At 40.5% G+C, this 104,346-nt stretch overlaps 8 protein-coding genes across 14 annotated transcripts; 4 read left to right on the top strand and 4 right to left on the bottom strand.

Moving 5' to 3' along the window:
- The first annotated feature begins 632 nt into the window (after positions 1 to 632).
- Positions 633 to 6,055, top strand: LOC307261438 (snake venom 5'-nucleotidase-like). The gene is made up of 9 exons (XM_080041985.1): positions 633 to 978; positions 1,120 to 1,342; positions 2,004 to 2,192; positions 2,421 to 2,618; positions 3,054 to 3,208; positions 3,459 to 3,567; positions 3,680 to 3,829; positions 4,641 to 4,841; positions 5,164 to 6,055. Exons 1-9 carry the CDS (start codon positions 634 to 636, stop codon positions 5,313 to 5,315), a joined length of 1,722 nt encoding a protein of 573 aa, XP_079898111.1. The 5' UTR covers position 633; the 3' UTR covers positions 5,316 to 6,055.
- Positions 6,056 to 13,385: 7,330 nt separating this feature from the next.
- snx14 (sorting nexin 14) lies at positions 13,386 to 31,304 on the bottom strand. 3 transcript variants are annotated; one of them, XM_080042036.1, is made up of 30 exons: positions 30,772 to 31,304; positions 30,522 to 30,642; positions 30,184 to 30,257; positions 29,787 to 29,865; positions 29,649 to 29,692; positions 29,456 to 29,543; positions 29,282 to 29,366; positions 29,037 to 29,193; positions 28,667 to 28,742; positions 28,422 to 28,466; positions 28,230 to 28,310; positions 27,663 to 27,777; positions 27,351 to 27,506; positions 27,087 to 27,211; positions 26,403 to 26,461; positions 25,824 to 25,850; positions 24,777 to 24,926; positions 23,976 to 24,108; positions 21,570 to 21,756; positions 21,085 to 21,168; positions 20,720 to 20,820; positions 17,698 to 17,809; positions 17,487 to 17,527; positions 17,111 to 17,230; positions 16,243 to 16,366; positions 15,570 to 15,734; positions 14,356 to 14,451; positions 14,117 to 14,208; positions 13,878 to 13,934; positions 13,386 to 13,573 (listed from the first exon to the last, which is right to left on the bottom strand). In XM_080042036.1, the coding sequence occupies exons 1-30, from the start codon at positions 30,906 to 30,908 to the stop codon at positions 13,532 to 13,534; spliced, it is 2,973 nt and encodes a 990-aa protein (XP_079898162.1). In that variant the 5' UTR covers positions 30,909 to 31,304; the 3' UTR covers positions 13,386 to 13,531. The 3 variants fall into 3 exon arrangements, with proteins under 3 accessions (XP_079898162.1, XP_079898161.1, XP_079898160.1); XM_080042035.1 differs by lacking the exons at positions 24,777 to 24,926; positions 25,824 to 25,850; positions 28,667 to 28,742; ... (5 more) ...; positions 30,522 to 30,642; positions 30,772 to 31,304 and having other exon boundaries at positions 27,663 to 27,780; positions 29,037 to 29,042; XM_080042034.1 differs by lacking the exons at positions 24,777 to 24,926; positions 25,824 to 25,850; positions 29,037 to 29,193; ... (5 more) ...; positions 30,522 to 30,642; positions 30,772 to 31,304 and having other exon boundaries at positions 27,663 to 27,780; positions 28,667 to 28,733.
- A 1,086-nt stretch (positions 31,305 to 32,390) lies between these two features.
- On the bottom strand, positions 32,391 to 41,418 carry LOC307262085 (heterogeneous nuclear ribonucleoprotein Q-like). 4 transcript variants are annotated; one of them, XM_080042832.1, is made up of 13 exons: positions 41,290 to 41,418; positions 39,358 to 39,517; positions 38,305 to 38,423; positions 37,506 to 37,613; positions 37,169 to 37,282; positions 36,692 to 36,868; positions 36,281 to 36,416; positions 35,512 to 35,717; positions 35,253 to 35,402; positions 35,016 to 35,137; positions 34,562 to 34,896; positions 34,408 to 34,462; positions 32,391 to 33,877 (listed from the first exon to the last, which is right to left on the bottom strand). In XM_080042832.1, exons 2-13 carry the CDS (start codon positions 39,503 to 39,505, stop codon positions 33,829 to 33,831), a joined length of 1,719 nt encoding a protein of 572 aa, XP_079898958.1. In that variant the 5' UTR covers positions 39,506 to 39,517; positions 41,290 to 41,418; the 3' UTR covers positions 32,391 to 33,828. The 4 variants fall into 4 exon arrangements, with proteins under 4 accessions (XP_079898958.1, XP_079898959.1, XP_079898960.1 ...); XM_080042833.1 differs by having other exon boundaries at positions 32,391 to 33,874; XM_080042834.1 differs by lacking the exon at positions 34,408 to 34,462.
- Positions 41,419 to 51,227: 9,809 nt separating this feature from the next.
- Positions 51,228 to 52,840, top strand: cga (glycoprotein hormones, alpha polypeptide; the record flags this gene model as incomplete). The annotated part of the gene is made up of 3 exons (XM_080041998.1): positions 51,228 to 51,333; positions 51,589 to 51,773; positions 52,766 to 52,840. The coding sequence occupies exons 1-3, from the start codon at positions 51,240 to 51,242 to the stop codon at positions 52,838 to 52,840; spliced, it is 354 nt and encodes a 117-aa protein (XP_079898124.1). The 5' UTR covers positions 51,228 to 51,239.
- Positions 52,841 to 54,222: 1,382 nt separating this feature from the next.
- znf292a (zinc finger protein 292a) lies at positions 54,223 to 66,942 on the top strand (the record flags this gene model as incomplete). The annotated part of the gene is made up of 8 exons (XM_080042857.1): positions 54,223 to 54,372; positions 56,475 to 56,629; positions 57,506 to 57,584; positions 57,892 to 58,027; positions 59,106 to 59,308; positions 59,398 to 59,534; positions 60,202 to 60,343; positions 60,480 to 66,942. The coding sequence occupies 8 exons, from the start codon at positions 54,223 to 54,225 to the stop codon at positions 66,576 to 66,578; spliced, it is 7,101 nt and encodes a 2,366-aa protein (XP_079898983.1). The 3' UTR covers positions 66,579 to 66,942.
- Positions 66,943 to 68,619: 1,677 nt separating this feature from the next.
- On the top strand, positions 68,620 to 75,140 carry orc3 (origin recognition complex, subunit 3). Of its 2 annotated transcripts, none has more exons than XM_080042092.1 (20): positions 68,620 to 68,753; positions 68,879 to 68,930; positions 69,043 to 69,140; positions 69,329 to 69,467; positions 69,607 to 69,711; positions 69,873 to 70,045; positions 70,154 to 70,293; positions 70,457 to 70,616; positions 70,748 to 70,861; positions 70,981 to 71,114; positions 71,301 to 71,364; positions 71,470 to 71,586; positions 71,703 to 71,782; positions 72,906 to 73,039; positions 73,660 to 73,751; positions 73,880 to 73,977; positions 74,093 to 74,234; positions 74,346 to 74,462; positions 74,669 to 74,748; positions 74,907 to 75,140. In XM_080042092.1, the coding sequence occupies exons 1-20, from the start codon at positions 68,730 to 68,732 to the stop codon at positions 75,010 to 75,012; spliced, it is 2,169 nt and encodes a 722-aa protein (XP_079898218.1). In that variant the 5' UTR covers positions 68,620 to 68,729; the 3' UTR covers positions 75,013 to 75,140. The 2 variants fall into 2 exon arrangements, with proteins under 2 accessions (XP_079898218.1, XP_079898217.1); XM_080042091.1 differs by having other exon boundaries at positions 73,657 to 73,751.
- Positions 75,141 to 75,154: 14 nt separating this feature from the next.
- Positions 75,155 to 77,829, bottom strand: LOC307261530 (akirin-2-like). The gene is made up of 6 exons (XM_080042094.1): positions 77,685 to 77,829; positions 77,173 to 77,346; positions 76,839 to 76,982; positions 76,592 to 76,741; positions 76,269 to 76,340; positions 75,155 to 76,123 (listed from the first exon to the last, which is right to left on the bottom strand). Exons 2-6 carry the CDS (start codon positions 77,342 to 77,344, stop codon positions 76,113 to 76,115), a joined length of 549 nt encoding a protein of 182 aa, XP_079898220.1. The 5' UTR covers positions 77,345 to 77,346; positions 77,685 to 77,829; the 3' UTR covers positions 75,155 to 76,112.
- Positions 77,830 to 79,377: 1,548 nt separating this feature from the next.
- LOC307262159 (cannabinoid receptor type 1B-like) lies at positions 79,378 to 80,802 on the bottom strand (the record flags this gene model as incomplete). The annotated part of the gene is made up of 1 exon (XM_080042938.1): positions 79,378 to 80,802. One exon carries the CDS (start codon positions 80,800 to 80,802, stop codon positions 79,378 to 79,380), a length of 1,425 nt encoding a protein of 474 aa, XP_079899064.1.
- Positions 80,803 to 104,346: the final 23,544 nt, after the last annotated feature.

Below are 104,346 nucleotides of genomic sequence, written 5' to 3'. Positions count from 1 at the left end.
ATCTACAGATAAGCCTGCTGGCTTCCTCAACTTAAGCAATCCACTCTGCACACACATATACCCACGAGAGCTGCTCCAGGCTCCCCTTATAGTTAAGTATGTATGTTGGCTAATTAATCAATCTCCTGATTATCAGTAATCTTAGAATGTGTCATAACGAAATACACTACACTGGTCTTTATTATTATTTGGAATTAACAAATACATTGTGTGATTTTTGATAAAGGCAGTAGGCCTATATGTTTTACTATTACATTTGTTCTTGTCAAGAACAGCTCTTTCCGCAGAAGGTAGGTGGTGTCATGTATGTAGCGGTTAATGCAGCAGTCACGGAGATGGATCCCAATGCAGAGACATGGTAGGGAGTGGAATGAGATGGTTTATTTCAATAAGTGACCTAAACTGAAAGGAAAACTGGACAAACGACTTCCAGTCCAGTTTTTAACCAAGTGTGTGGTTAATCAGTGAATGACGAGCAGGTGAGTAGATGGGTGGAACTGGCAGGGAGTTGACGAGGAACAGGTGTTAAGTATCTTCCTCTTGGCTTAAATACATCCTACCTACTGGGATGAGCCCACGCCTTTTTCATGTGCTACATTCTCAGTCACTTGCGTTTTTACGCACAGCGACAAGATGAGTGTCCGGACGTGTCTACGTGCGCTCTTGACCTCGCTCTGCCTCGTTCTACTTCTGAACTGTTCTGGCACAGTGTCGACTTTCGAGGTGACACTGCTTCACACCAACGACCACCATGCTCGGATCGAGGAGACGAGCGAGGACTCGGGAAAATGTAGGAACGGTAGTCTTTGCTTCGCTGGGGTCGCCAGGATGTTCACCAAAGTGACAGAGATCCGGAAAAGGGAGAAGAATGTGTTGTTTCTGGATGCGGGAGACCAGTTTCAGGGGACTGTCTGGTTCAATTACTATAAGGGCGCCGAGGCAGCGCACTTTATGAACAAACTTGGTTATGACGCCATGGTAAATAATCTTAAATTTAAAGTGTTCATCTTATTTTTTTGCTTTTTACAAAGATACATTGCTGTAATAGTTGAATTGTTTTCTGTTTAATTACATTTCTAGTTTCCACCAGTTCATGATATCTACGTTCTTCTGTTTAAGGCTTTTGGAAACCATGAGTTTGACAATGGACTGGAAGGTCTCATCAAGCCCTTTCTCCAGAATATAACTTTCTCTGTGGTGAGTGCAAATGTAAAACCAGACCAGACTGTGGCCGCATCACTCAGTGGCCTCTACCAGCCCTACACAGTCATCGATGTGGGCTCAGAGAAAGTGGCTGTGGTCGGATACACCTCTGTGGAGACCCCCTTCTTATCCTCACCAGGTAAAGTGTGTGTGTGTGTGTGTGTGTGTGTGTGTGTGTGTGTGTGTGTGTTTGCATTCGGGTGTGTGTTTGCATTCGGGTGTGTGTGTGTGTGTGCATTCGGGTGTGTGTTTGCATTCGGGTGTGTGTTTGCATTCGGGTGTGTGTGGGTGTGTGTGTGCATTCGGGTGTGTGTGGGTGTGTGTTTGCATTCGGGTGTGTGCATTCGGGTGTGTGTGTGCATTCGGGTGTGTGTGTGCATTCGGGTGTGGGTGTGCGTTTGCATTCGGGTGTGTGTGTGTGTTGTGTTTGCATTCGGGTGTGTGTGTTGTGTTTGCATTCGGGTGTGTGTGTTCTGTTTGCATTCGTGTGTGTGTGTTCTGTTTGCATTCGGGTGTGTGTGTGTGTTCTCTGTTTGCATTCGGGTGTGTGTTCTCTGTTTGCATTCGGGTGTGTGTGTGCGCGTTCTGTTTGCATTCGGGTGTGTGTGTGCGCGCGTTCTGTTTGCATTCGGGTGCGTGTGTGTGCGCGTTCTGTTTGCATTCGTGTGTGTGTGTCAGTCATCTGTTTGCATTCTGATGTATTAAGTTGTATTCACAAGTATGAGCGCATTGATCACTGGAAGTTTGTGACCAAAAATATATATAACCTTATAGTTCCCATTTTATCCATGTGTGGTTAGGTGAACACCTAACGTTTGAGGATGAAGTGCAGGCTCTTCAAGTTCAGGTGGATAAGCTGGAGACCCTGGGCGTTAATAAGATCATTGCCCTGGGCCACTCTGGCTTTGCCGTGGATCAAAAAATCGCCAAACTCGTGAGAGGAGTTGACGTCGTTATTGGTGGACACACCAACACATTCCTCTACAATGGTATTTTCATCCATTCACATTTATTCTAGTGGCTGAAAATGGATCTTGTAACTGGTATTATTCTTTTTATTTTATGTTGTGGTTCTTTAGCTGCAGTTTGTGAAACATGCACAATAAACTGCTTCAGAGATGGAACAAGTCATTTAATAACGGCAAGCGCAAAGGCATGGTTTTACCTTTACTGTTACAGGAAGTGATAAACGGTGCACCACATGTCTTTCGCTGCAGGAAACCCCCCATCCACTGAAGTGCCAGAAGGTCCCTACCCTTTTATGGTGAGGTCCAATGATGGCAGAAATGTGCCTGTGGTCCAAGCCTTTTCCTTTGGGAAGTACCTTGGAAATTTGAAGGTTACTTTTGATGAGGCTGGGAACGTGGTAAAAGCTGAAGGAAACCCTATCCTTATGGACAGCAGCATTCCTCAAGGTACAATAGAATAAACGCCTACATGTCTGTAATTGCACATGACTCATGTTGAGTTTTATGATGTTGTTTGACTGGCGGAAAGCTAATGACCTGAATTTAATGAGATTTTGTCAAGTGAAATTGACATGACGTGAAGCTAAGCGACTTGACAGTTGTGTCTGCACGTTCCAGTAAAGAATAATTAGGGTGAATTTTGGTAATAAATTTGATGTTTTTTTTTTTCCCAGCTGTTGAAATTATGTTGAAGCAAAAGCTTGAATTTGCCGATTATTCATAAAGCCTACTTCAATGCATACTCTGTTCAAATCAAAGCAACAACTCAAAAACCACAATATAATTTATTTAAGTTCTGGATGGTTCATGCACAATACAATAGACATGTCGTGTGAATTCATAGATCCTTTCTTCACCCAAGCTTTCCTCTTTTTGTCTCAGACCCAGATGTCCTCGCTGACATTAAGGAGTGGAAGAAAGACTTGGCTCAGTTCTCCTCGCAATATGTTGGACAAACCTTAGTCTACCTCAACGCGACATTTAAAGAATGTCGACTTCGGGAGTGTAACCTTGGAAACCTGATCTGTGACGCCATGGTAATAAGTAGTACAGGCAACGCTTCTCTGATTCAGTCATTCATTAACAGTATAAGAGAGTGTCTGTAGAGGTCCAGAATCATTTGTAGACTTAATAGGCTGGCAGAGCTTAGGATGAGGCAGACATGAATGCCACCTAGCACATCTTTTAGCAGTCCTCCTCAGTGACACTATAATCTTGACAACATGAGAGTAACCTTTTCCATGTGTGACTACAATATCACTTTTTATTTCCCTTTTGCGTTGCCAGGTTTATAATTATATAAAGTACTCCAGTGATCTGCAGTGGAATCATGTCAGCTTGTGTATGCTGAATGGTGGGGCCATACGATCAACTATAGACGAGCGCTACAAAAATGGTACTTCAATGGTTTTTCTACAGAATAGGCGCTTTATTACCAGGGCCACTTTGCACTGGCTTCAGTTATAGTTATTTTTTCATAATGTAATGGTATTTGCCCTCACTCTTAGGTTCCATATCTATGGAGGAAATCATCAGCGTCTTACCATTTGACGGAACCTTTGACTTGATAGAGATAAATGGATCAACAGTGAAGAAGGCATTTGAACATTCCGTTCACAGATATGGAAACAAGTCTGGAGAATTTCTTCAAGTCTCAGGTCTGTCTTCTGCCCCCTGTGCCCATCCAACACTGTTTCATCCAAGGTCTCCTGTAAATACCATTTACTGTTCCCGGCTCGGGTCATAAGTTGACATTTTGACAAATATGCTTATTCGCTTTCTTTGCCAAGAGTTGGATGCACTCTTGTCTGGTAAATAAGAAGCTACCGTCTGTAGCCAGTTAGCTTAGCTTAGCATAAAGACTGGAAACGGGGCAACAGCTATAGCCTGGCTCTATTCGAATGGGGCCATTTCTGACTGCTAGCACCTCTTAAGCTAACTTACTTTAGTGTCGGTTACTTGAAAGACGTAATCAATTACTCATTGCATATTACAAATTGAATGTGATTTATAATTTACTAATGAATGGGTATTAGTTACTTTAAAAGTGCCTTCAAATAACTCAAGTCTCTACACCCACATGTCACATTTTCTGTATAACTCCTGTAAAAATAGAATCATAACATTAATCAAGAAACTAATCTAAATGTTAACTATATGCAAAAGTGCTGGGATAGCGGGGAGCTAAGAAAACACAGCATAGGCCTACAAATAATACAACTTTTAAAGTGACCAGGAGTGGTTTAGAGGTACTGGTTAGGCACATTTTGTTAGCTTTGGATTGACCCAGGCAAGGTGTTTCCAGTATTTATGCTACACTAACTGGTTGCTGGTGGTAGTTTCATATTCAACAGAAGAAGAAAAAAACAAGACTCTCAAAAGGAGGCCTGTCTTTTACACTGTTCTTTAAGTATTTTACCTGTTGCTGAAAACACAAAGTAAAGAGAATTTTCTTTTTAACATTTCCAGGCATTCACGTAGAGTATGACGTGTCCAAACCAGTCAACCAGCGTGTAGTGTCTTTGTCCATGCTGTGCACAGAGTGCCGTGTGCCTAGGTATGAGCCGTTAGACCTTGAGAAGACATACTCTGTGGTTATGCCTTCGTTCATCGTGAGCGGAGGGGATGGCTTCACCATGATCAAGGAGGAGTTACTGAAGCAAAACACAGGTGGGGGCAACATGTGAAGTTCAGTGATTGTGTGTGACTTAAGATGAGCGTTTACATGAAATTAAATGTTCTTTGTTGTCAATAAGGTAAGTAAGTTTAGTTTGATATATAAAGACAACCAGTCACAATTCACTGTCATGGTGTTTTTTCTTGTCTGTTTCCGTGACCAGAAGGTAAGTTGTGTTTCCAAGTTTGCTAGAATTTATACAACACTGAACCCCATCATTTGTGGGGCTCTGCACAAGTTGCGTTATGAGCATATAGGGCTGCCCAGCTCTATCAACCAATACTAACCACGCTGTCTTTATTCAAACTCTTGCAGGTGATACGTACATTACAGTTTTTTCCAAATATGTCTCGGACAGGAAGCGTGTGTACCCTGCAGTGGAAGGCCGCACCACGTTCACAAACTCGGCTGTAGCCCAAAGCTTTGTCTCGATGCTGCTGGGTTCATCTCTGTCCCTGACACTCTGATTTAGCTTTGAACACTCTGGGGAAACTGTGATAAACTGAAGGGCAAGTTTGGGTACTTTCGAAACTCCTCTGGGAGTTGGCTAACAGCTTTTCCATCTCACTGCCCTCAAGGAGAAGAAAACAAGATTTCAGGTTCAGCCACAGGGTATATTTGTTATCCGGGCAGGAACTTATCTTATGCCCCAATATCAGTCAATCATTTTAAGGACTGGGGACAGCATGAGTTCTGTTTGAGATTTTGCACACAGAGGTCAAGGTTGCAATGCCATAACTATGAAATAGAACAAAAAACTACTGTATATGTAACTAGCTCTAAAAGAAGGGGAAAAGTAAATGTTTGAGATATTATCAATATTAATGACTATATGAATTTGTATGTATTTTTTTGCCATGGTATGGATGTCTTAAATCCCAGATAACGCTTCAGTTTATGGAATTAAAGAGTCCAAAGCTGTAAGGGAGCGTCCAACTTTGTGCTGAAGTAATGAATAGAGGGAAAGCTGTCTGACTGCTAAATCTCTGCCTTTGCTCACTGAATAGGAATGAATGGAAACAAGCCAAAGTATTTATGCAGGTGTGTGTTATGTAAAAATACAGAATGATATTTTCTTGTTTTTTTTTTCTTGTACTCATGACGTTGCCTTTTAAAGCCTCTCCCAATGGGCATTAGTAGTCCTACAGAGAAAAAATAAACCATGGCTGAATCAAGAATCAAATACCTTTTCTTAATCTATTAAATGCTGGAGTTCTTCTGTTTTTGTCATCGTATCTGCTTGCTGCCTTTGTTTACTTAGTCCTTTTGGGATTTGTGTAAGCTTGTTGGAATAAATTTAAATTGAAGGCACTTTGTTTCAATTAATAATTTACTACAACAAAAAGTCCCCCAAGAATATGTTTCAAGTTGTGTAGAGTCTGGTTGTATTATCCAAGTATATACATATTTTTTTTAACTTAAAACATAGTTTCACCTTGAGTTGCCAGAGGGACACTGTACAAATTAAAGGTGCTGTAAGCGGAATGGTTCTTTTAGCTAACTTCCTGTCAGTTACTGCAGTTAGCAGTCCCCTCGCTCGTCCCTACGTCACCACATTAATGCACTGCAGTCTTGTTTGTTTGTAACCTTTATTTAACCTCGAAAGATCAATTGAGGGGTGACCCTCTTTTACAATGACGTCGAGTACAGATACACAATATACAATGAGAATACATAACAAGTTTACACACACACACACACACACACACAGACAACAACAATTTAAAACATTCAGATCAATTGAATGAAATAAATAATAGCCTAATTAAAACAGTTACAAGTGTGGAGGGGTTGATTCAAAATAATACTTTTAAATTGGTTAACAGATATGAGTGTATTTATTTTAATTGTATGTTGTAGGCTGTTCCAGGAGTCAGGGGCACTATAGCTAAAAGCGGTTTTACCAAGCTCAGACCGGGCATAGGGGACATATAACATGATCATGTCAGTTGAGCGGGTTTGATAAAGCCCATCTGAAATAAGCAGCATTTCTGTCAGATAGAGTGGTAGCTTTCCAGTCAGAGCTTTATATATAAAAATATGCCAATGTGCATCACGTCTCTCCTTAAGGGAGGACCACCCAACCTTTTCATATAAAACACAATGGTGTGTATCATAAGCATCTCCTGTAATGAATCTCAAAGCAGAGTGAAATACAGAGTCAAGGAGTTTAAGGCATGAACGAGATGCATGCCGATAAACCACATCACCGTAATCAAGGACAGACATAAAAACTGCCTCAATAATCCTTTTCCTACTAAACAACGGGAAGGTAGCTTTATTCCTATAAAAATATCCAATCTTTTGTCGCAGACGACAGACAAGATTTTTTATGTGAAATGTAAAAGAGAGTTTTTCATCTAGCCAGATACCAAGGTACTTATATTCAGAGACTCTCTCGATCAAAGAACCGTTCACAGCATAGATGCATGCACTATTGTTTAAATCTCTAGCCCTAGAGAACAACATGAATTTAGTTTTAGTCTGGTTAAGGACAAGTTTAAGTGAAATAAGAGCATTCTGAAGAGCATTAAAGGACAGTTGCAGGTTCTCAATAGCTGACTTTGCAGAGTCAGCAACACAATACAAGATGGTGTCATCAGCATATAAATGGATTTGACAACCACTGACAAGAGACACAATATCATTGATGTAGATGGTGAATAGTACCGGACCTAAAATTGAACCTTGTGGAACACCTTTGGTTATGGGTAAGAAACCAGATTGGATATTACCTAGCTTCACACATTGAGATCGGTCAGAAAGGTAATTACTGAACCAGCTACACGCATTTTCACTAATACCAATGTTAGCCAATTTATCTAATAGTAAAGAATGGTCTACTGTATCAAAGGCTTTACTGAGATCAATAAAGAGGGCAGCACAGTGATTACTATTATCTAAGGCAGAGACAATATTGTTAGTAACCAGAGTGATGGCAGAGATAGTGCTATGGTTAGTTCTAAAACCAGATTGGTGAACAGATAAAATAGTGTGACTTGAGAGAAATGTTTTCAATTGGTAATTAATAAGGGATTCCAGCGTTTTTGACAGACATGACAGTCTGGATATTGGCCTATAGTTATTAGGGTCAGTTTTTTCTCCCGCTTTATACAAAGGAAGGACACAAGCTGATTTCCAGATCCTTGGAATAACGCAGGAAGATATAGAAAGGTTAAAAATGTGGGTAATACACTCTGCAATTACAGGGGCTGAGAGTTGGAGAAAGAATGGGTCTAGGTTGTCTTCTCCAGTGGATTTCTTGGGGTCAATGCTTAAGAGAGCATCAAGAACCATACTGGAGGACACAGGAATAATAGAAAACTGAGGAACATCATTGGTGGTAGGCATATGAACCTGTTCAAGGGGTAGCTGGTTGTCTGCTAGAGAAGATCTAGAGTTGTCCTCTTTGAAGATATGGCCAGCAACATTAAAATGTCTATTAAAACCAGCGCAGATCTCGGTTTGATCGGTAATAAAACTATCATCAAATTTAACCTGAATTGGAATAGAAGCTGATGTAGCAGAGCTATTTTTGTTGGTTTTAACCACCTTCCAGAATTTTGCTGGGTTAGAATAGGTGTCTGTGATCAATTTTAAATAGTAGTCAGATACATTCTTCCTCACTAAGGATGTACATTTATTTCTTAAGGCTCTGAATGCAGTCCAATGTGAGGCGTTATTAGTACGTCTAGCAAGAGTCCAGGCTTTGTTTCTAGTTCGGAGAAGAGATGTAAGTTCTGGACTAACCCAAGGACTGGATCTATCCTTAACTCTATACTTCTTAAAGGGGGCATGTGTATTTAAAATAGATAGAAAGGTGGAAATGAAAAAGTCTAAAGCTAGTTCGACATCAGGAATAGCCAGGGTGTTGTGAATATCACTATTATAAAGGTCATGAAGAAAGGCTTGCTTATTAAAAATATTTAGGTTTCTCTTAATTAAAACCCTGGCTGAGGATTTTTTTATATGTGTATCACGGACACATACAATGGGACAATGGTCACTTATACCTAATTCAAGTACTCCAGATAAAGATATTTTATCACTCTTATTAGAGAAGATTAGGTCTATAAGTGTTGATCTTGAGGGTTCTTTCATGTTTGGCCTGGTTGGATTTATGATTAACTGTGACAAATTTAGGTTAGAAGATATTTCCTTTAAATGATCAGAGGCATTTGTCAACCAATCCAGATTAAAATCACCCATAACTAAAACTTCAGAATTAGAATAGTGGGAAAGTAGGTCAGCCAAACGATCAATAGACCCAGCGTCAGCTGATGGAGGTCTATATACTCCAACAACAATGAGAGAATTACTAAAACCACAATCAATTTTGAGAGCCAGAAATTCAAAACATTTGGGTATAGAGATTGAGAGTAAAACAGAAACAGAAAGACAGGACTTAACATAAATGGCCACACCACCACCTCTTTGAGGCCTGTCCGATCTAAAAATGTTGAAGTTAGGCAAGGCCACATCACTGTCATTTTGATGTTTTTTTAACCATGACTCAGTAATGATCAAAATATCGGGATCAGTTTGCAGGGCTAATATTTTCAAGTGATCCAATTTCTCAGATTGGAGTATACTCCTAATATTCCAATGAATCAGCTTCAATCCTTTTCTGCATCGAAGAGAAGAGTAGTTGACACAAGATGTTGATTCTATGGACATAGGGTCAAGCAGTACAGCATTATGCCTATCAGTAACTCTAATAGGAATATGGAAGCGAATAGGGGCAGAAATTAACATAGGGAAATGGGTCAGGGGATGAGCTATGGGTAATATAGCCACAGGAGAACAAGGTGGAGTAAGGGGGCCGAATGCAGGGACAGCGCCCATACTAGAGATGACAGCAGGACCCGCACTGTCTAAGACAGTGTTGTGACAGGAAGACAACATGAGCAGGGCAGGGTCAGGGTCATTCTGGGGAAAACATCATTTCAGGCTAAACGCAATGAAATTAATGAAATTCTTTGTTAATCTTTCGGACCCCTTCCTGTTCAAATGCAGACCATCAGCTTTAAAGAGGTCATGCTCAGTCCAAAAGTAGTCGAAATTGCTAATAAAACCATGGCCTGTTGCAGTGGTGAAGTTTTGCATCCATGTGTGCAAACCAAAAAGACGGCTAAAGCGCTCTGAGCTCTTGAAAAGGGTAGGAATAGGGCCAGAGAGAACACATCTTTTACCAAGGCTTTCAACAGTGAGAATCAATGACTCAAGATCATGGTAGAGTTTGAGGGAGCGCCTGGCCATGACATCATTTGTGCCCATGTGCAACAAAACAGTGTGAACAGACGGATAGAGATCAATGAAGACAGGTATCAGCTCTATAAAGTCAGTAGTGATCCCACCGGAGAGACAGTAAGTGATGGCGCCAGGGAGATGTACATTTCTGATGATAGAGTCACCAAATAATAGAATTTCAGGAGTCTGATTCTTACAGCCATTGTCATAGAATGACAGTTTAGAATGCAGGGAGACATGGGAGGGACCAGAGTTATGCAGAGCAGTAGAAGAGGGATTAACGTCACCTGCGCAGATGACGTCATCATTGAGCGTCGGGGGGAGCGCACCAAGCGGGAAAGGTCGCTGAGGGGCTGGGAGAGGAGGAAAGTCTTCTGAGAAGGATGCAGATGAAGGGGATGAGCACCTTTGACGTTTGTCCTGGGACATCAGCGGGCTGGATGGAGGGGTGCGACGCTTTCTGCGTCGGGAGTTTGGAGGGATTGGCTGCTCCGAAGCGGTGCTTGAGGAAGTAGCCGGTAGCTCAGCTAGCATCTCCAGGGGAGAGAAGAAGTTTGACAACGGGATGGGATCGTCATCACATTCATCCATGCCAGGGGAAAACAAGGGGAGAGAGACCCGCCTCCCCTTCTTAGCAACGCTTGTCCAGGGGGGAAGAGGGATATCCGATGTGCGGTGGACAGCATTGGCCGAGCTGGAATCATCCTGCTGTAGCGCTTCCACCCGGGCGAGGAGCGAGGATTGACGCAGGAGGACATCATCCAGGAGGGTCGCAATGGAGCGGAGCTCAGACTTCAGACAGGACAACTCATGGTCCACCGGGGCGAGTGGAGGCATACTCGGGCAGCGAGCGGGAGCACTGAAACAGAGGGAGGAGAACAGCAGCCAGCGGACAGCCAAAAGAGAAGGACAGGGAGCTACGTGCCGGGGGAGGCAGCGGAGGAGAAAAAGGTGCCGGTCTAGACACTTACTCGCCAAGGCTTCATCCAGAAGCCCACAGCGGTGTAAAGGCGAAACAGTAAAACAGCAGCAGAATAGCAAAACAGCAACCGAAGGCAGAGGGAGACTTACCGCCACGGCCCAGAGACTGGGCCGGTGATTGGTGATGAACTCAGTCTCCGTTTGTGATGGCAGGACACTCCGGAGTTCCTTGCTGAGGAATTTCTCAAACTGGCTGACCCAGGCTAGGAGAGATAGCAGGTAGACAGGCAGGCAGGCAGGGAGGGAGGAGGAGCAGCAGGTGAGCGCTGGCTGCAGGTGGAGAACGCCAGCGAGGCAAAGCAGAGCAATAATCCACGCAGATTTCCAAAAATTAATCCATACAGCAAGGCAACGATAGCGAAGTGAAGCAGGTTTAAAAGAAGGTTTAAAAGGTATAAAAGCCAAGTAAAACCCAAGTAAAACCACATTAAAATCACACAGAGACAGAGCATGCAACCAAACGAGCTGCCATCTTGAGGGTGTGTCCCGTCAGATGGATATGAATAATGTATTGATAGCCAGCCCCCTGTGGTAGTCCATGTGGTAGTCTTCAAGCTGCGAGTTATCTAGCATCATCTCAGATCCATAAGTGTGATTAAAAACATGATAAAAACCATCAAAACAGACATTGGGAAGGATTTTTACCTGCTCCACCGTTCTAGGCGCATAAACATTCATCCATCTGTCCAATCCGAATAGTCCAATCTCTTAACCTATGAGCCTCCTTTCCTATACCTTAACCCCTGAACGTCATCGGGGTTAAGGAGATATTAAAGGTGCTTCCTATCGAACATAGGAAAAGACAGCACTGTTTCAAATGAATTCGACTCCACTTTTCCTAACCAACGTCATTGCGCGACGGCGAGTAGTGCTGACGTGAGTCACTAGCGTGAAACTACATGCCTATTCTCCGAAAATTGACTACAACAAGCACTCGTTTGATCCATGCGTTCTTTTCATATTGATTTTAATCAGGTTGTCGCCAACAGAGTGAGAATCAATCGCATATATCCCAATTCACATGTGGAATAAAAAGAGGCTACACTTATGTTGATGTTGAAATGAACTGCCCCCAGTAACTTCATTAAATGTGAAGTTGGTATTTTATTTTCTTATGGTGTAAATTATGTGCTACGAAAATAACTATTATGATGTTGGTCTTTTATGAGTTCTTTATCTTTATGGGGGAGGGGGGTGGGGGGTATTTTGTTTTAGCCGAGTTAAATCTTCCTCTCTTCTCTTCTGTTTTACCTCTCGTTCGTATTCGTGTAGAGTCGGTAAACTCCGGCGGGGGCCTGTTGCTTTAAATCTTGCCGCCGTAAAGGATTATGGGTTACCACTATCTCCTTTCCTTTCGCATAGGTTGGTCCGGAGTAACCTATGCTAAAGGAGGGTTAAAGGATGAATCGAGGCTCCTTTCCTATGCCTTTCCTAAGCATTTTGAGAATTCGAATCACATATCCGCCGAGTACTTCCGGGTCATCTCGATAGGAAAGGCAATTTCCTATGCAAAAAAGACTATTCGGATTGGCCCCATGAGTGTGACGGGTGTCGGTTTGCAGCGTTCTCTCTTGTGATTGGATATAAATATCGGGATCCCCCGAAAAGCTTATTAGCCGATTACATGCAGAGCAGCTGACTGAGAAATCGGCTTTATGAAACGCGCACATTATGAAAGTGAACACTGTATGAATAAAGAGTGATTTAACACATATTAACAAATAAACCGCTTACTTCACCTTTAGCTGTACCATGTACATTTCATTTGACAGACAAAACCAGTAAAAGCAACACATTTTTACATTTGAGAGTAGTAATTACCAAATGTTTAGTATTTGTATTTAACAACTAATAAAGTTAGTAATAATTTCAGAACTATTCAGATGTTTTTTTTCATTAAAGAAAACTATTTGAAGGCTCTTTAGCTAGCCAATACCAGAAACTGACAACAGTGAGCCAATGTGATGCGCCAACACAAACGGAATTTACCGTGGTACCATCGTTAACAATCTATGTAGCTTAGCTTCCATGTTACAGTTGCCACAGTCAGTTGATGTTGATGAGGCCTTTCCCATGATCTGCCCCTTCACATGTAACACAATATACTGTATATCAATATTCAAACAGCTTCAGGGACCTGGACGCTTAATAGATTAGAGGCTACACGTGCTGTAAAGGATTGTAAAATAAAAATTGCTGACTAAATATATTTTCAATTTGTTTATTTACACAAAGAACACAGTTATATCATTTTATTTAAATAATTTATTTTACAAAGTAAATGACCCATGCTGCAGGAGAAGCCTGGGATTTCCTGTTCTTGCTGAGGCAGGTATCCAGACCAGGGGCTCTGATCTCAATGTTAGTTTTAGGAAATCACACCAACATAGGTATCTTCAGTAGTGGGGGCTTAGTTTAGCATGTCAGCTCACGTCCATTGAACAGTTTTTTTTTACATCCATGGAGCCATCAAAGACACCTCCTTCTGTGCGTGCTGAGGAAACACAAACACAGATGTTCAATGTAAAAATGTCCACATCCAAACACTTAACATATAGGGCACCTTGAACTTGTATCATTATACTCTCATAAAGGAAACTGCTTCTAAATGTAACATCATGCTATGATACTTTATCTTTGCATTTAGTTTGTCATATAGGTTTAATATATGACTTATTATGCCTGTTACCAGACATGATAATGATACAAATACGATACAGGTTCATAAATAAATCATAAATCATCCCCCTATAAGTCAGATATAGAGGGATGGATGGATATTTCAGATATCAGTTTACCTTATTGAACTCAGGAAAGAGTTCTTGAATGGTGATGTCCAACAGCACATATGTTAGCTGAGGAAGGTGAAGAGTAGGGGGAAAATGATGAGCATTATTAACAGCAAATAATTTTTTTTTAAACAATACACCACTACTGAATTGCAGGGAGAGTTGACATTGCAAATCACATCAAATCACACATAAAATATTTAAAGTGACATAATTAAACATGTGTGTTTGCGTCCGTCCTCGTGTACCTGCTTATTGAGAACTGGCTGCTGCAGTCCATCGAAGAGGAGACGTACTCCTTCATACTTGGCTTCTTCTCCGATGCACTTCCCGAAAAGCTCTAAAGATGAGTGGGATAATGAATTTTCACATAAAACTGAACTCTTTTTTTTTTCCCACATCGGTACATATGATTTGTACAAAAAGGGGAAAAGTCTGCTGTGGGATGGTCTTGAAAATAAAAAGCAGTACATGGAATACGGTGTACCTGGAATATAAGACATCATCTGCTCAAACGTCTTCTTGGCCCTCGTCTGCTTGTCATGAGCCGAGCGGGGCAGACTGCTCTCACAGAAAACTGAATCTAGAAGGGCAAGGGTTAATGAGCACATCAGGTCACTCCATTATTAAATGACCATGATAAAAGGAATAGTCTAACGGCCCCCAAACACATCCTGCGTCTACCTCTGGAGCGCGTCGCGTTACCTTACTGCTGCCTCTCTCGGACTTTTCTCGGACACACATGCAACGTCTCAGCAGCTGCTGCTGCTGCAGCGCTGCTTCTAAAGCCCTATCTTTCTACATAGAGTTTTCATAGATAATTCCCATTAAAAATGAAGTTCTTTCATGTCATCTATGATGCATATGATTTATATTGAGTCTGGGCAGTAATCCGTGCGCCCCATTGCCATTTTTTTTTGCCATATTTTCGCTTGTTGGAAGTTTTATTTTGAAGGGGACACACCAGGAAATGGTGAAACTACAGCGAAAGCTGCCAGTATGAAGTCAATATGACTCTCAGCAGAGTATTTCAAAAATCACTTTACTGATTTATACGGGAGAGAGAGAGGGGGGTGTGGTCGGGGAAGAAGAAGGCCGTAGACACAGATAGAGCAACGGAAAACTGTTGCGCTCATCATGATCTTTTTTATTTCTTCACTATATTGGATCTCTATATGTGTCATTTATCCAAAAATGAAATGCCAGAACTAATTTAAAATTAGGTTTTAAATCCCTCGGATTTTGATTGCACAATTAAATCGTGAAATAAAGGGATTATTCGCGTATACGACTGAGGGATGTTTTATTTTGAAATAAACACACCGGGTAAACGTGTAACTAGAGTGAATGCTGCTGGTATGACTGTCAGCAGAGTATTTCTCTATCAGTTAAAGCACAGAGACGCGAGAGAGACGCGCTGCTCTCAGAAAAAAAATAGGCGAGCCTCCTGAGGTGAAGGGGAGCGTCGCTGCAGACGTGCCTCCGACGCGCCTCAGCAGTGCGTCTGAGGTTGGATGTGTGCTCGCTCTACGTTGATTTCACAGTCTGTGACAAAAAGTCAGACGCAGACGCGAGGTAGACGCGCAGTAGAGGTAGGATGTGTGTGGGGGCCGTAACGTTCAAATGCATTTATTTTACAGTAATCAGAATCAACACCGCTGTCTTAATTTTCCCCTTCATGTGAATGTGACTGCAGCGTACCTCGAAGCAGGGTGATGAGTGAGACCAGTCGGTGCTCCTGGACCACCTGGTTGAGTTTGTAATGTAGGCAGGAGTCAGTGTAGGCTTCCAGTGTGTTCTTCAACAAGATCCTGCCGGCCATAAGCAAGTGGTGCAGCCAGTCGGGGATGTGGAAGACGACTCGGCCTGAGAAACAGTGAAGAGGAGAGAAGGAGGCAGAAAGATAGTGTGCGTGTGTGTGAGTAAATAATCAGCTCTGCGTTGGATCATTGTTAGATATTTATCATGGAACACCAGCCTTTTATGTCTGAATATTGTATTAACTTACTTTATATTCCTTGGATGACTTTAGACCACTTTGTTTTTAAAAAAATGTTATACAGTACATAAGGTAATTTAACAAAATCGCTATACTACTTTGCTTTTGTTTGTGCCGTACCAGTCAAACAGCAATTATACATAAATGACTGGCATTTCTATAAGAAAAAATGGAATTTGATCATTTGGTATTTTATGTAGAAATGCTCATATTTTTGGATTTACTAAATGCAATGATTAATGTATTCTTGGTTAAAAAGAGAAAACTTCACCCAAGTAAGCGTTTTTATCATTTTCAAAACCGATAAAATGCATTAAGTAATTAAATTAATGTGATATGGATTAAGATGAACAAACTCCAGGATAACTTACTTACCCACATACATTAAGTAGTCGTACACGCCTTCAACATTGATCATTTCCATGAAATAATTTTGGTTGTGTCTCTTCTCTGTCAACTCCGATCGGTTAGCGTTGTTTTTGAAGACGTCATTGAAGAGCTAGGAGAGATAGATTTACATAATTTTTAAAGCGTGAATACCATCTAAGACCATGACACTACTGATCTAGCAATGTGTTTTACTTTACTTAAATATCTTTTTTTTCGTCTTCGCAAAACAAAATGTGATTATCTAACAAAGGTCTTTCCTGCAAGTTGACAAGTTACTGCCCAAAACATGACGGGTAACAATGTCCCCGAATCTCAGAACTATTTTAAATAGATGGGACAAAATGTGTTGACCCAGATTATTTCACAAAACTGTATGCACTTCAATGATTTTTTATTCCCCACATAGGGAAGATAAAGAAAACCAAAACTAACCGCTGGCTATGAAGTTGACTTTAAAATGTCTGTTTACTTCTTTACGGTCTGTTTAATGGTAACTTTATTTGAACACTGCTGTACCAATGGAATACATTTCAAAACAACTAAAAATGTACATTATCACAACAACAAAATAATAGCAGCAGCAAAACAAAACAGAAAAAACAGCTAACATATCCTACAGTGACGTCTTGTCAGATGCAAACCATGACACTGAAAACTATCTCTGAAACATTTCACATTGAATCCGATATAGATTGTGGGCTTCTCACCTGAAACTGGAAACTCTTCTGGTTAAAATGTTACTAAATGTTTACTAAATCAGTCAGGGAGGACTCAAACTGCCCTCAAAAGATAACAGTCCTGGGGACCGGGCTTGCAGTAAGAGAGAGTATGAAAAATGACTTGAATCGCTCACCTTTTTATCATTTTCCGAGGTGGGGCTCAGGATGGTGAGTTCGGGGCGGCTGGGTTTGGGTTTGGGACATTCACAGGAGTTGAAGAAGGACTGGATGAAAGGCTCCAGGTGCTGCCCTTTCTGACAGAGAAATCCCAGGACACATTGCATTTAAGAATTTAAAATGGCGATTATTTCTCTTACATGTGTATTCGTCATATTACAATGCTTAATGGACTTTGAAGGATCTAAGAAACACACGTCATAACTTAAATAAGCAGTGTGTGCGTGTGTGTTTGTGTTGAGAAACATTTGTATCGTAGAGAGAAATGGATAACATTCCTACAGCACACGCAACGCAGACACACACACACACCATGATTAATGCATTTCTCACCTCTTTTATCAATTTGCTGGGAACTGACTTAATGATTTTTCCTGTAAAAGATAAATATCATATCTCAGTGAAGTATGGTTATGTCACATTTTATCTCAACACAAATCTTCTCACAACCCAAGGTCAGGGCCGATCGAACATCGTCAGTGTGTTTGACATGCTCTTCATAATCCATCTTCAATGGTCTTTATCATACAGACTCATACTGTACCCAGGTTGACGTCCGGTAACATCTTGTCCAGGAACTGAGACCCCATACTATGAGGAGACAGGAAGTCGGCCAGGAGCTGGCTGTTGCTCAGCTCCGGGTGCTGCAGGAGTTTCTGTAGAGAAAAAACACATGCAAATATACAGTCACTGTGTGTGTATAGGGGAAGATTATTCAGACAACCTTGAATCAATGATGAGGCTTCTAAATATGTCAGACATTAGACAGCAGGTATATTATACATTAGACGGCAGGTATAGTATATTACTTGGGTTGCAGACGCAGTGTGGACGCAGTCAATCACATATGTTTTCAATCTGTTTTGTGAAGACAGTTACACATTGCCGTTTTTTCAAGGACCATGCATGTTGAAAATCATTGAATGGCCATTTTAACAGGATGCAGAACTATTTTGAGAAATTGGAAATCAGTCACGCCTTCCTCGTTTGGAGATTGGATTGAACTAATGACCGACATGGCAATCTGTGAAAAGGTCACATCCAGACTCGCTGGACATCAACATTCATTTCTGACTACATGGACCCCATTCCTGGACTATAGTAACAATAGACAGTAACCGAGCACATTTCACAAGATGAACTTCAAACGGATAAAGCCTGGTGATAATATAGGTGTACATTATTTGTATTATTTATGTAATTTAAATTTTTTACATTGTTTTTTCTTATTATTTTTGTTATATATTACTTGTTTTGTTTAGATTTTTTTTTTGTCAAATAATCCTTTTCTAAGAGACTTTGACCAGTTGGAGGTAGTCCGTGGTGTAAAGAGTACCTGAAAACCATACTTAAAGTGGCTACGAGTAACATTTAAATATCTTTGTTTCCTCTGATAATCATTAATTACCTTTAACAGCAAACGAGACCATCAGTGCAAAGAAAGACGTTTTTATATAGTTTTTATTACTGCTTTTGGTCTGGTCGCACACCCAGTCCGATTTTCGGTTCGCTCGTGCAGGCTCTATGGTCACATATCCGTATTGGTCGCAGATTTCAGTGTGGCGCTGCAACGCAATTTGAGAAGCCTATCCCTCCAGATGAGGGAAGGGGAGCGGGAGCCTTGTTTGAGACAGTTATTTGTCGTCATAATGACTGATAACGGGGCTGAACCATCAAAGAAAAAAAAGAGAATGCAATGAAGAAAAGCTAAAAGGGAGAGTGATATAGGCTACGGGCGGGACGAGGGCGTTCCCAAGCAACGTGTATACAATTTCACGAGAGCGAAACTAGACTGCAGTGTTTACTCCTAAATGAATGAGCGGTTGGTACTAACACAAAGTTTGCTTTGCTTCACCATCAACAGATAACCATTATCTGAAATAGTCATTATTTACATCAACAACACAAACACATTACCTCATCGTGATCCATACCAACTGCCGTCTCTCGTTCATTCGCTTTCTGTGAGGACACGTAATCTTTCAGCTCCGTGAGAGAGAGTAGTTAGGTGACACTGCTGCATCAACTCATTGCAATCAGGTGTGTGTAGCACTGACTGGCATTAGTTGATGCAGTGTCAAAACCACTCTCACGGAGCCGAAAAGAGTCCTCACACTTTCAACACACGGACATGCACTATATTGCGCCCTTCTCAGTTCACACTCGCACGCCTGGCACGAGCTAGAAAACAGCTTTGCGACAGCGGGCGTCGTAAAAATACTACCGCTTTTGTCCAAAGGGGACGCCAACGTGCCATGTTACTCGTAGTGGCTTTAAGTCACCTATTACAATACCACATGAGGAAAAGTACTAAAGTATACGATAGCTAAACTAAGATGTTTAACATAGTTAACATTACCAGTTAAACATTAGCACGTTTACATCATAAATGCAGGGCATGTAAGCATGCTGACATTAGCTCAAAGCCCCACTTTACCACAGCCTCTTAGAGCTGCTTGCATGTCTGTACATTAGATTAGACCATTTAAAACCTTACTTTGACGGTGCCGTCAAGGATACTACAGTTCCATCACACCATCAATGAGTCATTGTTTGAGGAAAAAGATCTCAGAACTCAAACCCTCTGTAGTTGTGCAAAGGACTACTTTTTTCTGCCCAGGTGTCTGACAGCCAAGTCTCAAGTCCCCCTTAACTCCACTGCTAAAGAAAAAAAAGTGGACCCCAATCACAACTGTAGAGTCTGAACTGGCTTCACGAAAGCCCATATCACAGAGACACAGAGAAGATTTCTTCTTAACCATTTTGGACAGCAATTGTACCTGTCCATGTCCTGACATATAGCGCTGTGAGTTCATCACAATTTCATGATGGTTACTTTCAAAAGGTTATTTCCTGAAAGTGGACCTGATGTTTTCCCGGAACCAATGCTTTAAAAAAAATTGAGATGGTTCCAGTTTAACCTTGATGTCTGGTCACTTGAGTGCTGTCTGTTCAGCCAGAGGCATTCAGTGGAAAGATGTGTCTAGCGCACAGTGTGTGTTTGTGTGTTAGTGTTAGTGTGTGTGTGTGTGTGTGTGTGTGTGTGTGTGTGTGTGTGTGTGTGTGTTAGCGTTTGCGTGGATGAGTGTGTGTAGACTAAAAAAAAATATATGTGGAATTAAGAATATAATCATACACGTGAACCTGTACTTAACCTTCAGACACCAAGTAATGAAAACATGCCATTTCTACTAAAACCATGTGTTAAAGTGCTATACTTTTTACTTTGATAAATTTTAGAGGACATTATCGGCTGGTTTTTAGCTATCTAGCCTACTTACGCAGAACAGAAGACGTGAGACTTGTTCCACATTAGAACAACTGAGTAGTGTTTAGTGGACAATTGGCACATGTTCAAATATAATCTTCTCATTTGCTTGACAGGTATACATTATGAGCCCACTTTCTTTGCGGAGGTGGCAGTCTCAGCTGTGTATTTATATCATGACAGGAAGATTACATAATCAGAGGTTTCATGTTTGAGACCGCTGCTCAACTCTAGACCCGTAAATCTGTACTGAGCTATCACGTGTAGTAAAATTCAGAAGCAAAGACATATTTCTTACCTGAAGGTACTCCTGGAATTCCTCCCGCTTCGACGTGAGAAACTCATAATTCTTGGGACCGATGATTCTCTTTGAAGGCAACTGAGCATCTGGAAATGAGCCTACAAAAGGCGCAAGATTGCAAAGATAGGAAAAAAAAACATTAAAAAAAAAAATTAAAAGAACGAGCTTCCTTTTACTTTGATAAGTGCCTAAATGATTCAACAGGTCCATTAAACCTAATTGACTTCTAAAAGAATTGTTCAAGTGGAAATGTTCTGCGAATTTCTCTGGAATGCGTGAGAACAATTGAACAGAAGAAGAACAACCCACATGCGCCATATTATGCAAACTAGATAGACAATATGCAGAAGAAAAACCCATACCATGAAACTCAGTGAGCTTTGATTCAAGGACATAGAACTCCAGATATCTTCTGTACACAGACCAGTGCTCGGTCTCATGTCCCACTGCAGCAAAAAAACAAAACAAAAAAAAACACATACAGTAAGATTCACAAGTTAGACCTATTCCAAGATAGCAAAACTGCCGTCTAAAGGAACTAGCATGTTACAGTATGTGATGTGAGTGGCTGAACGCAAATTGCCCATATCAACCGACTTCTTGTAGTCTATGAATATTCATTTAAAAAAAGGAAAACTGAGAGAAAAAAAGTCTTAAGCTACTTTTCTTTTCACGGCTTTTTTTTTGCAGCAGTCCCTTACATTTGTCCTTATTTATATTTATTGTCAATTTGTTTTGTGCATAGCTTTGTTGAGCAACAGAATGGCACACAGCAGACGGCACAACAGTCTCTCTCAGATGACTTCAGAGTAAGTAAGACAGAGTGACAGGTTATGCTCAGCCTCACCCGCCTTCCGGTCGTTGCGCTCAACATCGATACAGAACACAGGAATCCTCTCCCTCTTCACATCGTCGTCATAGAAATCGATGTAGGGAATGGTGATGTTCCAGGCTGAGAGGTTTCGGGGTGTGCTCGGGGTGGAGGCTGCCTCCATGGGGGAGTCATCCTCCAGCACCATTGTGGCCTCCTCCACCTTGAATGGGAGGAAGTGAGAGAGAGACAGAGAGATTAAGGTCAGGTAGAGTAAGAAGAAATAGTACATCATGTCTAGAACTGCTATTATTGATCACAACTGGCTGAAGAGCTGTCCTTTAATACTGTTCCAAGTACTGTTTATTTCTGTCAATCAACTGCATTGTCTTCACTTTAGAGCCATTTTAACATCAAGTGTGCACTTGTCAAATAAATAAAAAAATTATTAAAAAAAAAAAAAGAAAAAAAAAGTTGGCTTAGACTCAGCCAAAAGTATGAGGAAATGAAAACAAAGCAGAGTGTATCCCTTTACACTTGGTCCCGGAAGGGCAATTAAACAAATATTTCCTGACAGTAAGGCCCTTTCTGTACAGAAGCCAATAGGTCAGAACTGTAATAAAAAATACACTTGTTACATTTCTCTCCATCAAAGCAGATGTTCAGTCATTTTACGAGTTTGTAATGTATTCTTTTAGGGAAATACTCACTCCTTCACACAACCCTCTTTCAGCTGAACATGTAAATTCATCGAATGCAAACAAGCACTGTTAAAACCAACAAAAGCCTTTTTCTTATTCATTTTCCAGTGGATTTAACTGTGCAGCCATAAACCGTAGATTTTAACATTGGACTGAACATGAAGGTTCTAGATTCATGTCTTTACAGTGTACTGAAAATGTTTTGACACAATAGGCTACAAAAGTACTGGGAGCAATAGTTAAACGTTCAGAACAGCAGAATCCCTCTCTGGAATCATGTGACTAATGGGAGGCCAGACAGCAGTGATCCAAAACTAAAACCTGCAATATCATCAAAAGGGAAACGCATATTTGGAGACAGATTTGGAGAAGAGCATGGCTTTAGGGCGCACTCACACTAGTGCCGTTTGCCTGTTCCGTGCTCAGCACGATTCAGCACGATTCCCCCCCCTCCCCACTCCCCCCGCAGGCCCGTGCTCACACTGCTCGTGGCCTGGGCATACTTGCACCGTGCGCGTTTAGGATTTGGAGCGTAGTCTACTTGTAGGCTACGACTGTTTGTGAATATTTTCATCCGGCCAAATTTGCATCAAATATTCCACTTCCACATTAGAGCAACGAGAATCCTTAAGCTATTGTTTTTTTTAATGTAGCCTTGACGTAATAGGTCGCGGTGGACAGTCTCATATTTGTGCAGCACGCTGTTTATTATTAATATAACGGCCCGTCATCAGACCATACGTACCGGATGGTTTTATACACATCGATCGCTCCATCAAATCCAAGTCAGAACTTTTTGTATGGGCAGAGATCGTTTTTTTAAGTGTCTTTATAAAGTTTCTTGTTAAACCTTAGCGTAGGCTACTGTTTCCTTATCACCGGGCCGCGGTGTGTTGTTTTGGGTGCGTCTCCACCGCCATGCGTAAATGCAGTTATGACAGCTGACGGGAGGAAAAAGAAAAAAAATCATCTGACGAACGTGAGTAAACACGAAAACATTTTTGCTTTGCTTTCTGAGCCGACCTAATTAGCTCTCTCCCTCTTTTATTAGCCCACACCTAGGCTTACACACACGTCAATTCTCACACATTATAGCTACAAGTCCAAGTGGTGGGCAATTCTGGTGCCGACTAGTAAGGCAGCGGACGTTAACGGACAATGCATCCTTAATAAATTCACGTCAGGAACGCCGCCTGTGCGCTTGCTTGTGCGCGTGTCATCTCATTAGCATCTGTACTTTGGCCACGGCACACCTCTCCCAGGTGTGCCGTGGCCAAGGGGCTGTTCCGTGCTGGAATACAGTTGGCGTGGTCACACTAGCCAAACGTTCTAGACTTTAGTATGCTAATGAGCTTTGGCACGGGGCCGCGGCCCTAGTGTGAGTGGGCCCTTACTTTCTTTACTCACCAACGCCTCCAAGTGGTAATTACAGTGATAGTGTAGCTTGCTGTCGTTTGAATTTTAACTTTTTGTAGCCTGCATTACTGCTTTAGATTCTACATAGAGCATGAGACATCTGTCAGAAGGCGGAACGAACAAAAGCCTTTCTACATAAAATTATTTTCCTGTTAGCATTCAAAAAGTATGAATTTTTGGACACATTATTTGAAGCATATGAAATGTGAGAGCAAGCATGGTAAATGTTAAAATGTACTGATATTTAGGTGCTTCTTCAGCAAAACTGATAAATAATATTTATTTATTTTAATTATATTTAGAATAATTTTTAGATTGGCCTCACCATATCGTCTTCTCCCTCCACCAGCCCATAAGATGGTAGCATGGCTCCCTCCATGGTTGTGCTCTTGAACACTCCTTTGATCTTGCTGCCAATGCGGCTGATCCCAAAGGACTCGCCCCTCTTTGACGTGTTCCTGCAGGCCATAACAGGGTCGGCGTTAGACAATGCTTGATGGAGGAGAAGCGCATGGCTTTAGAAAAAGCGCATGCAGCTCGACAGACGGGACAAGGGAAGGAACCACAGAGGAGACGAAGAGGGGAAGCAAAGAGCAATGATTGACATTAGCATAATATCTGTACAATGGGGAGACGAAGCTAAGGTAGCCAAACCCAAAGCCAAAATGACACTTTCACAGCCATCTCACAATGAAATGCCTGGTTTGTTGTTTTTAAAGGGGCTGCAGGGCAAAAAGGCAAACACAGCACACAGCGGTGGTGAGCAGTGATTTCATGAACAGATGTCTAGTTTGAACGGGATCAGAAATTTGAATGATCAGAAAATGCCAAATGATCGCTGCTAGTCACAGAAAAAAAAATTAAGTGAAATAAAAATAGCCATACGACCTTGAATGTCAGAAACATCAGGAGAGATAACAATTTCAACAAGAACTTTGAAGAGGTAGGAGAGACGGACACGTGACAAATAATAAAAACTGGATCTCATGCATCTTCTCCACCATGCAGGCATATATCTGGCTGGAACTGAGGGGCCACATGGGGAGGGGGGGGTGGGTGGGAGTAGGGACGACATGACATCACAATGAACGGCCCGTGGACAGATCACGAATGGAGCCTGACTTACTTGGGTGATGGGTGGCGGTGGGATAGCGAGCCGTATGGGAGAGTTGTGAACGTGGACTGGGCATGGAGAGAGTTAAAAGATGCAGGTGAAGAGCTGCCAGAGGCGGTGAACAGTGAGGAGGACGGGGACTCTGGGCTCCAGTCCCAGGAACTATAAGCAGGACAGGGTCACGGTGACGTCCCCCCGCCAAGGGCAAGAGGAGGAGGGAGAGGACCATGGTGGATCATATACCGGGGCAGGCAGTGTGGTGGTGGTTACAGAGTCAGAGTGGACATAAACAGTCACAGACACAGCACGGTGGTAGCATTACAGAGATGGAGCAACAAGCGGGCAGACGGGTAGGGAGTGGGGGGCAGAAAGGTTTACTGAATTGCAGTGTGAGGAAGGTGAGGCTCCTAGTTGGTCTGTGTTTACGAAATGGCCAGTAAAACCATAGTTTGTTAATTCTTCTTTCTCATTTGAGCGTGTAACATTTGTGCCGCTTGGATTTCATAAAAAAAGACTGTTTTCTTGACCAGATTAGAGACCGAAACATATATCCAAACAATATCCTTTCCAAATTTACCCTGATGATGAATTATGTAATTTGTCAAGCCGGCAAGCCTTAGTTTTGTTATTGAAAAAATGTTGAATGAAAAATCTTTAAACATTAATCCTAAACCTTCCAAAACTAAGATGTTAGGTTGCACATATTCAGCAGATTGATTAAAAGATGATTAATTCTGACTCATGCTATGATGAACATGATTAGCGTGATTAAGGTCTCTTTTCTCAATCTTTTCTCATTTGCATTTACACCACAGGCGCCCAAATAAAACACGTATTTTTAGGACTTTGGGGAAAATAAGATTAGCAATAAGATTATGCATCATTATCATATTATGAACTAGTGCTCATTGAACTGAAGCCCTGATTGCAGTGGGCCCAGAGCACAGTAAATGCATTAAAACTGGTCAGGCGAGAATGAAGGGTCATTTGTATCTTTCGTGCAGAAGCACTGTTCAGCCAGCCACTGTTTTGATCAGAACACTGATGCATTATACTCACCGGATGTCATCCAAACTGAGGCTATTTCTGGAACAATATGCACAAGGAGTTAGTGGCAGGGCCCTGTGGCCACATACACGCCACACCTCGAGATAGAAACGTGACAGTCGATCCCTAAGGCACTTAGCTTAACTTCTTACTTAAATTTAATGTAATTGCAAGATAAGAAAACTTTTCTTTTTTATTGCTCATTTACAGGGTGTATCAAGAAAACATAAAGTGAATTCATATTTATATTTGATGCAGCTTGCACACACTACTTTCTGCCATCAAAATGCAGTTACTAATTGGGATACACAGACTTGTGAACAACAACAAAACAGTTAATTAAATGTTTAGTGAAATTCAGAAGGAGTACAAGAGCTTGGGTTGCGTGTGGGTGCAAACACAGCAATCAATACCTAAATAACTACCAGTGAGGCATTCCGTGTTTCAATTGCTTTCTGTGTCTAGATTACCAAACATCACCTGAACTTTCTGACTAATACAAACTGATGAATCCATAAACTGGTAAACATTGTGGTCAAGCTTATATTTTGTTACACGCAAACACACCAGTTGGTCAAGAGAAAAACCTACCTGCTCAACTTGGAATTCCTGGCAGGGGACTCGGCCCCTCTCAGAAGCTGGCGGAAGTACTGGAGAATGGAAAGTTCATTTCAGGTCAATCAAACACAGCATGTGCAAATTCTGGGACAGTGTACGAGTAACATTAAAACGACCTTCTTCTGTATGTATTTAGTGACCTCTTTACGCCTTTATAATAATAATCATGACTTCACTGTTTTGGAGCAAGAGTGGCGAGAAAATATCAAAAATATGGTATTGTGATAGACTTTTCCAGACACACTATTCATACAGGTATGTGGCCTGCTGTGGACAATGGCTGAGCGCTGGTCCACCCAGCTGTATTCAATGAAATGGCCTCTGAGGGGTGAAATTCGGCTTGGCAGCTTGGCATGACGCCAGTGTCGGCTCATTGGCCAGTTGCGCGTCTGGTATCGATGACACGGCCGATAGCGGTTGGTCGCTTGGAGATCGGATGAGGCTAGCGTCAAGAGAGTCAATGTATTCCAAACCAACTCTAATTCAAACATTTGGCAGATTTAACTTTTGTTACCTCTGACACACAAACACAGATCAAATGGTTGAGGATATTAACATCCAGTCTTTGGTTAAACAACCATATTTTGAAAAGAGAGCTAGATTTATTAAAGACGAGCATGACAGATACTGATTTATTTCTTGGTCTAGTTCACTCACCTCATCACTGTGACAAAACATGGGGGTGAAAACAATCTCCAGGAGGGACAGCACGTGCTCATAGGCCTCAAACAAACACCTCATTGTCTGCAGTTTCACCACCTCTGCATACGGGCCCTCTGCAACTGGGAGGTTTAACAAACAAAAAAAAACACAAACATGTTAATAAAATACACACTAAAGGTGAGTGCAGTCAGTGAGTATGTGTCCTTCTGTGAACTACTGTCCTTTCAGTAATTCAGGAATAATGTCATTCTCACATACTGTTACGTATTTCCTCCACTATGAAGGGGTCGAAGCGGATCTTGTCAATGCTCTCGTCCAAACAGTAGGTCTCGTAGATCTTCTTCACCTCCTCGTGAAGCGACATCTTCTCTGAGTCAGACAGGTCGGGGCACAGTATCCTATCGTTGAATTCCTCTGAGGAGTGAAAACATTTAATTCAGTGACATTTATCCAGTAGGAGTTCAAATGACAGCTCATCGGAAGGCTGATTAGGTAGGTTACGTTGTGCAGTTAAAAGCAGCCATGGAATCTTTTTCAAAAACATTTTGACAGGGTTCTGGACACTCTTACCCACTGCGAGGCAGAACTGGAGCACATGGACAGCCCCTTCTTGCTTCAGGAAGTTCATGAAACGGAAGAGAAGGTCTTGTTGTTCTCGTATTTCCTTCAACTCCAGCTTCAGCACCTGCTGATAGAGAGAGATAGAGAGAGTAGTGGGGAAATACATGACATAAATCAATGTTGAAAAAAAGGCACTAACCTTCTCACAGTTTATAGATAGGTTCTATCAAGTTCATGTTAAAGCCCCTGAAAATCCAAATCCCCAAAATCCTACTAACTGGGTAATTTGGGGAATTAGATGCCGTATAGTTAGCATCTGAAAAGTGTTAGGCATTTTTGTTTTTACAGAAATTCGATTTAGAGAAGGCAGGTAGTTTTAAAATATTTTGGTGGGATAGTTCTAAAATATGTTTTTTTGTAAAAGCTTTTTGAGACCCCCAACTCTGATATCATAAATTGATGTTTTACTATTTTAGACCAGAGGCTTTAAGCTCGGTGAAACCTGACACAGCAGCATGTAATACATACGTTTACAGAATCTGGTGGCTATTCCCCTGGATCAGAGGAAACACTTACAGAAGGCTTTTTGTTGCGAGTATCAGAGTACTTTTGCAGGAAGGGAACCAACGCGGAAGTGGGCTCTGTGGCTTCTTCAGGCTGGATGGGACCAAAGTACATAGAAAAAACATCTTCAAACACATACTCTGCAGCAAGGTGTTTGAGTACACAGTATGCCAATGGAAGTGCATAAGTTCAACATAAACTTACAGGGGAGTTTTGGATGAATATCAAAATTAAATGATTCACTGTGTCCTGAAAATAAAGAAAAAAAAAAGCAGCCAGTGAGATCCCAAAACTCACATAGATCGTTGTAAAGCACCTTTCGATGTTCTGAAAAAGACAAGTCTTTCAATTGCAATTTACATTAGATATCGTCGACATGATTAGCTAGCAGTAGGCTGAGAGTGATGACACTGGATGAAAATTGGCCCTTAATTGTCGTCTACACTCACAGGATCAGCCAAGTAGTCCATTGAAGGAAGGAAGACAGAACCAGCCAAGACTTCCCTTATCAGGAGAGTTAGAGATCTGAGAGGAGCAATGAGAAGAGAAGCGAGCAGGAAAGAAGAAAATTATAGAGTAAAGAGAATGATCCTCATCTACCATTGTCAACACTTTCAGAAGAATTTAAGGTGCACTATGTTACTTTGAGTGTGTAAGAGAAGTGGACATCTTCTAAGGTATATTCTCATAACTGAATAAAAAAAACTTTACTGTTTATTACAGTGACTGAAACTGCATAGTGCACCTTTAAAGAGCACTGATGCCGTGATGTTTTGTTGTGACTCTCTTTGTCAAACATATGGAGGCCATATATGTTACCTGCAGTCTGTAGCCTTTGGGGGGAGGATGTAGGGGAAGAGCATCTCCGTCAGCTTCCTGAGGTAGAGGAGCTCATCTCTGCGACTGCGAAGGGCCACGTGAAGGTCTGGGCCGTATTCCTCCAGGGCAGCTTGTTGAAGTTGCTCAGTGTTCTTCACTACAGAGGGGAGAGCAGATAGGTTTGTGTTTTGTTTTTTTGTTTTAATAGGAATGAATGCTCCGTGGTTGATGCATGTCAACAATACCTTTCTGTCTGGCTTTGCTAATTATTTCGATGTGCTTCATGGACACTTTAAGAAGCTTTTGCGTGATGAGGGAGGCCACATCCACCTGGGGAGAGACAAAGTGAATTAGAAAATAATGACTTGAGTGTTCAGCCAATCCTGGGATTTTTAACTACATACAGTCGAATTTGTCACCTTCTGAGTTCTGCGCACCAACACAGCCGCAAAGAAGCGCAAAGTCACCCTCAGCTCGTCAACAAACGCCTCGTCATCCGTGATGTCTCTGAAAAAAGGAACAATGTACCGACACAACGGTCACCGCATGTAACATACTTCGCCACGTCGCTTTGTGTTAAGACGTGCCACAAATACCAGAGTAATGGCTTACCTATACCAAGGATACACAAAGTTTTCGAGAACCAGCTCCAGAATCTTGAAAAACAAAAAAAAAACAGAACTGGACTATGAAATAATTTGGTCAATTAATTAAATAATGATACACGTTTTTAATCAATGCATGCATCACCTCTGAAAGAGAAGCATCCACCTTAGAGGGAACTTTCAGGTCAAGCCATGGCTGATAGTTTTCCAGTAATAAAGTGTGCCTATCAACAAAAAAAGAATTAAAACCATTACAAATAAAGAAAAAGTACATGAACCCTTCCGAACCACTAGAGGGCGGTGTTACACTATCCGTTATTTAATGATAAACCACAGTGTATTATGGAGCACAGTGAATTCATGTTGACAAACCAAATTCAATAAGATTAAGGCAGAATTATGAAGGGGTTATGGAACTCAAGTTAACCGTGCTGTTAGCTACCATATAAATCACTTTGCTTAATTTTACCCCGTCTTTTACTGGCACAAGTAAACCAAAGGCATGTCCTAAACTACCACTGCATTATGACCAGGTATCTCACCTGTGCCTTTTGCATTTGATTTTTCCACAAACGGCGCAGCTGTGGCCCAGTGGGAACAACTCCTGTTGGTATGACTGCAAGAGAAAGTCAACATGCTACTTTTCACAGCTTAAAGATATCATCATTCAAAGCAAAAAAAATATATATATATATTCCAATGATCTGTCTTTCAGCTATATTTTTACACTTAGTAGTGTTTTTTCATAAATCCCTAGGCTAAATATTAAGCCTCTATAAAATCCTCAAGAGAGACAAACACAAACCCTGTGGAAATGCATTTAATAAGTCTCAGATTACTCTATTCAGTAGCCTAATTATCCCTATCTGACAGACGCTACCTTGGTCTTTGGTTTGATGGAGGCTAAGATGTTGGGCAGCAGAGACTCAGGTCCCAAAGAGCAGTAGAAAGTGATGACACCAGCCAGGAAGGACCAAAACACCATCATGATGTGAATATATCTGCCAAACAGAAGGGCTATGTTAGCCTACTATTAACTGCGTGAAGAACAATGTTCGCATATATGGGAGTAGTTAAACTAGGCTGTATGATCAGGCTTCATTAAGTGGACTGGACATGATGTAGCCTACCTGTTTAAAAGCACAGTGGAGAGCAGCAGGACCACCAGCAAAAAACAGAAGACTGGATACTGTCGGCCCAGCTCTCTGAAGCGGCTTAGCTTGACCCCGCGTCTTGCTTTCTGCAGAAAAGCCAAAATGCATCCCATCTTCGTCGACTTGGTAGTCCACGCACATCACATGCAGCCTTCAAAAAATAAATAGAGGCGTGTGGCGTCGCCACTCAACAGCGTCGACCCAAAACCGTGTAGGTTTACATAGGCTACCGATTGGGTTGTATTTGCTTATTCTATCCATTCCCAGCACTTACTGCAAGTGTACGGTAGATGTTATGGGTCATTATTCAGATACTGTAGGCTAGTCAGTCCAAGTAGGCTACCGGCACCATATTAAATGTGCATAAATGAAACATCCGCAAGTTGCGCGTTTGTAGGTTTCAGTGTTTAGGTGAGGTCCCGTAACACAGCTGTAAGCCACAACAGGCGCAGAGGTAATGACACAGCATCTGTGTGTAGCCCTGCTCTGTATTCTGTCTTAAAACTCCGCTTCTGTTTATCTAATGGCCGCGGCCGCTCGAGCTGTCATTTCCATTGAGGGGCAGCGGTTGGTGCGTGGTTGTCGGCGCTGGAGACGTATGATGTCACCTCCGTTGCGTGAACATACTGGCTGCTGCTGTGGTTTACAGACAAGCAAGTATGCTAACTATAGGCTCCAATATTCCCTCAAAACAGGCCTATGTCGCCATCATGGACCTATAAAGAAAGGTCGCCATACACGAGGAGGTGTCCCGAGCTGGGAGTGGCTGCTTCTCCGCCATATCTCGGAGCTCATTAGCGTCAATGTCGCATTTTTTATTTATTATTATAGGCTATTGAACAGCTACCCCAAGAAAACTGGCCAACATGGAAATATGAAATATAGGCTATTTATTGTTTGTATATTTAGACATTTAGCCTATATTTTAAACCCGTTACAAGTGTCAGGAAGACAATATAGACATCGGCATTAACTGAATATTGCACCATTTGTATCAACTGTGTTATGTAGGCTAGGTCAGCCTAACATTTCCTCTGATCTTGTTAGTTGAGTAGACTTTCATCGCAGTCATTTTTAATTGAAACGGGAAAAGGGGCTTCATATGTAATTAAAGGCTAAATCAACTTTAGATGGTTTCCCAGTTAGACTATGATTTATTTGGATACCCACAAATAGTTTTTTTTTGTTTTTGTTTTTTAAATGTGCTCATTGCAATCGGCTCTGAAAACAAATTTTTAAAATGCAATTAGAAAAAAGGTTTTCCGTATAAGTATCCCCGATATAGGGCCTAGTATTTATTTCTGTAAATCTCTCAAAGATGTTCTTTTATAGGACTTTGTAAAAAATAAAAATTCACACTCCTTGTCTTTTTTGGTTTTACTATCACTTAAAAAAACATCTTATTAATCATTCACACGCATCCTTACCAGCCTATTAACTACGGGTGTGAAAATGTCTTCACAACACAGAAAATAAAACAACTAAAACTCCAATTCAAAATGAGAAGTTTCAAAGACTGACCTGTTAAAAAAAAACAATGAAACACCAGCCAATTTGCATCTCATTAAGATTTTATCCAAAGAGTAAGACACAGATAGAAATCAAAAACTTTATTACAAAAATAAGTTACACTCACCTCCATTTTACAGTATAAAACAATTTATTTGCAGGAATGCAAAAAACGTTGTTGGCCACCAACAATAGTTTAAAACTGCTAACATCTTTTTTTCAAAAGGTGGTTATGATGATTTTATTGAGGGAGTTAACTGTATAGAAAACTGGGATTGAAGAGCAGTTTTCTTTTGCTATACCCGGAAATAGAAATCATTCACTGCAGTATCCCTTCTACCACTGGGTGCCTATGATCCCTCACCAAATCATGACAGCTAACATCAGGCACACATGCTCACTGGCTGGGAAATATGGCATTTTAGTCATCTATCAAGATTAACTTGAAAGATCGTCTACCTAGTTGCCGTTTTAGGAGCTGGGAAGGGATCATCCAAGATTAACATGATTTTATATGATGGATTGGATTAGGTTGTTTGACATTATTCTGACCTATCAATATAAAAACAAACCCACTGGAATATTGCAGTGGCACAAAAGGGACACTGCAGGGCTTTATTTTTGTTTTTCATTTTTTTTTTAATCAAAGGCAGTTGGGTGCCTGTGATGTTGAAGCCTTTACAAAAGTAACATTTTCCGAAAACTATACAACCAGTAACTACATACTCTGAAGAAGCAAGGCAGCTAATTCAGTTCAAAATAGGATAAAAGCAGGGCTTGTTCAGACTCATCATATGAGATTGTTTTGCATGCCCAGTTTGACTGTTTGCAGTGTCAGAGCTGCAGCTTAAATGACTATATTACATAAAGTACAGCTCTTGTGCATATTTTGTATGAAAACAAGCCCTGCTTTCATCAATATAGTTTCCCTATTTACAGTACAGGCCGGGTAGTTTAGTCCTCTGTACTGAGGTAGTCAACCAACCCTTTAAAGACAAGTTCTGAAAAGAACCACTTTCCTGGAATGCCTGACTTATCCATGCCAGGTGGGTACACCCTAAAAACCTGCAAATGTTCTCTGTCAAACATCCAGATCAAACGATTAAGATTGGACATGGATATTCCGACAATAAAAATTGCAATTAGCACAAAAATATACAATAGCATCAAGCTCCTTTGAGCCACTTCAAACCTAAAAACTTAAAAAGTGCAAATTCTTCAATAATTATTTAAAAAATGGCATGTTCAGGGACAGGGAAGGGGTAGATTGTAAGGGCAATACATAGAGCCCTGTATATCAGGGCTCGGTACAGGGGCTTGGGGCAAAGAGGCTGTGGCGAGTATTTAGAATCCTCTGGTCATCTTTTTAAAAAAGGTGGCAGTTGGAGAAAAAAAAAGAAAAAAAAACATGGGGGAGGGGGAGATGCTTCTTCTGTAAGGCTGGAATATCATTGGACCTTTTTGTCGGGCTCTTTTTTTCTTTTAACATCCATTGCAGCTTACGGTGTAACCCCACACATCAAGTCAGTATCCACTGTGACAGGTCAGGACCGCCCTCGGCCCCGTTTCCCTGCTGGGCCAATGAGAGGAAAGATAAATTTAGTTCAGAATTTGGAGAGGAAGAAAAAACCTATGTTGCACACGCTCACCACTTATGAGCATACTGACAAATTCATGACATTCCACAAGCTTTACACTGAAGACAGTGTTTTGTCCCCAGAATGGGACTCATCTGGCTTTCTTTATAATATGTTATGTTGTGAATGACCTTTATCTAGCCGAGTGACTGCTCTGAAAGAGGACACCTGTTAGGGATTAGTTATGAGGCCAATAAGCAGGTGTGACTTTTGGGTGCAGCCTTATAATTATTACCAACATTATTTCAAGACAAATAGGTCATCATCAACTTTCAACTCCTGTAACTACAGCTGCTTTTTATTTTCTTATCTAATATACCCCAAGTATATTATATTCCATCCAATTCATTTCTGTGAGCTGTGTGCTTTTATAACCGACCCACTGACCCATATCCCAAATGCCAAGACTTAACCTAGTGCTGCTTAAAAGTTTTTGATATTTCACAGGAAAAAAACAAATACTGACCCAAAAAAACCTGAGCCACGCTGCACGTTCTTTTTCACTAGTGAGCAGAAATTATCTGGAACAGCAAAATCAGGCTTTATTAGCCACCACAGTGTGACTAGTTTGATTTCACCCATTTTGATCTAACAGCGCCACACAGAATAACGTGGGTTACCTCTGCTGCTTGTTCCAGGGCCTCCTCGCTGGGAGGAGAAGGTCAGTCGGCCCCTCGGTGTGACGGCACCTCCACGGCCCCTGGTCTGAGTGGCACCGCCGCGGACTGCTCCCCTCCCTCCTCGTCCTCTCCCAGACCCCTGGAACTCATCGTAGCCATAGTACGGGTCCTCGTAGCCGCCCCGGTAGTTGTGGTAGTCGTAGCCATAGTAATCGTAATAGTCTTCATAGCCATAATAGTCAGGAGGGTAGGAATAACCTCCCCTGCCGCCGCGGCTGCGGCCTCTTGTGGGTGGTGGCATGTGGGGTGGCCCATAATAATAGTATTCATCATACCTAAAAGATGATACAGACTCAACATGAACATGGTGTCCCGCTTCATATATTTAAAAACATCTAATTTGATAACTGCATTTCTAAGAGTTCAAAAGGTCTGAGTTGCATTGTTCCCTTACATTTGTGTCTTGGCGGCTTGCCTCTGGGCTTTGCGCTCCTTCCTTTTCTGGTCAGGGGGCTTGGCGAAGACTATTTCGATGTGCTCTCCTTCAAGGTCTTTGCCATTGAGATCAGCCAAAGCCTGTAAAATTGTTAAGTAAATTATGTTTTCATTGCAGTTACAAAACTTAAGTTAACTTTCAAAAAGGTCCTCCAAGTCTGTCCAGTGAAACATTTTTTTATTCTTCCTTGCATACCTTCACAGCCCCATCTCTTTCCTCAAAGTGGATGAAGGCATAGTCTTTCAGTTTCTTTACTCGCTCCAGCTTGCCAAACTGACTAAAGGCCTTTTCAAGGGACTCCTCCGTGACAGTGGCCGCCAAGTTCCTCACGAACAGCACCTTGACCTGTTCATGGAATCACAAGGTTCAGCTTTTTTGTAGCAAAGGTGAACAGATGCAATTGAAGAGTCATTAAGAAAACTCATTTTGGTCACACATATACCCAACAGCATACCTTGGCCATGACCTCTGGGTCTGGGTCCTCGATGGGATCAGCCCACTCCACGGTGACCACGTTGCCCCACACCTTCACCTTGCCGCTCATGAGCCGGCGGCGGGCCTGAGCTGCGGTTTTGTGGTCTTCATACTCGAGGAAGCAAAAGCCCCGATTTTTCTTCTTGTCGTCCGGCTGGTGGTACAATATGACATCATTTAGACCCTCTGTGGAGACCAGAAAATGGGGAGAGGTGGAGGAAAGGCAGAAGGAGGTTAATTGAATGTATTGAAGAGAAATCACCGTTATATCAATGACCTACCAAAAAACTAATAAATAATCTGCCTGTTGTGACAGCAACAAACAATAAAATTAATTTAGGGGAAAAAAGATTATTTAAATAAAAAATAAATAAATTAATGTTAACATTATTGATCAAAATGTTCTCAGTTGTAAGCAGCTGTCCAGAGGAAATAAAATAATTCACAGCAAAAGAGTAATGAGGTTTTTGACTAAGTAACCCGGAGTGCAAGAAATTCCCTGAAAAAATAAGCTGAATTTACATTTGGTGTCCAGTCAGATCTTAGCGGTAAACCATCATAGTAACGCAAGTCACTCCAGCATGGTAATAATGATATCATCATTCGGACACAAACAGGAAATGCTTTGAACATAGCTTTACTGTCCAAGCTTCAACAACTACATTTAAATTTAAAAAACAACCCAGAGTTGTCTTGCTAGCAAAAATTGCAGCTGTAGAGTGATACTTCAGAGGATGGTACTGACTTACCTGTGACTTTTGCAAATTCTTCAACAATCTGCTCTTTTGTTTTACTCTTGGGGATTGAGCCAACAAACAGCCTATTATTGGCCACAGAGATGCACACACCGATGTGTTTCCCCGGCCGTATTTCATTGTTATTGCACTGCAGAAGGACGGAGGAAAATGGAAGAATAAAAAAACTAAAAAAGGCACCACAAGCAACATACTGGAGGCTTTGGCGACTTCACAATTACCATTTCAGATCCTAATAAATATTAACAATTCTTATAAGTCCACATGTTTACAATATCCTGAGAACATTGTAGGCTACATTAGCTTACATTACTTTGTTATCTTACTCCTACTGTCTGCATTTTGATTAAGAATTTCATCAGACCCTCTCTCTTTCTGCTCATACTTGCAGTAGACTGGGCGTACCAATTTGACAGCTTGCTGTGCAGCTTCTTTAGTGCAGAAAGTGACAAAGGCGTAGCCTCTGTTCAGGCCACTTAGAGGATCCATCATCAGGCGCAAGTCCCAGATGGGGCCAGCTTTCTCAAACAGCGGAACCAGCTCATCCTCGAAAAGGTCTCTGGGGATTTTTCCGACGAATATCTACCAGGTTGAGAGGGAAAAAAAGTACTCTTTAATTTAAAATGTAAGATAAAGACAAGGTTGCATTTAGGTAAAAAGTTTATCCAGTCAGCTCTTAGCGGTAAACTATCATTGTAAACATGGTTAACTATCAAGTGTAACCATGGTTACTACAGTTGAAAAGAAAAAGTTTCATCATTTGGACACCCTATAAAAGCCTAATGTACTTGGACCAAAACTTACAACAGCCAGTACATCATTCCTTATCTTTATGCTTAGTGAACTATAATGGTGAAAAGTGATAAGAGCTGAGTCTTGTACCTCTGTACCAATGGTGGGCTGCGTCCCCGAATGGGCAGACTCTGGTGGGGGACCTCCATACTTCCTTTGGCCGGTTGTCACATCAAGTGTGTAGCCAGTTCTCTCCAGCAAAGCCTGATCAGTAAATGGAGGGATAAAAAGGATACAGTTCAAGACCAATAAATAAAAGCAGAAAATATACAAAATCTCTTATTTGAATATGTCTTTATTCTGCATCTACGATTTAAAACATTAAGTATGTGTTAACATTTGAAAACATTGCATCAGGTATCATATGTTGTACTATGCATGCGATAAATCATACAAATTAAAATTTCAATATAAGAATAGTTCTCACTTTGATTTTGGCTTCATCTGGTCCTTTGTTGGTGTCTGACACTTTGGTCCCTTGTTTCTCTCTCTGTCGGTACGTCTTCATCACGCCACAAAGAAAGGCACTTTTGTTCTGGAAGAAACAAAAAAAGATGAATTATTAAGTACTATTAAACTAAACAAACACGTCAACATTAGGACCACTGCTTATTCTTGGTTCTACACTACCAAAAAAACAAATAAATAATCTGCATGCTGGGACAGCAACAAACAATAAATTAATTTAGGGGAAACGAATATTAATTGATTTTTCTCTTTAAATAATGTAAACATTATTGATCAAAATGTTGTCTGTTGTAGGCAGCTGTCCAGAGAAAATAGAATAATTCACACCGAAGGTGTAATGAGGTTTTTGACTAAGTAACCCGGAGTACAAAAAATGCCCTGAAAAAATAAGCTGAATTTACATTTGGTGTCCAGTCAGATCTTAGCGGTAAACCATCATAGTAACGCAAGTCACTCCAGCATGGTAATAATGATATCATCATTCAGACACAAACAGGAAATGCTTTGAACATAGCTTTACTGTCCAAGCTTCACCAACTACATTTTAATGTAAAAAACAACACAGAGTTGTCTTGCTAGCAAAAATAATAAGTTGTTACACAAGCCATCAAGTCTGTCTTGTAGATAAGATCACGCTAAAAGCTATAGTTTAACGATCTATTCAACTACGAAATGCCAATATTCATCACACTGCACAGAGGACAATCATGCACTTTGTGTGAAGGCATCAGAAATTAAAAGTCAAAACAAAGGCTTACCTGAACATGTGAGAGGTCACTGTCCTTAAATTGCAAGAGGACTTGCAGAGCACCTTCCTCGTTGAATTCTTTCAGAGCCTCGATCGCTCGATCATCTAAGTCACTGTGTGACACCAAACCTGGAGGAGGGGGACAGCAGAGAGAGAAATGAGGATTACTACTTTTACATTTAAAAAAAAAATACAACTGAAACAATCAAAAGAGTATCACTAACATCATCATCTCTTTTACATTTCTAAATGGATAAATAATGATTTCTACAATTAGGAGTGAGGGGCGGGAGCAGCCTAATCAAATAGAGCTGTATTTAGTAGTTGGGATGCACTTTACTCTCCATCTAGCACGTTTTTGCAGAACTAATCACAACAGATGTGACAGTGCAACTCGATATGCCAGTGCCCCTCTAAACTCCGGCTGGGAGTTTCTAATGAGCCAGTCTGCATTCTCCTCTATAGAGGGGCCATCACCTGTCCCAGGCCGCCACACACCAGACAGCTGCTGCCATTGTTTCTGCCTCGACCCCATCTGGCTCTAAGGACCGGACCAGTACTTTTTCTTGTTCACTTCTGACTGACCAAACAATTGCAGAAATTACACCTAAATGATGTTAAAATAGCTCATCCCGTATGCATGTATTGATCTAACCAGAGCAACAGATACACAAGCTGTAACTGAAATCATACTTACACCTATTCCTCTATCTGCGATAATTTTAAAGGATGCAGAGAAACTTCATTGAAATGAATGTAGAGACTGGACAGGCTCACTGAGACACTCCCAGGGAGAGGACAATTGATTTGCCCTGACACCAGTGATCATGCAGCAATGTTGGGAGTGCATATGCTTCAATCATTTACACATTTTCACACTGGTAATGTGTAATTTTATATTTTGTTGCACTGCAGTACCCATTTTGGTAGGAAACCACAAAAAGTTGCTTCAGGATCCCAATTCCCACATTCAAAAAGGTGATAAAATGACAAAACATGCAAGAAATTGATTAACATGGAAAATTGCATATTTGAATATGCAAGTATATTCATTGTGCCTTACCTGCTATGTAAATTTCATCTAGTTTTTCAGCAACTTTCTGTGGTAAACCAGCTTCTAATAAAGTCTGGAAGTGCTCAGAATGGGTAACTGCAGCAGAGGTGTCCATTGGTTCTTCTGGACCATTTCCATTAATATGTTCTGTGGCCATGTCTCCAGAAATCTGTGTAAATGCAATGAGCCAAATTAATCCTGGGTCAAGGGCAAGACTTGGCATGTGTTCACGAGAGTGCAAAGTCTCAGACCTGTCAGGAAAATCATTAACAAAAACCATTGGCCATTTATGATCTTGGGTACAGAATTAATTTCAAATTATTGAGGAAGAATTATGGATAAAATGGGAATTTCGTCATGTGCAAAAAAGTCCTCATTGTTATGTGGTCATTGTGAAGTGCTCTTTTATATAGTCTGGAGACTTTTCACTATCCTGACTTAACACCTGCAGCTCTCAGCTTGAATGGGGTGAAAGCCCAGATAAACCTGTATATAGGCAGTTTGCAGATATTTCAACATTGCGTGCAAGACAGACCATGCACAAACCAGATTCCCCATGGATATCAATCAAATTACATCTCGTAAAAATTAGTGAAACTGCTGGGTCTGTGTCGATGTGGCACTATTTCCATTCTGGGCTAAGAAGTTTTTTGCAAATTGGAGCCAAGATCACTTGCTAACGCCAGTATCACAGCCCTCTTTGTCGCTGCTGGTGCAGAAGCCTGTTCTGCGTTGGTCTCTAAATTACATGTTAGCTTACCTTCTCACTGCTGACTTCAGCACAGGCTAGAGAGCTGATACACGTGTTCCATTAGAGCGTGAGCCCGGGTTTCCGGTGGCTGACCGGTGAGCAAGTATGCACCATTTATCGTTTAGTATCTTGAAACTTTGACAGCTCATAATGTGACACTGGGGAAATACTCCAATTATCATTAATGACCAACTCAGCCATTAACTTCCCATGTGTTTTCATCGACAGAAAATTAAACACGAACTTGAGCAGTGCTGCAATTAAGCGATTCTGTTCACGTTGCCGAATCAGACAAACGTGGACTAAAATCTTCTGTTTAGCCCAACGTTAACTATACCAATGTAACTCTTAAGAAATTGTACAAGTTGTATCGTGTACTGTCTTCTAATCAATCTCATATCGGTAAACACGTGCTTTCTCTTAGTTTAAAAACACGTCTGCAGCGTTAAAAGTACATACACCTCTGGTGCAAATCAACCTGTATTTTTTATCCGATATATTAACAAATATCTGGGGATAAGTTATTTGTATTCGATTATGATGAAAACGATAGATTTGGCGGAGGGGGGCTGACTCGCACACGTTGAGGCTAGGTAGCTAACGGGCTAGTTTGCTCTGCTAATAGCATAGCAATCGAGCTAACAGAGGACCTTCGTCGGGACAATAACATGACGCGCTAGTGTGCATTTTATATGAATGCATCTGCATTTAGTATTGTGTTGGGCAAGGAGCATGACAGCTGGCACAGTAGTAGCGCAGGATCGCAAATCCCTGCTCAGATAAGTGGCTTTTGCCAGCTAGCTGCAGTTAGCACACGATGACAATGAGCATGTCAATTCCATGATCTGTCAAAATAGGCTAGCTCGAGCTAGCATGCTAATTCGAACGGAATCTCAGTGAGGCCATTGTTACAACGTCATTTGTCGGCACGGACTTCACCACTGGTCAAAGTATTGCTTTAAAAATAAATTACATTCAACCAGGCCTTGAAAACTAGAGTTTAAGCCTGCAAGATGCGTGGTTTGTCAACGTGCCGCCTTGCAGGAAGAGTCCATTTTCAAAAAGCCGGTCTGGAGAACTCGTTCCCAACCACCAGTTTCCACATTGTTTGAAACAGCTCCACACGATTCACACTTTTTAGCAAGCAATTTGGCAACAATAACGTGATCAATCAGTAGTATTCGCCCTACCTGCCGCTGGATCACCAACGTGTATGGTGTTGGTTACTTGGGAAGATAAATGTGATATTTAAAAGACAGAAAAAGTGTAAAACTCCCGGCACTGATCCGGCTTCAGTCATTCACTCTTGATGATGTAAAATGGCTGCCACGTTCACGCCTCGAGTTTTGTCTCGTCGATGGGGTTTCTTGGACAGCCCCGCACGGGCTTGCCTTGTATGCATTTTACACATGATTTTTTTGCAGAGGAGCAGCCGAGCAGCAGGTCTTCCACAGCATCCATCACGAGCACTATCGGGGAGCACGGTCACGAAAACAGGACACATACAGTCTATGCATTTGACGAATACGAGTGTTGGCTTACAAAACAGGTAATAAAAGCCAGAACACAACTTAAATATAATAGTCCTATGCTAAAATGAATTAAACTGGGGGGACAAGGAATTAGCCTATAACAATGAAATAATGTATTTATAATTAGCTAATAATATACTACGAACAAGAATAGGCTACAAATATAATTTCAAATATGGTCAGTATTTTTTTAGATAAAATATCAATTGCCTGACGTGACCACATATTATAACCTGAGACTGCAAAGCCCACTGTGGGCCTTTGTGATAGGCTAATATGTGGGACACTAACAGACTAACAATCTTGCACTTCTTATACGCCTTCAGTACCTAGTTTATCTCAGCAGTTAGGACTAAACAAGCTTTCAGTTGTTATGCACCGCATATCTGGAACAAACTCCTAGAAAACGTGATGTCTGCTGCAACTTTCAGCTCTGAAGACTTTTCTGTTTCCCTTTTAACCATAGTATATAGGCCTAAAGCTTTTAACCTGTAATTTTAATTTATTTAAATGTTTTACTATTATTCATATTTTTTATTCGATTTTTTTAATGTCTAGGCTATTTCTATTTCATGCCCCTGTAAAGCACTTTGTGCTATCGAAATAAACTTGCCTTGCCTTGTCTCAACAGTGTCTGATTAGAGGGAGTGAGACACATCCCACTTTCCGCCACAACGTGTCACTCTTCTCATAGATTTAACCCTCATCTGCTTCACGAACAGAAGAGTAGGCCTATGTCACTGTAGGCCTAAAACAGATTATTTGTTTGATACAACCGATACAAGCGTATGGGGCAATAGTTTGTAACTTGTAACCTAATTGTCATCATGAATGTATTAACCTACAAACTGGTTTCTAATTATTTATTTTGTATTACTTGCAGTGCTATTAAAATGATCTATGAATTTTGGATGTGCTACCTTCATCACAGCTCATTGAATTTTTGTTAATGTTCTGCCCACAGCTGAAAATAATAATAAAAAAAACAGGTGACTGAATCCTAACCTATCCCCACAGGTAGGCTACACAGCATCAACAGCTGGATGATGACCGCTGGAAGATGATGAGTAATGACTTCTGCAGCGGTTGAGCAATAAATTAAGATTGGCACATTTTCTCAATCAGTATAGCTGATAATGTTTCACGGACATAATATCAAGGGGTGTTGCAAGGAAGTGTTTCGCAAAGACGTGCAACTTGCACAAGCACAAATAGCCTACTGTATTTTCAATGACACAAGAAATAACAAAAAAGAAAGCAAATGGAAATGCGTAACACACGGATTAGGAAACAATGAATACAAGTTTAAACATTAGCTAATCAGATAAATACATCAAGCGGAATATAAATAAAACAAATACATTCAGCTTAGTAAAAGCCTTGCTAATAAGCTTTATCTTCCTTGTCTAATTCTCTGCAGACCAATAAAGTTAACGGTAATACAATACGTTTATTGCATGTGCCCCTGAAGGTCCTTAGCCTGTTCCTACCACCAGACCATCGTACTTAATTTCATTTGTACAGGCCTGGAATCACTCAATTGAAGGCGGGTGTCTGTTGAAGTTTAAAACTATTGGATCTGCCCAGTGCAACTCTGGATCTGCCAACCATTCGCATAACATTTGGTCGTGACCTATCATGCGCAGGCTTCTGGGCCACTCCCGCTGTTCGCTGATTGGACCGGCCAAAAATCTGCCGGAGAAAACCTTAGAATATACCGCAGGCCCAGACTGACTAGTGACTACTGAAGGGAAATTAAATTGAGCGGAAGTATGTAGGCGGGCAGTGTGAAAATTTAGCAGAAGTACGTAGGCAGGCGGTGCCAGGCATGGACATATGAAGAAAGGTGCCAGGCTAGAATGTCCATAGTTTGGACAGATAATTCAAGTACCAAACATTTGTTTCAGAAAGTATACTGCTTTCAGCGTTAAAACTAAAAGGCAGCATGTGCCAAGACTCAGGAATGAGTCTGCAGAATTTGCTGCAATAATAAAAGTAAAAATTTTGCCATGAAAAAGGCATATGAAGACCCAGTTTTCCAAGTCAGCATTGTATTTATGCATTTATAAAGGTACAGGTTTGCTTTGATCTAAAACTGAAAATTGAGTGCCTAACATTGGCACGAATGATATGACAACAACACAGTTTTTATTGCAATTGGCTCAAAAAGATACTTTCAAGAGAAAATGGTTAACAGGGCTCTGGTAAAAAAAAAACAGGATATAATACGTATGGGTTTGTGATTGGTAAAAGGCCTACTGAGTTTAAGAAGTGAACAAGGTCTTCACATCAAATGGCCTCGTTAACACTTAACTTATATAGTAGGTTTTAGTTGTTTTTAACTGATTATTCTGACCATCCTAGATATGCATGCTCATGTCACTATTGCACTTTTTGTGGCTCCACCACAAACTCCCAGATGAGATAAGGACAGAGCTCTCATGCCACCGTGTGGAGAGAGTGTCTTTATGTACTCACCAATCAAAGCAGAAATAACTCAACAATGTAACATAACCTCTGTTTATCACATTCAGTTGCGTGTGTTCCTATTCATAATTCACCATTCCTGTCTAAGACAATATAATAGTGAATATGTGCCTGCATGATGTGACATTAAAACGTAATTACAATATCTTCACATTTAAATAGTTTTCTTCAAATAGGTGGATATTGGCATGTTTAACTGCAGGTTATTAAAATTGGCATATAGGCTACTTGATATACAATACTCAGTCTGCTGTGACTCAGCTGGTTAATACTTTTCATTTAATTAGTATATAGTCAGCCCTACGTTTCGCTGTACTGAGCTGGGAATGAGCCAGGACCAAAAATATGGTCTGACTTGATGGGTTTCATGCTCATTTTCAATCCTCATTCTTGTTACTGCGACACTAAATACATGTCATTAGCTGAATAGCCAGAAAACTACTCGTATTACAGAATGTTTTTTCTCTGGTATCACTGACATGTTGGTGGTTATCTCGAAGACGCCTTCCAAAGAACCTCGATATTATAGTCAGGAAAGCCATCCTCAGACAATGGCTGTGTTCGAAAAGCCCTACTAACGTCCTACTCATACTAATTTTGACATCAATATGAGTGTTTTGTGGTTATGTATGCGAGTTTGTCCAGGCGAGAAATGCCGGATGAGTATTTACTTCCGGGAAGATTTTGTGTATGGATCAAAATAGGTTACTTTTCCTACTCAAGCATTGCGTCTTTTCAAACGACATGGAAGGTTTTTTTTTTATTCTATTTTGCTTCTGAATACTTCAGTGTAAACGGTCCGAAGAACCTCGCTTACACAATTGATCGTTAAGTAGAATGTTGAGTATTGTATGTAGGAGTGAGGAAGTTAGAAGGCCGTTTCGAACACAGCCGAAACCTCTGCCTTTATTCTTACCTGGCAGCCATTCTTAGGTCCATAAACAGCACAGCAGCACTCCCTTTAGTTCCTTCTAACTTTTCATCTCATTTCATACTCCCTCAGTTCTGATTAACTAAGTCATTGTCCACTCCGTGATGATTTCATCTTTAAGAAAGTGCTACAAGTAGCAAAGTCTGGTGTTATTACATGAAACACAGGCAAATAAGCATGATATGATTAGATAGATGCGGGATCCTGAGAGATGTGAGCAATATTGATTGAGAAAAAGTTGTCATGCTTTGAAATGTATTTTGCATGAATAAGCTTATGTACATGAGTAATTTGTCAATAATGTTTGATTGACAGGACTTTTTGCGGGATGGGAATATAATTATATAATGGCATATAGCCCACTGATGTCAGTATTTCCAGCAGGAATGTCATTAAGTATTACTCATCAAGGGGCTGACAATACAACGTTACGACACATACACACGAACATACAGCAGCCTTCAAACGTCTGTGTGATTTAACATCTCGTCTTCCACAATTATTGAATTACAAGTAAAGGATTTATCACTAGCACAACCAAGGACACAGGACATGGGTGCTCCAGTAAACAGGCCGATAAAATACCAAAATAAATTTATATTCATCCTTGACATTTGGGATGTTGGGGGTGGACAGATGGATGCTCCTTAACAACCATTGAATATCTCTCCATTTATTCATAGCTCCTTCCGTCAAACAATTCCTCCAGTTTGGAAAGAGCAGAGGTGTAGAAACAATATTTGATTCAATATACAGTATAATGTGAGATTATGGACAGAAATAATGCGCCCCTAATAACTATTATAATGTTTTATTTGGGTTAAGTAACATTTAAAAAGAAATATTATTAATATATGTATAAGCTAACGTGACATGTGGCAGTATTCCAGTATAGAGCTCAAAATCACTGGTCCGACACAGGACAGCAATATGCTTTACAAGTCTGTAATTGTATTCCTATTATGTACAGTTAAAGGTGCTACGAGGAACTTTCAGTTTGTGTTCATTCTTGCAAAACTATATGAAAAGAGCATTCTTTGCACTGATGGTCTCGTTTGCTGTTAAATGTCATTTATGATCATCAGAGGAAAAATTAAATGGTTTCAGATGTATTTAAAAGTTCCTCGTAGCACCTTTAAACTGAGTAATGCAAATAACAATTCCTTCTTTAGTATGCAGATTTATTTCCTATTCATTTGATTAATTGCTGTGCATATGACAAATAAACCTCTTGAATCATGAATCTAGAGCTCCAGATGGCATCTTCAAAATATTAAATATTTACAATATGACCGATAAATGCAGCAAATCCTCACATTAGAGAACATGAAACCATAGATATGACCAATATTTTATTGTTGACTGAATAGCTTGATCAAAATAATTATTTCTGCTCTAGAGTGATGTAAAGATATTATGTCGGATAACTTAAGGAAGATGGCAATTATTTATTACATTGATTTTGAAAATCACCTTCTCAATATAGGGGAAGGTGGGGTGATTTGTGCAACTTTTTACTCAAAGTGATTTTAAAGTGAGGCCTTGACAGTTATGTCTCCAACTCAAATATGTACATATATTTCAGGATGTTGTGCATCCCTGGCAATAAAAACTTTGGATCTGGAATAAACTGTTTAAGAAATATAGCTTTCGGAAAAAAAGTTGTCTTGTCGCACAAATCACCCCACGTAGTGGGGTGATTTGTGCGTCATTGTGTCACAATGACAAAGTCACCATCATCATCTTTCTGGCCATCTGAACTCTCATCAGTGGTGTCGTTAAGTGGAATTGAGATGTCACTCTCTCCTGAGCTACTGTAGACTATCACTTTCTTTTGGTGACCAGCGTATACAGCCATGCCACTGGCACAACTCTCAGAAATGTACTTTGCACTAGTTGCTCCGTGCTTGTGGAACCAACTGCCACCTGACAAATGTGATTCCCCCTACATTTCTGCCTTTAAATCAAGGCTCAAAACCCATATGTACACCCTGGTGTTTCCTCCCCATTAACCTCTGCACTACTTACTTACCTCTGCACTACTATCTGTGTTTATGTGGATGTATGGGCTTTACGTCTTTTATTTTGGTTATTGTTATTTTACCTTCATTGTTTACCTACTGAATGCACTATGTACAGCACTTTGGACAGTGCAAACTGTCATAAATGTGCTTTTATAAATACATTTTACTTACTTACTTACTTATAACTCACCCAGGCCCTTGCGCACAAATCACCCCATCCCCAGAATTTTGGATAATAGGCATGATGCAGCAATTTAGGGTTGACATTGTGCTAACTATATAGACTCAAAGTGTAGCATACCAAAGCACTAAAACATGTGTCAAATGTTTTCAAACGTGTCTATAATTGTTCAGACACAATAATCAAAAAACCTTGATCATGGAAATTTTACTTTGAAAGGCAAAACACAGTTTTTTGAGCTTAAATGTGCTTATATCTTATTCCTTGTGTCTCCCTTCTTTACAGGATGAGTCAAATGGATGGCTCTTCTTAAATATGTGGTCACATTTCCAATTTCTTCCACGGTTTTCTAGAAACAAGGGGTTTTGCAACTTCCAAAATGCACAAATCACCCCACCTTCCCCTACTGTGTTTTAACTGGATTTTACCTTGAAACATCTGAAGTCTATGGGTTTAAAAATATTTAAGAATATTGAATACGGTTTGGGTTGGGGATGGTACAGGTGTATGTACCTTGTATGTGTTTAATATGCATGTGCTTGTATGTGTTTTGATGTGGTAATGTTTCATACGTGTTGGTTTTTTATGATTTTTAAAAAAACCCATCTAGGGATGGTATTGGAAATCGGCAGTAGCCATAAATGCTGTGATGCTGTACATTGGAGATGTGTTCAATTGTCTGTGGTAGCATCTGTCCATATCAAATTAACATGAAATTTAATGAAAATAAAAATATTGAAGATTTGAGTGAATGCAACAACTGTTTCAATACATCATCAGCATCAGTCTTTTGCACTCTTCATAATTCAAGTAGGGGAGAACGGGGGAATGTGAGCCATCGGGTAATGTGAGACACCCCCTGTATCTAGGCAATGGAACACATTTTTGGTCATGTGAGATATATGTTTTCAAGCCCCTCTCATTTCGCCTTGGCCATGAAATAGAGGACCTCATGGTGATGTTGTAAGCATGTTTTTTTTAAATGTCTTTTTTGCATGTAAAAGTACATTTTCTTGCTGTCAACTTAATCGATTGTTGTGCCAAAGCAAATTGATTCAGGTAGAAAAACTTCTATCATACATGTTGATGAACTGCCAACATATGAAACCATGTGATGATGATAACTGAAGATTAGCCTGATTTGCTGAGAGAGTTAGTTTTTTCTCAAATTGTGGCAGTGGGGTAAAGTGAGACAAATGCTGTGGGGTAAAGTGAGACAGTGTCTGTGCCCTCTTTTAATGAATCCATTATATTTGAGGTAGCAAGGTGACTAGTTTGAATAAGACAAAAGACAATGTGGGCTGGAGGTGGGGGTTGAATGGTTATAGGGGTGTCAGCAAGGTCATGGTTTGGCACATATGTATGTGGGGGACAGGAGAGTGACCTTTAACATCAATAGACTCTAAGTAATATGTCTTTATTTAATGAATGATCCCAATAAAACAAATGCAGAAAAATATTAATCAAAGACTCAAAAGATGGAAAATGACAGCTGGGTCTAGTCCTGTGTTCTGAGTCCCAGGCTGTTTTAGCTGGTTCTGATTGTTCTTTGCACCCAGGGCCGGCGTTAGCCAGGGGCCAGGGTGGGCCGTGCCCACCCAAATCTGGGCTGTGCCCACCCAATCAAAAAAAAGATTTTTTTTTTTTTTTTTTTTTTTTTTAGGTGGAAGTCCAGACCCACTCTCAGACGGACCTGTTCATTCGCTGTCCAAGAAAATGTCAAATAAAATTCAGACAATTAATTAATACTAAAGAATATACCATCACCATGCATTGCTTCTAATTGTATTATTGGGTGGGCAGGACAGCCTGCCTCCAAGTTACCCACCCGCTTATAGTGGTCACTGGTCAGCAGAGCCGGCCCGAGGCATAAGCACAATGAGCGGTTGCCTAGGGTCCCGACTGCCAGGGGGGCCCCCCCAATTTTTTTTTTTATTTCGTTTTTTTTTTAGTTTGTGTGTTTGATATCAACATCATATTATGTAAATGTGAATTATCATACAATAAAAGGAATACAATGTTTTGGTAGATAGTTATTATCTTAATAATTGAATCAGTTCATCTGGGAGGTAATCCGAGGTTAACTGATCATGTCACGTTCAAGTCCATGGCATGCACAGTGTGTATTGAGTTTATCTAAAAATATTTGAAAATGGGGCTGCCCTCAGTTGCCCATGCACTGTGTGTCTGTAGCCTATTTCAGCCTCATCTGTGGAAAAAAAGATAACTGGACAACAGAGTTATTCTGCTTCGTTCCTCTCACTGCATTTAAATTAATTCATTATATTACAGAAAAATATGTCCCGTAAAAGAAAAAGAGCACCAAACCCATCCCAGAGGACCCTGCATAATATTTTATTTCAAATGTATATTTCTATGGAATTTTTTTTTTCTTAATCTTCCTCTCAAAGTGCACCAGATTCATGCATTTCACTTTAAAAATGTAAAAAAAAATCTCCCGGGGGGGCATACCCCCGGACCCCACTTTGCAGGGTCGTGACCTCGGCTGGCTACTATTTTCACCCAGCTGGACATCAGAGGCAATAATGGAAAGTAGTGTGTATAGTATATAGCTCTGGACTACCACCATCCAGGTTGCCCAGTCCCAAAGCTTTCTATTCAATCAGCTCAGGCTGCCTACAGTTAATACTGCGATTAAGAAAAATAGATACATTATGTTGTATATAATGTATATTATATGTTATTCATAAACATTTTGGAAAAAAAACATGCAAGAATCAAATCTCCCACACAGCAACACTCAAAGTTTATTTGCATACTGTGTTCTACACAATTCACAGTAAATGTGCCAAAAAGCAGACGCAGAGATCATACAAGGGCAAAAAATTTCAGCTTGCGCTCGCATCTTCAGTCTCCCTGTAAAGTGTGCCCACCTAAAATTTCTACAGGCCCACCCAAGTCTGACTTTCTAGAACCGGGCCTGTTTGCACCCCCAGACACTAGCTGGCTCTAAGGGTCCTGTGTTCTGACCCCCAGACTGTGTTTTAATCTAACTGGTTCTATCTGTCATTTGAATGTTAATTATTGAATATGAATTATATGGTGTATTTGATCAGAGTTACTTTCAAGTGTTTAGAAAATGTTTTTCTTAATTGACCAAACCCCATGATTCTGTTACTAGTCCGACATTAGTTTTGGAATATTTGTTTTTCAATCTAGCTGTCAGGATTCTAGCTGTTACAACATGTGTTGTTATGGTAGTTTCAGAGTGGAAAAAGTAAGTGGATCAGTTTACCCCCTTGATCTCTCTGGTCTGTCTCAGTTTACCCCACAAGACAACTTTTTTTTAAAACAATCATATTTTCACTGCCCTTTGTCATGAATAAATTCTGCTAATGCCCTTTTCTAGGAAACATCATTTTAGCTCCTTTAGAGGGGAGCAAATGTAAAAAGTGCCTCACATTACCCGTTCTCCCCTACACTATATTGGAGCACTTATGAGCAAGAAACCGTCTTCCTTCAGCAAAACCAAAATGCAGACGAAAAAAACAAAAAAAAAATAATGACCTTCCCTTTGCTGTGACATAACATAACAATCCCCAGTTACCAAGTAACAAAAACCCAGGGATTAAATGCAGCATCCATAGTCAGAGGGGAAGGATGGTGGAAGTATGTTTTCACTTTCCACTGTTTGTTGTTATCATTTGGTGCTCTCGTGGGGATTTCGAGAAAGGTTACAAGATGGCCAGTAAGTCAGTGAGATCATTGATAAGGTTGATAGGTTTCACTTAATCCAGGAAGTCGTGACGGAGCGACAGGACACGGGTATAAATCGACCTGGGATGAGGCATGAGTCTTCCATAACAACCCATCCTGCACAGAGGCACAATGAAGCGGGAACTCTCTCTCAGCATGGTAAAACGCTATCTCTGGCCACGGCCTTACTCATAATTTGATTTAACAGATTTCTGACTGACCATTTTCTCTTTTCTCTCTGCATTATTAGGTAACTGCTGCGACCACGATGGGCTCAGTGAGATCAGCTGGACTGTCTCTCCTTCTGCTATCTTTACTCATTTACGTTGCCGATTCTTACCCAAACATTGACTTCTCAAACAGTAAGATTCACTAACGTTTTAAGGGCTTTCTCACCCCTCACTATAAAGGCATCTAATAACACTTGGATTATAAATAAAAAATTTAATTTGTTCACACAACCCAATAGAAAATATCTGCTTTTATTCATCTCCATTCACAAAGTTTGTACACCTTGCCTTTTAATCTCATATCTAATATTCCGGGCACTGCATCACAAGGCTTCCGTGATCAACAGTTTTTCGGTTCTGGTTTTACAATTCATGGTCTTCCTATAGTGGGCTGTGAGGAGTGCACCCTGAGAAAGAACAGTGTCTTCTCCAGGGATCGTCCGGTCTACCAGTGCATGGGCTGCTGCTTCTCTAGAGCTTACCCAACACCTCTCAAGGCCATGAAGACCATGACCATCCCGAAAAACATCACCTCGGAGGCAACGTGCTGTGTCGCAAAGCACAGCTATGAGGTACAGGTCCAGACAGGATTCCTGCCAGGCAAACTTACTTCTGCCCAAATTCTGAACATAATATTGTCTTTTAATTTACCTATAGCAGTAGTTACTATTTACGTTGGAGATTAAGATGTTACATAACACGCACGCTTACAATGCATTGTTAAAGATTAAACCATGGTTCTCCACCTTTGTGGCATGTGGCCCAGTACAAAACATCGGTGTCTATGTTGGGCCCCATGCATGTGTCAGATGGTTTTATTTAAGTCATTATATGAGGTCCAAAGAGGTCAAATTATACAATATTTCAGAAAAGAAAACAAAGATTAGAGAATGTTCCCAAAATTAATACAGATTTGTGTAGCAGAACTTGTGTTTTCTTGTTTTGTCTTTGTCCTATTTTCTTATTTCCTAACCCATTAATTTTATCACTAGCCCTCAAATTTATCTAATGACCTCTTAGCTTGGGAACCATCTAACACATGTAATTTATGATGACACATCAATCCCGGGAGCCAATGTTCTGCACAATGAGTACTTAAGCTTTTTCTGTTACTATCCTTTCACTGCTGCTCAAAAGTTGTGTACAAAAAGGCTGTTAGGACATATGCACTGGATTAGATTTACTTTGAAGACTGCTGAAGCCTCACGTTAGCGTCAGACAAACCTAAATATATATTGACGGGGCTCTGTTGCTGTCCAGTATGAACAGGAGGAACTATTAAACCCTGCAAAACCTGCTGCAGTGTTCATATGGGCACTTAAATGTTGTGCACCTCTCCTCTAAGTACATTTAGCTGATATTACTTCTAGAGCTTTAAGAATTACTTTAAATGCAGTAGTAGTACTGTTAGTCCGTTAGTCAAAAGGTGTTCAGAGGTGCACACATTTCGATTCCTCACACTGCTAAAAGAGCATCTGTTCTACTCATCTCATCTACTGCTGTATATTGATGTAACTATGTTAATATATGCTTGTTTCTTCCCCCTCATCTGTTTCTCTTTTAGACTGAGGTGGCCGGCATAAGGGTGAGAAACCATACAGACTGCCACTGCAGTACCTGCTATTTTCACAAGATATGACAGAAATGGAGCCCCTTCTGCAGCTTGTCAACCCTTTGCATTTATTTTATTATTATATTGCAAAAGCTCATCTCTGTTTTGAAAATGTGTGTTAAGATAATAGATAATATTTTTGTAGCTATGTCAGTGTCTGTGATGTGTAGTTAGCTAACATGTTTCCATTGGTTAAACATGTGAGATTAAATGTAGATTGTAAAGCAATTAAAACATGCACCCAGATGTTGCATTTTCATGAATGTGTCTTCAACTGAAATACATTGGATTTGTGGTGTGTGTGTGTGTGTGTTTGTGTGTGTGTGTGTGTGTGTGTGTGTGTGTGTGTGTGTGTGTGTGTGTGTGTGTGTGTGTGTGTGTGAGAGAGAGAGAGAGAGAGAGAGAGAAAAAGAGTAGTTTTTCCATCAAAAATCACAAATCACTTAACTTAAGTTGCTTTGGACAAATGTGTCTGCTAAATGCCGTAAGAATTGTAACATAGGTTAAATTGAAGTTCAGAATGATGGCAGGCTTGTGCCAATACAAACCAAATGTTCCTAATGTAGAATGATATATTTTTTTAATCTCTACAATGCCATCACAATTGAGCACACTCAATCCGCTGATGAAAATTGAAGGATTTGCTCAAAAACACCAGAACAGTTCTATGATTTGGAGAAAATATAATTAAACTGATCCATTTAATTATGGAAATGAGTTTCACCTAATACATTTTTTTGTATTCAAGCACTCCAAGATACTGTAGCACAAATCACAGTAGTGTAAACAGGGGATATTTCTTTGTATGTTTTTTATGCTTCATAAACAAAGATAACCATCACACTTTACGGCACTGATAGAGTGACATGCTGGCTTTTAGATGATTAACCAGACCCAAGAGCCTTGCAGCTGACTTACCACTGTTAGTGAACATCTGTCACAATGAAGGATCCCCGACTTAAGTCACACTGAGTCAGGGATGTTGTTGGAGCTGACCCCAGCGTGCACCCGGACTGCTCTGGAGGGACAAAGAGACAAGAACACTGCAGAGGTTTATTTAAATTTGTGTAACAGATTTTGCTGCATATTGGCGCTTGTTTGTCTGCTGATGCTCATTGCCAGGAAGTCATAGCTGACCTGCCGTCTCATTGCATTGACAGTTTAGCATGTGAGTGCAAAGGGAAATCAAGGAGCCCAATTATGCTGAAATTAGCTCATGAGCAAACATTACACAGAGTGTAAGTTTGTGTCAGTGGGAGGTCATATAATGCTTTGTTGACATCAGGGGGTTATGTGTATGTGGAGCCCCCCTACCCTAATCAAACCCAACCCAACCCCCATGCGTGCGCGTGCGTGTGCGAGTCTGGCGGCGTAACATCTGTGCGTACGCGGTCGTGATTGTTGTGAAGATGGCGGAGGGGGAGACAGAGAAGGAATATGACACACGGAAAGCTATCGAGGAGCTCCGCGATCGGTTCCAGGGTTTGACCACAGCGTTGAAAGAGGGCTCGCAGTCTCCGCTGGAAGCTTCGCTGCGTTTCTGCCAGGAGTTTTGCCAGGTTAGTCCCGTTCTCCTGCAGCTCATCCCCGGCAGCCTGCAGCCCCTCTGGCTTCCTGGCCGAGGATGCGCGTCTACGTTTGCTACAACAATGTAGCTACGGAGCTAGCTGCTCTAAAGCTAGCTGCCTGGCAGTGGGAGATGGGAGAAAAAAAAACTCCACCGTGGTTTTTCAGCCATTCTCTCAACGATGTTTGTCTGTGGCATGAACTTATTTGCAAAGTCTGACCATGCGCGCTGCTAGAAGTCACAGCGGCATATGCGCACTGTGCACGAATTACCCGTATTTTCCAGGCCAGATAGCTAATAGCTGATGAATGCTGCTAGCTGGTATGCAGGGTCCCCCTGTCCTGTGCAGTGGTCATGCTGTGTGCAAAAAAAAAGAAAAAAAAAGGGTTGCTACGTTAGCGATATTTTTGGACGATTTGAATTGATGTGCACATGATTATGTGGTTGCATACCTCTTAGAACATATAATTCAAACGTTTTAACACTGCGTCTCAATGCTTGTTTAGGTTTTAGTTGTAAAAGACGCTACTTTTGTGAAGCTGTTTTATCGCACGGAAAGATCAATGATTTTTTTCCAAGGTGCTAGCCCAGGCCTTGTGCACTAATTAATCCAGCTCACCCATGGACATATAACGGAGATGTTTGTAACGGTGTCATAGCCAGCACCGGCGAAAGATGTAACATTGCTGCCAGTGGTGTAGCAGCCGATCTGCCTGCAGCTGTGCTGAGACTGAGATTTTACAAAAAGGGAAAGTGTGGTAGTGGTCACTGACTCCATTACACATCCTCATTAATTTGCCCTGATCACGTAAATATCAAGCGGGGTCCCTATCACACATCTCACGGATACTGCACGGGATCAGTGGTATTGCACCAAATTAGTGCGAGGTTATTGATTCGTTTTTACTCCCATATCAAACGGCCGCGAGGAATTTATTCAAGTTAAAAGTTATTTGAGGAAAAAAATGGGGGAGGGACAAACATCGGTCTGATGGAGATTCATCTCATAAGAGTAAAACTACAGGAATAATGTTCAATAAGTAGGAAATGGATCTTCGAGTATATAATGTGTGTGTGGAAAGAAATGGAGGGACTTTTCAGAGATGAAGATACAAGGCGTTACTTTAGCTGAGTGAGTGAAAGGAAGAAAAAGGGGGAGGATTAAAAAATGTTTTTTTTCCGCAGGGCCACATAACTTTTGTGCTTTGTTGTCCTAGCTGTCTACATCTTGACTGAATTATGTTATCCGTATTTAATAACATAATAATTTGTTCCAAATCTATTTTTTTTCATCTTTGATAGTTTGTGAGAGTATGACTTTTCTTAAGCTAAAAGTGAGCTGTGGCTTTTTTTTTAATTTTTTAATCAAAGCTCAACCACAAAATCTAACTTAAGTACTAACATTGATTCTAAACAGCTTTCATCTTTGTATGCAGTACTATTACACAGAAGGGGGAGGCTTATTTTTTGCACCTCAGTTTTTTAATGGTCAGCCTCCATGAATATGTAGCGTACACTTTTTCTTTTACTACCAAGGCCAGCATTTGTCCTGGCTTGTATTATTGATAAAGGGACATCACTCGGCAAAATTTGCCTCAATGTAATTACACCTGTATACAACTACTGTGTTGCACTGAGTATAAATAAAGGGACAAAAAATGTGTAATAAACAACGTAAGACTAAAAACAACAAGATTAACCTTTAATAATTTTGAATCTGTGAAATGTCACTAAATAGTGAAAAAGTGTCAAAGTTGTTGTCCCCAAAGTGGTGTTTTATTCAAGAAGTTGCCTAAAGAAATTCAAATGACCATGATATAAGATAAAGAAAAGCAGAAAATCCTTTCATTTAGGTAGAATGAAACTATGTTTACCTGGTGAAGAGGTTTGTTTTTAAATATTTTCAGCGCTAAATAAAGATAGTAGAGACTTATACACTATGTTAGTTCTAACAAACTTGGATTTACATTTTTTCCATGGCACACTTCTGTAGCAGGATGCCCCTTCAACATCACTTTTTTTGCCACTTCCTTAAAGGAAACAAGTGATCCATCAATGGCTTCATTCTAAGTGAAATATTTTTATGTTTCTAAGGTCCTTGTAGAACATGCCGGCCGTTGGAAAACCGATGAGGATCCACTGCCTTTGCTGGAATTCTACACCGTGGCCATCCTCAGCTTTGCTAAGTCCGCTTCCTGTCTCTCCTCCGAATGTGAAAACGTGCCACTCCTACTTGAAAAGTTAGCACTGTGAGTAGACACTGACATTGGTGTGAACAGAAATTGCTTTCCTGGATAATCCTGTAACAGCATATTTATTATGAACTTGACCTGTGTTGCACATTATGAACCGAAATGCAAATGTTTAAATTGTATGTAGGGGAAAGCATCTTCATTAAGTCGTAGTTGTCTTGGATAGTGTTAGGCTGAAAAAAATGGGTTTGAAGTTTCCGATGTGCACATAATATTTCACCTAAGATTAGTTCACTTTGCAGTTCCATGTGTGCTGTTTTGTCTCCTCTTCAGCAATATCACATGAAAAAGGTGCACAATATTAGACTATAAGATCAAAACAAAACACACCCAAATCCCAAAGGAAATTAAGATAAAAAAAAAAGTTTGAAAATCCTAAATAAAACGAAGGATTCGGCTATTCACACAATGTCCTTTTGAAGGAGTTATGAAAGCAAGGTCCTTGAGGCAGTAATACAAAATAGAAATGTAGGCTACCTCTTAGGGAGCTTCGACATATTTGGTATGTGCTGCAGTGCATACACAGAATGAAAAGAATCCGAGGCAACAATTATAAATGTCAAGGAGGAAATTTGATTAATTATTGATTTATTATCACTTATTTTTTTACTGATCTGACCATTCTGAACTGTATTCATTACTAGCATAAAAAGAGCAGGGATGACACCTATATTGATCCATGTACCTAACTTGTCTCACTGCTGCCTCTAACTTCCTGTTAATCATTCTCCATTATATTTCCAAACTGACTTTGCTGCATTACACTTTGTGAACAGTTATTTTTGTATGGTTAACCCTCATTTGTGAAGTGTGTGTATGTGCACAGCATTGACCTAAATGTGGCTTTAACAAATGACTGTGTTGGATCCACAGGAGCTGTGCCGAGCTGCTGCTCTTACTGCCCCAGCATGTCCCTGGTGCCTTATGGGAGGAGTTTCAGTGCTCCATGAAGGTCAGTATTGCCAGGGCTGTTAGGAATGGCTTATCTTTATTGTGATAAGCAATGAAAAGTTGTGCAGTCATTAGAAAGCATTTGGTTTATCTCATCTTTGAAAAGTAATGAAAACATACAAGCTCAATGTTTGAATATGTGCGTTCTTACACACAATCGACATTTTGCTGAAATGTAAACTGTGGAATGGTGACAAACTCATTGCAGTACCATTGTTATAACAGTTATTTCAGGCTCTCGACCGTAGTATGACTCATTTGAGTTTTTAAAGTTTGGTTACTACATATTTGTTTATCTTCTGTTTCAGTTGGCACACAGCCTTTTGCAAGAAAGTGGGAGCACACAGCTTTGCCTGCTCTCAGTTCTGGCGCAGCAGGGTGGCGTCTGGGCCAACACCACACTAAGCAGCATCCTCTCCAACCAAAACCCTCAAACTGAACAAGGTTGGTCTTTCCTGAGGTTTCAAGATGCACTGTACTAACTTTACTAATTAATAACAATTGTAATATCATGATATTCTAATAGGTCAGTGTGTATTATAATAGGCTGTATTGCAGGGCTATTCAATAGGCGGCCCACGGGCCGGATCCCCGCCTTGACTACCGACCGACTTTTTTTTTTTTTTAGTGGTGCACAATTAATGTACTAGCACGTGCGATGTGTGCTTTTGCATGGTCATAACTGCGCGAAAGGCCGCGATCTGCAGTAAATAAATGTGCACATGTGTCTCCAAGCGTTTCTCTATCAGCTGCTCTGTGTATGCAGCTTTGCGGGCGCGATTGTACCGCAGTGTAAGTGTATGGTCCATTATTTGTATTTAGTGTGTCTGCCTAATATTGCACCAGTAGAACTTTGCATGTTTGCACAAAATGTGTACCTTCACATAGCAAACAAAATTGCACAACTGTAAAGTCAGTGTCTATAGTTTTTTTGTATTCAAATAAGCAGTTGTTTATTTCTGTACTGTGCATTGGCATCTTTGACCAAAATACAGCCAAAATTTTCGCCGCGCCTCCCATGACCCTGGACAGTGACCCCTTGACAAACATATTTTGGGGGGGAACACTGTAAGGTGTTGCACTTAGAGTAGCCTACATTTATTTCTATGTTTTTTGATAAGCTGTTGCACTTAGAGTACATTTATTTCTATGTATTTTGATAAGATGTTGAAGAGTTAACCTATTGTGTTTTCCTGAACTGATAAGATTGTTAAACACTTAAACAACAGGCAGCCTATGTTAATCAAATAGGGATTTTTTTTGATAAGCTGGTGAACTCTATTTGATAAAATAAAGACAATATATGCACTCCTATGTTGTTGTAGTTTTACAGTATATGTAGCTATTGATGTGATGCTCATCAATTTTAGGCATTTTTTTCTGGCCCCTCATTTTGGATCATTTCCACCAACCGGCCCCCATTCAAAACTAATTGAATAGCCCTGCTGTATTGTATCTCATCTATATTTTCTCACCTCTGTCTCCGTCTTCTAATTTTTTATTAATCTTATTTGTTTCTTAGTTCACAAGTATCTTGAGTTTGAAGGTCCCACGCTTCTGAACATGAGGATAAAGCACCTAATCAAAGTGGACAGTGTTGATAAAGCTGCTGTTCTTGCAAAGATGTGCTCCGAGTATCCGGGATATGAAGGAAAGGGAAATTTCAAACAAACCTACTTGCTCTGCATCTGCATGACACAAACACAGGAGCAGCTGATGGAAGAGGTAATACTAGGATATCCTAAAAATGCTGTAGAACATTTCATTTTTTTTTACTCTTGTTTACGGATTATTTTCTTCTTTCTTCCTAATAGATTGGGTCAATAGACTGTAAAGATGCGCTTGAAATGATCTGCAACTTGGAGTCAGACGGAGATGAGAAAGGAGCCCTCTGCTTATGTTCTGCTTTTCTCAAGCGACAGCTTCTCCAAGGAGATGTTTATTGTGCCTGGTATGTGTTTCAAGTTTTTATTTATCAATTGTTTGTTGTAAGTTTAAGATGAATTCTCTTGAATACTTACCCTTAACCTAAATCAGGAACAATCATAAAACGGATGTATCATGCAATTCATACCAAGCAATCTCAATAATATACATGTTCAAAAAGATACCCTCACTGTTGAGGGGTATAACAGATTGACTCTGTGCGTTTGAAGCTCTGTGTCTCTGAATAGCTTAGTACTTGAGGGACGATAGGTCAACTGTGAATAAATGAGTAAGAATATAAATGACTTCTCCCTCTTTAATCCACCAGTCAACTTAAAACATTTGGGCATTTTTAGATGTGTGGCTATTGCTAATGTGCACATACTTTTTCCATTTTGAAAAGACCTGCAAAAATTACTATTATTTTGTTACTATTTTGATCCTTTATTAATATTTGTGGCCCTTTTCTAAGCTGAACTTTTTTTTTGAACTTAATGTTTATTGAGCAATTTTAAACAGAAACGAACATTCCAGTTGGTGCAGTATTTATTTTAAATTATTTTAAATCCAGTTACAGTATCTGTTATTCTAAACTTAGATTCTTAGATTTATTTGTATTATATTTTACAAAATTTAATATTTCTGAAGTTGGTTGAGTTGTTTTTAACATTTGTGTCTTTGATGTTTTCCAGGGAGCTCACACTGTTCTGGAGTAAGCTACTCATGCGTTTGGAGTCGTCGGCGGATGCATTTCTTGGGCACAGCAAAAAGATGGCTCTTCTCTGTAGAAGTGTCTGTCATATTCTGTTTCTAATCAAAGTAATCCAAAACGAGGTAAGGGAAAACGGTGTACAAATTTGTAGCTGATAGAAAAATCACACACCACCAGTGACTAATAGGATACTGCATCTGTTAAAGGGGCCTTAAAATCAAATCATTGGCATTTATTTTAAATGTTTTCTTCCCGTAGGTTGGAGAGGTGGGACTTCCAGTGTGTGTGGAAATGTGCATTCAAGCTCTGAAAATGACCTCCAGTGACCACAAGGATAGCAAATCCACCATCTGCAAAACAATTTCCTGCCTCTTGCCAACTGATCTAGAGGTTAAGCGTGCATGCCAGCTGACAGAGTTTCTCCTCCAGCCTACCATTGACTCGTACTATGCTGTGGAGTCACTGTACAACGAACCTGACCAAAAGCCAGAGGAGGATGGGAGTCTACCAGTGCCGAATTCTTTACGCTGCGAGTTACTGCTGGCCTTCAAGACACAGTGGCCTTTTGATCCAGAGTTCTGGGACTGGAAAACACTGAAACGCAACTGCTTGGCACTGATGGGCGAGGAGGCAGCTATTGTGTCATCTATTGACACACTCAACGACACAGATGAACAGGAGGTGGAAAACGCAATTAGCAAACTCCCTGAATACCGAGACCTGGAGGATTTTCTGTTAACCACTACAAATGAACTCAATGAAATCACGGATGAAAAAGAAAAAAACCGAGAGGCTAAAAAACTTCGGGAGCAGGGGTTTGTTTCTGCCAGGTTCAGAAATTGGCGGGCCTACATGCAGTATTGTGTCTTGTGTGACAAGGAGTTCTTGGGTCACAGAATTGTTCGCCATGCTCAGAAGCATTTCAAAGATGGAGTGTATCTTTGTCCAATTTGTGCTGACAGTTTTGAAACTAAGGAGGTTTTAGAGCCACATGTAGCATCACATGTAAAACAATCTTGCAAAGAGAGACTAGCTGCAATGAAAGCTTCTAGGAAGATAACTAAACCACCTCAGTCCCCTAAAAGTCCATCAAAAATGTCAAAAGTTGTTGCTAAGATGAGTCCTGTCAAAATTGAACCTCAAATTGGCAATCAATTGGCATCTCCTGTTAAGATAGAACAAACTACGTCTGACACAAACATAAGTCAAGACTGTTTCTGTCCTGTCAAAAACTGTTCCAAGGCTTTCAAGTTTTTCCGTAACCTCATGGCTCATGTCAGATCTCACAAGGACGACGATGAGGCCATGAGATTTTTAGAAATTCAAAAACAGAAAGTGGTGTGCCAGTATTGCAGACGGCAGTTTGTCAATGTCAGACATCTTAATGATCATTTGCAGATGCACTGTGGAAGCAAACCATACATCTGCATACAGCTGGATTGCAAGGCCAACTTTCACTCCAATTCTGAGCTCCTCATGCATAGAAAAACCCATTCTGAATTTAAAGCCCAGTGCATGTTTCCTAACTGTGGCCAGGTTTTCAGTGAGGCTTACCTGTTGTATGATCACGAGGCTCAGCATTACCTTACATACACCTGCCAAACAGAAAACTGTGGCAAAATATTCTACTCACAGTCTCAATTCCTGTCCCACCAAGTGATTCATAATACAGTAAACAGTGATACAGTAAATAGTTTGTCCATCACAAATCAAAACCCTGCTGTCTTTACAAAAGCAGAGCCACCAATCGAGAGCACTCCGGATATAGAGGGTGCATGTTCTGCAGTTGTCTGCCTTACTACAGATACTTACATGAAGGATGTTTCAATAGCAAACACATCACCAGAGGATGCCGTTACTGTGAGAGTGAAACACTCAATTGCAAGCATGCTGAATTCTGGGGAATTTCCTGAAATGGAGGAACCAGAGAAATGCTACACTCCTTTGATAAACCCCACTCCAACACCAGCTGACATGAAAGCAGGACCAGAGGTTCCTCATGCACATCCTAATATAGATGGGCAAGGGGAGATCTTTCCTGTAAATCCTGTGCCCAGTGCAACAAATATTTTGGCATGTGCACAGCTAGGGGCGCTTAATACTGTACAAGGCAGTGAATTTCCAAAAGCAATTCCACAAATAATTTCTCCAAGTCAAATCAAGACTGAAATTCCTTCTACACTTCAAGGATATCCTTCCAGCATGCCTGCTGTAACTGCTGGCAATGAGGAGAACCTGCATTGCTGCCCATATAATGACTGTACAAGAGCATACAGTACAAACAAAAGTCTGTCTAGACATGTGAAGAAGCAACACCCTGAAATATTCGAAGACTGGAAATTGGCAAAGAAATATAACAAAGTCGCCAAAATTACATCAAAAAAGGGACCCAGTGGGCCAACTTTACCCAGTCAGTCTCAGAACCTGGGGAACAGGCCGTCAAATCATTCAGGAATACTATGCAAAAAACCTGGGATGCAGCCACTGGATTACCCAACAGGATGCTCAACCTCACCTGCCCAGTGTTATCCTGGATCGATGGAGCCAGTGCCTATCACTCCAATGGTGAACCCGACACTGTACCCACCATGGGGAACCCCAAATAATCCCAGCGGAATGATGCAGTCAGACATGTCCCAGTCATGGTCTGCACCTCCCATCAATAACTGCTATCCAGATGCCTTCAACATGACTGATTACCCCTCTCGTAGCTATCCTCAGTGGCAGGCAGACCCTTATCAAACCACAGCATCTCTTCCACCTGATAGAGATAATTCAATGGCAGCTATACAAGGTCCCACCATGTCACACGCTCCTTCAGATTCAAGTTTGATGTCCCAGTATTTGTCCAGTTCACTGATGCTGGACAATGGAGGGCAAATACACAATGGAGGGCATCAGTATGGGCTTATGCATCCAGAGGGCAGTGGAGATGGCGTCGATGTGAGAAAAAGCAATACGAGCATGAAAGGCCAGTTGGATAATGGAAACAGTATCTCAACAATTGACAGCCTCCCTGAAAGTAGTTACACTCCATATGCTCAGAGTGAAAACTCTTGTACTCAAGGCTCATCAGTGGATATCCCCATGAAATGTCTGAGCCCAGAGGCCCGAGTTACAATAAAAGCTGCAAATGAAATAATTAAAATGGAGGATACTTCCACTCCTGGTTATGAACAGATGGGCAACTCTGTGGATGGCATGCTCAGTCCACACAGTGTCACTCAGACAGATTTCCCTTACGATGAGGACTGTGCTAATGCAGAATCTGAGGCCAACCCCTCAGATGAAAAGGGTGGTGACCCAGACATGCCAAAAGGAAAACGAAGCAGATTGAGCAAGCGAACCAAATGGCCAGCCATCATCAAGGATGGCAAGGTCATCTGCAGGAGATGCTTCAGAGAGTTTACGAGCACCAAGTCTCTAGGAGGTCACTTATCTAAACGCTCACAGTGCAGGCCTGTAGATGAGATTGACCTAACAGCAGATCTGCCATCATCTTTTCTTGATTTTCTCAATGACCCCAGTGTCCCAGACACTAACGGAGCAATATTCATGTCAAATGGGGATTTATCACAGGAATCTTGTAGCTTGACCACTTTGACTTCACCCATGGTGTTGAAACAGGAGCCACAAAATACCAATATAATGGACTTTTCAAACTCCCTATCTGTTGCCCCTGAAAACCAGCAAGAGAAGGCAGAAGAGTTGGCAAATCCAGCCCTCGCTGCACCTTATCAACAGGATCACTTGATGGAAATTTCCCATGCCTTTCAAAGGCTGGATTTGATTGAGGCTGCACAAGAGAAGATGCGGAGTGCTCTATCTTTAGAGCAAAATCGTGATAAAGCCCCTGACATTGAAAAAAGTAAGATACTCAGTAAAAGTGATGACAAGGCCACTGAAAAGGTACCCAAACCATTTAAATGTGACCAGGATGACTGTGAGTACTCATTTATGACAAAGGAGGCTCTATTCAAACACTTAAGTAAAATGCATGATTACTCTAATGATATGATAGAAGAATTAAAAAGAACCCCATCCAAACTGTCTCCATATCCATGTCAGATTTGCCCCAAAACATTCACAAGAACGACAGGTTTGAGAATTCACTATGAGAAAGTTCATCGGTTGTCAAAGGCAGAAATGCAGAAGCTAAGGATCAGTGCTCGAAACAGGCGTGCATTTAGGCTTAAGAAAGAGGACACGTGTATTAGCCGTGTAACCACTGATGCTAATACCAGTCACATAGCAAGATCTACAGTGGAATTACCAGCTATAAAACAAGAACCGCTTGATATTGCAATTGCACCGCAAACAGACTATGAGATCAATCCAGAAGTTCTTCAAATCACTTCACCAGTAGATTATGTTAAACAGGGCTTCACACCGGAAGTATCAACTGTTACACGCCTACCATCACCTCAGAACTATTTGACTGATAGGTCGCATGGCGAGGAGGCCCAATCGGTTTATGAAAAAAACCCAGAGCAACTTAGAGTGGAAGTTTTAAACAAGAGTCCAGATGTGAAAATGAAATCCACTTTACAGGAGAAACTCAGTCCGGTTGCAAGAGCAAAGGAGCAACAACGACGATCTGATGCAGCATTAGGCAAAGTAAAAGAGCCAAAGTCCAGCTCTCCCACTGCATCTGCTTCATCTTCCCCAGAGAAACCAAGCAGCTCCAAAAACACACCATCAAAGGATGACTCCCATAGGAGAGAGAAATCTCAGAAAAGATTGAGCCTCAAAATGTGTGACACAGACAACGCCTTCAGTCCATATAGACCATATCGCTGTGTTCACGAAGGATGCACTGCTGCATTCACCATCCAGCAAAATTTGATTCTCCATTACAGGGCCATGCATCAGGCGTCTCTGCCCCCCAGCAAACTGGAGACTGACATTGAAAAGCCTAGTGTTAACAATGGACAAGAGAGCGAACAGAGCATTAGTAATGATAATGAAGTCAGGTGTCAAGTGAAAGACTGTTCAAGGGTGTTCATGGGAATCACAGGGTTAGTGCAGCATTACCTTTTACTTCACAAGTTTTCCCGTGACAAAGCCACCTCTATGATGGCATGTATGAACATAGAGACTTTCAACTGTGACCGCCCAGAGTGTGCTCTTCCCTTCAACTGTGTGGAAAAGTACATCGAGCACATTAAGAATTTCCATAAGGAAATCGCCATCTCTGAGAGCGGCTCAGTTGATCTAACTTACAAGTGTGAGTTTGAAGGATGCGACCGTGTTTACACTACAAAATCAAATCTCCTCCGCCACCTGATAAAAAAGCACGAATATGTTTATGATCCTAAAATAACTGACGGAAGAAGGACTAAATCAATAGGGCTCTTCCCAGGGATGAGCAATGGGAAAGAGAATGTGGAGAACAAATTCAAAATGAAGAAAAAAAACACTAAAAAGAAAGATGGGAAGTCCATTGAACACTGGACTAGTTTTGGAAAGCCTACACTAAAATCTCATGATGACGCATCAGCCATGTGCACCAAGAAGTTTTCCTTGCAGTACCCATGCATGATAATAGGCTGTGATGCAGTGGAGCGGGCTGAAAGAAGTATATTCAAGCATTACACCACTCATGGCCTCACAGAAAGATACATTGAAGACCAGAGGAGCCAGTTCATTTTTTGCAAAAAGTACTCACGCGCCAGATTCAAAGATACAAACAAATCAGAGGGTGCGTCAACCTCATCTTCTGAGGAGACGGAGCCCGATGACGCGGAAAAGACCACTGATCTTTTGGATAGAATAGGTCAAGAAGACAGCAAGCTGTCCAACGATGATAGTGCAGAATCTCAAGCTTCCACTGGGACGGAAGGAGGACCTAAAAGAGGTCGCCCCAAAAAACTTTCAAATCCTAAACCAGCTTGTCCAGTGAGGATACAGACCCTTAGGACTCGTTCAGCTGTTAACAGTTCAAGAGAGAACTCAAATCCTGGTACCCCTACAGCCCAAGAACAACGTGACGATGGGGTTATGCCAGGGGCTTTCAAGCCTTTGGGACTTGAGGATTCCTTCCTTAAGTTTTTGGAAACCGCAGAGTCAACCCAATCTTCCAAACGCAAATCCAATGACAAATCTGGTGCTGAGCTGCCATCCAAAAGACAGCAAACACACAAACAGAAATCTGCAATGAAAAGTAAAATAACTGATGAATTGAGAGGCTGTGGAAATCTTGTGGACTTCAGAAATCCCCTTAATCTCAAATCAGTGAGCAATGTCAAAATTGTCATGGATAAAACTTTCTCTGACGGTGCTGATCTTTTGCTAAAGCAGCTACAAGACATGAGGCCCATAGTCATAATAAAAAAGTGGCTTTATAGTGGATCATAGCCCAACATTTTGTCATTTCAAATCGATCTCACTCAGGATTTGAGAAGTTATGCTGCAAAATGATTTGTTTGATAATGCATCAGATTTCCAACTGATAACAGTGATGCTCACAGTTAATGATAAAATGGCCTATTTTGTACTTTATGAAAAAATGTCTTGGATGATTTTAAGTATGTATGTTAGTTATAATAACCAGGTAATCTATAGGGCATAGATTTTAGAAACATGTTTGTATTTATGCTTAGTACTAAAGATGTTTTTTTTCTTTTGCTAAATGGAGACTTTTAAAGAAAAACAATGTTTTTATATATCCCTATGGGATTTCAAGTTCTGTTTGTATTTATTTTATCCTTTTTCAACACTAGTAGACCTATCTGTAATATTTACATGTCTTCCACAAAGTGTTAAATAAAATGTTACTGGATCTTTTTGTAACATATTGTCTGCAGATATTTTTTGTGTAGCATATCTCACGTATTCAGTTTAAAGTAATTGTGTTATTCAGGCTTCCTAGATTCATGCACTTTGCTATTTCCTAACATGAAACAATTACTAATGAACTGCTGAGTGATACAGTTAATTTCCAAAATGGATAATAGACCTACAATTAACAGCTTGTCAACAGAAATTATAAGAAATTAGAGCAAGATCATTTTAATCAAAATGTCAGCTGATTCTCTATCAACACAGATTACACATTAACTGGACTCAATTTGAATGTAAATAAATACAATGTTTTTGTATAATTTTCTGCAGCAGTCTAGCTGATAGCATAGCAATGTTCCCACAATTCAGTAGGCTATTATGTTAACCACACACGTTTACTTTTTTGGTTTTATGTTGTGCGGGACTTATTTTCCCAGGGCTTTTCGTTTAACTCCATGCCATGTTCCAATGTATGTCACTGTCACTCTTAAGTAATGTTTTCTATCGATTTAGGCACTCTCTGGGCACATGCCAATTATGATGGTCCTCCTCAACATCAAACCGGTTTGTGACTATTGGCTGCCACTAAAATCTTCCCCCCTTGGTTTCCTGGCACAATCTTTTCTTACATCTTCTGACTGGTAATGACAGTAAAGGGACTGAACTTGTAGCTGGTACGCTCAAACACACTAAAACAAAACATATTCATAAACAATGGTCTTTGAAGTACAAATTGTGTGTGAATTACTGGGAAGCTCAACTCTTGACTCCAGGAACTTGAATATTGGGTATGGTGGTACTCAGACTGTAGCCTACTGTTCAAAATGGTGAGCTGGGACAAATTTAACCAGGTAGGGACGGAAGAAGTTACGAGGGAACCCACAGTCCCCGTACTGCATATTTTTATTATGTATTAAAATATAGAGCTGGGAAACATAGGACCCTCTTTTTTCACATTCCCATATAGCTATATTGCTGGAAACAGGGATTAACCCGTCTTCTTTGTACATTTTAGGGTTAAAAATAAAGCTGAATATTAAACCAAATACACTTTATTTATATAGCAATTTTCATACACAAAAAGGTAGCAACAATTGTTTTACATAGCCTTATAAAACAAAAGCCATTAAAGGCTTGTATAAACAAAGAAGTAAAATTAGACTATACCATAAATAACCTAACAAGGCCTAAATAGATACAAAATAAACTTGACATACAGTGATGTAAAGGATTGAAGTTTAGTTAATACTACCTTCCTTCCACTAGGCTATTATTTATCTTGCAGTTGCACATTAAGTAGATTATGCTTGCAAATTGCCATGTATGAGTGTGAAGACTGAACAGAGAGTCCCCAACCACAGGGAAACCAGGGATGCTAGACGGGACGGGGTGTGTTCAAGATAAACAATGTCGATTAAAATTGCAGAGAAGAATAATTAAAACGTAATTAAAAACTTTAGGGTGGCGTGAGCTAGCGTAAAATGGTTATGACAGTCAATGCATTTCATCATGCCAATTAAGTTAAAAAGTTGAGAATGCCATAAACAAACATGAAACAAACCCGCGTGACCGTTTGTTAGCTGGACACAACCTCTTCCGTAAACGTCACACCGGCGGGAAGTAGCAGCCACTTGTAAAGCAAAGCACGAGCAACATTTAAAACAGATACTTTACCTTTAAAAGGACTAAAGCATCCCAGATATAGAGCCGCTGTTTACTGCTGAGATGTCTACTTCATCTGTGTCAAAGGTAACGAAACGTTATACTGCATGAAACCATGAAACTACAACGTGCCACAACATGGCCACATCAGCGTTTGGTCTTTGTTTATAGTTGACAGCCACAGTTTGTAACTAATTGCGTTCATATTTCAGGGCTGCTTTGTTTTCAAGCCGAGTGCTAAGAAGAAAAAGCCACTCAGTTTGGGTGAGTTGTGTTCATGTTTGCAGTAGAGTATCCTCGCCTAGCTCTGTGAGCTGTCAGATGAATTGAGATGCCCTGAATCACATAAACTCTCTTTCTGCTATTTTTTCCACAGAGGATCATTTCATCCATGGTTGTGAAGGTGCTGAGAACAGTGACATACAATTCAAACTATGTCAAGTTCTATGGGACAAAATTAAAGCAGACACAGAGGTAAGAGCAGTTATTCAACAACATCTAAAACGGACTTAATATGAAAAGTAGGCAAAATGGACCTGAATCCACTCAGAAAATGTGTTTGTTTCATATCCTAGAACCTTGGCAACAGGTATAGGGTCTTATGTATAGTTTATTTTGAATTTGAGTTTTACATAATTTTTTGTTTGTGCTGTGTGTGTAAGGTTTTACAGGATGAACTCAACAGAAAGATCTTGGATAGCCTGCTGGACTTCACCAGGAAGTGTTCCTCCACTCGCCAACACAGCGACTGGGCATCACAGATGAGGGCCAGTGAGATTCCCACAGCGGCACTTGTGCTTGGTATGTTATTGATGAGGCAGTAACATTTGACAGTGGCTGTCCAAGCAATTTATTCGTCAGTCTTGTGGTATGCTTTTTTGAATGTTTTTTTTTTTTTTTTAAATGCCTAATCTATACAAAATGTTTACATCCTCCATAGGTGTGAATGTCCCGGACCATGACATGACCTTCCAGAGTCTGTCTGACCTGCTCCAGCAGTCTGTAAGCCCTCATGTGGCCTCTTTACAGGCCAAAGAGTGTGGAGGTAAGGGACTCCAAAGAGGGTTTTGCCTTTTGACTTTGAACAACTTGAATAAACTTGTCTTTCAGAGTCATAATGGTAGTGGCCTAGTAATTATTTTCTCACGTACACTAAATACAGTTTGTGCATTTGACGCTCTTATATTGTCTCCTATATATCTCCAGCATTGAAGCATTTGATGAAGAAAGTCCTGGAGCGGCTGATGGGTTCTGTTGTGACCATGGACGATGATGATGAGGAAGAGGAGGAGGAGGCTCAGTGGACCAGTGCTCAGCTCCACAAGAGTGTGCACTGCTCCCTGAGTACACTCTGTGATTGGTACAGTTCAAAAACAAAGGTGGGACAATAAAAGCATAGCTACTGTGCACTTTAGATTTTCAATTAGGCGCTTTTATAAAAAATGTGATCGCTTTAACTTGAATATTTTTTTTTATGTGTGTTTCAGAAATCCAGCTCTGGCACTCCTGGAAAAAAGCGTAATTCTCCCATCAGCGATAATCCTCAGCGGCCTCCCGTCGTTATTATTTTCCAAGATTTGGAAGCTTTCAACCCCAAAGTTCTTCAGGACTTCATACTCATCTGCAGGTAACTTTAAAACAACTCTTTAAGTTGAACAATTGACCTGCTTAGCTAATGAGAGAGTTTACCCATCTCCCATCTTGATAAAATGGCTAAATTGTCCATGAAAAAGTATAGATTCAGTTGTGTTAAAACAGTGTCACTGGGAACATGTTCTCTATCTTCACAGCCGGTACATTGAAAATCTACCGCTGATGTTCATCTTTGGTATCGCCACATCACCCAGCACCATCCAACACATGCTGCCCCACTCGGTGTCCTCGCTGCTGTGTATAGAGCTCTTCCAGTCGCTCTCCTGTACGCAGCACCTGGCCACAGTCATAGACAAGGTAATTTCATTCTTGGGTGTTTGTCGAAATTTGAATCGCAATTTTAAGTGTAAAGTACTGTCTTCACGTTGCTTCTGTGTCTGCTTTTCAAATGAAAACCCAGGAAATTAATTGTATTGTTTGCCTTCCAGCTGATCTTGACGCCTCAGTTCCCTTTTAAGATCAACGGAAAAGTGATGCAGGTGATGATGAGCATCTTCCTCTACCACGACTTCTCAGTGAGAAACTTCATCAAGGGCATTCAGGTAAAGAGTAGCTTTCTAAATACTCGTTATCCCTACTGTCCCATTGTCTCTCTTTGTCGGTAGATTTTATTCCGACATGTGGTTCACACAATCTTTCTGCTTTTTTGTCTCGGGTGTAGCTGGCCCTGCTGGAGCACTTTCACTCTCAGCCTCTCAGTGTGCTGTGCTGTAGGAAGAAGGAGGCTCTGCTTAATGTGATGCAGCTCAGCCATTGCGACTTGGAGAGGATCAGGCAGCTGCCGTCCTTCAATAGGTACACTCACACACAATTTCAGTCCTCTTCTCTTCTTAGAATCATCCCATACTCCTAAGTAGATAAGATGTCAGACCAAACACAAAACTGGGTAAATATAAAATGGCTGGGCGTACTGCTTGGTACACTTTTTAAAATGTGACTCCAAAACGCCTCCAAGTCGAGTTATACATGTGTTGTTCCCAGGTATGTAGAGAAGCAGGAACTTCAGGAACAAGTGAATCTGTCGACGGATGACGCTCATTTAAAGGTACATTCTTTGTTTTGTCTCCACACTTTACCCAATAACTCTTATAGTGCACTGTTCCTGGACAGAATCTGATGCTTTAGGGTTTTTCTTTTTGGTTATTCATAGGAGGTTTGTCAGAAGCTGATAAAGGACCTTCGTAAATACCACAAGAACTACTATCCTGTCCTAAGGTGTCTCCACACTCTCACCTCATCATTACCCCGTTACCCCCTTGGAAAACAGGCGAGAAAAGATGGCTTCTTAATCCCACAACACAGCATCTTGAAAACACTTTCTTATGGTGTTTAAGTCATTAAGTAAAAATGTTTATGTAACACTGATTGATCTGTGTGTCCCAGGTCAGGGAGCTTCATTTAATATGTCTGGAGAAGAATGTGTGTGAGAATGAGGATTACCAGTCGGCCATGAAGCTCCTGAAGTAAGTCTGTATATTTTACTCAAGTGTCACCGAGTGGATGAAATAATCATAGTCTTAAAATACCTGAGAGACACTGTTCGTAGATCCTCCTTGACTCTCCATTAAAGTAATATGCTGTAATTTGTAAGTTTTTTCTTATATTTACAGTTTGTATCACCAGTTGCCACATCGTCAGCAAAATGTAGTGGATTGTTGTTCCTTCTAGTGGTTAAAATGAAATGCTGTTAATGTAGACTTAAAGGTGGAGTCAGTGATTCTCGAGAAAGCTTTATGTCAACATCACTGAATATCTCCTCACGATTCACACAAGAGTGCACACATAGAACAGACTTGGATTGGATCGTGAGGAGATATTCTAGCCTCGAAATCCAGACCTGCCGCTAGGCTCTGGCAAATTAAATGTGCTATGCCTGTTGGTCTGGACACTGTCCATTGAAGCTCATTAAATATGTCAAGAAATCCTGAGATACGTTTCAATTGGTTCTATCTGATATGGGCGGGCCAGAGCCCTATGTATGGTGCTCAGGGGCGGACGTAACCGGATGACAGTGCTGTGCGTGCGCAGTCGAAGACGTGATTGTAAACATCAAAGATGGCTGCGGATATGTTGTTTGAGTTTGAGACAGCTTTGGCCCGGACCCTTTACAATTTGGAAGACGGCACTCAAATCTTTCATTAGCAAGTAAGAGGAATGTTCTGTTTTGCCGACCGACCACGGCAAAAGTTTAATTAAACAGTTAATCCCCTCTGGTCGCTAAACGAACAGGGCTTAATATGTCACCTTGTTCATTGCTCTGATTGGTTGTAGTGCTATCCAATTGCGTGCAGTGGCATTTGAAATGCACGAGTAGGAGCCGCCCCTTGAGTTGGGAATTACTATTGATCGTGGCCAGACCCTCTATCGTTTTAGATATGGGTCTGGATTTCCAGGCTAGAGATATTCACCAATTTTGACCAAAAAAAATTGTCTAGAATTGCTGACCTTTGATAGTATAAACAAATGCAGTCTGACACTGGATTTCTAAAGCGCATCAGTTCCCCTGAATAAAGCAGAGTTTAGTCAACCAGTCCTAAATCAGCCACTTGGTGTGCCGCTGTGCCATTAACTGTGGTGTCCCTCCAGGATGCTGGCTAAAGAGGAGCTCATCGCTTCCCTACAGAGGTGTGTGGAGATCCTGCAGCCCGCCAAGTCAAAGAAGATGAAGAAGGCTCTCGTCCAACTGGAAGAACTGCTTGCCCAATTCAAGCAGCTGGACAGTAAGTACTGACAAGTGAGGTAGAGCGCCCACATGATGTCATTATCTGCTTATAAAGGCATATAGGCATGCATGGCACAAGGATGTTTCCTCTCCTGGTGCTAAGGAGAGGGCCGGCCTAAGAAAAAAGTCAAGTTTCATGACATCAGTTACTTAATCCAGACTCTGGATTAAACTGCATGGGCCGCACTCCGTACATCCAACCATCCATGGTTAGCTCTTCGAGCGCACTGGGCCGGGATAAGATGTGGAACGACAAATCCTACATTCAAATAGTCCTCGCCTCGGGAAATCCCACATTGCAGATTTGAGAAGTTGTTACTACTTTGATGTTTATTAACTTTTAAGAAGTACGATGTAAACAACATGGATGGTACAAACAAAGACTATGTTTTTTGTTTTGTTTTGTATTTCATTTTTTAGATTGTTTATTTCAATACGCTAAGGAATTATTTCCCCCCTGTATATTCTAAATGAAACCTGAAGAGGCTGAACCGAGGTTACCCAGATTTGTGACGTGGCTAATAGCCCCAGTACAGCACTGTCATTGCATATAGGCAGTGTACACTGTATAATGCATCTGGATACTTCTTCAAATTATTGTCTTGTTTTTAACAGCAGTTGCTGCAGAAACCCTGCCCTGTGTGGAAGAGAGCATCACCTCGCCGGTGAAAAATCTCCAAAAGAAAACAGATCTGTTCCAGCTGCAGAAGGTTTTTTTTTTGGTTGTCTGTATGTTTTATAAATAATGTGATTATCAAAGTAGCTGTGAATAGATCCTACACCTTGCATATGTGTTATATTGTCGTACTTTGATTCATAAATTGTCTCCATATTCTAGACGCTGCTTGAGATGAACGAGTCTCGCAGATCCAAGAAACTGAGTCCGTTCGAGGTTTTGCGAAAGGAAGCCCTCGAGTTTATCGAAGGCTTAGTGAAGTACGACATCTCGCTCTCCTGGAAATGTGCTGCAACAGTTTGATACAGTTAAAAGTGTGTTAATGTGGAAGAAATTCTTCTTCGGTTAACATCTCTCTCTCACTCTCCCATCAAGGAGTCACCTGTCTCCACCAGATTCTCAGACCCTTTACGAAGTCTGCTACTACAGCTCCTCTGCTACTGTGCGACGCCACCTCAACGCAGCCCCTCGCACCTCCATTCAGGCTGCCCTCAGCAGTCCCTACTACTATCTTCAGGTACATCTGGCTACATGAATGAACATTTGTACAGTGAAGTCCAAACAATGTTATCATCCTAAATCTTTGGAGAGAGAAATGTGTGTAAAGTCCTCTTCCTGACTCTTGTAGAACCAAAGCCTAAAGACTGAGGATGGGACTGTCTCTAACTCTGCTCCTGATATCTGCATTGCGTACAAACTCCACCTAGAGTGCGGCAGGCTGATCAACCTCTACGACTGGCTAGAAGTGAGTTCACTTTATATATTGAATTGTTTGGTATAAGGGTATACATGTACGCCACTTTTCCCCATAACCTTTGGAAGGTAAGAAGTTTGTTTTTCATCTTTAGAGGAGGCTTTATTGATTCTGAGAAGCAGTCACATTATTGATCTGAAAATCAAAAATTGTCTCACACTCACAGTAGACCGGATACTGACTTTTTTTTTTTTCAGGCTTATGCCACTGTGGTTTCTTCTGCTGAAGGCAACGATCCAGGTTCTGACAATGTCGGGAAAGTGGATGAAGTCAAACAGTATCCTTCTTTATTTACAAACTACTACATTCTATTTAGAGTGTTGAAAACAGATAATTGCAAAGTATCATGACAGATGAAATGACAATTAAAGATAAAAAAACTAGCAATTTTTTCCTCCACAAATAAGTGACATTTTTCCTCAGCTTGTTCTCTAGTGCTCGTTTCATCCAAGCTGTGTCCGAGCTCGAATTTTTGGGCTTCATCAAGTCCACCAAGCAGAAGACTGACCATGTGGCTCGACTAACCTGGGGTGGCTGCTGACCCAACAGTCGAGGAAATGTTTTTACTTTGTTCATGTGTCTGCCGTCTCCCTTCATTCAAGCTCTTAAATCAAATTGGACATGGATTTATATTTTGTACTGTTAATTTTCCCCTTCAATAAAATGTGAGCAGTGTCTGATAATCATGTTGCCATACGTTTATTTGGATCCATTGCTGTGAGTTAAGCAGAACATATACACATTGTATTTCTAATATTGTGAGTCAACAATGTCTAATGTTAGATGTTCCAACAAACCTTTGGAGAGTCTACGGATGAGCCAATACGTTTCTATACTGAAGGCACAGCTCTAATACAGATGCAAAAGTATATAATTTAGTGAAGACATATCAACAGTCAGGATTTTGTTTTTGAAAAGACAAACCTCTTTAGAGGAAGCTGTGAATCTCTTTGTATGAAGGGATCGGGAGTTCTTGGTATAACTGACCCACTTTTTTAAATACTGATATCAATTTATGCATCCAAACAAATTTCAACTCTTAAAAGATGTTTTATTGTTTTGTCCAATAAGTACATTGGCTTCAAAATAATACCAGCAAAACAAAAGTCAAAAAATAAATAAAACACTGGTAGGGAGAACAAAAAAAAATCAAATGAGCCCAATTTAAAAAGCAATAAACAAAGGGACAAACTGCAAAACATTCTGTTAACCTGTGTTTCTTCCACTTGCTTTCAGATTGACCAGCAAACCTTAAGTTAAACTCTGCGCTGCTGCTTTATCATATTTACATGTAACAAACAGGAAAACAAGTGACAAAGCCTGGAATGCCGGGAATCATTACAAAAGTGAGATAACTGTAGATACACATACAGCAGGAGGAACAGAGGCCACTGGTAGAGAGAGGGTCCATTAATTTACATGAGGAAGCACCTAGTTGCTTACAACAGAGTGGTAACTGACAACAGCTTTATATAAACCTTTGCCCAAAGACAGAAATATGGCACAGTAAGAAAAGTTTCATTTAAACTAGCTAAACTGAATCTCTTGATGATGAGCTTTGGGGTTTTCCTTCTCCTTGAAGATATCGCATGATAGCTTGCAGAAAGAGAAGGCCGTCTTGCAAAGATTTCTGTGCCACACTCAGGAAACATCTGGAAAATACAGAAACCAGACTTGTTACTTTAAACTTCAAAAAGGCGGAGCTCAAAATCCAAGACCTTTTCTCAAATACAGTATTGTGGGAAACAAACAGGAAGGTGGAAATGATTCGAGGTGGAATGGAATGAAATAACTCACAGCTTGCAGGTTGCTCCCCGAATCGTCGCATTAACTGATCGTGTGTGAACTTCACAAAGGTGTCGTATTGTTCTGAAACGTACAGGACAGTGAATCAGAATTATTGTTGTTGTTCAACTAAATGTTAAAATCTACTTTGGGAATATGTCTGTTTTGTGGGATTATAGTGCTGAAGAGATAAGAACATTGATGGACAACGATCTTTCTGTTGTCAAACATTTGCTTGGTCCAGCTTTCCAAATGAAAGGATTTGCTCTGTAAACAACTTGGACAGTTAGTTGATGTGTGTCCTAGCAAAGTACACTTGCTAAGTGTGTACCAACCTGCCAATTTTGAAGTCATGGTCTCCTCGTACTCCTCCCGCACCTTCTCTTCCCTTTCTTTCAGCAGCCGTTCACAGATCATTCCAACTTGTCTGAGGGTGAATAATGGCTGTTCTTTTCTAGTGGGCGAAACGCCTCCAGAGGACGTTCCTGTACAAGCCAAAGAATAACATAAGTCTCGTGGCATACTTGGTTGGCATTTCTGGTGGTATTTTCTCTCCTGTATGCAGTGTGTAACTCAACCCACCTGGCATGCTGGAAACATTCATAGTAGACGACTGGGATGGGGACTCAGGAGAATAGCAGCCCTCTGACTGGTGGTAGCCTCCATCTAGATGCTTCCTCTTTTGAATGCGTTTGTACTCCTGCTTGATGCTGTTGAGAATTTGTTCTGGCGGGACAAAAGAAAGTCATAAAGAACAGAAGGGGTCCATTAGTGAAGACAAAGCAGCATACATTCATGTTAGGGAGTACACAACCTAACTAAAACTGTACCACTAATAAGCATATTTGTCTGGTTTGTGGCAGTTGGGATCAACGTGTGGCCCCCTGGCAGGTATTTCAAGCAATAGTATCGTTACCTGCACTAAGTGTTGATGACGACTCCCCAAATGGCGAGGGCTCCATGCGCAGATACTTCCTAGGGGATGAGGAGGATGGGGACACAGGGATGCATCTTCGTCTTTTAGGAGACGTAGGACTCATCAGCGGATCGAAATCCATGGTCCTCTTCAGGGTGGCTCCACACGCCATGACTTCAGTTTGAAAAAGAGAGGAGGTGAGCGCAAATGACGGAAACAAGACAATAATGAAGCGATAACGTCAGTTATTTAAAATAACTGACAACCGTTACTATTGTTTGACACGACGTGCTCATTACAGCGAGAATGTATTTGATGAAATCAGTTTCCCTCGCTGAGGAGACCAGACTCGGCGTACTGCGCAGCTGAGGCTTTAAATATTTGCTAGCAGGCTAACGTTAGCAGTGCCTGGTAGCTAATAATCAAAAAGAAAACAAAGCTAACGTTAGCTTTGGCTGCCATGGGTAGAACAGTGCGCGCAAGTCTATATTTGGAATTTAGCTGTTTCTTACCTTTTTAAAGGGGGGAAAGTTGGTCCGTCCAACTGCGGTTAACCACTCGTGTTGTTCCGAAAGTTGCTTCCCAAAAAGTTGAAGTGACGATCCGCCGGCTGCGGGCCAACTGTCTGCTGTGTAAGACAGGCGAGCTAGCAAGGCAACTTAGCTGCTTGTTTTTGATATGAGGCTGTCGGCTTCTCCGGCTCGTGACGTCACGTGCGAAATGCGATACAATGCATTCTGGGGAACGTAGTTAAACAAACGCCGTAAGAACATAGAAATGGAAGGTTGATGTCGTATGCTTTTATATACTATCTATGGTCGTACGTGGCTACATCATCCTAAACTTTGCCACGTTTTTAGAATTGTATTTAGTTGCATTATAGCTCATTATATTTGTCGAACCACACCTCCTTTCATCAGTATAATGGGAATTTGGAAACAATGACAATGGGTGGATGTTGTTTCTTTTATTTCCACAGGAGGGCAGTGTTACACAAAGAAAGACAGCTTCACTTTCTGAGGCAATGGCACAACATGTAGCCTAGTAAGAAATACATTTATCTTACAGAATATTATGTTTATTATAGCTTTACTTAATTTGTTAGATGTTTCTAATGAAAGGTAGTTTCACATTTTAATGGCTTAATTTCCTGAAGTTAATCTCTTTTTTTATCTGGATGAAAGTCTGATTATTCATGTCGCCATACAAATTCAAAAGTAGACATTAAGTAGCTATAAGCACGGACACACTCACATAAATAGTTATTAACCTTAAGAAGGACTAAATACATATTGCATGTCTAGTAGATTAGACGCATGTTCTGATGAGATGTTTTTCTAAGATTTTATTGTTTTTTTGGAAAAAGAAAAGATACCAAGAATGTTGACAAAATGATGATTAAAAATAGACAAATTTCATATTTTAATTGAATTGGTGTTCTCTCCATTTACACACTGTTAGAGGGACACAATGGCACAATGGATGCTTCACAAACATACCCAGTAGTGTGTAGCTTCGCACAAAGCACTGCAATTGCTTCATAAGTACATGTGCAAGAAGCTATGTAACATTCCCAAATCACTACAGACTTATATTTGATTTAATCAAAAAAGCTGCTCATATTTCAAAGTATGACTTGACATTTTGCTTTGCAAAGTACATGTAAAAAATTAAATAAATATAAAACAAATAATATTAAATAAATAATATTAAATAAACGTACAAATGCCACATAAATTATCGGACGCTAACTTTACTTGGAAGCAATGTGCTGTCATTTAGCAATGCATGATGTTATAGACACAGTTTCATCTTTTTCTGCCTAAAAACTAGAACACTATTGTGTAACTTTATGCACAATACAGCAAAGATGACCGAGCAGAGTGGGTTTGTGTGTGTTGTGGTGTGAATTCAACTCCATTATTTACTGAATGATTCAGATGAAATGTGCAAACATGACCAAGAACTTCTCAATAACAGTAAACAAAGAGTTTCCTACAAAGAGTCTCCACATTACAGCTGGGTGCAATCATTAATAAATAGAACAGATTTAAGCAACAGGGTTAGGGTTAGGGTTTGTTTTTTGAGTCTGTATAAGAAATTATTTGGCACATTTCACAGTGACAGAGCAGTGCACTGGGAGGGTTGGGGCTTATCTGCAATATCTTTACTTCATAGTTGTACCAGAGCAAGGCAGAGTGGCTCTCAGACCGCCTCTGCAGTGGAACTCTCAGTCACTCCAGAAACCGTAACCTGAGCAACCTTTACTCTATGCTTTGCATAGCCATCTCCATCCACCCCTCCTGCTGTGCCTCTCACACTCCTAGTGTTCAAGTCGTTCTCGCCGCTGTTGTCCAGTGTCTGTGTGGCTCCCCGGCACGCATGGCAGATGTTGAGGAAGGCCTTGCGCAGGTCCTTGCTCCTCATGGCGTAGATCACCGGGTTCACGGTGGAGTTGAGCAGGCAGAGCATGCTGCAAAAGGCAAACACAGCCCTGACGGAGTCGTTCACCATCCCGAAGAGGTCATAAACCATGATGGCTAGGAGCGGGCCCCAGCAGATGATGAGGGCCACCAGGATCAGAACCAGAGTTTTAGCCAGACGGAGGTCCATCCGGGCCTGTTCAGGCCTCACAGACTGCACTTTGGTCCCCTCCGCGGTGTAGACGATCACACTCCTTTGGGAGCTGCGGCTCAGCATGCGGACGGCATGGTGGTGGGACTTCCAGAGAATGAACATGTAGGCGTAGATGATGAACAGGACCAGGATGCTCGTCATCCCGATCCAGAACATGAGGTACTTCCGATCGATTAGCGGGAAGATATCCGAGCAGACAGAGTTGAGGCGCTTGCAGTTCCAGCCCAGCAGCGGCAGCAGGGAGAAGACAATAGAGATGGTCCACATTACGCTGAAGGCGACCACCGCCTTGCTCTTGGTGACGATGCGTCTGTACGCCATGGGCCTGTGGATGGAGATGTAGCGGTCGATGGCCGTGAGGAACAGACTGCCCACGGAGGCGGTAAAGGAGGCGATGACCCCGGCCAGCTTGAAGAGAAAAACGTTGGGGGTGTCCTTCCTGTGGAGGACGTGGAAGTCCAGGAAGCTGTAGACAAAAATGATGCTGCCTATCAGATCCGCCACAGCCAGGCTGCCAATGAAGTGGTAGGAGGGCCGGGATCGAAGTGTCTGGGAGTGCAGGATCACGCAGAGCACCATGAGGTTCTCCAGCACCGTGAATGTACCCAGGGTGAGAGCCAAGATGGCGACGGCGAGCTGCTGACCGGGCGTGAGGATCATAAAACACTCCATGTTGTCCGCAAAGTCCTGCCCACACTGTGCCGCCCCTCCGCCCTCCACGGAGCTGCCATTATTTAGCAGGAAGTCCGACACGTTGGTGGGAAAAACCGAAGAGAGGCCGCCGTAGATGACATCCTTGCTCCCAGGGACAAGTCCAGGGAAAGGGTTACCGACTGAGTCAGAGTGAGGTTTCTCCAATTGGAACCTGTTCTTGATTAGGGTTGAGTCGATAGACGGATCATTATAGCTGGCGTCGTTGGAGCCGAGGTATTGGACACCTGTGGTTAAGGTGCTCACCGTGGTGCCTGCTATTCTGTTCAAAGCCAACTTCATGGCTGGTATGTTGCTGTACAGATGCTCAGTGTAGGGGTGTTTGGTGCAACAGCGTTAGATCCACTCAAAAGGACATCTATGAAGAAAAAACAACATTTTAATCCATAAAGAATGCAATGATGGATTTAAAACAATACTTAACAAATCAACTTACATTTAATGCTTAAAATATTGTAATACATGGAGCAACATCAACGTCTATAAATTATTCATATGGTGGAAAATGAATTTGTTGTTGGGAGATATATTCGGGGAATCTGTGTATCCGCCAGCTGACTCCAGAGCAGATGCATCCCAGACAATAGTGGGAAACTGAACAGTTGATGACAAACCTGTGCAGCCTTAGGGAAAATCATTGCATTAAGTATGTAGGGCACACAAGGCTTTCTTATTAATTAAAGGAGTTCAATGAACACTAAGCTGTTTTTTCCCCTCTCTCAATAATCATTGGATTAATTAGGCATCATGGGAGAAAACAAGATGAAGGGTGCACACGTCTGCCCAATCAACCATTTCCATTTTGATGCCAGTAATGATGATATTAATTATTAACAGTTAAGCTTACATGACGTTGACGGCTCGAACGTCAACCGTCATGTAAGCTTAATTTCGAGCAGCATCACACGCAAAAGAAATAGCCTACAACATTATAGTTTGAGACCAAAATAACAATAATGATAATAATAATAATAATTGATAAATAAAAGTATTGATTAATTAAAATAATAAAATTAAACCCCACTTTGCATCAAACGTGTTACAATGCGTCTGATATTGATCAATCATAGGCTACTCATGCCTATCACATTTACCACGACTACAGAGATTACAATAACAATTTTAAAAACAACTCGAAGATAACGGGTCATTCAATTAAATAAAACCTACCTTGATTTTCTCAGCACAAACATCTTGCTCCCAGTCCATAAAAATAATAAAAATTCAACCAAACCGGGAGTAAAGCAGTCTGCTGTTTACGCTCTTCACTCTCTTCACCAACAGTTCCAGCAACTCCAAAGGGAACAGGAAGCCAGCGTGAAACTCACTGATTGTTGTTTTGATGTTTTGATTATCTGCCGGGGGGAAATATCCCGTGTTGACTCCCCAGATACAAAGTAATGTAGCCTACAGTACGCTATTCAGCCGAGCAGGCGGCCGGTGGAGTTTGTGGTAGAGGGCGGCGACAAAGCTGCTTTTTGTGCGCCTATTGGTCACGTGGTGTGAGGTGTTGGAGCGCACAATGAAATGTATCCATGAGTATCACTCACCTATTTCCACAGGGTGGAAAACAAATCACTTGCGATCCTAAGAAAAATAAGAGATTTTGTACACAATGCATGTTTGTTAATATTATATTACAGTTTGATTTATCCATATTTAACAAAGGCTATTGTAATAGCATATTGTCTGGGCGAGTATTTTCATCCATTATCTAGGTGTTGCTACTGCAGAAAACGTTTGTTGGATTACCGACCTTTTCAAAAGCTGTTGTACCAAGTGCACCATTTTTTTATGAATTGATGTTATCGTCTATAAATATTCTCCAAATCTGCAAATTTGTTTAAGGCGAGATATAAGATTACAGATTTACCTTGTACTTTTGGATGTTATTTTGTTCGAATCTCAAAATTCCATAATCACAGTATTAGACAAGGTGAAAATCTTCGTTTTCCTCTGTATAAATCTTCCTGCAGTCAGTTTTGTACTAAATATTGTGGAGTCCTCTTATGGAATGACAACATGAATTGACTCGATTCTTCTGTCTCATTGTCTGTGTACAAAAAGAGAATACGAAATTGTATGCTAACACCCGTTTGAATAACGGATTGGATTTGGTTTATATGTTAAACATGACTCTTTGCTTGTGTGTTTTGTATTCTAATATGCAAATGTTTTTTGGTGTGGTTTCCATATAAGCCTGTAGGTTTTTGCTGCACCCACACATGTACTTATATGTTTTAGTAGCCTACTTAGTTTTGTATATTGTTTGTGTGTGAAAACTAAACTAAACTAAAAACGCAAGAAAAACAGACGTTGATAATGATAAGTTAAAAAAAAAATCTTGCTTGTCTTCTGACCTGAATACAACTCCATCATGACTATAGGCTATAGGCCACTTGACAAAATACAGAAGCAATCGTAGGCTAAATCATCGTTTTTAGACCAAAGGTTCAGCTTCATTGTAAGATTGGACCATCAAATGTACTTGTAGCCTGCTCCACACACACACACACACACACACACACACACACACACACACACACAATAATCTGCAAATAGAGATTAATTAAAATTCTATTAGAATATAATAAAAACAATAAAATGGACAATTTAAAAGTGGGGTTAGCTATTCTGGAGAATGGTTGTCACAATCACTTTTTGTCAAAATCTGTGAATATATCCTCACAATCTGCTACCTGTCCGTTCTGTGTGCACTGAAAAAAATCTAGTGTTGATACACAGCCTAGGCTCTGTAAAAGGGATGTTGCTAGCTAAGGTGGGCCTCCTTTGTAAACATATTCCTTTGTTTATACTTTAATTTTTAACTTCACTTACTTTAATTGTATCTGCTTTAAGAACATAAAAGCTTCAGAAGCGAATACTGAACATTTAAAAAAGACACAATGCAGTGAGGCTTTAAAGTCACAGTGCTATTGGAGGTCCATTTTGAATATCCTCCACTATTAATCTATTTATTTGCTGCAATTGGGGGGTCACATGCACACACTATTTAAAGTCCTTATCCTGTCCTGCGCAGCTGCGCAATTATTTCCATTATGCACTCCCAGCAGAGCTATCTCCCAAATTACAAGTATCTTGTTGTGGAAAATACATGACATTGGCGATGCAACATCATGGGAAAACAATGAAAGGCGCCAGTGCCTCCAATTTTGGCAGAACAGAAGAGGCTGAGGAGTCATCCCTCTAATTACTGAACACTTGTTATGCCGCGCTTGAGCAGATTCCAGCAGCCATTCATCACGTTTGGTAGAACAGTGAATATCCAATTTGTATTTCTTATAAAGATAGTTTACAAGCAGACAGACAGGCAGTGTAATGTATTTTTAATGACCGTTAATTGTGGAATCCATCTATACTGAATCCAGATGTAAAGTGTCCTGTGTTTGATTGCTTTTTTTTGATCAGGGTAAAGTTTTTACTGCGGCTTTGGTTTGTAAGCAGCATCTATTATCTCTCAAAGCAGGAGGGCAGAGCATTAAAATCCACATCCATTATAATAATCATCGTCAATATTTCAGTGTCAGCATCAGTGAGGGAGAAAAAGCCATCTGCGATGTCAAAAGGGTCTGTACTGTATGCAGCTGTAACAGCAACTTGTAGAGGTTCAGTTACTCGGAAAAAATCAACTTCCACCACCTGGACCCTGCAGTTACGATAAGAGAGGCCACTGCTATTATTTCACCTCCGTCTGTCTTTTGTGGGGGAATATGGCAAGTGATTTTACAGTAATTGATTTTTTTTAGCAAGGATTTCTCATGAAAAGCGCCATAGTGCAGCTCATTTCATATCGACCACTCTCCACTTACAGTCGTTTTGTTATGCGAGTGGCTACGATAATTATAAAATCAGTACTTTGACCCACATATCCTCCAAAAAAGACAGATTCAAGCATGAGGCTTTATGCAAAAGAAACAACAAAATAACATGAATTTATCAGATTTCTTCACAATATTGCACATTTCACAAGACCATCCTGAAGCAAAATTAGCTTTTTTTATGAAATCAGAGAGCAAGAAGCATTTTGTGTTTTGAAATATAAATGTTACACAGAACGTTGCAACAATGAGACTTTGTCTGTCCATGGTGTGCAGAGGGGTTGGAAGATAGAAAGAAGTGGGGAGGGAGGGGAAAAGATGACCACATACTGGAAGTTGTGGCTTAACAGCTCTAAAACAGTTTTTCTTATTTGCTACTTTTCATATTTTGTTCCTCCCCAGCTGGAGACACTTTATGTTGTAGTCAAGGTGCCACAGCAGAGACATAAAATGTGCTCAGATCGTCAAGGGAACAAAAAAGCTCCATTAAAGTGTTTACAGCATTTTCAACAGTTTCACACTTTTCTCCATGTCTTGCGCAGAAAGGACTTGTGCATCATCGCCTGTCATCAGCAACCCTATACAAAAATATGTAGTAGGGGAAGGTGGGGTGATTTGTGCATTTTGGAAGTTGCAAAACCCCTTGTTTCTAGAAAACCGTGGAAGAAATTGGAAATGTGACCACATATTTAAGAAGAGCCATCCATTTGACTCATCCTGTAAAGAAGGGAGACACAAGGAATAAGATATAAGCACATTTAAGCTAAAAAAACTGTGTTTTGCCTTTCAAAGTAAAATTTCCATGATCAAGGTTTTTTGATTATTGTGTCTGAACAATTATAGACACGTTTGAAAACATTTGACACATGTTTTAGTGCTTTGGTATGCTACACTTTGAGTCTATATAGTTAGCACAATGTCAACCCTAAATTGCTGCATCATGCCTATTATCCAAAATTCTGGGGATGGGGTGATTTGTGCGCAAGGGCCTGGGTGAGTTATAAGTAAGTAAGTAAGTAAAATGTATTTATAAAAGCACATTTATGACAGTTTGCACTGTCCAAAGTGCTGTACATAGTGCATTCAGTAGGTAAACAATGAAGGTAAAATAACAATAACCAAAATAAAAGACGTAAAGCCCATACATCCACATAAACACAGATAGTAGTGCAGAGGTAAGTAAGTAGTGCAGAGGTTAATGGGGAGGAAACACCAGGGTGTACATATGGGTTTTGAGCCTTGATTTAAAGGCAGAAATGTAGGGGGAATCACATTTGTCAGGTGGCAGTTGGTTCCACAAGCACGGAGCAACTAGTGCAAAGTACATTTCTGAGAGTTGTGCCAGTGGCATGGCTGTATACGCTGGTCACCAAAAGAAAGTGATAGTCTACAGTAGCTCAGGAGAGAGTGACATCTCAATTCCACTTAACGACACCACTGATGAGAGTTCAGATGGCCAGAAAGATGATGATGGTGACTTTGTCATTGTGACACAATGACGCACAAATCACCCCACTACGTGGGGTGATTTGTGCGACAAGACAACTTTTTTTCCGAAAGCTATATTTCTTAAACAGTTTATTCCAGATCCAAAGTTTTTATTGCCAGGGATGCACAACATCCTGAAATATATGTACATATTTGAGTTGGAGACATAACTGTCAAGGCCTCACTTTAAAATCACTTTGAGTAAAAAGTTGCACAAATCACCCCACCTTCCCCTATAGTAAAAAGAAAAAAATATGTGGTTTGCAATGCAGGGCTGGAGTGAAGGAAAGTGCGGAAGCAACACGTCATCTTTCTCTGCTGCAATTGCAGAACAGATCTTCCTCACAGCACAGCAGAAAGAACTGAAAAATGTTGGGCACTGAATGTTTTACTAGAGAACTGTCTCTATCAAAACACAACAATACGAGTATAAAAGGGCAAACTAAATAAATCAAGCGTAATATAATTAAATGCATTCAATTGAAATATTTGATTTCTGCTAAACAATTTTGGCAAGTTGATTGGTTCCACCTCATGAGTTTGCATAGCAGAAATTGTGGCTTTTCCTGCTGCGGCATAGAGAGAATAACAGCCTTATGGTCAGAGGGTAGAATCCCCTTCATGCACCATTTAGTTATATAAAGACCCTTTTTTCATATCTCAGCAGAACACAGTGGTAATCACTAAGCCTTAGAGGGTTGGTTCGGTGAATGCTCACTTGTGCAAACATGATGCAAATGAACGCTACAGGCATAGATGAATTTACTCAGGCAGCAGTGCACACCTTCAAATGACAGCTCAGTTAAACTGTTTCTCACAGTTTCATCGCTCATGGTTTTCAGGTTTAGACTGTGCCATCAGTAGCAGCCCTGCGGTTGAACCTAGAGCACGATTTGGTGCCAGAGAATAATTTGTTTGCCTTCGTTGACCCTGGCATTGCTCTGAGCAGGATGCTATGGTCTTTTCTCCATGCATGCATGCTGACCATAATCATCTGTATTGTCTTTTGAAACTATGTAAAGATTTATTTTCATTTTAGTGAAGTTTTCTTCAACAAAAAAACTTCTTCCACACTGCCATGAGACCAACAGTCACCAGTGTAATCACATGGCCCGTTTCTGTCCAAATGAAGAGGAGTTGTGAAATTGAGGATATGTTAAGGCCGTTCAAATCCTTTTATACACATGTTACTCTAGCATCAGTAGTGTGAAGTAATTAAGCATAAACATCAGAAATAACTTCATCTTTTGGCTGCTTGGGAGCTTTAAAACAAGCCGTGGGCAAAACAAATATTAAGGTTTTAAGTTGATATGGGGAACCTATTTTGACAAACAGAAGACGTGGAGTAAATTAGTTTTTAATTGAGATCATGTTTATATGGCCACTAGATGAATGTTAGTCCAATATTCTCCTTTGAGCTCAGATTTGGTCTCCACCACCTTATGAGGGAAGTATTTGACTCTTTAGCTGCTAAAAGCTGTTCACCAGCTAGTTGCTAACTGTGTCTGACTGTGCAACACTTCCATGAAAACTCTTCGTACCCATGCGCAATACAACCATTCATTCAGCTCATCGCATCATGTTTATTCACCCATTACAGACAAATGCATCAAGCAGAAAACAGTGCTCAGGGTGCTTTGACATCCAGGAAGAGTTCTTTCATTAGTCTGTGTGTATCAGCTTTCAGAGAGACTCCACCACATACAAGTAGACAGACTATTTGAATTTCTTTTGTTGAGATTGGTGTTTTTTGGCCGGTACAGAGAGTCAAAACATCAGCTGCAAGTCCTGAAATTGAAATAGAATCTAAAGCAATGAATGTATATGGTGGTGCAAGCATGCATTTTATTGCATTATTGCACATTGTCCAATCTAATTGCATTTGTGGTGAGCAGTAGGGAGCAGCTTGACTTAAGTGGTCTTTCTTGATGGATGATGCCAAGTGTCCTGCCATCAATTGCATGTGGAACATTAGGGCTGACCCATGTTGGTTGTGTTAACTCCCTCATCGCTAAGAGAACATAACCAAAATAGAGTAATGAAACAAATTCTTCTTTGTTCTATTTATGCCACCCCCTTTGCTTAGTAGTACAGTACAGTAGATTTTGTGTTGTATTTGGTGTTAGAGTTTAAAAAACTAAGTAAAGATTTGTTTTCATATTGGATTTGAGTGAAGTTTTCTTTAACAAATACACTTTTTCTACAGCGTACAATTATGAGAAAACTCTTGAAGCCAATACTCAATGAATACTTTATTCCAGCACAGTCCTTGTGGGCAATACAGCAAGCCACTGGGAGTTGAATAAAGTCTCAGGGCAAAACTAAATCATTACCTATACTGTATGCCAAGAGATTTTTCAGGGGCAAAAATGAAAAATAGTGCCATATGAAAGTTTCATGAAAAGAGTTAAGTAATTTATAGAGAGAAACTTGGGAAAGTATTTTTTTAGTTTGGTTTATTGTGTTGATTTGTCTGTAAACAAAATGTAGCAAATCTCCAGATGTAATGTTTGAGTTGGTTTTTAACTGAAAAATCACTTTTCTTGTGCTGCTTGTGGATATTTTTGAAGAAAGTCCACTTCCAGGCAGATGTTCATTGTTTAGTCACTCTTAAATCTCTCCATTTGTAGATTATTTGCCTCATGGTGGACCGATGGAGCAAACACGTTTTTTAAACAAATTTATAGCTGTCCCTAAACAAATGTGCAACATCACAACTCTGTTCCTGAGATCTTCTGAGAGTTTCTTTCCTCTTGGCATGTCTGACCTGTTTGGGTTCACTTGGTGAGCCTAAACTGGCCTGGTTTGATCTCTGTTTTATCTAGTGCCGCCCTCAGGGTTCTCTAACTGTTGCACATAGGCCTACAAAAGTTGGCAAATAATTTGTTTTATTTGTTTTAACAATTGATTTCCGGAAAAGAAAAATGTGGAATTGATAAACACACATCTGTTATTTCATATAGAAAATACTGGTATTGATAAAAATTAATTAACAATGGTTAAACTAAATAAAATTCCAAAAGGCTCAAAAGGTTCATATACTTTCAAGCAGCACTATAGACTAAAGCAGGGGTGTCAAACTCATTTTGGTTCGAGGGCCACATACAGCCTCTCTGATCTCAAGTGGGCCGGACCAGTACAATAATGGCAAAATAACGTACATCAACTCCAAATCTCTAGCTTTGTTTTTCAGTAATATGCTTTATAACTCAGTCTACATTTGTAACCTACATTATCACGGATCACAAGGGATCTCTGTACCCCCCAGGAAATGTCTTAGTAAAGGTTGCTGCTGGCCATGGGAATAGGAGGTGCGGCGCTGTGCGCCGCAGCAAAAATTTGGGGGGTGTTTTGCTCAAAGATGCCAATACGCACTAATGAAATAAACAACTGTTTATTTGAATACACAAATACAACAGGCACTGACGTTACAGTTGTCCAATTTTGTTTACTATATGTACAGGGACACATTTTGTGCAAACATGCAGACAGTACAAAATAAAATTTAATAAAAGTGCAACTTCTACTGTTTTGATTTATTTTTAAATACAGAGGTTATTGGTTGTTTTGGAATTCGTTTTTCCCAATTTAAAACATAAAAATAAAGCAGCATGGAAAATTAGGAAATAAATCTTGTAGGCCTACACTAGCATGCTCCTGCTCGTTTCGCACGTGCAGAGCCGCGGACACATCGCGCTTGCTAGTACATTAATTGTTCAGCACTAAAAATAAAAATTGTTTTATTTATTTTTAATTTTTTTGGTTTTTACTTTGCCATAAAGCACTGGAGGAAACATTAATAGCGGTGAAGCAAGATTGCCATTTACCATTTCCCACGTTGCTAAAATGTGCTTTTTTTTTATTTAGGCTGCCCCCTAGCGGCTGGAGTGAGCATTTTGGTTATTTCTTTAAAAATTCATATCTCCTCACAGGAATGGGCTAGAGACTTACTTTTTTTTTTGAAATGTTCATAAATGTGTGCTCTACAAGTCGCGGGCCGGATTAAATCATCTCGCGGGCCGCATCCGGCCCGCGGGCCGTATGTTTGACACCACTGGACTAAAGACTCTGGTTTTGATAGTTAAGCCTTTAACTGGAATTAATTTATTGGTGTACCAATTTTAATATTGTTTCTATCTTACTTATAATTAAATTCAAGTTACACATAAATAGTAATATTCATGACATTTGACCTAACTTAACTTAAAGTAGCTATGAGGACATTTAAGTTTCTGTTACGCATCATTTTTTTGATACCCACCCTTAGAAGGATGGATCTAATAATTCAGTTTCAATTTAAAACTGATTTTTGTGGTACGTAATGTGTCTTTAATCTGTAAGGAAAAAGCAGATTTTGAAAAATGAAGGCACATTACGACAGATTCAATGAGTTTGATGATGAATTCCTGTCAGGTAAAGCTCATATCTCGCCCTCCTACACCAGTCACAGCCATCTGGACTGGGAAATAGATTGACGCCTGTAGAGCATGAACAGCCCTGCTAGCAGCCAGCCATCCGACTGAACATGGCGAAGGGAGATGATTCACTTTATACTTAACCCAAACTACACTCACACACACACACACACACACACACACACACACACACACACACACACACACACACACACACACCATCATCATCACTTCACAGCTTGTGGCCTAATCGACTTCAGGGTAACACATATGTGGCATAAACTTTCAATCATCTGTGGAAATTAGTCACTGAGACAGCGCTGTATTCACAGTTCCAGGATCAGTTTAGAATTTAAAGTTTTGAAAAATATATTTAAACTTTAAGTATGGAAGTAAATGAGTGTAATCGGATTTTGAAAGCAAGCCAAGCACCATCGTTACTTGCGTTGCCGTTTGACATGGCTAAAACCTGATTTGCTTTCCTGCATCAGTCAGGGGTATCCAAGGCAACAAGCTAATATTCCCACTGGCTCTCTTTGTTTGAACGCGATCTAGCATCTATGATCGATTGCTCTTCCTTGGGTCCCCAAAGTTTTACTCTGAATTTCATACATGGGATTTTGCAGTTGAATTTGGCACGTTGAAATTAACGTTGAATATTTGATTTTGAATTTGAGAACATTGTAAAATAAAGGTGAAAATTAGTTGTTTAAAATCTAATGAGTTAAATTCAGAGGCAAACAATTCAGATACATTATTTCAATGCGGCAAAAAATTCAGTTACGTTATTTCAATGCATAAATATTCAGTGCTTAAAATTCAATGGCTTTTTATTTTCAAAATCCGATGACACTCATTTACTTCCATATTTAAGTCGCGTATTCACTCCTCCACTCTGGAGCTAGGTTGTCTGGGGTGGCTTTTGAATACTAATATGCCATTGAAATGGAATAAATAATTTTCAGGCTTCATATTTTCTTTGTTTTCACAAAATTTGCTTTCCCACTGCTTGTATTATACTATTTGGATTTATTTCTCATCCAGCCCTCACGTAATAACAGTAATGCTTTGCAGGAAACCATTCTTTGTGTCAAGACAAGAGCAATTATCAGTCTCACTTCTGACGAACATGCTGAGAAGATTGTAAAAGCTGGACCCCGTCTTTGCTGGCATTCATTCAGGTAGGTCCTACATCACCATAGACACACATTTAAATTTTTTTTTTGCATTTTGTTTATTTATTTATTCATCTATTAATATTTAAACTAGTTTTTTTATTGCTTGAATGTTCGAAATAAAGACAATCAATCAATCAATAGAGACTACGTTGCACCAAGGTCACCTGGCTTACAACAGTATTATTTTGTGAGTGTTTAACACAGCAGAAGTTCAGTGGTGGCACAAAACAAGTAATACACTGCTGTTTTGGATGATAGGATATTTCTAAAAACAATGGATGACTGTGTCGGATTCAGATACTGTTATAATTTGCAACACGTTTCAACCGGATTGTTGTCATCCTTCATGCTAGATTGCCTTTTACTTGTCTTATTGATGCTGTGTGCCAATTGGTTGGTAATCCACACGCCCTCTTCTGTCTTCCATCAACACGGTGCCTGACGTGCAAAGCAATACTGATCAAATCCTTTCTGATCCTTATGCCACCATGGTAACCAACCTTTGTTGTAGTGTTGCTGATCATTTCCCCCAAGCAGGTTCACTTTTATTTTTATTTAATAATTTTTCTACAAAGGGTTGCTATATTTCTGTCACTGGCTCCTGTTTTGGTTCCTCCAGAGTTCTCTCTTTTAGGGATAAACAAAAGTGACAGAGGAAATTGTTCTTGTGACCATGAGGTGGTTGCATCAAAGGATGACTCACTGTTTTCAAAACTTGCTTGGATACAAACGGAGCCACATATTAGACCATAAAGTCTTTGAGAATAAGGTATAAATCTAGAGAGCATTGGTTAGCATTTATATGCCTCTCCATTTCAGATGACTGTCTCAGTACTTTTCTACTTGTCTGTGGCTCTTATCCCCGAGCTTATTTGTTCTTCCTGAAGACGTACCATAACAGTTTTTAAAGCTGCTATGATCTATACTTGTGCCGTTTGTATTGGGTGCAGCAGCGAATATATGTATTTAACTGTTTTATTTACTATATTGGAGCTAAATCAGCTGTTGCCTCCACAGACAAACCTGTTAAGAAATCAATTCATTGGTATGTTTTGATTTTATTTGTTGCCAATAATCCCAATTTAGAATATGAGTAACATTAGGACGCATGTTATATCAGTTCTGGCTCAACGGTTTAACCCAGTTTTGGGTTCACGCAGGTTCAACCCTCATCACTCTCTCATACATGTCCCATGGATGAGGTGAGAGGTCATGACCACCAGAGTCAGTTGTTCATTGTTAAGTTTTGATTGATTAATGATGTGTCACGCAGCGACACCTGTTCCTACAACAAAATCAGCATTAGATGTGTTTTATCTTACAATGATCTTTAGATTCACCGCGTGTAAGGCTTTCTGTGCTTATGGCAGTTTGCTTTTGCTAAGTATGTGTTTGTGTGTGTGTCAATGTGCAAGAGAGTTATTGTTAGGAGGTTTGTGGCATCAGAGATGGAGTCTAAATTATTGCTTTGAAATATGAGCTCTGAAAGCTTGGGACAGTATCATATTACATTATTAAAGCATGGCAATTTTGGCTAGGACCATTGGAAAAAAAAATATTCATGTGTCCCAACACATCAAGTCTCAATAAAATGTGCAATAAACATATTAGAAATGATTTGTCATTACGGTTTCAAACAGCCATCTGCCATCTATATTAGTAAGCTTACATCAGCACTGTTCACAAAAGAAAGATCTTCTTACATTTTCATTTAGTATCAGAGGAATTATAATTTTTTTTAAATGTGTGTGTTAGAGTGACTTTGCATGTGCTTCTGCTAATATTACCAATGCTTCTAAAAACTGCATTTATCAACTCCCAGACAGTGGCGGAGCCAGGACATTTTCATTGGGGTGGCCAGGATGGGGCCAGTGATAATTTTTGGGTGGCAAGCACAAGTGCTTCGGTTTTGCTTCAACATAAGTGGGGATCTGGGGGTACTCCCCCAGAAAAAAATGTACTTCAAACATACCATATTGTGCATTCTGGTGAATTTTAATGTACTTATTTATGCCTTCTGTAGCCTATTTAATTATTATGGTGGACATGTCTAAATTTCTGTTAAGGAAAAGACAACAGGCTCCTAGTGACGTAAATATAATGTTATAAAAAGCAGTAAGGCTCTCAGGCATTCTGTATTGCTTTCAAATATTTACTCTACTGTATTGTTCAAAAACATTTTTTTAGGACTCACTACTCATGACACAGCAGCAGTGTGAACTATTATGACACTTTAAATTTTAAAATCATAGGGGAATATGTATTAACAATTAGGAGATATATCAATGTTTCAACATCCTGAACTGTTATTTTTACCTCTTTTGGGGGAATAGGGTTGTCTTTCTTACTTTTTGAGGGGGAAAAATGTATCTCTTCTAATTATTGGGGTGGGGGGGGACATCCCCTGTGCCCCCTCCCCCCGCCCCACCTCCCCAAATCTACGCCTATGGGCAGTGTGTCTGTGAGTTGCTGAAAAAAACTGCACCACAGCTGCCACCGAAATGTTCAGACTTCAGAATTTGCATCAAAGCCCTAATGAACATAAAAACAAGATGCTTTATTTAAACTATGTCCATGTTTAGGTGGTGTGGTGATTGTATTTTTTTCGGCTGTACTGAAACTAACGGAGGGAGTCAGGCGGCTCACTCTATAGGCATTTCCTCTTGTTGCGCTGTCAGTTCGCAATGCCTACATGGCTGTGTTTTCATGCTCGTGAAATGCAATCCGATCGCGGAAGCCTCCCCTGAACAACGTTAGCGGACATGATATCCCAGGCGGCAGGTTATCATTTTAGCCGTTAAGCCACAGAGCTTATCTCACCGGTAAGGTGATGACACCGTTACCCACAGTCACAGTCTCACCCCATGTTTCACCGGGTGAATCACTGCTTCGCTCGCGCAAGGCTTTTGTGTTTCGGTTTAACATCAGTCTTGGGCGAGCGAGTGTTTTAACTTTATGCTGAATAACCATTGCACTGCAATCGCTGAAAGCGAAATAGTTCAGGCGGGGGCGGGGCAGAGTGGGGGCGCACTAGTAGAGATGGAAGGGTTCGCTTACTTGCCAGTCGAAGCGTGGCCACCCCCGGCCCCCCCCTGGCTCCGCCACTGCTCCCAGAGTCCCCAGAATCGTCTCCAAAACGAGGGAACCTATCTATCAGTCCTGAAAAATAACTCTACAGGCTTTGAAAAGAGATGAATATAGGTGGAGGTGGAAGTAGTGGTCGGTTTGAAGGTTTGAAAACGTCACCATTTAGTTTTGTTTGTCTCTCCCCTTTATTGTGAAAGCTGTTACCTTGAAACTGAAAGCAAAAGCAAAATGCAGGCAACGGTCAGAAAAACAAGAGAGAAAAAAGCCTCACGATGCTGTTGTTCATTCCACACTTGCCACAAAGAACATGATTTTGCTTTTTGACCAGCTCTGACAATAGTGTGGCTCAGAATGATAGATTTATCCTGACTGTTGTGCTAGACTGTGGGAGCATTACAAACAAAATTGTTCACCTCCTTGTTAGCATGAAAGTGCTCTGTAAATGTCCATCTGCCCCTTAAAATCAATGGGCAGTCTACACTCCAGCCACTACTCGATTGTCTGGCTGACATCAGATCATGGTTGGCGGCAAACTTCCTCAATCTCAATGAGAGCAAGACGGAGGTCATGATTTTTGGAAAAATCCCTCCTGCCTTCTCCACCGATGTCCTAGGTCCCCTTGCATCCAACATCAAGCCCTCGGTCAGAAATCTTGGCGTGATATTCGACAGCGCTTTTAAATTTGAGCAACAGGTCAGTGGAGTTGTTAAGAGAAGTTTTTACCACCTGAGAACACTAGCCAAGCTCAAATCATACCTGCCTCGGAGTGACCTGGAGAGAGCTATTCACGCTTTCATCACATCACAGCTGGACTACTGTAACGCTCTCTACACTGGCATGGATCAATTGCAGCTTCGCCGCCTGCAGTTGGTCCAAAACTCTGCCGCCCGACTCCTCACCTGCACCAAAAAACGTGATCACATCACCCCGGTCCTTGCATCACTCCACTGGCTTCCCATCCGTCACCGTATTGACTTCAAACTCCTTCTAACCGTTTTCAAATCCCTCCATGGTCTGGCCCCTACTTACCTCTCTGACCTCCTACACCACCTCACCCACACCAGAGCACTACGGTCAGCTGACCAACTGCTGCTTGAGGTGCCCAGATCCAGGCTAAAGACCAGGGGTGACAGAGCCTTTGCGGTCGCAGCCCCCAGGCTCTGGAACAGCCTTCCCCTCCACATCCGTGCAGCACAGTCCCTTAATGTTTTTAAATCACTTTTAAAAACCCACCTCTTCTCTCTTGCCTTCTACTAGACTACTCCTGCAGGCATTGTCGTTTTAACCTCTGTGTTGTTGTTGTTTTTATTTTCTTATTTGTTTCTTTTTAATTGTGTTAAATCCTGTTTTTACTGCACTAATTGTTCTTTATGTGAAGCACTTTGGTGGGGCTTAGCCGTCTGTAAATGTGCTATATAAATAAACTTGACTTGACTTGACTTGACTTAGTTGAATGCAAAGTACCGGTGGCTGTGAAGGTGTTCAGCCCTCTATGTTTGTATTTGAACATATTCTACAGTACATCTTTTTTTTTTTCCAAAGGTTTTTTTATTAAATGTTAGTAACAACGGAATTGTAGCACAGCGAGTACAAATTTTTTCCCCTTTTTCTCCCGAACATACCCCACCCACATCCCACCCTCACACCCAACAACACAAAACACACACCACAAGAAACAAAAACAAACAATCAATATGAAAAAAACAACAAAAAAAACACATAAAGAAATAAAATTAAATCAAATAAAATAAAAGAAGGGAGGGGGTAGCTACTCTTCTATAATTATTGTTGGTTTTTTTAAATAATTTAGGAAGGGGCGCCAAATTCTGTCAAATTTATTCTCGGATCCCTATAGTGTAACGTATTTTCTCTAAATTCATACATGCCATAATGTCTCTAATCCAATGTGAGTGGGAAGGAGGATCAGGATCTTTCCACTTGAGCAAGATAACCCTACGAGCAAGTAATGAAGTAAAGGCCAGTACCTTCAGCTTCACTTTAGGCAAGCCCGGATTTGGAGCAATGCCAAAAATTGCAGTGAAAGGGTTCGGCTCAATTTGATGCTGAATTACTTCAGAAATTGTTTGAAAAACTGATGTCCAGAACTTAGTCAAGGTGGGACACAACCAGTACATGTGAAAGAGTGATGCCGGTGCGCTCTTACAGCTATCACAGGTCGGGTCTACTTCGGGGAACATACTGTACGAGCTAATTTAGTTTTAGATATGTGGATACGATGTACTACTTTAAATTGCACAAGAGCGTGTCGGGGCGCACATGGAGGTAGAGTGTATCCGATCCAGGACTGAATCCCACATGTGATCTGTGAAGGCAGAGCCTAGGTCCTGCTCCCACAGGGTTCTTTATAGCTGCTAAAGAGGGGCTATGCAACTTTGAAATAAGGTTGAAAAACACAGAAATTGAGCCTTTTAATGTGGGGTTTACAGAAAGAAACAAATCGACATGATTGGCTGGCGGTTTATAAGGGAATTGGGGAATTAACTTCTGTGTAAAATGCCTGATTTGCAGAAATCGGAAAAAATGTGTCTTTTCGATACCAAAATGTTTTGTCAATTGGGAAAAACTAGCAAATAGATCATTAATAAATAAATCACCGATGCATTTTAAGCCTTTTTTATGCCAGATCTTGAATGCATACAGTACTTGATAACAATGACATGCACGACTTTTGTAAATAATGTACATTTAACACAGCAATACAAATGGTTAAATTGCTGTCTGTCTACAAACAACGGATAGAAGTATGCCTAGATATACAGTCCCCTACAAAAGTATTGGAATGGTGAGGCCAATTCCTTTATTTTTGCTGTAGACTGGAAACATTTGGGTTTGACACCAAAATATGAATATGAGACAATATATCATCATTTCAGCTTTCAATTCCAGGTATTTACATCTGGATCTGATTCACAACTGAGAAGATAGCATCATTTGTAAAGAAACACCACATTTTTAGGTGAGCAAAAGTATTGGAACAGATAGACGTAAAGCTCACCGAGCACATTTCAAGACTGTTTACAGGATATCAACCTTTAAAATGCTAAGCTGTGGTCTGTTATGCACAATCAGTGTGACAACTGTCTCCGAGCTATGGCTTTCAAGTCTCCTATTAGGCATTTCATTCGTCTTACCAAAGCTACCTTTTGTCAACATTCTCGTATTTATGTGTTTTTCTTGATTTTTTCCTCAGTATAAATACCACCCTGCACAGCAACTCAGTAAGACAACAGTAACCAATCTGCTCTTTAGCTCCATTTTGCACAAACCCTGCTGATTGTGGCTTCTCTGCTATCCCACTGTGCAAAACACTGGCCGAAAAGGCTGATGTTATTGGGGCAGACAGGAGCCTTTTCAGGGCTGTCAAACAAAGAAATGGCAATGCTACGACATGCCTACGAAGCCACAGTGAGAGCAGCTGTGTGCAGACAGACAATAAAATATATGGCTGGCGATGACAGAGAAAATGTGTTCAATCAGCAATCTGAGTTGTATTTTGGGGAGTGCACTTTCACTTTGTGGCCCATCTCTGTGATTTCTCTCACAGTGCATGTGTGAAAAGCACTACAACATCTCTTCTCCCGTAAATCTTCCATTCTTTTTGGTTCCCCCTTCTTTTTAATAAATTAAAATTGATAAGACTTAATATTTTGTCACAAATCCTTCGCTTGCAATAACTGCATCAAGCCTGTGACCCGTTGACATCACAAAACTTTTGCATTCTTCTTTTGTGATGCTTTTCCAGGCTTTCACCGCAGCCTCATTCAGTTGCTGTTTGTCTCAATTGGTCTCTCGAGGATAAATAAAAGTTAAATGAAAATGAAATGTTTTGTGAGGTTACTCCCTTCGGTTTCCACTTTAGCAGGTAAAATGCATGCTCTATAGCGTTTAAGTCAGGAGATTGACTTGGACAGTCTAAAACCTTCCATTTCTTGCCCCTGATGAACTCCTTTGTTGTTTTTGCATGATGGAGGATCTTCCAATTAGTTTGGTTGCACCTTTCTTTAAATTTTAAATTCGGCAGACCGAATGTTTCTGTAGACTTTTAAGTTAATTTTGCTGCTGCTATCATGTGTTACTGTGTTGTTGTCAAGATAAACTTTTTATCAAAGTGATGGAAAGGCTAAAGTTAGGAGAAAGAAAGGATCTGCTCATGATCCCAAACATACAAGCTCATCTGTGAAACACGGTGGAGGCAATGTCATGGCTTGGGCTTGCATGGCTTCTTCTGGGACGGGCTCATTATTCTTCATTGATGATGTAACACATGATGGCAACAGCAAAATGAACTCAGAAGTTTACACAAACATTCTGTCTGCCAATTTAAAGAAATATGCAACCAAACTGATGGAAGATCCATCATGATGCAGCAAGATAATGACCCAGAACACACTGCAAAAACAACAAAGGAGTTAATCAGGGTCAAGAAATGGAAGGTTTTAGACTAGTCTATCTCCAGGTAGACCAGTAAAATGCATTCTCTATAGAGAATGCATTTTACCTGCTAAAGAGGAGTAACCCCCCAAAACAAACAGCAACTGAAAAAGGCTGCGCTGAAAGCCTGGAAAAGCATCACAAAAGAAGAATGCAAAAGTTTTGTGATGTCAATGGGTCACAGGCTTGATGCAGTTATTGCAAGAGAAGAATTTGCAACAAAATATTAAGTTTTATTCACTTTAATTTATTTTACTTATTTATTATTATTATTATTATTATTATTATTATTATTATTATTATTATTATTATTATTATTATTATTATTATTATTATTATTATTATTATTATTATTATTATTATTATTATTATTATTTTAAATACCTGGAAAATAAAGCTGAAATGTTGATCTATTGTCTCATATTCATATTCTGGTATCAAACCCAAATGTTTTCAGTCTACAGCAAAAATATAGGTATTGGCCTCACCATTCCAATACTTTTGTAGGGGACTGTAAATGGCATACACATGACATATAATCAGTGACTAGAACCCCAAAGCAGGAAACATTTTTCACAACAGGCCCCATATCTGACACTGCTGATTCGCTTTTTAAGCTGTTAACAGCAACCTGTGGTGAGAAACTCACATCCTGATTGTCGGATCATTTATTGCTGAGTGTATGCTAATCAGATAGCTGTTCAGCGAATCTTCATGTAAATTACAAAAGCAGTAACTTGGAATCTTTATTTTATTAATTTTTTATCATTTTAGGTAATCTATTTCAATTGAAAAGGCATTATAAACCATTTAAATCCAAATGACTACACTTAGAATGACATAGCCGCGTTGTCGCTGTGATTCTAAATTCATATTTAGTTAATCCAACACTTATATAGATGGGGGACTCATAACAAAAAACAGGCCTATGCAGATAAGTGTTGTTTCCCCTCAAGCCTCCGAAAGACCTTCAGGGATGTGTTTTTTGGATCATGTGTTTTGATAATGGCGTTGAAGAACGCTGTCAAACATGGTGAAACATCTCCGATTGATCTTCAACCTCCCAAAAGATCCCCTAATAGCCCTCTGAAAGCGCACTAGAAACCCGCTGTAGAACTACTAAGACCTCTTAAACAGCCATCAAAACTCCTGGAGAAGCTTAGAGTATCATCAATAGACACTGAAAACCCACAAACCCGCCCCTAGAACCTCCTAATGTCAAAACCTCACAAACAACCCCTAGAACCTCTTATAGACCACCTTGTGAATGAAACAAAAATAAAAGTGAAACCCAACATTTAGTGTGGTGATAAACCTCAAATATTTTCCTTTAATTTGTCACTTGTAGTTATAAATATGTTTTGGCAATTGCATCAAATTTTTATTTTTGGCATTTTTTATGCTTTTATTGATAGTGCAGAGAGACAGAGGTGAAATGGGGCAGAGAGGGGAGTGACATGCAGAGAACGACCGCGGGCGGGAATCCGGGTCTGCTGCTGGGCCCGGCCCGGGGGGTGGGAGGGACGCCCTACCAACTGAGCTAAGGGCGCCCCCTAAATTCAATTTCTTATAGCATGCTTTTAAATTGAAAGAGTAATGCCAGTGGTGTTTATTGTATGCCAACCTTAGTCCGTCTGATAAATGTTATTTTTAAAATTTTAATAAACATCAAGCTGTGGAATAATAATTAGATTCATTTCTAAGTTGAATCACATTATCACTGGGACACATCAGGGTGTGTTTGATCTCTGTCAAAGGAAAAATCAAAACTAATGGAAATGTCTTATTACAAAGAAGATTAACTTCTGGGGACAGTATCTTCTACGCAATTCAATTAGTCAAAAGCAATTTCATGAGCGCAAGTTATCTCCCTTCAACTATTTGGTGTGATTTATGCATGAAAAAGATTTCACTCTCCAGTTTCACAAATATGACCCCTGGGCATGTTGGTTGTATAAGAATCATATAATGTAAAGTATAATATATAGTAGGCCTTATGTAATGTGAAAATCTGTGAAATGAATCAAATGCTTCAAAAGTTCACATACAAATCACACCACTGAGCCACGCAGAGGAGCATGATGGATGAGATTCAGGTCAAAACACTAATGGTGTTGTGTGTACAGAGAGGATGGAAGCCTGCTCTTATAATGAGTTGAGTCTCAAATAAATCCTCTGCTTGACAGTTAGGATATCATCAGGATCGGCCATTACGGGTCCGTCTTTTGAAGAAGTAGAAGTAACATTTTTTGAAAAATATGCTTATTTGTTTTCTAGCTGAGAGTAAGATGTGAAGATTGATACCAATCTCTGCCAACTGCTGGTACTGATTAATTCACGTTACATTTTATTTGCCACATTTTTATGTTTATGTGGTTGCCCCAGGTTGTCTTCCTGGTGTATTTCCTTGGCATGATGGCTTTTCTACAATGTGTATGACATTAAAATAAAACATATGTTATGTAATATTACATTCACTTTCCCCCACCACCACAGTTTGAGAAAAAACTATCGATTAAGTTGACAGCAAGACCTTTACATGCAAAATACCTATTTTGGTGAAAAAAACATGCTTACCACAGCACCATGAGGTCCTCTCTTTCAGGGCCATGGGGAAATGAGAGGGGCTTGAAAACATATATCTCACATGACCACAAATGTTTTCTGTTGCCTAGATACAGGGGGTGGCTCACATTACCCGATGCATCAGATTCCCCCGTTCTCCCCTACATTTTTTTATATGGTTGTTAAAGTGTCAGAAGTGGGCAATGCATCACACTCACAGCTAATTGCATTTAGCCCTGTGACAGAGCAGCTTTGCAAAAAGACAAAGACCAAAGACAACAACAAAACAACAAAACTGTTGTAGTAGCCTACAATAAATCCAGTTGCGTCAGCTGGCATTTAATTTTGTGAATGTTTCAAGTATAAATCATGCACAACAGGTCAAGAGAGTCTGAAAGGAATATTAAGTATGTTCATCATTCAGAAGGAGCTATGAATCCGAAAGAGCCGTGGCAATCGCATTAGCCGATAAACACGGAGTACAAGGAAGACGCCTACGAGTTCCCATGGGAAAGCTTCCAACACTCAAGCTTTTATCCCTGACATGATGGCTGGCTTGTGAAAGTGAAGAGATGGAAAGAGTGTTCAGTCATTCGCAGAGAGAGGAAATACATAATTAGGCTACTTATACGGAATTATGGCATTTAGGTGCACAATGAATGACACTGTGAATGTTATTGTTTCATATAAATCAACAGCTGATTAACCTTTTTTTTCAACTGTCATTTTCTATGTTTTTTTTATTATCTCTTTATCCATAGTAGCTGTGTGTCAATCCACATCTTTGGAGGTATTTTGTTTGATAGATTACCATTAATCATAGACATTCATGGAGTCCAGACTCCAGAGGATAAATCCTAATTACTTAAGTGGACTCTTCTTCCTCTAACCGCACCATGAAACTAATGTTTTTCGGTTTTTCAAGTGACAACTTTTGGATGGATTTTCATGAAATATGGCTCACACACACACATTCAAGTTCCCCTCAGGATGAACTGATTGATCCTTTAAGTTTTCCTCTAGCTTCCTCACTAAGTCATGATTCAAATGTTCCCCTACTTTAGTTTATGACACTCCCATCTGCTGATTTGAATCTGATAAACATGTTTTAAAATCATTTTGATCATGGACATGTTTGATAATAAATTGTACTTTTAGTAATTTAGTACTTTTAGTCCTGTTTATTATTGTAAAAAGAATAAATGCTAATTTCTTTCTGTCTGTTTCTAATCAACAGCAGCTCCCCTTGTGATTTGCTTCTCAGAGACTGTCAAACCTAACTCTGGGTAAGTCCACTCTGCCCATTTAAAAGGCTTAAAATAAACCTATGTTTCTATCCTGCGTTTTTCCTATGGCATTTAACTGTAAGTGAGACGTACTGTGCCCTATAGCTTTCTTGATCTCTCCATCATCCCAGCAGACTTTCGGCCCCTCGGTCGCATGGCTTCACCACCACAGTTTAAGGTTTTATTCAAATGGAGGCTGCTCGCGGCTAATATCAGAGCCAGGGGGGATCCTCGGAAGAGAAGAGAGGGAGGTATATCTTCACGCCTCTTGAGCAGAAAACTTAATTTAATCCTGCCTCTCAAGAGCTCACCGAGCACATTTCAAGACTGTTTACAGGATATCAACCTTTAAAATGCTAAGCTGTGGTCTGTTATGCACAATCATTGTGACAACTGTCTCCGAGCTATGGCTTTCAAGTCTCCTATTAGGCATTTCATTCGTCTTACCAAAGCTACCTTTTGTCAACATTCTCGTATTTATGTGTTTTTCTTGATTTTTTCCTCAGTATAAATACCACCCTGCACAGCAACTCAGTAAGACAACAGTAACCAATCTGCTCTTTAGCTCCATTTTGCACAAACCCTGCTGATTGTGGCTTCTCTGCTACTCGTACTCCCACTGTGCAAAACACTGGCCGAAAAGGCTGATGTTATTGGGGCAGACAGGAGCCTTTTCAGGGCTGTCAAACAAAGAAAGGGCAATGCTACGACATGCCTACGAAGCCACAGTGAGAGCAGCTGTGTGCAGACAGACGATAAAATATATGGCTGGCGATGATAGAGAAAATGTGTTCAATCAGCAATCTGAGTTGTATTTTGGGGAGTGCACTTCCATCTCTGTGATTTCTCTCACAGTGCATGTGTGAAAAGCACTACGACACCTCTTCTCCCGTAAATCTTCCATTCTTTTTGGTTCCCCCTTCTTTTTCTGCACAGCTATAATGGCTTTCCCTGCCCAAGCAGACTATCGAGTTCTTTTTCTATCCATTACAAACAAAACATTTTCTGTCTGCTGCAATCTGGGAAATTCGGAAATGTGTTACTATCTCTGTGCCAGAGGATTTTGTTCAAAAAGAGTGTTGGGAACAGTGAATGTGAAAGCTTTTTATCAACTAAGTTGAAGCAGTAATACAATGGAAATTTCAATTAGTGATACAAAGCATCAGAACAGACACTAATTCATATGGAAATGTAGATCATGGTTCTCAAGAAGCGACTGTTTAATAGAAAGAATGTATTTTTCTTGTGTGTGTTTACATTACATAAACAAGAAGACATGTTGTCCCTGACCCACTCCACCCCCCTAGAGATGCAGGATGACTTGATAAACCAGGGTGTTAATGTATTCCAGCTCGGAGAACGCAGAGGCACACTGTGTGCACTGATGTGACATTAATGACAGAAACAAGACTGTCAAGTTGCACACGCCCCCCCCCCCTCCCACACACACACACACACACACACTCAAATGTTCTAGACCGGCGGGTGATTTTCTTCCCTCCAAGTAAGGCCCACC

Source organism: Ammodytes marinus (assembly GCF_949987685.1).
Source record: "Ammodytes marinus genome assembly, chromosome: 15".
Taxonomy (NCBI): Eukaryota; Metazoa; Chordata; class Actinopteri; order Uranoscopiformes; family Ammodytidae; genus Ammodytes; species Ammodytes marinus.
This window is presented reverse-complemented; position numbering and strand designations above follow the sequence as displayed.

Excerpts from the sequence above, each read along its gene's own strand:
- LOC307261438 (XM_080041985.1), top strand. The coding sequence starts at position 634 with ATGAGTGTCCGGACGTGTCTACGTGCGCTCTTGACCTCGCTCTGCCTC. Across the intron at positions 979-1,119 it reads AACTTGGTTATGACGCCATG|GCTTTTGGAAACCATGAGTT; the intron begins GTAAATAATCTT and ends CTTCTGTTTAAG. Across the intron at positions 4,842-5,163 it reads GTTACTGAAGCAAAACACAG|GTGATACGTACATTACAGTT; the intron begins GTGGGGGCAACA and ends AAACTCTTGCAG.
- snx14 (XM_080042036.1), bottom strand. The coding sequence starts at position 30,908 with ATGGGATGCATTTTGGCTTTTCTGCAGAAAGCAAGACGCGGGGTCAAG. Across the intron at positions 29,194-29,281 it reads TAGCAAAGCCAGACAGAAAG|TGAAGAACACTGAGCAACTT; the intron begins GTATTGTTGACA and ends TCCCCTCTGTAG. Across the intron at positions 28,311-28,421 it reads TATTCATCCAAAACTCCCCT|CCTGAAGAAGCCACAGAGCC; the intron begins GTAAGTTTATGT and ends GGTCCCATCCAG.
- LOC307262085 (XM_080042832.1), bottom strand. The coding sequence starts at position 39,505 with ATGGCCACAGAACATATTAATGGAAATGGTCCAGAAGAACCAATGGAC. Across the intron at positions 38,424-39,357 it reads AGATGAAATTTACATAGCAG|GTTTGGTGTCACACAGTGAC; the intron begins GTAAGGCACAAT and ends CCCCTCCTCCAG. Across the intron at positions 35,718-36,280 it reads AGAATTTGCAAAAGTCACAG|AGGGTCTAAATGATGTCATA; the intron begins GTAAGTCAGTAC and ends TGGTCTCCACAG.
- orc3 (XM_080042091.1), top strand. The coding sequence starts at position 68,730 with ATGTCTACTTCATCTGTGTCAAAG. Across the intron at positions 71,587-71,702 it reads GTTACCCCCTTGGAAAACAG|GTCAGGGAGCTTCATTTAAT; the intron begins GCGAGAAAAGAT and ends TGTGTGTCCCAG. Across the intron at positions 71,783-72,905 it reads TCGGCCATGAAGCTCCTGAA|GATGCTGGCTAAAGAGGAGC; the intron begins GTAAGTCTGTAT and ends GTGTCCCTCCAG.
- LOC307261530 (XM_080042094.1), bottom strand. The coding sequence starts at position 77,344 with ATGGCGTGTGGAGCCACCCTGAAGAGGACCATGGATTTCGATCCGCTG. Across the intron at positions 76,742-76,838 it reads GAATGTTTCCAGCATGCCAG|GAACGTCCTCTGGAGGCGTT; the intron begins GTGGGTTGAGTT and ends TGGCTTGTACAG. Across the intron at positions 76,341-76,591 it reads CATGACTTCAAAATTGGCAG|AACAATACGACACCTTTGTG; the intron begins GTTGGTACACAC and ends TGTACGTTTCAG.